General features: G+C 43.1%; 4 protein-coding genes and 1 long non-coding RNA gene across 8 annotated transcripts; 2 read left to right on the plus strand and 3 right to left on the minus strand.

The window, feature by feature from the left end:
- Positions 1-6,611: 6,611 nt before the first annotated feature.
- Positions 6,612-38,282, plus strand: LOC139593874 (TGF-beta receptor type-2-like). The gene is made up of 7 exons (XM_071435329.1): positions 6,612-6,898; positions 25,250-25,400; positions 27,160-27,362; positions 30,372-31,171; positions 31,286-31,427; positions 32,616-32,743; positions 36,551-38,282. Exons 1-7 carry the CDS (start codon positions 6,847-6,849, stop codon positions 36,761-36,763), a joined length of 1,689 nt encoding a protein of 562 aa, XP_071291430.1. The 5' UTR covers positions 6,612-6,846; the 3' UTR covers positions 36,764-38,282.
- Positions 10,792-28,362, minus strand: LOC139593875 (uncharacterized). 3 transcript variants are annotated; one of them, XR_011680416.1, is made up of 5 exons: positions 27,753-28,362; positions 26,533-26,716; positions 20,132-20,272; positions 17,461-18,363; positions 10,792-15,315 (listed from the first exon to the last, which is right to left on the minus strand). It is a non-coding gene; the product is annotated as an uncharacterized lncRNA (long non-coding RNA). The 3 variants fall into 3 exon arrangements; XR_011680415.1 differs by having other exon boundaries at positions 17,461-17,635; positions 18,279-20,272; XR_011680414.1 differs by having other exon boundaries at positions 17,461-20,272.
- Positions 38,283-40,038: 1,756 nt separating the features above from the next.
- On the minus strand, positions 40,039-79,206 carry OSBPL11 (oxysterol binding protein like 11). 2 transcript variants are annotated; one of them, XM_071435328.1, is made up of 13 exons: positions 79,181-79,206; positions 63,896-63,964; positions 62,653-62,828; positions 61,788-61,867; positions 60,875-61,057; positions 57,036-57,237; positions 53,109-53,254; positions 50,974-51,114; positions 48,485-48,983; positions 46,865-47,051; positions 44,084-44,266; positions 43,324-43,477; positions 40,039-41,985 (listed from the first exon to the last, which is right to left on the minus strand). In XM_071435328.1, exons 1-13 carry the CDS (start codon positions 79,189-79,191, stop codon positions 41,908-41,910), a joined length of 2,109 nt encoding a protein of 702 aa, XP_071291429.1. In that variant the 5' UTR covers positions 79,192-79,206; the 3' UTR covers positions 40,039-41,907. The 2 variants fall into 2 exon arrangements, with proteins under 2 accessions (XP_071291429.1, XP_071291428.1); XM_071435327.1 differs by lacking the exon at positions 79,181-79,206 and adding an exon at positions 78,502-78,839.
- A 10,965-nt stretch (positions 79,207-90,171) lies between these two features.
- Positions 90,172-105,170, plus strand: LOC139593877 (glycerol-3-phosphate dehydrogenase [NAD(+)], cytoplasmic-like). The gene is given in 9 exon segments (XM_071435331.1): positions 90,172-90,468; positions 90,471-90,655; positions 94,248-94,425; positions 96,304-96,444; positions 97,650-97,788; positions 99,447-99,559; positions 101,149-101,382; positions 101,532-101,638; positions 103,071-105,170. Coding segments are annotated over 9 exon segments (1,476 nt in total). The 5' UTR covers positions 90,172-90,186; the 3' UTR covers positions 103,168-105,170.
- Positions 105,171-105,294: 124 nt separating this feature from the next.
- Positions 105,295-120,928, minus strand: LMLN (leishmanolysin like peptidase). Its single transcript, XM_071435330.1, has 17 exons — positions 120,732-120,928; positions 120,308-120,405; positions 120,180-120,210; positions 119,619-119,701; positions 119,039-119,156; positions 118,010-118,188; positions 117,286-117,391; positions 116,944-117,038; positions 116,099-116,216; positions 115,212-115,319; positions 114,410-114,486; positions 113,710-113,820; positions 112,864-112,996; positions 112,102-112,261; positions 111,182-111,312; positions 110,022-110,232; positions 105,295-109,446 (listed from the first exon to the last, which is right to left on the minus strand). Exons 1-17 carry the CDS (start codon positions 120,885-120,887, stop codon positions 109,352-109,354), a joined length of 2,010 nt encoding a protein of 669 aa, XP_071291431.1. The 5' UTR covers positions 120,888-120,928; the 3' UTR covers positions 105,295-109,351.
- Between the last annotated feature and the right edge of the window lie 557 nt (positions 120,929-121,485).

Genomic DNA, 121,485 nt, shown 5'->3' on the forward strand with positions numbered 1-121,485 from the left:
CATGTTGTAAGACACAGTCTGTTTTTCATTAAGCTATGGTTTTCTTATGTTTACTCAAGATGTACATCAAGATACATACCTTGTATCAATTACACTTGCATTTGCAGCATGTGCATGCTGAAATTTTTCTGATCCCTATCAGTTATATAATGGAAATATTTATATGAAACTCATGCAGGATATCATACTTTGTACTAAATATTTTTATTATGGAAAAAAACATCATCAATAAAGTACAGTAATATATTGTAGGTCTTGCATACTATGATTTCAAAAACTATTTTCACCTTTGAATTTTCTTCATACACTAAAAGATGTGGAGAAGAGCTAAAACATTACATATATAGGATGAGGGTAGTGGTAGAAGTGCTTAAATCAAGATGGCTGGGAGCCTGGGTAGCCCTCACATACATTACAGCCTGGAGAGTTCAGAGGAGAGTGAGATGTCTTGAAAAAACCATGTGCAATGGAGAGATCTTCCAGAAACATCAAAGTCCTCTTCCTGAGCCACGTTTCCCTACCTCAGCCTGCAAAGTGGGATAACAGTATTTTCTCACAGCACAGTGCTGCTCTCAGGAGAACTTCCAGGACTTGGGCTACTTTGGCCAAAATAAGCTGTAGTGCTTCCCCCCTAACTGGGCACAAGCACTCAAGCACCCAGGGTCTCCCTGCATCCCCTCTTGTCAGGATGTGAGTTCCAATCTCCTGCAGGTCAATCTAACCAGGACACTCTCCTGCTCTTCAGCATCTTCACTAGGCAGCAGGTCCCTCGTTCTTCAGCTAAAAGAAGGCAAGCTCTACTCAACTTCCTACCTACAAGTCCCTTCAGTCTCTGAAGCTGCCCTGACTTCCATTACAGTCTTTGGAAAACAGGGAACTGCATCTTTTCTATTCTGTAAATCTATTTGTTTTAATCCTACTGTTATACTGGATAAGCTGCTTTTTGATGGAAGAAAGCTATATTACCTTATAACCTGGTTTCCTGGTGTTTTTTCTTTTATGTGTTACAGGATTTTTCAATAGCCTGTGTTGCTCTAGCAAATAAAACACCTCAAAAAAAAAAAGCCATATTAATGAGAAATATTTAAGATATTTTCCCCTTTGTCACAACTTTATTTATCAGTATCTTCATTTTGAGTTCCTCATCTTTCAACTTCTTAGAAGTAACTAGATTTAAAAGATAATAAAACTACTAACAACAACCATCATGCTCCTGAGAACCAGAATGAAAACACCTAAAGCAGTGGCTCTGCTTTGCATCTATCCTGCAACACCCTCAGCCTTTCAGAAACCTCAGGAAGAGAGAGTAAACCAGCCAATATTCCTGCTGCCTGCATACCCTGTGCAGGATCTGGCTGTGCTGATGCTCAAGGCAGGGAGGTTCAGGAAAGAATGGATTCATGGAGCAACATCCTGGAGCTGAGAACCCACCATCCACACCACACATATTTTAGCTGATAACTTTTAGGGTGCCTCTAGCCCACTCCCAGGGACACCCTTCACAACTTCCCACTTAGCTGCTATTTAAAAAAACCCCATGTGTGCCTGCCTTAAGACTGCCTTGTAACACAAGCCAAAGCAGGAAGGCCAGGAGTTTCTCTTCAAAAGCACATTCCTGATCCATAGTTCAGGCTTCTGGATCCTATCATAGTTTCACTACCAGTAATAATAATACAAAGATCATGAGTCAGGCTGTCAAACTGCTCCTATTTCCCTCTACAGACTAATTCCTCCAGAACTGAAGGTTTTGCTCTCCAGAGGCATCTGGCAGCCAAAGTGATGCCAGGCTGTGCTGTTGGTCTTCAAAGGCTGATCCCCACTGAAGAGCCTGGCATCTGTCTGTGTGTGATGTCCTTGGTGTGTGATGGGTGCAGCAGAAAACACTGATTGCTTAGGATCCCTAAGAAAATACAGAAGAGGAATTAATGTCAAGGAACTGTCAGTAAAATGCACAAGTAGCTGCTTCAGCATGGCAGAGTGCAGGCAGAAAAGTAGGTGAGTTCAGGCTCCTCATAGACATATTTCTATCATCTAAATATCTGAGTGAAATGAGTACTAAGGTGTAGGAAAATCAGCATTTTGTTAATTTTCCAGAGAAAGAGTGGAAAAGAGATATGGGTGACTCTTGGGGTGGGGAAAATCATTCAATTTCACTCAGTCTGAAATTGGTAGCAGTGGTTTCCATCCTTTCAGCAACAGCATATCTCAATCCACAAATAAAAACAAGAAAACCAAAACTAATCCACATTTTTGAAAGAATATGTACAAACACATCAACAGTATGAATGTATTGAAAGTGGCTTCAAAAGCAGCTCAAAGACATGAGAAAACTTCAAAGGAAGAAAGCCAGATGATGTGTGACAGAATTGAAGGGGAAAAAAAAACAACAAGATGACTCAATAACATTGTAAATGGTAGAGACTGATAGACCTCCACTTAATATTGGTGCAGCTTTGGTGAAGGAAGTAGTTACACACAGTCTGTGAGAAGTTAGAACTTAGGCCAATGCATCTGCACTATGCAAAGACTCCAATGAAAGTCAGACATCACTAAGAAAAAGCAATTATCCTGTGTGGCTACCAAAATAAGCATTAGCTGAGCAGCTGGAGCGCAGGGATGTTGTCAGGGCACAGGAGAAGGGGTTGTGGCACAGCAGACAAGGCCACCTGTGCCCAAAGGAGCAATGGCTCTGTCCCTCAGGATGGCTTTGATTGATTCCTTGTGCCATCAGATCATCAAAGGTTACCACACCAGTGCTGGGACAAGCTGTAGCAAGGGAATGGATAATGTCAAAGGCCATCATGATAGTTTTCCTTAGGTGTTAGCAAGGGACCACAAGCCATAGCACCATATCCAAGATCTCAAACATCAAAACCCTGTGAAACTGAGACAGTGCAAGGTAATGAGAACTTTTCCCAGGGGCTGATGGGCACCCTCAGTACCACCAGGCAATGACATTTGAATTTAGTCGACACTCCCAGGACTGGGGCCAGTGTGCAGGGTGGAGACAGAGGCTGGATTGGATCCACACTGCAAGGTGCACATCTTTCTCAGGCAGCTGCTGCTGATGGCACAGTGAAACCAAGGTCATGCTTATAAGATGCAGAAGTTATGACATTTCTGGGGTTAAATTAACTGCCAGGACAAGTTGGGGGTAGTACAATATGAGCACATAAAAATAAAACCATACTGTGGATTTGTGCTCATTAGTAGAAGCTAAGTCCTGATCCTATTAGCTAGGTGTTTTCTTTAGACCTGTCTTTTAATACTTCAAAGTATAAAACAAATTCTCCTAACAACAAAGACACTCACGGACCTCATCTGAAGCCCAACATCACTGTTGATATAAACAGATTAAAAAAGAGCAATGCAGATGCAACAGATATCAGCCCAGTAGTGTAATGTGCAGGCAATCCTGAGGGCCAGAAGGATTTATCCTGATTGCACAAGTAAACCTAACACCTTTTGTTGTAGTCAGTCATTTTAAACCCAGCACCCTGCTAGCATCTCTGGGGCCTGGAAAGCACGGAGGAGGTCCAGGGAAGCTCAGAGGCATTGGCCCTTACATCAGCACTGTCTGGGGCATGGTTACATGATTCCCTTCTCTCTCCCTTCACATTCCCTGTCACAAGAAGGTGATTTTCACCCCTGGGAATAATAACAGGTTTGAGTCCCTGGGCCTGGCACGTGTCCATCATGAGGTTACCTGTGCAGGGGTATTTAGTGCCCATGTTGGCAGCCTCAAATCTATGGCTTGATTGCTGAGCCTTGCCTCCCACAGTGGAAGCCCAGGCTGTTTGAAACCCTCCTTTAAACATATGCTATATTGTTTCAGGTGTCCAAAGTTTTATTTTACTTCTCTAGTAAATATCTTCCAGCTCCTAAATGAGAACTTTGGGAAATCTGCTCCCACAATGCAACTTAAAAATCACCCTGCAGAGACCTTACGTTCCTCAGCTTAAATCCAGCCTTCAGTGTGTCTTGAGTTATGAGGCTGTCCAGACCACTAATAGAGGAGCAGGGGAATTTACACCAAAAGGAATAAACAAGCCAACAATAAAAATAACCATTTATCTCTTCTTCCTCCCCAGTGTCTTACTCAAAAGGTCACTGTATTCTTTCATGGAAGCAAAGCTCTATAACGTGAATTTAGGCACTTTAGGCTAAACCCCAGAGTACTCACTTTTCCCCAAGTAACTTTGGTGGATTTTTAGTTCTTTTTTTTTTTTTTCTTGGATAAGGTCTAAGAAATAACCAGGTTCTCCAGAACAGAGCAGGTAGTCAGGCCAGTGGAGCACATGCTGAGGGGCTCCCCTGTTGATCTGGGATGACTCATGGCATAGTGCCAGCCTCTCTTCCCTCCTCTTCTTCAGACAAGGTTTGTCTGCAGTAGCCTCAGCTCAGTGGACTAAAAGTGCAGGTTGCAGGAGGGTACACCCAGCTCCCTGCAATCTCACACGAGGGCTGAACAGACAGGCAGGTTTCCCCTGCACAGAAAGCAGCTGGCAGTGCCCAGTGGCCAGTTTAGGAAAGCAAACCTCTGCCCATGTCATCATGGCAGCTTGTTTTGCCAAGCAGAAGGTCTAACACCATCTAAAAATATGTATAACTGTTTAGGAAGAGCAGGATATGCATTGCTCCCCAAAAATTTCTCTTGCAGAGCTTCCTGTAGATATCCAACTGCCTTGTAAAGATGCCATTGCATAGGACAGCTACTGCCTTTGCTCTCATTTCAGTGAGATCTGGCCCCAAGTCTCTCCCTAAGATTATTCTGCAGACAGGACAAAGCATTTTATAGGGTTCAGTTTGGCTCAGAAGTTGTTTGGGATTGCCTGGAATTTTGGAAAATGCAGATCCTGCAGCCCAGGGTCTCTGGCTGCAGTGATATTGTGCAGGCATCCTGCTGCCTTCCCAGGTTCTGCTGCTAGAAAAAATAATACCCCATGCTTCTCCTGCACTTCCAAATCCTACAGCATGTTTTGTCAATGTCCACCATTGTTTAAAGCCCTCTGGACTCCTGCTGGGGACATTATTTCTCTCCAAGTTTCATAGGCAGCAGGGGTTTCTTCCTGGTTTTAAAGGGGGCTCCCATGGATCATGAATAACCTGTGATGTTGCTAACACAAGCCTTACCCAGTTGTCCTGTAACACACACAAGAATTCACATCTGAAAACCCAACTGGCTGAGAAATCCATGGGCATTTTGAAATGTTCTGAATCTGAGAGAGGAGACTTGGCAGGTCACCCTAAGAGACCACCGTGCACAAAAGAGTTCCAGTACGAGCAGTTCCACTATGTTTGTTGGAAAAGAACATCTTGCTGAAAGTTTGCTGAATGTTTGCTCATTCTTAGTCCTCAGAGGCTGTATTTGATCTGTGGTAGCTTGCACCAGGGACATGCAGGAATTTCCCCATGGTCAGGCTGAGCTGACTTGCATCTGGGCACCCTGGAGCAAGTCAGAGCAGACCAAGCAACCCTCTGCAGAGGCATGTGTGTGTCACCATGGCACAGGAGACACATATTATGTTTATCAGCTGTGCCTGAACCACATCTAACATCTCCTCTTCTTCCTTTTCAAACCCAGAAGATGGGAAAAGAGACACCATTATTTAACACCCTAACAGAATCATTTAAATAAATAGTTTATGAAACAAGTGGGTGCAAATTATCAGCAAGATGGATACAAAGAAAGGGCCTTCAAGTCCAATGGAGGAAAATATTCACCATAATGAATACACACACAATAGGTACACCACATATGCACCTCAAACTGATTAATGAATCTAAAAAATAATTATAAAATGGATAAATAAAAAGCTGGAGATTCACTGAATTAGAATACAGTGTATGCATTAAAATTAGTCAATGTATTTTCAGTAACTATATTTTTTTTGGCTGCAAAGAGCCTTAATAAGGGCATCTCTTTCTCTGCCACACTCAAACACATTGATCTGAGGGATTGGGGTAGATCACAGGGCAAGAGTTTGAGGATTTTACTCCTCCTTTTGCCGCTGATCGATTGTGTTAACAATTAAGGCAAGTCAGAATTCTGCTACATTTCACAGTTTCCCTTTTGTAAGTGGGATAATATTTCTTACTGGTTTTTGCAGAGCAGTTGGAGATCTTGGGGAGAAAGCAGATATTTAAATGCCCTATGTTATTATTTTAGGCCCTGATTCAGGAAAACATATACGTTTAAATCCTGCTGCTTTAATGGGTTGCAAGCACCTTTTTTAGGCTAAGCTCACATTGATGTGGTCTTTCTGAAAAAGCTGCCCTAAAACTTTTAATTACCCCTATTATAAATATAGCCCGTTGAAGCTTATTTAAAAGATAATTTCTAAAATACAGGGGGAAAGTAGTGAATTAATGGCAGCTCAGCATATTGAGGCATTACCTTTCGTGCTTTACTCAGATGAAAGACTCATGCAGGAGTACCCATGCCTTTTTGATTAGATGCATGCAGCAGGCTTTAGGTCCCCTTCAAAGATCCTTGGGCTGTATGGAGCCAGGAGCAGCTCTGCATTGACATCAGGGGGAAAAAAAAAAAACCAAACTCTTTTTCTCAGAGCCTAACTCCTTCCCCCAGCCCCCCCTCTCGTATTTGTATATATTTCGAGAGGAGAGTCAGGCTCAGCTTGTTCATAAACTGCAGTTCCTGGGCGGACCCCACGCACAGCTGGGCTTTAGCGGCTGGATCCGCCTTCCCGGCAAGCCCGAGCCGGGAGCCTCGCAAAGAGGGGCTCCGGGCTTGACAGCACGACCGCAGGAGACTGGCTCCAGCGAGGGAGGATGAGCTGGTCACCGCCGTGAAGCTGGGCTTCTGCTTGCCAGTGGGATCCGGAGATGGGGCACTGGAGGAGACCGGGTCTGCTTTCCTTACTGCTGCTCTCCTTGTGTGAGTAGAAGAATGTTTCTGGTCAGGCAATGTTTTAAGCAACATACTCAGAGAGGTCGTTTATTTTTCCTTCCTCCAGCAAAACAGCTAATCTTTGATTTCTCCCCTGACAGCAATTAGCCAGAGGTTTGGAAATAGCAGAGAGTTTAGTTGAATACTCTGCTACGACTGTGTATTTCTCCTATGGCGAGGGGCAAGGCACTGCCTGGTGGAAAGTGCTGTGTGCTCGCTTGGAGCAGCTCGCAGATGTCAGTGTTTACAGTGCAAAAATATATATAGGTCAGCATTACTTGTTGGAAGTTTTTATTTTATTGAGGGAGATTAAAAGCAACTGAAGCGCACGATCGCTGAACGATCTGGCTTCAACAGTGTCCAGATGTGGTGAAGTTTGCAGCTTAGAACTTTTATCAGCCCTGGTTTATGTGCAGAATTAATCGAACTATTAAAGGAGGAAAGAAGTGGGGAGAGGGGGAGGAGAAGTGTCTTTGCAACAACATCTGGTTATTCGGCAAACCTTTCCAGCACTTACGTAAAGATCTCTTTGTAATAAGTGCCCTGTTTCAGTTTTGATAGCACTTCTTCAGTACTGTAGATAAAACTCTCCAGCAGCACTTGAAAATGTGCCCATCTGTGGTTTAACTTTTTCTTGTTTATATCTTGATGATTGTTTCATAACAGGGAATGGATTTGTATATAAGTGAGTGTTACATACACATCTCCTAAGTATGTGTGTGTGTGTCTTTCTGTATATACAGAGTCTGTGTATGTGTATACAGGCATATATCCCTACAAAGCATATATTTATATATTTGCATGGACACTACTTTTAAAAGTGAACTCTTACAAACACAGACCTGTTGCCTTTGATATGGAAATTTCAATGCAACCAAAATCACTTTTTGGTCAAAGTGATGAAGGAGGAGGATTATAGTGCCAGTATTTTGCATCCAAATGAAATCACTAGGGGCAGGGATCTGTATCTGCATTCACTTTACATGGGTCCCCCTATCTACAAGACCAGGGAATAAAAGAATGACTGGTCAGTAATTTGTGTGTAGGCAAACAAAACCATGGGTGCAACTGTTGAAGCAGAGAGAACCAGATGGGGAGACTTAGGACATAGTATCTGATTGATTTTTCAAAGTTATGGAGATCTATAGTATTCATTTTTGTAGGTAATACTCTAAAGTGTGGTTTGAAATGTAGGATGCTATACTGATAACATCCTGCTAACTTAATCACATTTGGAGCAGGAGTTACTACAAGTTATTATTTAAAGCACAGTCTTAGGTTGTTTTTGGTAAGAAAGAAGACCACTAACTATCCTTCAGAAGTACCTAATTTTGGAGTCATTTAACTTATGGTTTCCTTTTTCTAAAAGGCAAGGTTTTCATCTGAAAGAAGCCAAACCAAAACATATCAACATTACTGAGTTCATCTGAAAGGTTATATGAGTGATATGATGACAAAATTTGCCTCTGCACAGGGTAAAAAAAATAAGCCAAGGCTTGTTATCTGTGATTCAGCTCACCAGTGATAGATGTTTTCTGGGACTACATCCCCTTCCTTTGCATTTAGTGTTAAGATTGACCCTACAGTCATTCTGAAAAAGTAGAAGTACCCAAGGAGGCCACTTCACATTGACATTAAAAGAGAAGGGAAGAACTAGGTCCTCAAATTCCCCAAATTGACAGAATATGCACATTCAGCTGTTCTTCAAGCAACAAATCATACCATTCATCAAGCCTCTCTTTAAAGAGTGACAGCTCTGGCTTGGTGGCAGCAGCAAAGTTGCTCCTCTTAGCACAGAGATTTAAGACTTACCATAGAGAACATGGCCCAGAACACTGAAATTCAGCTACTGGATTTCCTTAATTCTCCATGGCCAGCCCTACCAAGGCTTCAAAATATCCACCTTAAACTTCCCCTCAATGGCAGTGCCTGCTGGAGGGCAGTAATTTTACATGGCTCTCTCAGCAGAAGGTGAGGACAGGAGCTGTAGTTTCACCACTGCTAGCACAAACCCTCACACAGGTGAGCAGAGAATCCTACCAGGACAGAGAGCTGGTGCAGTCCTGGACTTATCTGGACCAGGATAAAAAAACATGAGGATCATTCAGAATTGGAAAACTGTCATACAGGGGGTTGGAGCTGTAGCCTTTCAGTGTCTTTAGGCTGGTCAGGAGAGAGCTGGGAGGTGAGCTGGCCATGTACATCCAGGTCCTGGGATAACCTTTTCTGGGAGAGGGCTTCCTCTTCTGCAGAACAGAGATAAAACAAGATGTGCACACTGGAAGCTAAAATGGGGCACAACACAGCAAAGTTGTTCCAGCAGGTAGTTCCTCAGGCTTGGGATGTGTTGGGTACTTGTTACTCAAAGCCTTCAAGATTGCAAGACTACCAGCTTGGAAGTCTATAACCTATACAGAAACTATAGATTTGATATCAGGATTACTGTATTGTGCACATGGAAACACTCCCTCCTTAAAGGTAGGAATTGGGAGTTTTCCAGCCCTGTTTTCTATGAATATTGGGAAGTTATCCCTTGTGCTCCATCTGTCAGGAACAGGGCTCCCATCCAAACAGGGAAGGGGCTGAGCTCAGTCTCATCTCACAGAGGGGACAGTAAAGCATCACAACCTCTAACCTGTGGAGACTGCACCAATAACTTGAGCTAAGTGTCACTGGTGTAACAACAGCTCTTAGGGCTGTGAAGAGCCCCAGGAGCCTGGCAGAGCCTTTGTGCATCCAACCTCCAAAAGAGGATATGAAACTCCAAATCTGCCAAGGCACATAGCACTTACCAAGGGAGAGCAAGCTGTACCCCTTGGGCTCTGGTGAGGTTCCAAAGAAAGAGAAAAAAGATTTTTTGAAATGAGGTGAGGTTGCAGGTCTGCTACCCCAAGTCCAGAGCTCCCAGTTCCTGGAGTTTGAGTTTGCTTCTTCCCCATAACTAGGTCTCCTGTTAAAAATGCTGGTCGGCTGAAATATCCTGGCTTTTTTTGCCAAGTCTCCTGGGCTCCCTTTGCCATGGTTGATGGCTCTACAAAGAGTGCATTTGAGGGTAATCTCCTGATAGATGGTGGCTTTCTGAAGCCACATTCTCTTTCCTGCTTGCAAAAACTGTTCCCCCAGTGAGCCTCTTCAGCTAAATATATAGAGCGTATAGAATTCATAAATCAGGACAGGGAGCTCCAGGGCTGTCAGAAAAGCATCTCTGGCTTTTGATCTGCCCAAGAAATCTCTGACCTATCCCAGGCTCCTCAGGCAGCTCATTCAAGAAGCTGGCCTCTTATTTCTGAGGTCACCAGAGCTAAAACCAGGGGTTGTAGTGCCACCAAAATGCCAGCCCGCTCCTCAAGCAGGGGCTGTATTGGGATTGCAGCCCAACACCAATTCATGCAAAATTTAGGAACACTGGGTCAAACAACGGGAGGATGAAGGAAGGAAAAAGACAAAGGAAGAGCCACCCTCCATTTCACAGGCATTTACAGAAAGGAGCTTTGCAGATCCAAGGACAAGCCAGAGCAGCAGAGCAAACCTCTCCTCCCAGGCTAAGCAGCATGTGGAGCTGGGCACTGCCCACCCCAGGACACAGGGCTGCAGGGCTGGTTATGACAATCCATGTCATATTGATTTAATACAGCCAAAATAAAGGAAGAAATTAGAAATTACCATCCTCAGAAAGCTCTGAGGACTACCAGAGCCCCACACTGGCTCGATGTAGGTAGCTGGGTTGTGAGCAGGCACAGGATCTCACTGCCTGAAGGAGAAACTTGTGCATCCTACCATGAGGCTAAATAAGAACAAAGCTGCAGCAAATTCTCCAGTTAGGAAATAAAAATGGAAGACACAAGAAAAACCCTGACAATGCAGAACTGGAGTGCTCTGCAATGTTGCAAGTGCCATCAGACTCAGCAAAGTGATGGCTTATTTTCAATTCACCTTTACACACCTCCAAATCTGATGCTACGGTTTCAGTCCCTGGAGTGAATTAGATTAACTGAAGGTCAAGAAGAGTGGCAGTGTACAACTATGTGAGATGAATGAAAACTCTCCCCTTGCACCTCCAGCTTTGCTCAGACTTGAGAGAGGCTAGTCATTGGTATAGCTGACCATCAGTAAAGCTTCACTCTGCATTTTGATAGGGGGCTTTGAGGAAAGAAATACTTTCTGAAATATTCAGTACAACTTGAAATTAAAATACACTATTTTCTGACCAAAAAATCCCAACAACCAACACAAACCTGTTGTTTCCTGGTATTTTACTGGTGTTATCATTGTTTAATGATGGCCCCAAAGACATTTTTGTGTACTAGTAGTAAATAAGTTCAGCCAGCTGCAATCATGATACTTGTTACTCCCATTAGAGACAGATTTCTGCACAGATGTATCCCACGTATTCACTGAATATGCAGAAAGTAAACACTGGCATTAAAAACAGGTGACTGGGGCCTTTTATTCTGAGAAAGAATTCCGCTCTACTGCCTGTACTCCACAGCTTTATATTGCTCTGTGATTTGCTCTGTCGAGTTTATTTCCTCAGGACATTGTTTTCCTCTCCCCTTAGTGATAACTCTTTGCAATAACGTTTGCTTTCAGCCAGGCTCCACAGTGCTGCAACTTGCCATAAACTAATGAACTCTCCCATAGACTGTCATGTTTTCAAGGAAGTGCAGCATCTGATACTTTTATTAAAAAAAACAGTCCCACCAAGGAGACAAAATCAGCAGCTCCCACACACTCTGCTCTTTTCACATCCCGAGTTCAGCGCTGTGTGCCAAGTGAAAGCCTTGCTCTGGAAGGGGCCTCCATGCAGAAGGGAGATAACACCACTGATGGCTGCCTGCCCTATCAAACCTACATTATGTCCGTGCTGGACCCCAACTGTGGGATAACATTTCCTTAGGGATCTTCAGGGGGAAGTGAAGGAGTGGCTGAAAGCTGTCTTGGCCCTGTTTGCATGAGTATCCCTGAACTGAGAGTCAGCTCTTGTGATCCTGCCTCTGGAAAGGATCTGTAGTGTCCATCAGAGTCATATTTCTTCTTCTTCAGTTGGTTCATCTTTTTGTTACATCCCATGTAGGGTTGAAACTCTGCTGCCAGCTTCTGGTAACTGTCAAAATTTTAGGAGAAGTGGGAGAGCCTGCTTATCGTGCAATCCCCTCTGCAGCCCATGCTCCTACCAATTATGAGGCTCCAAGACTTAAACTTTCATGGAGCTGTTGCACTGCAGTGTTTTCCTTCCCATTGATAAGCTAGGAACGAATGACAGCTGATTTATGCTACAGCAAATTCATTGTGGCATGTGGGTCCTTAATGTGTCCAGCTGTGACCACAGCCTGCCAGGCTGTGCTGGACACAGGGCTATGGCCCATGTGGACTCCAGCAGCCCAAGCACATGCCTAAACCCAAGAGCTACCCTGGACTGTGCAGGGCTATCTAGATTCAGGATTTTTTTTTTAAGGACCTTATCACTATTTGAGCTGAGTGATTTGAAGCAATCAGCCTGGACATGCTGTAGCTGAGGGGCTGATGTGCAGTTCCAGCTGTAGTGGGGGGCTGAGGTGGTGTTCCAGCAGTGGCAGCTGCAGAGTGTCACTTTGCAGGGTCCTGTGCTCCAGTTCCACCTGTGCCTCTCTCAAAGTGGCCACAACTCTCGGAGTAGTTGAAGCAGCATCATATTGGACACATTTTGGTGGCAGGAAGATCTCTCACCTTCCCACGCTATGGATGGAGCTGTTCCCTTTAGCTCCATGTCTGTTACTCTCCACTGGACCCAAAACTCCAGTCTTTCTGGATAAGTAGCTGTCCAAAGAAAGCTTCCCCAGCAGCTTCCACCTTGGCTCCAGACTCAGTGCAGGTGAGGTGTGAAGTTTCTGAAGGAAATTCCAGACTGCCTTCACTCAGCCTGCAAAGAGCTGTTGTCCTGCCCATGCAGCGCTTGATGGCAAGCTTGATGCAAGGCTAGACATGCCTTGCAGCACAGATGTGCTTGTGCCAGCCATGGGAACCAGCACAGCTATGGCAGCCAGCAAACAGGGATGGGTTATTGCCCTGCCTTGGGATCCAGGCAGGGCAGAGCCTTGAAGCAATCACCTGAGCTGACACCCACTAATGTCTGATATTGCCCCACTTCCAAATCTCTCCTAATCTCTTCAATTCCTGCAACATCCCTGTGAAGATGTTCCCAGAGGGAACACACATCTTTGCATCTGGAAAGTTCAGAGACATCTGCTGGAGTTCCTGGCCACTAAGAGGGGCCTTTTCTTTAGATCAACAATGGGAAACCCTGGGATTTTGATCCATTCTCCCTTCAGCCATCCCAAACCAGAATGCTTAGCTGTATCCTGCATTGCCATAGTTCACTGTGCACCCCATCAAAAGATGATGTTGCCAATGTGGATTCATGCCATGACCAGCAGGTGTGAAAATCCAGAGGAAAATTTCTTCACTTTTCCTGCAAAATCAGGAGGATAACTCAGGTCCCTTCCTGGAAACAGTTCTTGTGACTGCTGTGACTACAATAGCTTCTGGTGCATTTACAGTGAACACTGGTGCAGATATTTATTTTAAAAGATCCTTTGCTGCTTCCAGGTGGATTGTTAACTAAACTGCTGTCCATGCAGAATGAACGCCTGTGTCCCCCTTGAGTGTTTGACTGAGCAGGTTGCCAGTCAATGCAGCTGGAACCCGATGAGGAACATCTGTTTGATGTTGCTTGATAAAACTTCCTGCCTTGGAGACTCTAAACACCAGCATCCAGCATGGAAGAAACTGAATCAGCTGCTGTCTTGCTGCATAAAGCATTTTTTTCATGCTAGATCTATCCCAAAATTAGCCCAACCAGTCCATGATAGCAAAGAAGACCCTTCTTCTTACAGTGGGAAGTGACACACAGACCCATAAGCTCAAGCAGTTGAATGAATCATCCTTCTTCAAATAGACCCAGGGTACAAGCATCCACAGAAATAAGACCAATGGATCCCCGGGGATCTCAGTTCCTGCCATGCCTTTAAAATGCCAAAAGGCACTCAGTGGGAGAAAATGCAGACATTCCCACCAGAGGCAGAAACTATTAGTTCAGGGGGGAGGTCTCAGCAAACATTTACTGTGGTTTTGTATATGTGCCCTGTGCTCACCTGTTTGTAGAACAGCATCATCACATCTGAGCCTTCCTTTCACCCTTGCCAGGGCTATCAGCTCTGCAACAGGCTGTGGTCTTGGGCAGAAGCATTGTTCAGCATATTCAGATTGTAGCATGTCTCAGGAGATGTCCAGAGGTAGACCACTGAGTTGAAAACACCAGGCACGACTGCAAAGTGATGAGATTGTGGAGCAGGAGATGGGGAACAGAGAACATTCCCTGCTTTGTCATTTCTTCCATGCTGGAAGAGCAGCTTTGCCCCCTGAACCTCATCTCCATCTCCCCCAGCTGCTGAGTCTCCTGGAGCTGTGCTGCAGCTCTGCCCAGGGGCTGGGACTTGTGGGACCCTTCTCCTTCTCCTGCAAGGGGGATCTCTTGAGAGGAATTGTGAGGACACACAAGCTCCTGTTGCTTCTATGTGTGAAGAAAAAGCACCTCAAGCTCTGTCAACAGGACTCTCAGTTCCATTCCTGAAAAAAATTCCTTTCCAATCCCAGTCCCCTTGCCCTCCTGACATAGCTCTCTTCTGCTTTAAAAAGTGGAAAATATTCTGTTTGAATTCAACCCTACTGGGCAGTGCATTTTGGTAGGTTACAACACAAGCTCCTTATAAGATATTTTTAACAGGTGAAGAAGGGCATGAAAGAGAAGAAGACACCATCTACTCATGTGCTAAACATGGGGCACTTCAGGAGAAGGCAGAAAGTTTTTAGCATCTGTAACCCAAGCTAGCCTCAAGCTCCCTCTGACAGAACAAATTACTTAATTACTGTTAGAGCTGGCCTAAACGAGGGCAAAATTCTACTCTACATAATGATTTCAGCAGACATAAAGAGCTGGCAGTGTTGGAACAAGCTGATGACAGCACATGGATGGAGAGTTCACAGAACACCTCTGCCCCAGCAGCTTGTGACACAGTCCCTTGCAAGCCCTTTTTCTCCTTGGGAATCAAAGTCATACAGATGCAAAAAATGCAAACTGGTCAATCATAAGTCCAACCAGAGATGAAGAGCAGCAGCTCCAGTCCAATGTCTCTTTGTGGGCTCATCAAAGACCTTCTAGCAGATGGGACACCAAATGTGTGCCAGAAATGTAAAACACTCCTCAGGAAGTTCATCTAAATCACCAGAAACCCATTTGCACTTAAAACAGAGCAAACCCTGGTGCCCAAATGTGACCCAGATAATGTTTCTGACGTGTTTGCCTATTTGGATGCTATCCTTCCATTTCAATTCCATCTAGTCACGGAAATCCAGGATTCATGCAGAGCCTGAAAAACACACAGAAAATTGAATTCCAGAGTATAATATGATGATAATTGTAAAAAAACACTGACTGCTGCACAGTAGTTTTACTTGAATGGCATTAGTTTAGGCAGAGCAATGTCTGCTACTGACTGGCAGCTCACATGTTTTTGCTTCTTGGTTGATTGCTGCTGCTTTTTCTGTGTAAAAGGGGGAACTCATGACTGCTGCATCTGAGAATGAGCTGCAGAAGCTGCAGTTAATTGGGATATAGGATAGACTGTTGGTGCCTCTGCAGAAACTGGAGCAACAAAAATGATGGCAACAGCAGAGTGGGTTTGGTTGACTGTTGCATTCTGCCAGGCAGCTCTCGGTCCTAAAAGTGCTCTAAAATCCTCGGCAGTTTCTGCAGCAACTTGCAACAGGATGAGCTCAAACCACCCAAGCGTGGCCAGGCAGTGACTCCTGCTCCCCAGCAGTGTGGGAGGTGGCAGAATGGACTTATTTTTAAGACAAGAATTTAGTCAGGACCAAATCACTGCAAAGGGCTCTTCAAAGGGCTGGAATCTCGGAGCCCTCTGAAAACATGGCAGGCAAATCCCCAATCATTAGAAGGCAACTTCCACTGGGGTTGTGCCAGCTCAGCCCTCTGCAAACCCCACTGGCAGCTCACACGCCCCAGGCTCTGATGTGCTGATAATGCATTGCCTCACCCTGCAAGGCCCCAGATATGCAGAGGTGCTGGCAGAGCTGCTAAAATTACTTATGAACTGCTGAAACTCGGCATTTCCCCACCTCCTCAGACCCTGAATAAGTTGCTTTGCTTTCCATCTGACAAGGAGGAGTGGCACGTTCCCCTTGTGTGCTGTCAGGGCTGGTGGGAGTTGCTGTGGCAGTGGGGCCATGCTGTGATGCTGGTGAAGGTCCCACACTGTATCCATCATTTTCTCTAGGGCTAACCCCTGCCTGTGGGGTTTTTTTCCCTCCCAGGCACTTCAGGCTGTGCTGCTGGCATGGGTTGTTCTCTCTAGGGTTTTCCAATACAACAGGGTGGAAAGGACAGCAGAATATAGGAACAAGAAAGAAATGGGGACATAGACACAATGAAAGGGACTTGCTGTCAAACAAGGTTGCACCTTCAGACAAGGATGGCTGCAAAATTAGGTTTGTGTTATAGCTTCCCTCACCTGACAGTCATAGCCCAGTGGCTGACAAATGCCTAAAGGCATGAGGACAGGTATTACCAGGCAAATTCATACCTGCTTTTGTCTGCCAGGGAAGCTTTGGCCTCGCCTGGTCATGGCTCTGGAAGTACTGACCATAATTACTCAATGCCCCTCAATATCCAGCAGGTAGGGAGTAAAAAATCCCTGCTCTTAAGCTGCTATCCTGGGTAATGTGAGGGATTCCTGTGCTAACCCTCTGCTCTAATCCTCAACCCTCCTTCGAGCTGTCTTTTCAAGGAAGGATGCAGAGCATTCCTGCTCATCTCACAAAGGAGTAAACTAGCCTCCAGCAGGGGGGACGACCCCTAACTTCTGAGTTTTCTCCTTGTTTTAGGACAGCTTTCCTCATCCAGCAAGTCAGCACAAGGGTAGGTGCAGTGGTGACACCCACATGGAGCTGTGAGCTTGTCCACCAGCATTGCCCTCAGGGCTGTCCCATCCTGCCCCTTCAGCACCCTCATCTGTCCCTGGATCCCAGCTGGAGTCACCTTTGTGTTCAAATTCCAGCCCAGCAACTGGCAAATGGTGTCACATGGTCCATGAGCCCAGCCAGGCCTAATACAGCATTTCAGCCTAATTGGACTTAGCTTCTTGCCCAGGTGAAGCAGGTGCTTGGCTGCCTCAGGGACTGATTGAAAAATAATGCAAATAACATGCAACCAGGTAAGTCCCAACCACCAACTTTACTGATATTTCAGTGAAGTGGATCCAGAAATACACAAAATTTTCAGGCATTGCTGAAAGTTTCCAAGACCCTGAGAAAAACAAATGAAATAGTGCAAGGCCACTACTGTTTTATCCAGTCCACATTCCCCCATCCTCAGCTCAACATCTCTGGATGTAAACTGGTGTTAATGGGAAAGATGTTGTCCATGACACCAGAAAGCAAGTGCTCCTGAAAGAGCTTGAGTTCAGAGTCTAATGGGGGTATAGTTTTTGCCTCACCTGATATTTACAGTGCTTCCAAAGCTCAGCAAGGGCAGAACATCTTCCTTGTCATGTTGGGCTGGGTCCTGCTGGGCTTCAGGGCCTCAGGACTGCAGGGTTGGCTTGCCTGGTTTTTCAAACTTAAATCCCAAACTTTCTTTGGGGAATAACTTTCACATTTTGAGTTCCTCAGCTGAAAGACAAAAAAATAGGCAAGTGTCACACATTTCAAGGCACAGGAGAAATCAACAAACTTACTTAAAAATATTTAAGTAAAATAAACGTCATCTTAATAATTTTTCCTTGTAACACACTGTCATATTCTATGTGCAATTTTTCCATAACTCTTTTCTAATGGGTTGCATGAGAGCTTGGATGCAAATTAACCACGAGGAGATGGGAAAGATCCTCCAGGAATTGCTCTGCATGTGGAAATGAATTTCAGTTTAGCCACTTCAGAGCAATTTTTTTGTTTACTTTCCACTGACATGAAATCAGCCACGATTGCATCGCATGCGGGATTGGTTAGCCAGTTACATAATGCTTAATAAATCCAAGAGAAATAATATAAAACACATCACCCAGTCTGGGAAGAGGAACAGCAACTCAGTCAGCATCACCAACCCACCCAGGCCAGGCATCAGGGAAGCATCTGACCCAGTGCTGGGGGGATGCAGGGTTGTGCTGCTGCATGATAAATGTCCTTAGGAAAAATGCTTGTGGCACGTGTGGAGGCCTTGAGGACAGACAGATTGTGTGTGATGGTGAGGGCCCATCAGGAGAGATCACAGCCTCATGGGGAGGGCAGCTCAGCCTGTCCTGGGCTGCTGGCATACCCAGCTCCAGCTGGCTCTCTGCTGTGCAAGGTGTTACCTCACCCCAGGAACGCTCCCCCGAGTGCTTCCTAAAATCACAATGGTCCTGTAAACAAAAAGAGCAAGATTAGGTGATTAATTATTTACCACAGATTATTTCTGCAGTGGCGTGGGGAGGAGAGAGAGCGTTTCACTGGTGGTCCCTGGGGAGCAAGAAGGAAGGGAGGTGACCCAGGACGGGGCTGCCAGGCTGAACACAAAACGGTAGTGCTGATTTAACCCCAAAAAAGTGGGGGGTGTGGGAAGACTGAAGGTACCTCTGGCCCTGCAGTGCCAGCACTCTGGCTCTCCCAGGAAAGCTGCCCAGCCCACGAGAGTATTGCTCCAGGCACACACCACTGCTCTGCCTGGAGCAGCTCTTGGCCTCTTTTCCCACATTTTCCTGCCTGCTCTGCTCCCCCGCTTTGCTTCTAGTCCCAGAGGAGACCTGCTGATGCCTTCACCCACGCTGTGGCTGACTTCCAACAGAGGAAAAGCCAGGAATGAAGGGGTTAATTACTACAGGCACAGCACAAGCCAAGTCTGTAAGTGACTCCCTATTGCTATTTCGAAAAGAGGCTGCCTGGAAAGGGAAAGGAAAAAAAAAAAAAAGAGAGGTTTACTTTACAACCATCATTATTTCATCTGCAGAGTTTATACAATGGAAAATAAAAGCCAGGGTACGCGAAGTCAAATCATTTCTGTTTCATTAATGGTATGGAAATCGTTTTGTTTTTATAGGGGAAAAACAAATGTGATCTTGATGTGTGTGTGTGTGTGTGTGTGTGTGTATGTGTGAGCATGCAACTCCCTTCATTGCAAAGGGCAGAGCAGTGAAATCCAGAAATAAAAAATGACTCAGAGGCCGTAGGACCTATGAGTCAGTTGAGCTGTTGTTGTTTTTAAACACAAGTGAGAGCACAATATGGCAAATAATTGCCCCTGCAGCCCCCCTGCCACCAGCATCCCTGCTGGCCCAGCCGTCCCAGGCTGCAGCACAGGCTGCCCTGCCAGCCCCCAGGCTGGACACCGACCCCCAGGGACACAAAGGGCTGGAGCAGGGCTTGTCCCTGCAGGAGCAGCTTTGGGGGACAGAAAGTGAAATCTGTGAAAGGAACTCGAGACCCGGTCAGAGTGGATGGAGGAGACAAGTGGCTGCGAGGGCAGGTGGGGGAGTGCAGGGCCAGGTGCACTCCCCTGTCCTCACCCAGACATCAACTGACCAAAATCAAAGAGAAAATGCTCTGGCCAGATTCTCCCTCCCAAGTGCCAGGCGTCTCCTTGCTGGCCCCTGGCACTCCAGCCTGCCTAGATGCTGCTGGGGTACCTCAGCACAAAACATCCCCACGCCCCAAAGGCAGAGTCATTGTGCTGGTACACAGAAAACTTGTGAAAGGCACCCGAGAAACACCAGAGATTACCAAAGCAGAAGGACAGACAGCAATCTGCAGAGCTTGTCCCTCCCCTGGGTGAAGTTAGATCATGATGTAATTTAAGCATCTGAAAGAGACAGGAGGAGCCTGCTGTTATGATCCATACCCAATTTACTTCGTGATGGACTAAGCAGTATTTGCTAAACACTGAATTTAAAGGGATATTTTCGCAAAGGAAAAATAAGTGGTAGAATAAGTCAGTTACCAGCCCATTTGAAGAAGGTCCAAATGAGCCAGAAATGCATACTGCATGTCCTCCTGGCACTGGAAGAACTGGTGTCTAACACAATCAAAATCAGTCCTTTTTTATGCACTAGGAAACATTTCTGGCTCATTCCTTGCTCCATACTGTACTCTGCCAAATGCAGTATTTATTATGCAGGACCATGTGGGACCACATACCTGAGGATGGAGCCTGGTTTGGTCCCCTGATCCGAATGCAGCGCTGATGGATTTCCTTGGAGAGCCAGTGGCTTGTGCCTTGCAGAGGCAAAAACTGGGATATTAAGATTTTCCAGCTCCATTTGGCCTGCTCTACCTCTCCTACAAAGATAAAGATACAGTGTCAAAACACACGGATGGAGAAGAGCAGCCTGACACTAAAAACGTCTTTGGTTCAGCAGCTGAAAGCAGCACCAGACCCCACCACTGGAGAACAGGAGGAAACTGAGCTGCAACCAAAATAGATGTACAACACTTTGAGGTCTGGTTCTGGGGAGATCCTGCAGCACAGCAGGATGCTGCAACAAGATCAGGCAAGACTGCAAGAAATCTGCAAGAAATCTGGGATCACTGTTACACAGATCATGCTGAACAACTTCCATGGGAAATTCTGACCCTGTGCAGAATCTCCTGGAAATCAGGGCACAGGAATTACCCTGGTGCCCATCTGTGGCACTGGTTGCTGCACCAGGGAGGAGGCAGCTCAGGAGTAACCTGGTGATGGGGAACACCTGGTGCTCTCACATGGGTCAGCAAGAGAGCAGAGCCCATCAGCTCTGCTCTTGGATTAATCTTAAAAACAAAGTATTGCATATAAAAGGGAAGGAATTTGTTTGTTCTCATAATAATTTTATGAGGCTCTGTTATTGCATACTTGTGTCATTAACCATGGATAAAAGCCCAAAGCAAAACCTAATCCTAAGCTTGGCGGCAGACGCAGGGCTCGCGGCGGAGCCCAGGCTCACCCAGGTGGGAAAGCAGGTCCCAGTGCAGGTTGTGTTTCCTCCAGGGCACCTCTCTGGGGGCTTCCAGGAAGAACAGGGCTGCAGGGTTGGGTTAGAGCTGCTCCCCAGGCCTGTGTTTGAGTGCACTGCTCATTACAGAAAGCAAAGTGCATCTCAGCTAATCTCCCTAGCCTTGGCCTCTCCCAGTGCAAAGCCTGGGGATTATTACAGGTTGACTGGCTTGCATGAAAAGATCATGCAGGTGCCCCCAGAGCCACTAGAGCAACAGCAAGCTGGGCAGCTCTCTGTAACTGCTGAAATAGTGTCAGCCCCATCCTGGGGTGCTTGGAGATACGCAGAAAAGGGGGGATAGACCTCACTGTAGAGCATTTACAACCTAAAAATTAACAAATTTTCTTTGTCCTTGAGAAATACAAGCAATGTAAGGACAGTTATCACTGAGCATGATCTGAAGGTCCTATAGTGGAGGCTCTGTGTAACAAAAGCCTTGGTCTCCTTTCACCTTGGGAAGGGAAGAGCTGCAAACAGGGATGAGCATCTCACTCCAAACACATTCCCTTAAGCCCATCTTGGTGTTTAGCTGCCCCAAAGCACCACGTCAGGGAGAATACTTGAGAACTGAAAGTTCATTCTGCCCCTCAGTGAAAATGCATTTCCTGCCCTTGCTGGGCTATGAGGAGCTTTCTCCTTGCCTGTAACAAATGTGCTGTGCCTGCACCCCCAGGCACCCCCAGCTTGCTCCTTAGTGGTTCCTCCTCCTTGGGGAGCACAGTGTGGGGAAAACTGGAGCCAGAGTGAGGTGCTGGGTGACCCATCTGCTCTCTGGGGCTGCAGAGGTGGATAGTGGCTCACAAAATGCCCCTCCATGTCCTTACAGGTGCAGTCCCTGCTGGCAGGGAGCTCATCTGCTGTGGGTGGCTGCTCAGCGGTGGGACTGGGCTGGAATTCTCTTGGAAAGCTGTTTTCAATGACTCCTGTGTGGGGAAGAGGGTGGGTTTGTGACTACAGCAGTGGTGTTTCCATGGGCTTTGCAGGTGGCCAAGCAGAGGTTGTGGATGCCCTGTGGGCAATGAGAGCCTGGAAGGCTGCCCTGACATGCAGGAAAAATACCCCTGCTGCTATTGCAGGAGAGACACAGGCACTTCTGGCATCATTTTTCCATTATCCCCTGACTAGAAAATAATCTCATATTCTCTCAGTAACCTCTCTGGGGTCCCAGTTATAGATACCAGAAGATTTGATCCTGCTCTCATGCACAGGAGAACAAGCCTTCCTACTGATGGGAAGCCAAGCTTGCTGTGAGCCCACCTATTGGTGATTCAAACCACCTCTCCAACTGTCCTTCCACAATAACTTTGACTAACTGTACTATTTATTGGCTCACATCACATCCTTATGGCTTCAATTTATTTTTGGAAAACTCAACCCACATTTAATTAGTTTATAGTTTGTTCCAAGTTTTGCTTATCCAGCTTTTTTTTCCCTAACTTTTTTTTTTTTTAAGTTTGTATTTTGATGTTTAGCATTTGCCTTGGCAACATCTGGAACCCGTTTATGGAAGTGTATTGTTACTTTTACTGCTTGTGCAGCTTTATTAAATCATCTGATTATTAATATTGAAAGTGTTCATCTGGGTCTAATCAGGGCCAAGATGAGTGATGTGGCAGTTAAATTGTACCTACGAGCTCATGGTTCAAGGACACACAGTCCTGAAGAGCCTTGCAGTGGGCTTTGGGCTCTTTTTAGCTTCCTAGGACAAGAGGGAGGAGGGGGAGAAAAAAGAGATATCCCTGCTCTTTCTTGCAGAGCAGATAACAGAATCACAGCCTGAGTTAGTTTAGAACAATTTGTCTCCAAGGGATTTTGTCCAGTTACTGCTGTATTTCTGGCTCTTGTTTCCATATTTAACTCTTTCATCTGCCCTGGCTTCCCCTCTGCACAGCACAGCCAAGCCAAGATCCCCAGCACACACACCAGTGCACTATGAGTCTGACGTTCTGCCCTGAGATCTCAAGCAAACCCTAGATATAAATAAGTAAATAACACACCTGGTGGGCATAAATATATAAATAACCAACCTCATCCTGCACCAGCAACATCCACGACCTGCATTTGTCCTGTTGTTAGTCCTCTGCAGAGTCTGCAGGTGTCCCTGGGTGATGGTGCTGAGCCAACCCCACAGCAGCTGCTGAGAGCACAGCATGAGCCATGCATGGGTTGAGCTGAAGGGTGGCAGAGGAACTGTGGCAGTGACACCACCAGGGCACAGGCCTGGGTGTGGTAGGACCTGGGTTTGGGGTGAGAAACCAGTTTGCCTTCAATTCTCCGTTCCCACGAAATTACCCAAACGGAGTCTGTAGGGTGCAGGGGCTGTTGCTGTAGGTTGAAGGCTGCACACAAATGCTGGGCTTGATTTCTGTTCCCCATCCAAAACTCCCATCCTCCAATGGAGTTTTGCCTCAGATTCTACAAGCCCTGCTCTGGCAGAGCAAGGCAGGGAGGTGAGGGTCGCTCATGCTGGCTGCAGGTGCTTCAAATCCCAGCTGAACCCATGGTTTTGGTAGCTCACCCTCGAATGGATGTGGGTAACTGGATCTCTTGAGGTCACCCACAAAATCCCAGGGTGCCCCAGCAGGGCCAGAGCAGCCTCATGCATGGGGGGATGCTGAGCAAGAGGCTGTGGGCAACATCTTCACCTACCCTGCTCCCTGCTGCCCCAAAACCTGGCACAACACAATCCCTGCTGAGCTGCTTTTTAAGCCTGGCATGGGCCACTTAAGCCAAAATTTCCTCCTTCCAACCTTCAGATCCAACAGTCTTTTCCTCTGCACCCAGATTTTCCCCTCACCATTAACCTTGGCCCTAAATACAAGGCCATGGGAGCTTGTAAATGGTTTATTTCTGTGTGGGAGCCTTCCAGCAGTTCTTTATGACTGTTGCAGGGAGGGGGGTCTGGGCTGGTGAGGGAAGCAGAGCAGGCACGTGGGATGCTGGCAGAGCAGGCTGCATGCCCTGGATTTGGGGAGCAGGGAAGTTAAAAACCCCTTTTTGCTGTTGGGACAGTACGTGCGCTAAAAAGGGTCCATGGGCTCAGCTGTGACCACAGGCAGGTCACAGAGGTGACCACAAAGAAGGCAGGAGCTCCTGCATGTCACTGACAGACCTGGGGGCACACACAGCTGTGCTTGCAGGGGCTGAGGCTCCCAAGGCCATAGTCAGGAATTTTGCAATTTTTTTTTCTTCAGACTTACAGCTGGTGATGAAAAACCCTGTGAGGGCTGTGGCAGCACTGTGAGCTGTGACTGCCCTTTCCATAGGGGCTGGGAGTACCCAGCACTGCTGGGTGGTTCAGGGACACAGCAGCCAGAGAATCATGGATGGCCCAAAGCTTCAAAAAATTAGCTGCTGTAGTTCAGGTTCATACCTGAACACTTTGGAGTGCATATATTTAAGTTTAAAAAAAAGTATAAGTAAATATTTCTACATAAGCAACTCAGTGGCATTTTTAAAAAGACATTTAGCAGCCTGAAGACAGGAAGTTTAAATTTAGCTGGGATTTATCCCTTAACCAAGCATAGTTCATGCACCCTTTCTATAAAAATAGAGATAATGTTATGCCTGTGAGATAGAGGCAGAGCAGCTCCCCACAGGCTGCAGTTATTCATGCTGCTGGGGCAGATCTGAGGCTCAAGGGACAGGAGAACATCTCGTGCTGGGATGGGCACAGTGGGCAGTGGAGCCCTGGAGGGAGCAGCCCCTGCTGTCCCAGAGCTTGGGAAGTCTCAGCAGACACTTGGGGACTGGGTAGCAAACACATTTCCCAGCTTGGCCTCGTTGAATAGGAAGGGGGACGACGAGGAGGCAGCAGGAGAAGCGGGAGCTGTCCCAGCCTGGCCGTACATCCCTCCCCAGCACCTCTCCTCCTGCTGAGAGGGAATAAATGAAGCCTTGAGGCATACAGCGACCCGAGATGTCCCTTTTGGAATGTACTCGGGATGAGGGGAAGTGCCAGTTTGAGCCTGGGTTGTAGAGGAAGAAGTACATTTCCCCTTGATGATAAATGGTACGGGGAAAGCAGAGGGAAAACGTGATTCCCTGTGGTTTCCCAGGCTTCTGGGAAAGCATTCTCCCACCTGCTCGAGGCTTTGGGATAACACAGAGCACAATTGACCGGGCAACGGAGAGCCAGACGAAGGTTTTTTAAAAAATGCACGGAGAGACGGGGTCAGGGGAGGCTCCTTGTCCCCTGGCCGTGCGAATGCTGGGCACGGTGCTTGTTTGTCCCCGCTGGGGGCGAGCACGGCCGCGCTCACCGCAGCCCCTCTGCCCGCAGCCTGCGGTGCCGGCGCCCGCCGCAGCCTCAAGACCAACCTGTGCAAGTGGTGCGACTCCACGGCCCCAGCGTGCCAGGAGAAGGTGTGCTACAGCAACTGCAACCTCAACTCCTACTGCGAGGACCCCCACGAGATCTGCGTGGCGATATGGTAAGGGAAATCCCCTCTGCAAGGGGGGAGGAAGGTGTGTGTACCCCCGTGCTTGTGTTATTGCCTGTTGCAGCAATTCAGGGCTTCCTTTCTCCTTGACTCCATTATAATTAAAATTACAATGCACAGTAAAAAAATCATTTGGTCTGCTCTGTAATTAGTACCAGTTTATTTTCTAAGTAAATTCAGCTTTTGAGTGCCTGACACAAAGCATGGCAAGCTTGCTGCAGGACCTACAAACTCTCATAAACTTCTGAATTTAGCTTTACAAGCTGAACCCAAGGGCAAAGCAGCAACCCTGACCTCCAAACCTACAGTGTCCTCTTGCATCAGGGTGAAACCTCAGTTCACATGCAGGGGTGCAGCCAAGGTCAGGCCCCATCCAGCACATGGACAACTGAGCTGGCACCACACTGGGGTTAACCTACTGGGTTTGACCCACCTCCTTCCCATCCCCTGGGAAAAGTCTCCTGTGAGAGGTGCCTGGACAGGAAGCACAATCTTGCATTTCAGGCCAAGCACACACTGCATGGTTTGGCCCGGAACAGTGCCTCCCCCAGCTTTTTGGTCCCCATGAGCAGAACTAAAAAAGCATCCATTTTAGGTCTGCCCAGAGTGATTTTCCTCCACTTTCCCTTTTAATTTGGCTGCCAAAGTGAAAGCCAGCCAAGCACTTATCGCTAGGCTTTATCTCAACCTGCTAATTAGTGTGAATGCTGCATGCCAGCTTTCAGTGGGAGTTTGCCTCAACCTAATTGTTGCATTATGGACTTTTAAAAAGCAAAACACAACAAGAAACCCAAACAAACAAATAACAAAATCCACCCCCTGCCCCAAATTCCCCTATGCACACACGGAGAAGCCACCTTAAATCCTGGCTAGGCAATCCAGTGTGTGGCTGGGTTTTTCCCATTTACAGCTTAGATGTACAGGAAAAAGCAAGGGCCCTGCAGCAGGAATCCCCATGCCGGGGGAGAAGTCCCATTGCACAGGATGGAGGTGCATCCTGCAATGTGTATTGGATGGGGTGAGGCAGCTACACAGTCACAAATACCCTGCCACCCCCTCCCAGCACCTCCCATCCCATTCTAGGATTCAGCCAGAGAATAAGATCCCTGCAGGCAGGGCTCACCTCCAGGCCAGCCTTGCTGCTCATTGCAGAGGCATATGTGGATCATCCACACTTGTCCTGAGTGGGTATCTCAGTCACAGCAGCAGCTTTGGCCTCATGCTCACCTCCTTCAGGGACCCAGCCTTAGCAGAAGGGATCTCACCCTCCTAGGACTCTTCACGTGGGAGCTCCTCTGTCAAATTACCTGGTAGCCACAAAAAAATGCGGGGAGTGCTGAAACTGGGGGACTTCACCAGGGAGAGGGTGATGAATTTAGGTTCTTTCCTTGGTTATTATGTCTGACTTCCCATCTGACCCCAAAGACACTGTGAAATCTCCCCATACCTTCATTCCCCCACTTTGCACCACCAGTCAGGAGGCAGAGGCTGTTCCTGGAAAAGTAATGAACTTTTGGTTGTTGTTTCTTTGGATGCACCCAGGAGTAGCTGCAATGCTGCAGCCGGTGCAGGGCCAGTCATGCCCTTCACTGGTCCTATAAGTGCATGTAAGTAGAATTAAACCACAGCCACTGCAAGCAGTCATTCCCTACACAGCTTGAAAGAAATGATCTTAGGACAAGGTTTAAGGTGATGCACAGCTGACCCAAGGGCCAGGCTGATGCTGTGTTGGTTCATTTGTCACATGCAGGAGACAGGACAATGAGAGCATCAGGATCAGCACGCTGTGCCACAACCCCCAGCGCCCCATCGAGAACCTCATGGTGCCCAACTACAACACCTCGCGCTGCGTCATGAGCCACCAGCCCAGCGAGGACAGCATCATCTACATCTGTGGCTGTGTGGATGAGCAGGAGTGCAATGACAGACTCATCTTTGAAAACCACACCAATGGTGAGTGCTTTTGTTAATGTTGTTATGGGGCAGCAGCATCCAGCACCAATGACAAATCCCCTGTATTTCCTGTGGAGTAGGAGATGCAATGGCAGAAGAGGCTCCTTTGCCATCTTCTTTGACTTCCCTCTGTAAAAGCCAGTTAAAATCTCTACCCCTTTACTGAGCCCAGCATTTTGTCTGTGGCCAAAGCATTCCTCACAGCAATACCTCCAGCCTTGGTCTGGAAACATCCAGGATGGAAAATCCACCGTATCTCTCAGTGGGCTGTGCCTTCAGCATAGGTTGAATCAACTGGGGAACCCGGGGGCTGGTGAAAAATAATGGGAGTCAAAAGCCCTGAAAGCTTTAAATAAATCACATTGGAGCAAATCCCACCCCAGAACTCACCCACAGGAGCTGCTGGCATCCCCCGCAGCTGTAACCCAGAGAGGTGGAGATGCTGGGGTGCAGGGCTGGGCACACAGGAATGCCTGCCCTGCTGCTCTCCTGGGAATTCCTGCAGCAGTGTTTCTCCCAGGAAGGGACAGCTGGAGCCAGCCAGGTGCTGAGCACACTCGTGAGCGTGGCTTGGCACGCTGCTGCACATGGCTGGAGATCCAATGGGAGCTGTAAATCCACAGGAGGGACATCTAAGAGGCAGCTCATTTCTGTACCTCAGTAGGGTCGTATACTTTGGAAATGTTTCCAACCAGAGCCTTTGGGGGCTTGTCTAAACCTCCCCAATTCCAACTGGACCAGGTTTATCCAAGTGTCCATCAAGAATCTGACCTGTAACAAAAGCAAAATTAAATGCCTCCAATTTTCCATAATCACAGAACAAGGAGATGCTGAAAAAGAGCCTAAGCAGAACCTGCAAGCCAGTGGTATAGCTTCCCCTGCAACATAAGGAAAAAAGAAAAAACATCACATGAAATGCAAATTCTCTGAACAAACAGGCCACTTTAATGGAGGCAAATGATGCTAAATTTGGCGGCTCCTTGCTGCTTCCCCAGCCAAACATAACAGGTACACACACTTCTAGGGAGAGATAGTCAAATCCCAAAGCTGATGCTGGGATATGTAATTTCACACAAAAATGACAACTGGCTCATTGGAAATGCCGCCCCCAGCAAAGGCTCCATAACCAGCTCCTCCTGGCAGCCGGCATGGAAAGCGCTGGAAGCCGGAGCAAGACCAGTGCAGATCTTTAACAACTCTCTCCTCAAACCCCAGGCTCGCAGACCCCATTCTTTACATCCTTCTGCTCTGCTTTAAGGGATCGTTTGCATTCTAAATATTAAATTATTGTCACATTCAATGGTCTAGACAGCTCCTGAGCAGAGACACGAGCACTTCTCCGGCAGCTGAAGCAGGCAGATACTTTTCCTGGTTCTTGATTCCTTAAGCTTTGCTTTCAGGTCTGGACTGCTGGGTGGCATTGCCCTCACACTAGAGGTGCAGGGGTCTCCATCAGAGCTCAGACACCACACTAATGAGCACACAGAGCCATCATTTCCTAAAGCTGTGCACCCAGAAGCCCAGGTGAGACCTCGGGAAGATGCTGGGTAGGGTGGAGCATGGCAAGTGCTTTCCACCTGTGCTCCAGCTGAGCCTGGCCCTGAGCCTGGCCCTAGAGGTCCATATCCCCTCAGCAAGGATGGACAGACCCATACAGCAATGCTCGACAAGGTGTGGGTTTACAGACCTGTGGTTATTGCCAGATCAACTACATTTGCTCTCCACAGAAGGGGTTTAAGACCTGCTGCAGCCCCTGTGTATCAAAAGACTTCCATCAGGAAGGGGCATCCTCACGTAGGAATTTCCTGAAGCTGTGTTAACTTCCCCTTTTCAGGACTTGTGCATGCAACTCCCTTAAAAATATCTTCTCTTTCTTCAGAGTTTCAAAGATGGGATCCAAAGCATCGGGTAAATCCATTAAAACAGTAGGTGATATCCAAGCCCAATACTTTCCAAAATAAACATATTCCTGAGTTAGTTATTGATTTATATCAGTTTGGGTTGATCTTGTGGTTTAAACCTGATGCCTATTTTAGAAACGCTTTCACAGCCTTGCAGAAATTAGCTGCAGCACATTTTTTTGAAATTTGCCAAGGAAAATAGCTAAATGCTCTGTTTTTCCAGAACCTGAATTATGATCTGCACACACTGAGGTCAAGCAGCAAGAGTTTTACTTATGGAATGATTCTTATCCCTCTTCCCCTGGGTTATTATACTTGGCAGAAAAATCTCTGAGTAAGATTTTACTTGAATATCTCTACTGAAGTCAGCATGTTTATTCCAGGAATCACGGACATCAAAGGATCAGACAATTATATGTTGTGTGAGGGTTATGGCTTTGTGTGCGTGTCCTCCCCCCTCAATCTGAAGGCCAACAGGGGGTTTAAAAGAAACAAAACAAATGCAGCCATGCCCTGGTGATTGTTGGGGTTGCTGCTGTAACGGGCTGAGGAAGGAGATGCCAGCACTGGCAGACAAAAGTGCTGAAATGATGCTCCTGTGTGATAATTATCCTGCAAAGCATCCTGGCACTCCCCTGCGCTGGGTGCTCCTGCACGCTGCCCACCCTCAGCATCACTCCTGACTCCCTGTGTAACACAGGGGTACAGCAAAGCTCCAGCCCCAAGCCCCCTCAGAAATTTGCTGTGTTTGAGCCTTACCTCGGATTTATCATTGTTATTTCCAGCCAAGCTCCCCTTACCACGAGCACAAGCAGCACTTGGGACTCCCAAAATGCCCTTTGCAGTCTCTTGTACTACACTGTCCCATCCAAGTGATGCTGGCCTGTGTATTCTGTTGATAAATGGAGCTAAATTTGAGACCATAAGCGATCATCCCCTTTGCTAAGTGCCTCCATCTGGGTTCTGTGTCGGGATGAGCCCTTGTGCGGCCCCGTAAGGGCTGCGCTCCATTAACAGCTTTGCATATTTCCCTCCTCCGCGTGATGAAAACGAGCTGTGGCAGACCCGCAGCAGCAGCACCTCCTCGCCTTTGCTTTCCTCCCCTCAGGCTACTCCATGCTGCAGAGCAAAGAGGTGATCCCAGTGGCTGCCATCAGCCTCCTGCCCCCGCTGCTGGTGGCGGTGATGATCACGGTGATATTTTACTTCTGCCGCACGCAGAAGCGCCGCAAGAGAGCCAAGGCGTGGGGCGGGAAACAGGGCCAGCCCCCGGTGCTGCCGGAGCAGGGGAAGGCAAGCGAGCGGGAGGAGAAGCTGTCGGTGCTGATGGACGAGAGCCCAGCCAGCACTAGCCCCGGCAGCCGCCCCGCGGAGCTGCTCCCCATCGAGCTGGACGAGATGGTGGGCAAAGGGCAGTTCGCAGAGGTGTGGAGGGCCAAGCTGAGCCACAGCCGCTCGGGGCACTACGAGACCGTGGCCGTGAAGATCTTCCCCTGCGAGGAGTATTCCTCCTGGAAGAACGAGAGCCAGATCTTCACCGACACCAGCCTCAGGCACGACAGCGTCCTGCAGTTCCTCACGGCCGAGGACCGAGGCACGGGGCCCCGCCGGGAGTACTGGCTCATCACCGCCTACCACAGCCGGGGCAACCTCAAGGACTACCTGTCCCACCACGTGCTGAGCTGGATGGACCTGCAGAAGATGGCCGGGTCCCTGGTGAGCGGGGTGGCCCACCTGCACAGCGACTACACCGCCTGCGGCCGCCCCAAAATCCCCATCGCGCACCGCGACATCAAGAGCACCAACGTGCTGGTGAAGAGCGAGCAGGAGTGCGTGCTCTGCGACTTCGGCATCGCCATCCGCCTCGACCCCTCCCTCACTGTGGATGACTTTGCCAACAGCGGGCAGGCGAGTATGACCCACCAGCCCTCTCTGGAGGAGCCTTTGCCAGCCACCCCCCCATGTCCCGTGGCCAAAATCCTCACCCGCCCCTGCTAATGCCTCTCTCCTCTCTGTGGCCAGGTGGGCACCGCCAGGTACATGGCCCCAGAAGTGCTGGAGTCCAGAGTGAACCTGGAAGACCTGGAGTCTTTCAAGCAGATGGATGTCTACTCCATGGCCCTTGTTTTGTGGGAAATGGCCTCCAGATGTGAAGTGGTAGGAGGTAGGAGCATCACACCCCAGTTGCTATGTGTCTTTTTGCTCCCTTACTCCCACATCCCAACTGATGGCACAAGATGTGACTTGGGGTGGTCCAGGTCTCTGCAGGACTGCCAAGGGTTGGTGACAGATTCCCCTGCTCTGTGTGCCATGGCTTAAGGGGGGTGGCTCAGTGGTCAAGGAGCAGGACAGGACCTCATGGGGACATCTGGTCCAGCCCCTGCTCAAAGGTGATGAGCTCCCAAGTCCCATGGAGCCTGTGCTGGTGATGCAAAGCAAACCAAGCAGGAAAAGCCAAAGGTGCCTTCTCCTCTTCAACAATTTTTTCCTTCAGACAACACCAGAGAGCTTATGTTGCAATGGGGACTCACAAACCCCAGCCTCTGACAGTATGACAGATCCTGTCACTTCCCAGAGCCATGTCCTGGCATCTACAATTGTGTGTAGCAAAACATTTCAATAACTGCCCTGGAGTTAGCCCTGCCTGCCTTCTGCCTGCTCCCATCTACCTTCCTTCCCTATCCCACCTACTCATAATACAAGCCCATAGAACTGCAGGAACCCTCAACCCTTGGCCACAAAGGTGCTCCAACTGCCCAGCAAGCCCCATGGTCAGCAGTGGGAGGCCCTTGCCTGGTTTGGATGCTCCATGCATCCTTTGTTCCCAAGCCAGCATTCCCCAGCCATCTCTCCCCACTCATATCTCACCTGCATTCACATCCAAGTGAGAGCGGGCAGAAACCAGGGTGGCCTCTCACAGCCAGTTTCTCCTTGGTCTTCCATGACATGGGGTTGCTCTTCTGGAAGGGCCATTTCTCCTCCAACCTATTCCCTGCCTGTAGAAGAAATCTGGAAATTCTCATGTCATAGTCACCTCTCCCATCCCTCACCAGCACAGCACTTTCTGCCTGCTCAAATTGTCTCTCCCAAAGACAAACCAGGTCTTCCTTTGTACTGCATCTGTTGGGTTCAGGGAGGAGGTCAGATGGTTCCTCTGTGCTGTCTCTGTAAAGAACCTCTATGTGAAAACCCAGCACTACATTTCTGTGTTCAAATTCTCAATAGTTTCCAGATCTGCTTATTTTTTTGCAGACTGTTAAAAACAAATCCATTCTCATCCAGTGGGCCATACCAAAACAAAGCAGGGAATGCATTAGAAACATCCTGTAATGCTGCTGTTGCTTCCTTGCAGAGGTGAAGAATTATGAGCTGCCCTTTGGGTCGAAAGTCCAGGAGCAGCCTTGTGTGGACACCATGAGGGACATCGTGCTGCACGGCAGAGGCCGGCCCGAGATCCCAAGCAGCTGGCTGGTGCACCAGGTAAGCTGGGAGCAGCTGGGTCAGAAAAGAGCAACACACATTGTCCTTCCTCATTAAACCAGCCTGAAAAAATTAAATTTATAGTCAAAGGAAAAGTGGGCAGAACTCCTGGGATTTACTTTCAGATCCACTGTGGATGGCTGGGCCCACACAATCCCACTGGACTCATTTACTTGTTGCACAAAAGCCACCAGCCACAGACACAGCAGAACGTGTTGATAATGATCAGGAAGTTGTGCATGGCAGCTGATGGTTTCAGTTACCCTGAGGATAACAGCAAAATGGAGCACTTCAGTGCAGCTCTTCCCATGAAACAGTAAATCATTGGAGTTCACCCCAATTCTCCCCTTAGCACCTTGTCTGGAAGGCTCAGGAAACACATACACATCCCTCATACACAGCCATTCACAGCAGGGACAGAGGGGAAGAGAGGCTCATCCAGCCTTCTGCCTGGGTTTTTCAAGCTCAAAATTACCTTCAACATGAGAGAAATTTCCATTACTACATGGAAGAGCAAACCAGGAAGCATCTCCTTCATGTGAAACACTCAGGAAAAGTGAGTGAAGCTGAGAGCAGGGGCTCCACAAGGCTCAGGGCTTGTCAAGGGAAGTGTTTCACCAGCCTTCAGAAGGTCTGAAAGCAAATGTGTCAGCACAGAGGGCATAACCCAGTGTTCTAGAACAGGAACATGTCAGCAGTGACAAAATGTGCTGTGTTAAAACCACCCACAAGCACACCCAGATCAGCCAGCTACAGAAACAGAAGCAACAGAGCTCCCTCCTGGCCCTGACAGGGTCCTCTGCCCCAGGCCAGTGCTGTCTGCCACACACAAAGAACACGAGGGGTAACAGGCATGGCTGATTGTGACTTCCACATCTTGCCTGACTTTTGTACTTCTTGAATTTCACATGTTTTGTGGAAAAACACCATCTGCTGATCAACACTCCCATTTCACCTGAAAATCAAGCTGGAACATTGAGCCTGCTGGCTTTCAGAGCCTTGCAGTGCTCAGTGCATCATTTTGCAATATCCACCCATAAACCACACTGCCTCTGCTCCCACTCTGCCCTGCTGGCACACAGAGGCAGGCTCTGCAAAAGGAAAGAGAGAATTTCTCAACTTTAGGAGGCCACATGTTCCCTACAAAGTCTCCTCTCAAAACCATGTTTGTCCAAAGACTCACAGCTGACCTGACTGACCAAAACTGCAAACAGGATCAAATGAATCCGTGGCTTCTGTGGGACCCCTGGGGAGTTCATCAGTTGGTGAGTTCATTTCTGGAGCTCACCCAGCCTTTTTCATTGACAAAGGCAAATACAGGAACTTCAATCAGCAGTGCCACATGTTTGAAGCCTTTGAGTATTCAGCTCAGACATTCACCTCACAGGGTCCCTGATAAACTTTGAAACCACAGAAAAAATATACAGAGGCTTGGGTTGTCAAAAATCACACTTTGATAGAGTGTGAGCATAACTGTGCTGTTCCCAGGGCTGAAGGGAGGCTGACTGCAGTCACTTCTCAGAAATAATGTTGCTGTAGCTGGGTTGGTGTAGCAGGCAAACAGAGCAAGGCTTCTAAGGTGGGAATTTTTATTGGACCATCTGATGGCCACTGGGGAAGAGGAACAGAAAAGCCACATCATGTTGCTGAAAGTTTTTCTCTGATTAATCTCTGCTGGTCTAATAAACATCTCCTTACAAGCCTGGCTTCACAGCATTTTCTGGGCGTTTTGCAACAGTTCTCCCTAGGATGAGGAATTGGGCAGCACCATCTGCTGGGAAGCAGCAGAAAGCCACTGGCTTGTGCCATTCCGGGGGTCTAGGCTGGCTCCCCGTGGGAGGAGGTGTCACCCTTTCTGGATGTCACCCGACAAGTCCCTCATCTGAATGGGAGGCACCGACAGATGCTCCCACCAATGACAATAAGCCATAAAAACTTCCACGTTTCAACTGTCAGGATTGCTCTCAGTCAAGTGAAGACCATGGTTTGATTTCCAGCAAGTGTCAGCACCAATTTCCCTGACAGGGCTGACTCACCCAACAGCAGCTTGAGGGCAACTGCTTGCAAGGCCCCACAACAAAGTCAGCTGAAGAAATTCATCCCCACTTCCCCAGATAACTTACAGACCCCTTAGGTGTGTGCTTCTACCTTATTTCACACCCCAGCATATTAAAAAAAGGGAAAAAAAGTTTTTTTAGGCCAGGTAAGTTCTGAATCTGGTTCACAAAGCAGCTGAACAGACTGATGTACTGGCACAATCAGAGGCTGGTGCAGGACAGGAAGGAACAATGGAAGCTTAAGTCAATATTGCCACTAAAAATACACTTGTACAACTCAGTGTCCTTTGGAATCTTAGAAAAACAGATATCAAATACAAAAGCCAAACTAAGTGCATTTTGTAAGCCAAACAAGATGTTTCAGTTATACCATTCAAAAGAACATCATCACTACAAGGCAAACTGCAAACAAATGTTATGATTCTAGGGAAAAAAAAGTACAGAAGATCTTGCATGTCCTGTTTGAGAACAGGGTGACTTTAAAAGCTTCACTTAAGCTAGCTCATTTCTGCATGTAATCAATTACCCTCAAATCCTTTCAACTAAGCTAATAAATAAGTGACGTCAGAGGTGCTGAAACACACCATCTGTCAGTTTTGCTGTACAATCCTGTTCTCTTCAATCTGTGTCTATTATGGAAGACTTAGCACAATGAGCCTTAGCAGAGAGCAGTGAGTTCTGAGTAAGGTGCAGAAGGGCAGATGGAACTGACCCTATATCTCTGTAGGACTTGGATTTTCCTCTTACTTGGGTCCATATGAAACTGTAGGGTTCTCTTAATTGCAAATTAAGAAATACATGAAACCCACTGAAAACCACGAAGCTTTATTTAGAATAATGATTTTTCCACTGTGTTCCAACTTTAGTTGACAATGATGCCAAGAGCAATAGCACATGATGGAATTACATGGGCGAGGGAAGGTTCAACACAGCTTCTGGTGCTAGCTGTGTTACTAGCTAAAGGGTGGGGGAAGCACCAGCTGAATACTACCATTTATTTTGTTCCTAGGCCCAAAATATTGTGACTCTTTTCAGAGCCCTACACAATTGGACAAAAAAGCCCAGCTTTCTGGGAGATGTAAGCACTGTAGCTGAGAGGAATTCCATGTGCTCTGGAGTAAACTGGGAAGCACCTCAGCCTATCTCAACCAAAACACTGTTTTGTGATAAGAGAACAAGGTTCAGCTGCGCACTGAAATAAGTGTTTGGCACAGCACACCCTTTCAGAATGCCACTAAAACAAGAAGTCAGATTTAAGAATTTCTTCCCAAACCTACCTTTAAAAACCACCTCCCCCCCCTTCCCCTCCAGGTGTAACAGGCAGGGTGCAGCTCAAACCCTGAGGCCTGGGCTCAGCCAGCAGCCTACAGGTCACTGTTCCACACCTCTCCTGTCCCTCCTGATTTTAGGGTGCTCTGATCCAAATGGGCAATGCTGAGACAGGAAATAAATACAGGCTGGAAGGAAACAGGCTCTAAGTCTCACAGCCAACACAAGCCAGTTTCCAGGGAGCATGGGGAATGTTTGGGAGCAGATGCTGTGAGAGCTGAGGCTGCTGCTCTAACACAAGCAGTGCCAGTGGAAGCATCAGCACTTCCACAACTTACCGAGGCTGATTCCTCTTGTGCTTAAGCTTGGCCAAAAACAGCCTTGAGGCAGGAGGCTGTCAGAAGTCTGGTAAACCACTAAAACTGTGTTAGATCCTCTTCTTCCTGCCTTCTGATCCTAATTTCATCCCTTCTGACTGCAGGGAATGCGCTTCCTGTGCGACACCATCACGGAGTGCTGGGACCACGACCCCGAGGCCCGGCTCACCGCCCACTGCGTGGCTGAGCGCTTCAACCTGATGGCACAGATGGATTGTGATGACATCCTCAACAACAACACGGACAACGAGGCCAGCAAAACACCTTCTCCAGGTGGGGAGCTCCAGGACAGCGATGGGAGCAGAAACATTCAGTGATGCAGCAGGCAGAAGTCCTCATCGCGAGGAACAAGAGGATAAGGGAGAAGCATTTAGCTCATGGGGGAAAAAAACCTCACTGTTTTTCAAATTTGAACTAAGATCTAGTACATAAATTATTTATAAGATCTGTTTCCTCCCACAGATACAATGAACTGAGGAATCAATATTTTGGTTAAAGTGAAGCATTATTATATGAACTGACTTTGTACTTACTTAAAATGTATAATGATGCAAAGCATTCCTTTTATTATTTTTTAAAATAATAATGTTTAATCTTTTATTAATAAGCAGCTGAATTCCACGTCTCTCTTTATTAAGTCCTTCCATATTGTCATCATGAGTTTCTTTTCTAGCTTATTCTGCAGCGATTAAAACAATTTTCCTCTTTTTAATGGCCTATACATACACACACAAAATCTGTTGTCACAGGAAAAAAAGACATCATGAGATGTACCACACCCTCCGTGAAAGAAATGCTGAGATCCAAGAAAATCACTCATGCAACACTGTCCAAAGATCCACAATAATCCAGTTTGTAAAAGCCTGATCGGATGAAACTCCAACATACCTTTCCTCACTGGGGAATTCCTGGGTTGATAGTTCAGGTGGGTGTGTGAAGCTTCTTTGAGAGAGAAAAAAGAAGTCACCAGTGTAGACATGGCTGCTTCACCCTAAAAATTTTCCATGCAGGATATCTAGACAAGCCTTTCCCCCATCAGACCAGTTTCCAGCCAGATCCGTGCCACAGTAACAGCGTCAACACCAGGGTGTTGGCCAATTCCTCTGGAAACTCTCACACCCCTGCTGGGTTACCCCACCTGGGGAAACAGGATCAGACTGAACTGAGACCTTTATCCCCACAATCACCAGATCAACGTAGGCTGCCTCTATTCTGGACAGCAATTATGGAAAGGTAAGTCACATCTCACTCTGAACCCTGGTGCTGTGCAAATCCCTCCACCCTTGGGAGCAAAGATCTCAGGTGCCCCTAAGTCCTGCAAACCTGACATCTACACAGAGGTGTATTTTTTGGGATAGCATCCAAGAGGAATAAATTTCTTGCCACCACACAGCTGCATGGATCAGCCCAGAAAGAGGGGAAGGGAGCAAGCCATGCAACAGCCACAAGTTTTCTGCAGCTGAGGCTCCTCATGTGGAGCAGGGACACAGATTTGCAGGGCTGGTTTGGTTCTCTTAAGTGCTCAGCTATGACAGCATTAACCTATATAAAAACCTTTTCTTCTCTAGCTATTGTTTCCATCTTCCTGGACTGTTTTTACAGCTACTAAATTAAAAACCTAGAAACAAATTGCCTCTAAACACTTCAAATAAAGACAAAAGGGAAATGAATTAGGTTGCACCAAATCTAAATAACAAAAAAATTGCTTAGCTACCACTTATGCCATCTGCAACTGTGACCACACCTGACATTCTCACTAATCTTCACCTGGGCTGCTACCTCCTGACACCTTAAAATTTTTCAAGTTAACCCTTTTCTCTTCAAGCACACCCTCCCCAGTTCCCCACAAATACATGTTTTCCATCCCACCTGACTTCAGCCTCATTTCTGTAATATATTAACCACTGCTCTAGCACAAGAGAAAGAGAGCAGGGGCAGTTTTTCTGTCATGGAGATAAAAAACTACAGGAACACACCAAACTCCCCCCCAGACTGTCCAGTCTTGCCTTCCCATAGTATTTTACGCAGAACTTCCATACCAAGTTCTGCCCCAAGTTGTTTGAACACATTGATGAATGCATTCACTTGTTCTTTCAAACTTAAAAGGATTTAAAAGACACTCTGACCTGTTCTTCCCACAGGTGACAGGGACAGAAGGGGATCAGCCTGTGCAAACTAGACATTGAAGGCTGCATCTCTGATTCTGATGGCTGAAATCCAAATTCTCCTGGGAAGACAGACTTCATCCTAGGCTTGACAGTTCATACTATAAATATGCTGAAAAACTTTACCTTTTCCCCTATGCATGCCCAAAATCTTGAACAACCCAATTTGCATAGTGAATTTTTTTCATAAAACACAAATCCATCAGGATTACACACCTGAATGCCTGTGTTAAATAGGGCTGACTTGTTGCATTCTGTTTTCTATGAGCAGCAGCAGGCTGCACAGCACCTCTAAAGACAGCCATTTATTTAAGATCCAAGATCTCTTTATTATTCAGGGGGCCTAAAACCACTGAGACCAATGAAAATTCTGCTCTTAACTTCAGTGGGGCCCAATCAAGCCAAGAAGGCAGACGGTAACATAAGCCAATGTCCTACTTTGCCATGTTCCCTGTTGGAACACACTGTGGTTCTAGAAAGTTTCTATCTACACAGGAAGCAGCACTGAGCCCTTCCCTTTGCTCCAGAAGGTACAGGATGGAAACAACATCAGTTATGCAAGAGAATCAAATCTGGTCATAGTTAAAAATACATCCATTACTCTGCAGGGTGTTTGCCATTCTCAGAATAATCACAATTACAATTTAAGCTGGATATTCAGTGGCTAGAATTCTTCTTTTTAAATGGTTTTCAACTATGTCCTTTGTTTCTGGAAGCAGAAATTTGCATCATAACTAAATCCATATCAGGAACCATTCCAGTTCTCATGATCACTTGAGTAAAGGAAGGCTTTATCTTCTTTTTTCCTAGAAACATTCCCATGTTAAAAGAAATCACTTCATGTATTTTATCAAAGTATTTCTTCAGCATTAGGTCTATTTTTACACAATAAAATTAGTAACAGCTCTCTTAGTGAGAAACCACAAGCATACCAGATGAGGAAGGAAGAGAAATAACTTGACTAATAGCATTATATAAGGAACACAAATGGGTTTATGGTCAACATGGGAGCTTTTCAGTCTCATTTACAGCCATCACCTTGACAAATCCCAAATCAAAATTTTAAGCTGAGTTTAGTGACTGAGTTGTAAGTCTATATTTTAGTTAGCTTAAGTTTGATCCCTGGAGTGTGCTCAGCTGGAAAAGGTTTGGTTTTGCTCTGATCACCACAATATTAAAAGCTGGGCCTTGCACCACAACTTTTGCTGTCCGTTTAAAGCAAATGTGCCATGTGACATGGATAAAACTACTATGAAATGTATACAGAGCTAATCTGTTTCTCTACCAGCCCCATTTTGGTGCAGGTACTGACAAAACCATGGAAGAATTTCACACATTACCACCACAATTCCCACCCCAAATCCTGGAATTAGCCAAGGAGCCAAATGTGCCGCAGACCCAGAAACAAGGAGGAACTAATCCCACTCTTTTAATTTTTATTTTTATTCCCAGTTAAGCATGAAAATGCCCAATGGATATCCAAAACTATCACAACAAGATGGTTGTATAGAATATCACAAACAAGACAAGTAGGGCCTAAAACATTCTTCTGCTGGAGAATAGTTACCACTCAAGCACATAGTGCCAAAATATCCCACTTTTGGGACCAAGGAAAGCCCAGACAGATCTCCAGCATGAAAGAAAACAACCACCTACTCTTTCCTGGTCACCTGATCTCTAGGAAAGCAGACAGAACAAATGAATCATTTTGTAGCTTTATTATCCCCCCACTTCTCACAAACGAACTATGACTTGCATTGAGATCTCAGTGCATTTCACAGCAAAAAAAAATGTACAAGAGGATCAAAACAGTTGTGCATAAACCCAACTCTTTTTTTTTTTTTGCATGATTTTCAGTTTGTGTTGAAAGTTAACATGGTTATTTAAACCTTCTGATGCATTCTTACAACTGCATCTTCTCTATGGAAAACATCTTACCAGATCACACAGTTGTGAGTTTTTATGATGCTGGATCAGGTGCAGCCATTGCCATGGCTGGGAAGTGGCAGATAATGTTATATACACTGATTGGAAGACTACATCAGAAGAAAAAACAGATTAAGGCACCACTGTTGGAAAAATTAAGGTAGCTTGTAGTTACAACAATAACGAAAGCCATAGTAAGTACTATTCTTAATTGCCAGCAATTCTTAGACGTCAATAAAATAGTTATAAAAAGGAGAAAAAAAAAAGGATGTTTGTACCTGAATACAGTTTCCTGATATCTGATTGCGTTTCAAATCAATACTCAGTCCTCAGCATAATCAGATGTTTGTTTGGGTTTTTTTATGGAAAGATGAAAAACCAGGACCTACAGTCCATGTATACAAGGTCACATTTCACTGTTTTGTTTTGAACAACACCACAGGAGAAAAAACAAAACAACCCAAAGGACAGTTTGTAACACTGATACTTCATCTCTGAAACTACTAGATGGGCAGGGAAATTTAAATACAAAACTGTACGTTTTCTGTTCATTTGGAAAGCCTTAGTCCTCAGGAAGAGAAGTTGGAGGAGAAAAAACAGGCCAGATCTCATTATATTATAACTTGAGAAAAACCAGTCCCTCAAAGAGATTTAATAAAATTAGAGTTGAAAAGTGTTCAAATTACTTTTCCAATTCAAGTCAACTATTTCAAGTATATTAAAACGTTTCAGAGGAAAAATTTCTCCATGGTTACACATCTAATTGCTTTTATAAATCCATAAAAAAGAAAAGTAGTCTCTACATACATCCCATATTCCTCCAATGCATGCACGCGCTCTCTCCGAAGAAAAGGTCGTCATGATCCAGTTGTTTCTTAATACTGATTTCAGGCACATCTTCCAAACACCCTTCCAGTTTTTGCCAAGAAGGTTAATTACTGGGCATAAAAGCAGCAATTTTCTGTTGCTGTTGTCTATGTGTCTACTGAGGAGGTTTCAGTGATTAAAGAGCTTGACACAGATTCCAAAAGAGTTCCTATGTCACTCTAAAATCCAACAGGCTCCTTCTTCTCTCAGGCAGCTTTTGCAATCAGATCTACTTGGAAGAATCTTACACAATGCAGATAAAATCTCTTGGATCATACAAAAAAACAAGTTGGTTGAATGTACCTGGCAGGTTTGTCTCTACAACTTGGATTTTTACCTTTTTTTTTTAATAGCTTTAAAGTGCCCTAGTATAGTTATTTCTTTATGCTCATTTAAACTTGCACAATTACATAAAAAGGGGCCACTCAGTGTGATTACTGTGTTCTGAGAGACAGAGGAAAAGGAGAGGAAAACCAGAAAACTCATCTTAAAGCAGCTTTTTTCTAGTTACTGTCTGTTTGTTGAGTTTGTGCGGCAGAGACTGTTTTCCAGAGCGGTTTATGGTAAACCCAGCCATCTCCCTGTAATTTAAAGAGAAAGCATGGTTATCATAAAGACACTGCCTTGGCAGAAATGCCTTCACACCACTATGAGAATGATGGCTGTGAACAGCAGAGGGACAGAGCTGGTATCTTGAACTCCTGCAGACTGAGGCACTGCAGGCTGCTCACACGCGTGCGGGCTCCTCTCAGCCTCCAGCTCTCTGGGAGCAGGCTGCACCTGTAACTAACCCTGCCAAAAAGCCACTCTTCTCAACTGTGTGATCCAAATTACTTTCAGAAGCCAAATAATCAGCCAGCAGAGAGGCAGCCACCCAGGATTATCAGATCTACCTCAGCCCAACTGCTTACCTGGAAATGCAGTGCTCAGGATCATGTTTAAATGTTTTCTGAGTACATTTGTATCCTGGACTAGCAACAGAATTTCATCTTTTTCACATCTAACAGTACAACTATCTAACTTTAAACTAATCATACTAACACAGCTTTAGAGAATAAAAACCTTCATGGGAGCTAGTCCTGAACTTGACAAACAGACCTGGAATACATCCAAGAGAAAGAAACCTTTTAGCCTATGTTCTAAACCCTTATTAGATCACAGCTATGGGAAGAAGAGGGGGAATTACATTACTGCAGTGTAACAGATAAAGCTTTCACTGTAAGGAGAATCTAAACTACTACAGCATTAATTTGACTCAAGAACTCTCCTGTTGCAAAGGTCTCTACACAAGCAAGGTCATCATATGGATCACAAGAAAAGACGATTCCAAAGTTATCATACCAGCATTCCCCAATCCTCCTGGGCAGGCTGCACTTAGCCTTGTTACAAGCCTTACTATATTACTACTACTATTACTGAAGTACAGGTTAAGACACTGAACAAATAAGCTCTATCCAAAATGTGACATAGAAGAACAAAAAAAAGGTAAGCTGAGAATGAACTCACATTCCTTCTTGCTAGCAATAATATGTTGGGTACATAAACACACAACCTCAGCAAAATTAGTACTACTGATTATTTTCTTTGGGTATTTACTGTTACAGTCTGCTCACATGTGTATACACAAAACTATTTTCCATGTGCCATTGAGGAAGTGCTTGGTAAAAGAAACAGGACCAGAAAACTGGAAAACATTTTGATGCAAAATCGAAGCATTTAGAAAGTGGAGAATGAAGTCACACCTTTACAGGCTTAGGAATTCTTATGTCATCTTACTCCTATGGATCCCACAAAGCTAAATTCTAAGATCTAAGGTCAAATACTCTATTCTGATAGGACACAGACCCATATGTGCCCCTGCTTGCATAACAGCTCTGCTTCTACCCTCATCAATAGCAGGTGACTGCTTGGAAACTCACATCTTTAAGGAAGTATTTAGTACACCAAGGAGTTTCTGTTTCAGCACGAAGCCTCTCTTCGTTCCTCTGCCGTTCCTCCAGGGCTCGCTTGTGCTCCGTGGCCTTGTCGATGTCTCCATCCCGCAGAGACTCTGTCACATGCTGCCACAGCCTCCTACAACATAAACTGGTCACAGCACTGCTCCAAAGGCTTCCCAGGCAGCCACCTCAAACTGCAGGATCACTGTGGAACAGGAGCACTCTCTCCACTTACACATGACAAACCAGCCCAGGTGAGAGCACTGCAGTGCAGGTGAGGGCTCATGGCCAAGTCTTAGACCTACATCAGCAGCTGGGAGCAGGTAGGAAGGGCTCTGAGGTTCTGGCAGTGCCAATCTAATGTCTGTTTGCAAACCCTTTAAAGCTGCTATTGGAAGTGTTATTCAACAAGCAGCTTCTTGTGAGGATGTTAGGAGCTGCCCTGCTGTGTAACTGATGGGTAAAAACAAAACTAATAGGGAGATTCTATTCTCTGGTAAGCACTTTGTGGGCTAAAAAAAACCCCTCTGTTCATAAATAGGAGGCAAAATAAACAAACATATGTCTGCACTAGGATTTTGCATTTTTTTTCCTCTTGATTTTTATTTTTAGAAAACATTAAAAAATTAGGATGACTGCTGTTAAAGCACTATCCACAAATGTACATTTGCAGCTTTTCCTAAGGCACTCACCAGACTGCTTAGGACAAAAAGGGTCAGACAAGAGCAAGCACATACTCTACCTAGATTCAAAGGGGCCTTGCTTCTCCAGGGGCCGGACTCGTTTTCTTGTCACAGAGAGCTTTGTCAAGTCCACATATTTGGTCTCCCCGTTGCTGTAGGTGAACTCAAGCACACTGTTCCACTCCCCCTGCACTCTGCACACCACCGTGTTCGTCATGTTCTGCTTCACTTCACCTGTGACTCTAGAAGAGAAATTTATTTTTAAAAAGCCATGGCTGAAGAAACCTGAGGACTATTCCTTGCATAATCACTCAATCCTGAATGATTTCAAACTTGTCACACTGCCTTGAATAAGGTTAGTTATTTGAATTGCATTTGTGTGGAGAAGCTCAAAGAGCAAAGTGACTTTCACCCACTGCTCTAGTTCTCCTCATGTTACCCAGGAAACTCCATTTTTGGCTTCAGATTGTTTCAAGCTTCTTCAGGAAATTGAAAATGAAAAAGAAACTAACACAGGCTGATTCACATGGAACAAGCAGTTGATAATTTCCACTTGAAGTATCACATCAGATACATAGTTCAGACTTAAAAAACTAAAATGAAACTTTCTACCAAGAATATATCTCACTACCTGCTGGCGCTTCATCTCACATCTTTACATTTCAACCTTCTCCTTATGTAGGTGGTCTCATTTTTATGTTGATCACATAAGCAGCAGACACACAAAGGCAGAAGCAAGGAAGGAAACTAGGAATCAGGAGAACTGCTTTTGTTCCCTGCCTCTTCCACAGAAACCTCTGCCAATAACAAGATAAGGAAAGTGTCTTCTAACATGCAGTGCTTCATTCAAAGTGTTGCATAATGCTCAAGTATCACCATAATTACACACACTGATGCATATTTTTCTTCTCATTTTCAAGACCTATACAAAGACCTCCTGACATCCACTTCATCCTGACCCAGTTTTTGAGCATTGCTTGGCAAGCAAATTGCCAGTCCCAAAAAGAACTTTTCTCCTACAAACAAATAAAGGGTCTGTGCACTATGCAAACCAGACTTGAGACATTCTCACTTGTAAGGTGCTGCAGGATTCACAAAGGATACTATCTCTAGCTCCAATTAAACTGCAGTTACCTGTAGATAACCACCCTAAAACTCACCACTTGCCAGCCCTCCTGCATTGCATCAGTGCTCACACAAAGTATAGCCTACATCTCCTTCCACACTTCCATTGTGTGCAGCTGAGGACAGCTAATTTGCACATCACCACCTTCCTCTGATGTCCTTTGAACAACTGCATCCCAGAGAGTGGAAAACAGCACTTCTGTGCTCCCACCTTGCATGGTGCCACACTCAGAGCAAATGGGAGCACAGGACACAAGTGCCACTTCCCTTCTTCCACACACACTGGTCACTTCCCACTGTGCCTGCACCTACCCATCCTCCCCAGTCATAGCATCAAAATAGAGAAATTTATCTCTCTTGCAATGAAATGAGCATCACAGGTCAGACCTTCCAGCACAGGGATACTGGATGCCAGCCAAAGCAGACCTGCAGGGAATCTCCAGGGCAAGGGGGGAAGGCTCACAGCCAGCTCACAGCAGGAGGCAGCTGGTAAGACTTCTGTCATACCATGGTCCAGCAGCTCAAACCTAAATTAACCTCATGAGAAGTATCTTAAAAAACCCAGACTGATAAGTATATGCTGCTCACACAGTTGTTTTTTTTTTTACACAGTTTTCTTTTTTAAATTACAAAAATTTAAGATTTGTTGAAAAAACCATGAGAAATAAAAGCACATTTATAATATTTTTTTCTCTGTGGAAGTTCAGAAGTACTAACAACTACTGAAAACAGCAGAAAGAGCAGCTGACAAGCAAGCAGCCTTAATTTTGTGCTGCTTCTCATCCTGTGACTTCCACACCTCACCAAAGCTCTTACACATGGTGGGCTCACTGTCCTCCTCCCAAGAGATCTCTGAAAGCCTGAATCCACAGGATGCCAGAGATCAGCCTGGTCAGACTCTGCAGTTACTTCTTCACAACTTTAACAAGCATTGTGTGATAACAAGACAATACTGACATCCAGTATTTTAATATCATTCTCAAAATTACTGCCTCTTCTCAGCTGAAAGCAAACAAAGTTATATCCCTCACTACTGAGGTGCAGTATTGAACTGCTCCATTAAACTCTCTGTATTTCTCCAGTTTGCATTGCTCTGACACACAACCACTGCAGACCACAGTATCTGCCTGAACCTGCACTTGTGATAAAAAAACTGCTGGCACTTATGTGTAATCTTGGCATGGCTGATACATGTCTAGCTGTCCATTAACATTATCCTCTATTTCATCCAGCTAAAGAGGTACAGGACCAAGGAGCCAACATCCAGCTAAGGCCTAAGAACAAGGGTCACTCTACACAAAAATCCATACCATTGCCATAGCAACTCCTGTGCGCTCTGAGTAACCATGACAACACTGCTGCTTCCTATCAAGAGATTCTTTTGGCAATGTCCAATCATCACCATGTCAAATTTTCAATAGTTACGGTACCTTGAACAGATCTCTCTTTAAAAAGCCTCTGTATCTGTGACTAACTTCAGAGAGACAAATAACAAAACAGTTTCCAAATTAAATCACTGTAAAAGTACATCCTCTAACTTATCTCTCATGACACAAGAGTAGCTATTGCAAAGTGGAAGATACATTGTGAGCCATGGAAAAAGCTCCAAATGATGTGTCACTTTCAAATAGCACCAAGTGAAACAGAATTACATGTAAGCTTCAGTTCTTCAAAAGTGAGATCAGTCTCATTTCAAACAAGCAAAATGTTCTCACCGATGCAACTTGCCACCATAGAAGGGCTTGGTATGAAAGTTAATGCTTGCAGAATACCCAGTTTTTGCACAGTTAATGTTGACTTTTCCTCCCAGCTCTACCCAAGGAACAGTTAAAATTGAGCGGGCATATGCACAGGGCAGAGAGAAGGTGTATTCTTCCCCATGCTCCAGGAGATGTAAGACACCTGTGTGAAGAAATACAAGAATCTATAAACCAGTACCATTTCAGAAAAGGCCAAACAAGTTGTTGAAACAAATAGTCAATATTACATCTGGCTACTTTTCTTCCTAGCCCCTCATACAAAAAAAGAAAATTAAAAAACTCATACAAGACTGACATTGATTACTTTCTAGATACAAACATTTTTTACTAACATATTACTAACTTGACTATTGTGCATTTAAGTCTCTTTTGGGAAAAAACATTTATCTCAATAATACTGTTCCATAAAGTACAATCCCATGGTATGCACCTACTTTTCAGTAGTGCATATAAGGGCTGGCTACTCTCTTATGATGGCTTTGGAGCACAGCAAGACTTACACTGACAAAAGGAAATAACAAAAGAACTCTCTGAACTGCAGATCATGAGGAAGGCTAATACTCCTGCTTTCCCTTTCTATAATACACCTTACCCAATCTGAAGGCAGGAAGCAGAGACAATTCTCCTTACTGCACCTCTCTGCCAAGATAAACCAACTCCTTCCTGACAGCAACCTTTGCAATAAATGCCAAGAATCTCATTAAATACTACAATTTTTCTTTGTGTTTAAAGATTAGTGGATTTGATTCCTATAAAGAAACTAAAAGCATAAGATCTCCCTCTTACCCTTACAAGGAAACAGACAACATCTAACTGCTGCCTGCCCCAGCCCACACCTCTGAAGCACAGTACCTCGGGTGTCTAGCATCAGCACAAACAACATGGGAAATCCTGAAAAAAGTTCTGATTTGATAAAGAGATATCAACTTCAGAAATTATCTGTACACCCAAAGATGTGCCTTTCACATACCCTGGCATTCCCTTGGTCATTCCCTTGTCCAGAGTGTAATTTATATGCAAGTGCCTGGAATCCCTAGGTACTGGCCAAAATATACATAGAGGAGTGGGAGAGGCTGTCTCATCTTGTTCAGTAAATACTAATAACTAAAGGAAAATTACAATTTGAAGGCAGTTACCTTTCTCTGTCCCTAAAGGATCCAATTTTTCTAGTTAAAGAAAATCAAAATGTGCACAGAAATATTAAGTGCAATACACAGAAATGCAACAACACTTCTATCTATTAAACGTCTGATGCAAATTAATTTACAAATCATAAGTATCAGTTTACATCGCACTAACTGACCTTTGGCTTAAAAGGCAATATTTTATTTCCAAATATAATCCTGATTTTTGGCAAAGCATAAACCATTTTCTCCTCCCATATGAAAATTTGCTGTATACAGTGACAACTTGTATCTTTTGAAAATAACATCAAATTTGCTATCAAATTTCCCATCAAATTTGATATTTTACCAAACAAAATTGTTAAAATTTTATTTAACAATACTAACATTGTTAACAAATTTGTATTTTAACAACCCACTAAAATGAACAAAGGGCAGAATTTACACTTACCCTCGCCAACCATTGTCACTCCTATGGACATTCCTAGGAATTTACTTTTTGTCCAGACGTGGGCGTTGACACACATGTTCCTCTCCACACACTCAGCATAAAACCCTGAGACAGGGGGATGGTGGGACACTTGCTCAGCCACGAATTTCACCGTGTAACAGTCCGGCTCCGCTTGCCCTTCCGCATCTTTGGGCAGAGTGACTTGCTCCGAGGGGGAGTGAGCGGAGGAGCTGGTGCCAGCATCGGTGGCCACGCTGCTCTTGGGCAATCTCCAGGAGCAGTGGAAGGTCTCCCCGATGATGGGGTTGTAGGGCTTCTTGGCGATGGCTCCCTTGCGGCCCTCGTGGAAGGAGGTGAGGTAATACTCCACGAAGCGGATCATCCTCTCCTCGGGGCCGCTGCCGTTCGTGATGGCCACAAAGAGATCGGGGTGCGACATGAAGTCCGCGTACATCTCCAGCAACGAGCGCTTCTCTAGAATGAATGTGGGAAGAACCACCTGAAAGTGAAAGAAAAGCCATAAGCCAAAAGCCTCTGGTAAGGAAAACAAGAGACAGGTGTTTTGTAAGAGAAGGCCTTGGCGGGAGGATGCTGTCCTGCTTGGGACACCACAATTTCAGAGTGCACTTTCTTGTTCCTCTTGTAAGATGCAAGCGAAATACAGTGATCTGAAGTTCCAGAAAAGCAATTTACAAGGAGAGAAAAAAGCCCAGTGAGTACAAGTGGTACTAAAGAGGTTGAAAGGAACTGAGCATCAGGTAAAAATACCCAAAAACATGCAAGAGCTGCAAAGAGATGATGTGTCCCATATACCTGTGAAAGAGAAAACAAGCACGAAAGAACTCAAAGAAGGTTCAGAGCAGAATTTAGGAAAGGTATGGTCTAATGGAGAGGAAAGCTGGGATGCTATGCCAGCTCTGGAGAGCTTGCAGAATCTCCCTCCACACAGCAACTAGACAAGCATCCATGAGAAGCAGCATAGGAAGGGTTGATCCTGTGCCTCTGACCAGAGGTACCTTATACTTTCAGAGTTACATTCAACCCTGTCCTTCCTGAGCCAAGGGCAACCCCCTAGGGTGAAAGGCTGTGGATATCATCAGTGTTTTCCTTCTCTGCAGTAGGAACAAGCCTCACGTAGCTAAACTTACATAACTAACTGTTGCAAACAGCAACACAGAGTATCTCAACCATGGGATCAAGACAATCCATTGAAATCAGATTTAAATCTATTTAAATCTCTTTTTCAAAGAGAAAAAGCACAGACATAAGACTTAATAGACATTGAAGTTAAACTGAATACACTCGCCATGTTGTTGCAACGCTAACCTTGAGTATTAAGTGGCTTTTCACTTCAGGACCCTGATACTGAGTTAAGTACAATTTTAACAACTTCATTACCTGTTTTGAAGTCAGGTTTGTCCACTTCAGTGTTTGCCTCTGAAATACACACAATTCTCCCTACACAGCCAAAAGTCACAACTGGGAGACAGGCTTGACAATTTATTTCAACTAAGAGCAAAGGATACCCTAAATCCAATCTTCAATGTAAGTGATAGAGTGACTTCATCATATCCTCGTTAAGCAGCAGGGGTTTATGTCTGACTCATAGACAGCAGGGTCTATTCAAACCATCTTTTCATTTTCCCTCCCGAGTTGTGCAACATAAGCTGCACAATACAAGTGTTTCTAGGGGCTATGTAGCTAGTGCTTAAAAAACATAGGTTTAAAAAAACCCCAATAATCCATAACTCCAAAATAGAGTGTTTTCCTTATTCCATGCTACTGTAAAATCCTTTTTTTAATTTCAAAGTGCCTAGTGCTTATGGCAAGAAATCTTTACAAGAATGAATTGAACATAAACTGGTAGCAGCCTGATTTTCCCAGATTTGCTGCCCAAGTTGTCTAACAGCACCTGAGTGTTAATTTTTCCAAGCTGCTTGCTTTTGAGATCTGCACTCAAGTGTTAAATCCAATTCCCTCCAGCATAACTTTGTTCTTGCCTGCTTGTGAGCAAACACAGAAATGAGAATAGGAAAGAGGCTTAAACAGACATCCAAAGATAGATAAGGGGGAACCAAAAGAAAACTTCTTTTCAGAACGAGCATGGACACAGGTGTAGGGTTATACAAGTTGTGTCAAAAAGCATTATCAAGATAGAAAAGAGATCATGGAAAGAAAGCAGAAAGAAAAATATGAGAAGGCTGAAGAAAACAGCATGAAAAGACTAAGGTTCAAACACTGGAAAGACGACAGGCCATTCCAGGAAAGGCAACAGAAGCACAGTAGAAAACACAAAGAGAAGGTAATAAAAAAGACAGAGTCAGCACATTTCACCTAAACCTGTCTCCATCTGGGACATCAGATCTTGCAACCTGATGTTGCTACTGGCCATAACTTCATATTGAACTCAATACTGCTCAATACAGGAGTTGAGTTTTAAATGATGCCTCACTTTTACTGCAGCCAATTCTCACACTTCAGTTACTTACTCTTGTTAAGTCCATGCCAAGTTTCAGCTGAGACAAAAGATGCAAGATCACGCTGCGCTGCTCTTCCACTGCTCCTAGGTCATCTTCCTTATCATCACAGATATCCTCCAGCTCCTCATCTGGATTTATTTCTTCAGGTTCCTGGAATAAAAGCCATAAACTTTGCTCAAAGATGGAACTGACCAGACAGTATTCAAAAAGGACTTCATATTGTGTTTAACTGTCTATGTATGAAAAAAGGCTAAATAAACCCCTGCAGAGAGCTACACAATGGAATCTACTCCCAAGATAAACAGCTGAAGAATTTGAATGGATATGAAGATAACTCAATGCAGATTCCATCTGGAGGATTCAGGCTCAGATTTCTCACCCTCTCTCATATGGGTCATGGAAAAAAAGGAAAAAGCTTAAAAGAAATTCCTGTAAGTTTTGTGAGTTCACAGAATGTCATGCATGTAACACATACACAGAAACAGCAAACCAAAAGCTAGCAGCAATTCCAACCACCTCAATAACCCCCTCCACCTCCACACTACCTCAGCCTTTCCAGTGTTGCCCTCACTACTCCAAGGGCTGTATCAGACTGTAGTTCTGAGTTCCCTGACTACCATCATGCCTGGCATCTGCAAGCTGTGCTGCACAAGCATTACCATGTTGCAGTGAGGGCAAATATGTAACAGTGAAAGAAAAAGTAACTTTTTAAAAGTAGCATCAATAAAATAACAAAACTCCAGGCATACACACACACACTGCAGGTGCCCCGTCTGTGTAACTAAAGCAGGCAGATTAGAAATAATATCTGCACTGTTTTAACAACCCCCACAGCACAAGCAGACAGTCAAACACTTCAGGCAGGAGGGATGCTGGCACTGCTAGGGCTCTGAGCTGCATCCTCCTGGGACAAACAGCTGGAGGGAGGCAAATGCAGAGGGGAGAGGCACTGAATGCCACGGGAAGGCAGCAATTTGCCTTCGCCTAAGCAAAGCCTTTGTCCTGGAGCAGCTGCCCTGGCTCAAGGCAGATTTATCAACGCCCAACCACCAAAACCAGGGGGCCAAGCCTTCACACAGGACTCAAATCCTGATGACAAGTGCAGTATCACACAGGTGACTCCTTTCCAAGAATGCTATGCTGCTCTGCTCTCAGAAATAAGGGAGTTGAAAATACCGACAGGGAATGATAACACCTGCCATACCTCAGATACATTAAGTACTCAAACTGTGACTGCCTTAATTACTGAAAGGAAGGAATTAAGTGATTTAGTTGAAAGCTCCTAGTTTTGTTTCATCTGTTCTTTTTTTAACTTAATAGAAACTACTCTGACCCATTTAAAAATCTATAAACTATAGCAATTGAAAAAAATCCTTTCCATTTCAATTTTGCTTTAAGACAGCCCAGTGCTATTGCAGAGATATAAAACAGCACATTATCTTTTCACAGTTACACAGTCTCAGCCAAACAACTGTGTGAAACCAACTAGCATAAAGAGGATGTAATTATGATTTTCTAGCTTAGTTAGGAAAACATGCTCTTCTTCATAATCCCTGCTGGTTTTTTACTTCACTGTTTTGCAATTCAAATCCATTTTGTCAGTTATAATGATACAGACTGTAGCTGAAAATGATACAGACTGTAACTGTATTTCAAATGCACTAAGCCACCCTGCAGTCAAATGATCAGAGTTGCTCAGATTAAGAAAAACAGATGCAACAAGACCTAGAAAAGAAAGGGAAGTGTAATAGCTGAAGACCAGCAATTTTGTCTTTTGTCTGCTTAGGCAGTTCTTCTTGGGCCTATTTTGAGAGTGTCACAAATTTTATTTAGGCAGTATTCCCTTGCATTTTATCTAAAACAAGTAAATAAAGAAGTGCAAAAACCCTATTTCATTGCCTTGCATTACCACCCCGATTGGCTCCCTCCACTTGACAACAAGTTACATAAAGCAGCAAAAATCTGTTGAATAAACAAGGTAGAGAGTTTCACTTACTGCAACTGTCCTCACTCCTCCTCCTACACAACTAACCCTAAGTATGAGAATGACTGTCATTAAATCACTTCCACATAATATGATTGAAACATTTACAGGTATTCCTCCAAATAATTCCCCGCAGAAATGGGATGTCACATTACCTTACCCTTGTTAGCTGGCAGGGCTCTGCAATGGACTGCTCTTCTCTGACAGATGCTGGCTTGTTTATCTCTGCTGGGAAATTCTGAGCTGCTCCATTTTTGAAGTGGTTTGCCAGGGAGATCTTCGGTTCCAACCAACTGATTGTCGTTCCTGAGGCAAAGGAAAGTTTGCGCTGAAGCTTGCTCATCGTTTGCAAGGTCAGTAAACAGCAGTTTCCAACAAAAGAACTATTTCTTGTGGAATAAGCCAAAAGCAGCCAATTCCTCCTGCAGCCAATGCCTCCAGCAGCCACGAAACAAAGGTGGTGCAATGAGACACCACCTTCAGTGATCATTAGCACAAACACTGGGATTGGCGAGCTGTAATACATGCAACTTGGACTGGAGAAACTAGTTGGTGTCATGAAAGGCGTAATCAGACACTACAGGAGGAGCCTAGTATCATGGGAATGTTAAGCAGCCCTTACACTTCTCTTTAGCTGGTACCAAAATTAAAAACAGCTTTCCACTTATCAGCTTCTAAAACCCAGCTCTGATCTAGACTAAAAAGACCCAAAGGAGAAGTTTTGTTGCCACTGTTTTCTCTGGAGAGGGTGCTTGTCTTTTTTCAGCTGCAGAGAAGGCAGGCACACACTGCTGAATAAATAATAGCTGTCAAAAAAAAAAAAAAAGAGAAAAAACAAACCTGCAGGGCTTGGAAAGCTATTACCCACCTGATGATTCCAGCATCTCTAGTTACTCTCAGTTAATTTATCAGAACAGGTCGGGTTCCTCATTAATAATACAAATGTTCCATTCTTTTTCAAAGGGCAATAAATGTACAGGTGATTCCAATCGGTTTTTACTGAAGAATACACAAACTGACAAACCATCTTGGCTGGGTTGCAAACACAGAAATTATCAGGAAACCTGAATTTTACCACCAGATAGCAGTTCCCTGTGCTATACTAAGACACCTATATTAAGGTGTCTGTTGTCTCTTCCCATATGATACACAATCCTTTACTTCCAGACCCCTGTTACCTGCAACTAGGTCACATCCTCAACCAAAACAGGCAGAGTAAGTTTAATTCAGATAAACAGCAGCATTTCCACCAGGAAAATACAGGGGAAAAGTCCAGCTTTGCTGTTTGAGACAAGACAATTTTTCCACAGGCAGGTAGCTTATTTTCATCATCCGTTGCTCATTAATCCACTACATCACAAGAAACAAGAATTCCTGACCACACCAAATGAAAGCTATTTAAAGAGAAGTTTCAAAGTCAAAAAATAAGGTGCTCAAAATGCTGCTATCACACCTTTTTGAAAAAGTTTTACTTGTCTTAAAAACCTCTCCATGACATCTGCTTTCTAAGCTGTAGCTTTCAACATGCTAATCTCTAACTGCATGTTCTAGGCTGCATTTCATCCACACTCTCTGCCTCTGTATTAGCATGAATTTACCCAACAGCCTCCCTTTAATATTTTCTATCAGCTACACCTAAAATAACCTTATTTATTACATTTTCTGTTTATTTTTTTGCTGTTAAAAGGGTATTTTTGAAAGATTTGAGCTACTACCTGTGTCTTTATCCTTGTGAATGGACAAGATATCACCTTAAGACTTCTCTTCCACTGGAACAGCATATACAAATCTGCTCTCAGCTGTTTTGCATAGGCACAAGCCATTCTCCTTACTTGTGACATCCTCCTCCCATACAGTCTTCACCAATTTCTTTTCAAACAGTTGTCAGCACTTCCTCTCTGGCACAGTGCAGACCTCTTGAGTTTTCACTTCCTACATTTTTCTTCAAGAGTTGCAAATTGTTGCTGCACAAAAGCTAATAGGTGGAACTTCCTTGTTCTTCTTTAAGTTTGTGATTCAGAACACACTTTGATGTGTTGGGGCAGTATTTTCAGTCTTCTGATTGCTTTATTTTTTTCTTTGTTTGTTGGGGGGTTTGTTGTCATCTAATAATCTATAGCAAACCGGCACTCTTACAATATTTCCAGTCCTTGGTTTTTAAGCCTGGCTCCACCAGTTGAACTAGAAGTATCCCTCTTTAGTCAAGAGGAGAAATCTAAGCTAAATGGATTTAAAAATATATAATTTTTAAAAGTTCTTGGCAACCCTTGAAAGGAACACATGTATTACAGTGTCTTGAGAAAGGCCACAGCAGGGGGGAGATGGAAGGCTGCAGAAAGACACACGCATTCTTTTAATGGTCTCTTTTTAACTCTGGCCCCAGTAATGCATCATCCAATCTGCTGATCCTCTCTTCTCCATCCATCTCCCCAGGATATCACTGGAAATCTTCAAGATTTGGACATGTTCAAGCAGTATTTTTAGATTCAGCTATAACAGGCAGATACTAGCTGAATAGCAGCCAGTGAATTAAAGCTTTTCCCTGCAAGGTTTAAAAAATTAAAAACCTACATCACTTGTCAAAAAATCCCCAAACCAAAATTATCTTCTTAAATTATTACAGTCGTGCTCATTGGACCCTACTTATGTCCCCAGATACAAGTCAAAAAACCATTTTAGTAGTGCATATGTGAAAATGCCAAAGCAAAAATACTTCTGATGTGCATCTCCCACAGTTATGCATCAACAGTGAAAAAATTTACAGAGAATAGAAGAGTTCTTTCAGCATAACTTCAGAGTTCAGACAAATATCTCAAGAGTTGCCATCCAGTTTTTTGGGTTTAAAATGAAACTTTGAACTGAAATACAGCAAAAAATTTAAATCAATCTATTCACATATTCTCTTTTAATGCCTCTGGTGACTTCAGAATCACAAACACTTTTTATATAGTTTTAATACTTCTGTGTAACATTTTTTTCATCTTGGAAGCTAGATTAATGATAGCTCAGAAATAATATGCTGAGGCAAAGCAGGCACCACAAACATGAGAGGAATATGGAACAGATAAGGGGAGAGCCAATTTATGTGTGTCCTTTGTTACATACTTACTATATCTACTGATCTGTTGTGCAAGAGAAGCATTTGAAAATCCTACAAACCTCACAAAAAGCCACAAAGTAAACACATGAAAAAAGGCAATAAGATGGAGAAGAATTTACAAACAACCACAACCACATTCAATTCCATACACAGCACATGAATCAGGTACAACAATTCCACTAAGCTCTTACTTGCATTGAAGTGATCAACTGTGCAGACATGGCAACATATTTGTCTGCTGCCTATGAATGCACATATTCCACACTCATGAGCAGTAGGGTTTAGGGGGTATTTGTTTGTTTGTTGAGGTAATTAGTTGTTTATTAGAAGATATCTTCTATTTTCCCCAACCTTTAAGCAATTTTCATTTACTTATGTGTCCATTCTGGCCTTAGAATAGAATACAACACTTGTCCTTAGACCATGGTTTAGACTAAGGTAGTAACTCAAAACAAGAATACTGATATTTAAACAGTATTAGTAAAAATCAGTGCAAATTTAGAGTTTTGTATTTTAATGTTTAACTGGAAATGGAAGTTACACACATGTAAATACTAATAATAGTTATTTGGTGTGCAAAAAAAGAACTAAAAAAGCATGACATTTGGCAGAGATGTAGTGGACACTATGTCCCAGAATCTGCAATGCCATAAAATTCCCCCTCCACTACTACAATTATATCCCAAGAGCAGCCTTCCTGTTGGGATGCCTTATGTAGTTTATTCTGTTGTGAGATGTTGTACAACAATTACATAGTTACATCTATGTAGCTGCTGCCACAGACTTCCTGGCTGAATAAATGATTTAAAAATATATATTCAACATGCACAGAGTTCCAACCAACACAAGCTGGGGTCTAGAAAAATTCACAAGAAACCAGATAGTCAGCAGTTTCCTTTGCTCATGTGTTAGTGGAATGAACATTTCTGCAAGGAAGGGATTTGTATTTGCTCCAGAGTTCTGTTCTCTGTGAGCACCTATACCCACCTGCTGGTAAGGAGCCCTTTTGCTGAGAAGCATGCTGTAACTGGAGAATATGGAAACAGTCATTTAAGCAGTTCATGGTTGCCATGGAAGTTGCTTTGAGCATCAATAGGTCTTGATCCAAGGATGTAAGGTGACCGGAGGCAGGAAGGCATTCTATGCTCCTGATCAAGTCTCTCTGCTGGCCCTCAGCCTGAGACATCATCTGTCAAACAAAACAGTCACTTATCAGGTGGTAGAAGTGTTGTGTGATACCTGCTCAGCTGTGCACACAGTGGATCTCAAACGGTTTTGGGACAATAATAAAACTACAAGGTAACAGATATATGTAAAATTAACTGTACTTCACAAAATACATGGCACTTCATTAACAAGCAAAAGAATATCAAAGTGACTTTAAAAAGAAAGGCCAAGATGAATTTGAACAAGACACTTGTTGCAGTAAATATCAAACACTTTCATGCCTAGTTGATAGGGATGGGGGTGACAGGGGAATTGCAGGATTACAAATATATGGAAAATATGAAAGCTAAAATCCTAAGGCATCACCCACATGCACTCTGTGTGAGAAGTTATAAGCTCCATGCTCTGCACAGCCTGGAATAGGAACTACTGTCTATGGGTACCAAAGACTTTTTTCACTCCCTGCAATCAGAGGTGCAGAACTTTAACAGAGAAGACCTGTATTCCTCATTTTGGCTCAAACCATAGAGGATCTTCATTTATTGCCTGCACTGACACCACACTGATTATCACCATCTCAGCATTTACTTTGTAAGGAGGGAAGAAAAGCCAGCAGGATTTTCACCTTCATTCTATGTTCAAATTGCAGCTGTCCTGTCCTGTTGTCATTGTTCCCCTTGCTCTCCCCCCAAGCTCCTTTCCCCCTTCACACACCTAAATCATAGAACTCCTTCACACACCTGAATCACAGAATCTGCCCACATGAGGTACAGGGGCAAAGCACACCAGCCATCAAGCAGCCCTTTCCTCTCTATACTCACAGAAACAAAATATTACCTGATTGAATCACAGGGATGAAAGCAAACTCTTACACATGCTAGTCCCCTTTCTGGGGAGGGACAACAAGCACTGCCTGCAATCATTATGTGCTCTGGTAGTGAAGGTAAATGTAAGGACAGATTGATTTATCAGAGCAGCAGCAGAATTTCTTTAAAAAACCTTTAAAGAAACATGCATTTAACTGCTATGGCACTAGGTAGTTTTTCCACTCCAATTATTTAATTCCTAATCAGTATCTGACTGGCTTTTTTTCAGTACTACTACCTGCAATCCCTTCCAGGAACTGCTTTTAAGATTTTATGCAATACTTAAGGAACGTGTATTTATCCAAGTTCATAGTACATGATCTTTGGAACTTTTAAGGGCTTGGCTCCATAGCATTCAAAGGTGTGAATTTACAAAGCACTGGCTCTTTAAAACTGGTGTTAACTGTGCAGAGTCAGCCTTAGCATATACCAAGAGCAACATTGCAGAAAGCTACTAAAACATTTAGTTATAGATAGCTTTGCCTATGCAAACACACCAGCTGCTATCACAACATGTGTCTCATTTTTCTCCAGTCACAAGTGTGATAAAAGCCTTTGTGTGCAGTTTTTTTCCAACTTTGAAAAAGTGTGTTGGCTTAAAAAGAAACTCCCACAAAAACCCCACAGATAATCAGTTGACAAATCACCACAATCCTTCTGGTGACCTTTACTATTAGTAATTCACCATGTGGCAGGCCCCAAGCACTTCATTCCAGGATCAGGCCAGACAATAGGACAAGCCATGCTATGCTTAGCTATGAAGTTCAAATAGGCACATCTTCCCTTTCAAAGGACACACTTGGAACAGTCTTAAGGTTTTTCTTAATTATACACTCAGCTCTGGGAAAAAAAAAACAGTGCCAGGAAAAGAAAAGCACAGTGACTTATAATTCAAAATCTTGGGAAAATACACATGCTATTATTTTCACTTTGCAAACACAGAGACACCTGCATTTAATGCAAGTTAGCAAAAAGATCTTCTTAAACCTCCTGCTTTGCACAGTAATCACGTCAGCATCACGACATATTCAGCCAAGAACAAGGGTCAGGTAAAGGGGAAGGGACTGCCAAGGGAGACTCAGATACAGTGAAATTCATGGGAAAATGAAAGAAGGTCACAATGTAGCAGATTCTTTGAAAGAAGTTGCTCTTCTCACAGCTTTTCAAAATTATTTTCTAAGTGTTCAAGCTGTACCATGCTCAGGGGTAACAGGAACATACCTGCCCTTCAGTATTTTAATAATATCCACAAAAAAGCAGGCATTGTATCCAAGAAGCATTTTAGCTTAAAAAAGGCAAGCAAACTAACAATCAGAAGAGTCAGCACTAGTGAGGATTCTTCATCTGTACAAGTTTTTAAGTTGATAAATAGTCATGCTATGCCACCAAATTCAGTGGCAATCAAGAGAGCATGAACAGGCTTCCTGTGCTCTTTGCAATGCCAAGAAAAGTCATTCCACTTTATTCCAGTTACAGGACACAAGCCACTGCTTCAGTGCTCCAGCTCAGACATACTCCTCTTTTCTCCCTCAAATTTTGTATGCCATAATGATGTTGGAAAATTCAAAAAGTGAAAAAGCCTTTTTTGAAACATTTTTTATTTTCCTGAGTACCTAGCAGCACTTCACACATCTCTGCATTAGCACTATAGGAGACTTTAGTGCTCTAAGAGGATAAAAACAGGATGGTAGCAATTACCCTTTTGCAAGACATCTGCAAGAACAGTCTGCTGTGGAGAGAGATTCACAGACCCCAAGGTTTAAAGAGGCAGTCACCTTGTGTAAACTCCTGAAAAATTACACCTCAATAGCTGATATAAATCAAGGCACAATGACAGCATGCCATACCAGTGAAAGTATCTGCAATACCCAGTTACTGGAGAACTTACCACAGTGCTCAGCCACATATTTTAAGGTTAATGAGGCTCATTCTATACAGCACTCTTCTATTCCAATTTGTTTAAGTTCAATTTCTAGCTATTCATGCTTCCTGTATCTTTATTTGCTAAATTAAAAAGCTCTCCATTAGAAATTTATTTTTGCCTAGAAATTTATCACACCACATTAATTATAGTTAACATTAAAATACTTATTAACATCAATACCACCACTAAGTAACACAGGTTTGCAATGCATTATCTTTAGATAGGCAAGATCCACCCTGGATATATTCACAAGTTAAAATCAGCCAGTAGTCAGTCTGTTCTGTCAGTCAAGATGGAAAGGTAATTATTTCTAGATTTTTCTCCCAAAATACACTACACCTGAACATATGGTGAAAAAAAAAACAAGCATCTGAATTGCTCTCTGTTTAGTCACACCCATCCCCAGACAATTTATCTAAATGAACCAGCATACCAGAAAATGGTATTAGCATTTTGAAATATCAATCATGACCAGCTTCTCCCTGGTCATAAGAGATACAAGCACAGCTTAGTCAATTCTTCTATAGCTTGACAAGGGAAGAAAAGATAGACAATAGAATCATAGTATGTGATGTTATGTCCCTTAAGGATATTCCCTTGTCACTTGTAGTGCTAGGACTTGCAAAGATGAGAACATGGTTCTACCTTCAGCATCTGGATACTACTGCAAAGTACAAAATATAAAATATACACCATTTACTTCTACAATTAGCCAGGACAAGTTACTTATTCTCACCCAGCTGTGCAATAATGGCTTAGGACATGCTACTGACAATATATCCAACTAAGAACAGCAGGTTTCTTCACAACCTTATCAATAACACCACAGCTCTCTCAAACAACTGTAAGGAAATTTAAAGCATACAAACCTCTCTAACATCTACAAGGTGATCTGGCTGCATAATGGGAACTCTTTTTCCTGTTGGCAATCTGTGATGTCCAACATTGAAGAAGGAAACTGCATTTTGACTGGGTCTTCTCTGCACACCAGGAGAGTTGGCACTTCCTTGGGATGCAAGAGAGAAGCTGCGAGATTTCAGAGGAGGGTTGTTCTAGTGAATAAACAAGCATATTGAGAAACATTTACAATTAATCCTAATAACCAGAAAATGTTCTAATGTGAAAGATACTCTATAAAAAAATTAAAAATTAAACTGTTCTGCTGTAAGGAAAAATGTCAAAGCCCTAATAATGCATTAGTAGCGACTGCTAAATATTTTCCACTGTCTGCTTCTAGCTGCCGTCTTTTATAGTCTAATTAAGAACAATCTGTGAAACGAGATTGATCAGTAAGTATCACTCCTCTGACTTGAAAATCAGTTCTTGATCTGCAACAGCACTAGAAAATGACTCCTAATAGATCCTGCAGGTATAAAGCTGACATTCAAAAGAACGGAATTTCATTCAGAGCTATTAGTTCAACTTATCTCTTACAACAAAAACTAGCTACAAGATGCTGATTGTAACTTAAAAGCAAGCTTTTATTCAGGTAACAGAACAGGTGTTATGGCAATCAGGAGCTTCTGTAAAATACACTATTCACATATCTACCACATGATTAGCAAATGGAAACAGCAGTGTTGAGGACTTTTTTCTCAAACATGGGAATTCACCCTAAATTTATCTGTGGGCTACTGAGTGGTTTAAAAAAAAAAAAAAGTAAGGGGTTAAAAAAAAAAAAAGTAACATTCCCAAAATGGAAGGGCTTCAATAATACTGAAGTTGTATTTGCAATACTTCTCCCACCAGGAAGATTTTTGCCCATGAGAGCACCAGTCATACCTTTCCAATAGCTTCTGTGTGATGCTGTGTGCAAATCTGTAGCCTGCTAACCCAGTGCTGCCGCTCTTTAGCATCTGTAGCTAAGAAAGCAAACCAAAAGGATTCTGTTACATGAAGTCATTTCAAAGTATGGGCAAAACCTACTGCTTAATTCTTAAAAATCACAAGACTAACAGTGCAAAGTAAGTTATTTTTAATCTAAAATTCATTTGCCTGTAATAACTATAATGTTAAGTAAAGTTCAACATACATAGTATATACTTTCTTTTTTCTTTATGCTATTTTTAGTGTTACGAAATTAATTTAAAAACATCAACAAACCATAACCACCCTCACAAATATTGTAATCTAACAATATGAAACATTTTCCTGCAATAAGAGCAAGGTACTCCAAATTAGAAAATAACAGCAAGTCCTCAAGGGAAGAAATACTCAAAGTTATTAGCCTAGATTTCTGCAGCTTTTAAAATCAGAGAATGGGCTTTTATAACCACCATAAGGTGGCTAACAAACTGAATAATTAGATTTTCTGTGAGCACCACCACAGTATTGCTGCCTACAATGATTTAGAAAACTTTGAATCAGTACAATGTAAGGACAGTACACACAAAGATTAAACCCCATTCTACACAGATGAAGTCTTCTGAAGGACATCAGACCCAAACATTATGGAACTATCCATAAATACAGACCATTTCTAGCTGAACAGTGGGATGGAAGTCTTGCACATGATTTTCATGGCAGCATTTTGCCAACCAGGCCTTCTCTCTTTGGCCCTGCAGCCAAGGCCAGCCAAGCAGCCCCAGGTGAGAGCCAGGACTGTCCTCTAGTGGAAGGATCCCCTGCCCAAGCATCCAGGTCCTACCTCTTAGCTTGTACTGCTCCCCACTGGCTGCATTGACTGTGAAGGTGTGAGAGTCTTCATCACTGGGTGAGATGACAGCTCCAGCCAGCTGCAGGGTACCTCTGGGCTTCAGATGTCTAGACTGCTCATTCACAAAGTACTCCAGCAGGCCAGCATCATTGTTTAACACAAAATACCTGCAAGGATAGCAAAGCAAATACACTAAATAAAACCAGCTCATTTTCCTTTTTCTTTTTTTGTGCAGGTGGTGGTACTGGGAAAAGTCAATACTCTCATCACAAGTTTCACAAGTTTGCACAGATGGGATTGGAACTAAAAGACTTGCATCAGGAAAACCCTAAACATGTGAATTATGTCCCCAAGATGGCACAAAAATTAATTTCTTGGCTTTTTTTTTCTTACAGCACAGGGATTGCACAACAGAACAGCAGGCCCACAGAAGAACATTATCATGAGATTTTGGGAATCAAAAATTATATCCTGAATCATTAGGGCTTAATAAATCCTTAAACTACATACATTAAAAGTAAAACAGCCCCAGATACAAAGGAGCTGAGATGCAAAACCATGAAACTGAAGCAATTCCAGATTTTTTTTTCTTTTTATTTTAAAGGAACTGGACATTATGCTTCAACTTTCACTTGAGTTTAATGCCAAGTATATTGACATGAGTCACTCCATGCCAGGGGCAGCACAGGTGGCACAGTGTGGTACACTAAGGATTTGTCTCTCCAACATTAATTTGGTTGCACTGTGCTGCTCTAGGAACAGCATGAAACCTGACCAAAGAATTTCACCTGACACAGAAACTCAAGTTATTCAAGGGGAGATGACATCCTGGGGAAAGAGAAAAGCCTGCTTGAGTTAGAATTTACAGTAATGAAGTCTTATTTTTTTTTTTAGTGATAGCATTATTTGGCACAAAGATGAAGACTCACAAAGACAATGTTTTTTAATGGACAAGGAGAAAAAAACCTAATGCTTTTTACACATACAAACATAGTTATAAGCCACTAAATGACTTAATTGCTTTATGTTGCCTATGCCTTTTTGATATTCATGCCTTAATACAAATATTATTCATCTACACATTAGTTTAATCTAGATTGAGAAAAGCATGATTCTTGCATAAAGTTTGCCTACTAGAAAAAGGGAAATGTAAGCATTATTTAAAAAATCTGAAACATGTTCATTTGGATGCTGCAGACACCACCATTACTAAAAAGCACCACAAAAGACTTACCGATATTGCCAGCCAGTGACAAGATTGGTGTATTTCATTAAGTAGCCACAAATATTTTCCATGTGATCACTATAAAAAGAGAGAAAAAAACAATCAGACAATACCAAATATATTTTAGATCCTTCTGACCATCTTTAGTCTCAGGAGATGAATTTTAATGTTCATTTTTAGAATGGCACTATCAATTTAATAAAGCTACACTTTAAAGATTTTACAGCCTTGTTCCTAAAATAGTTTCTTACGACAATTTAACCAGACTTAGTGAATTCCAAATAGTTTCAAACCATAATTAGCTGCACCAATTCAACAGGCACTTCTAGACACATTTTTACAAGTTTCAGGTAATTAAAGACTTTGTATCCATGCTGCTTCTGGTTCCTGCTCTCTCTTCAAAACAAATTTCATACTTTTGGACTCCTGAACAAAATTAACTTTCACTAGTTTATTAACAGACCCTTGGATTGCAGCCACCAACCTAAACAGTCTGTGGCTACTCCTACATCAGTGTGGTGTTATTAATCCCTTGTGTCCAGCATCCTTCCCCTGTACAGCCATGCTCCTGAATAGATGTCCTACAGAACACAACATGCAAGTGCAGGTCACATCAACATATTCTGAGACCTAAACCAGAAGCCAAAACATCTCCTCCTTGGGCCTGACAGGAAAATCCAGCAGTTTCTCCATCAAAGATTCAACTTGCAACGCCCACCAAAAATGAGAGTCCACCAAAGGCACTCGGCATGGAGACTTAATATCACTACAGGCAAAATACATTTCCATTTCTGAAAATCAATTGCCCTAAATAAGGCTTACAAGTACCATGGCTACTCAATTTAAGACCACAGTTTTAAGACCCACTTTATGCTGTATGTTCCCATAAATCTAGAAATGCCCTCAATGCCCTCATCTCACAGCAGGGCATAACCCCACACTGAAGAACACACTCTTGATAGACAATTCAGATCCAGCCTGAGAAAAAAGCTCCTACTATTACAAAGAAGAATTGAAACAATGACCCAAATATCAGACACTATTTGCTTCTCCAAAATAAATTTGTTTCTAATCTTATTTAAAATTTCTGTAGGCTGTAGTAGGTTGAAGATTAAATGAAATTATTCAGAGTCCATTGGAGCAGCAGCAACCTCTCTTGGTTGTTAAATGGACACAGTAGCCCCATGTCAGCAAAAGGGGAAAAGTGGGGAAAACAGGACTATGTGAGCCAAGGGATCATCTCCCTTAGTGGGTTTTGGTTGCAAAGATAACTGGGCTAAGTACTGGGGTAAATGCTAAGTAACAGCTGAAGCTGCTGTCTATACCTCATTTATAGACAGCAGATTAATTAGAAACCTGACAGTTTGATAAATATAACATGTTGTACTGTTTCATCTTAAAGGAAGCCATTTAGGGTGACACTAATGAAAAGAGCCACAGAGTAAATCACTGCCATTCAGTGATATAACACAAGCCAAGAGATACAAGAATGTACATTTTTTGAAGAAAAAAAGCCAAGCTACTGATTTTAAATGTTACTTTTAAAAGCAAAAATACGTGTCCTAGCTATTACAGCAGCAATCAGTATTGCAGTAATATCCTGCAATGGAGAGCAGCCAGCAGGACTATCTAGGAATTTAATTTCTAATAGCTCATTAAGTGGTACTACAGATAAAAATAAAACCAAGGAGAGCAGAGGGTGTTGTATATTTTAAATGTACAGAGAAGCTAAAGGAGACATAATCAAACTCATCCTCTGCAGACGCCTCTCATTTGTTATTATTGGCATACAAGGGAAGTACAGTTTAGACTTGCTCACTGTCTTAATTTAGCTGAAAATTATGAGATTGCATAGTCATAAAAATGCATGAGCTTGGGTTTTACTCATCTGAAAATTGTCCCTAGTCACAGCTAATTGCTTTTCAGCTCCAGTGAATGCAAGCTACACCCTTGCTTTTCAGTGAGACACTGCACATAGCCCTGCACATGCAGGCTGCAGCCACTGCACCCCCATTAACTAATGTGCCTAAATCACAGGTACCTCTAAAGAACCCAAGAAAAATCAGAAAGGTAAGTTCAGACTACAGTGAATGCAGCAGGACTATGTGTATGACCTGTGGAAGTCCATTCATCTGACAAGGGTAAATTAAATAGCCTTTGATTAAAACAATTTGACCTCTGGGGTTTTTTTTTGGGTGTGACAGATAAAATAGCTGACTTTGTCATGCAGAAAAACACACTGTAGAAGGGAGTGCAGCTCTTCTGATGATGCAGTTCCACATCAAATTACCATCACATTTTGCCATCATCTGCATGTTCTTTACACTTGGATTTTCACTTTGTCTGGACCCAAACATCTCCAAATGCCTCCTCTTCAATAATTTATATCTCTAACCTCATCAGTCCCAAAGGGCTCAGCTGAAAGGCTTGGAAAACATTGCCCCACGGAAGTCTGAGAATTGACTGAGAACTAGTATTTCAACATTTGAACTAAGACTTATTTTTAAATAAGTAAAAATTATATACACTAAAGAAATCTAAGTCCACTCTGCAAACTGCAATCAACAAAAAAGTAAATTCTATAACTATACATAATAGATGACAGAAATATAGTTAACCTCCTCATCTTCTGCAGGTGTGAATACAGAAAAATATTCTCAGTATTATTTATGAGCAAGGACAGGGATTGTAACTAAAGCATTTCTTCAAGAATTTTAAGGTTTGTGTCTCCACAGCAAGAGTTAAACCAAGATATTCGTTGTTCCTAAAGTAGTGATGTAAGGCAATTAACATTAAAAAAAAATACAAAAGCACACCCAACCCAAAGAAAACCCAGTAACATTTCACTAGTATGGAACTGACAGCCAAGCTCTACAGAGCACTGCAGAAAGCTTGTAAAATGGTAGACTTTGAGAACAAGAGGTTGAGGTTCAAGCACTGGCTCTGCTCACAGATAACCACAGTTCATAAAATATGAGTAAGCCCCTACTGTTGTTTCATGGGAAACAGTGCTGGCAAACCCTATCACAAAGTCACCAGTCTCCTTCAAAAGCCTTCAAAATTTCCAACATAGTGGGTTTTGACTTCTAGAAAACAGATTTTGAAAGTGAACTTGACACAAAACACTGAGCAACTTAAGACTGACAGTGAGGGCTGGCTCCCTTGGGATCTTTCCTGATTTTCAGAATCCCTTTGCAGTCACACTGCTGCCTACGTGCACGTACCTGTACCTATGGGTACGTGTGTCTTTCCATAGCCAAGATGCTGTTGTTCCTATTTAAAATGCTCCCCACAGTCTCAGATTGTCAGAGGAATAGCAACAACAGCTCAGTACCATGAGTCAACAATCCCTAAAGGGCCTATTTCTTTTGAAATTCACATGTCCTGTCAAAGAAAGGAAATGTTGCAACAGACGGATCACAGTCTTAAGGACATGAAAAAAAAAAAATTAACTTTTGCTGGACTACTTTAAGTGAGGGTATTATACAAATCACAATCCAGAAAAGAAGTATGCAGAACACATACTTTTCAGAACAGAACAACATTTGAACTCTAGCCCAGCAACATCTACCACCTCCTAAAATCTGGGGTATTTTTCCCCAAAGGCTGAACACCATTGAACTTGACTGTCCATTTATCACAATATTTTAGTTTATAAACACTGTGAGATGGACTGAGACTGTCCATTTAAGCAAATGACAGACATCTGTGAACAATTACACACCAGTTCATATTCCTCCCACAAAATTATCCCTCCCTTACATCAAAGATGATTACCACAAGCCAGATTTCTACATATCTACATGCTACTAAAAAAAATAATAGGAATAAAAGATTCACAAAGGATCACTGTTAGCTTATTTATCCTTCTCTGGTTTTACTTGTCCTTTCCTAAATTGTAGCAGCTGTCAGTGCCTTGCAGGGTGGTCTCCTCTCCCAGGGAAGAAAGAAGACAGTGACAATCAGGCCAAACTCCCCTGCATCCTGTTTACGTGCAGCACCCGAGCTTTGGACACAGATACAGAGGAACAGTAGTCCCATAATGACGTCTTTGAGCAGCTTCTGCCAAGACACCCAGGCTCACACCTGGGCCAACATTTTCTCTGAGAAGCAGCAGCAATTAAAAAAATGCAAAAGGCTTTGCCAACCTTTTTCCATACCCCTCACGGGTAGGTTTCCATGAAAGCCCCACAGAAAAAAAAAACCTAGCAGTGGCACAAAAATTACACCCAACAGGAAAGCAGTTACAGAACAGTTCCAAGACTGCCCTTCAGATGATTTTAATTTTGCTGGGACCCAGGCAGCACCACGTGGGATGCTTTGAGCAGCCAAGTCTCTGAAGACCCAACAGCTGTCTGAAGAGCAAACACAGCGGCCAAAGGCTTCCCCTCTGACTTGCGTAAGGCCTGACTTCAAGCAGCAGCTGAGTATGTGTGGATTTGCTGCCAGCAGGAAGGATGGCCAGGAGCCTGGAACCCATGAAGATGTCAAGGAGGGCTCCTGAAGGAGAATCCAGCCTCCAGAAGATTTTGATCCAGCCTCCAGAGCTGCCACAACCACTGTTAGGACAGTGCCTTTGGATTCTGGCCAAGGGAAGATGCTCCTTTCTACTGAGCTTGCAGCAAGATGCAAACCCCTGGTGAAAGAGAGTGTCTTCATATTAAAAGCTGACAAAGCATAAAAAAAAGGAAATAAAGAAGTGAGGCTTGTAACAGTGCAAACCAATGAATGATTTCAATTATAGTTTGGAAAAAGCAGTGACCATTTTCACTGAACTTGCTCATCTCTGTTTGCTCACAGGTTCACTGTTGGCAATGGCTTGCTTATTCCTCACTGGGCACTGCAAAGTGCTTATCTACAGTGCACTGATTTCCCTTTTCCTTACACAGAGAGGTAGGCAGTGGAGAAGAGAAAGGGGAAAAAAATCCCAACAGCTATGACAGCTATGTCAGCATTGAACACTTCAGGCATATCTTCTGCAACTGCAAGAAACCACCGCCAAGTTCAGCACACTCCAATTCCACAGCTCTGTGATACAGGAGCAGGTTCCCCAGTAAACCCAACAAGGTAAGGCAGAAGCATCAATCAATTACATCTGCTTTTCCAAACAGCTTTTGCAAGAAAAGATAAACAACTCTCCTTGCTGTGCAACTCACCAGAATGCTCTATAGTCAGCTGTGAAGTGGCAGCAAAGCTCCTGCTCTTCAGCTTGTGTTTGACTACTCAATTATAAATTTAGAAACCAGAAACAAGTGCAAGGAAAAGAGGTCTAACACCATGACAAGAACATCAACAGCAGACCCTGAGGATGCTTCAGAACACCACTGGGCTCCAAGTATGCAGCACACACACCCCCTCATGAGATATAAAAACTTCTCTTTACGTGCACTCCTGTAAATCCTTGGGAATACAGACAAGCATTGGAAGAGCAGCGTGGGGTTTCCACAAAGAAAAGGTGTGGCAGAGCCAAAATGAGCCATCAGCTGTCCTTGATTCCAGCATAATGCAGCCCAGCCTCCCTACCCTGGGGTGAGGGGCTCTTCCACAGCCCACCCTCCCCAGCCCTTGCTCTCAACACAACAGTTGTTCTGGCACCTCAAGTTCTATCAATACTAGCTAACAGGGTTTTTTTTTAAATCATCTTAACTAAATTTGTATTCCATTCTCCTCTTTTCAGCATTAATGGCACAGGTTAATCACATACAAATGAAACTACTGTAACACTTTTGTGGTCTAGCAAGAAGAAGAGAGACAATATTTAATTAATAAATAGCAAAACTGTTCTCACATAATGACTATAAAACTGATTGTTTAGCTACTTTATAATTTACAGAGGTCTCTATTTCTCAAAATACATCTGCCTAGAAAAAATTGCAGTGACATTAAGCTCAGCAATTTGTCTTGCACACAGGTGAACACCCAAAGTCAGCAAGAACTCCACTGATGGACAATTTATTTGTGGATTTGCATCAGCAGAACAGAACTGAAGCTGCACCTAAGAGTCAGTAGCCAACCCAGCAGATTTTGCTGCAATGGTATCAGTGGAAAACAAACTGTAGATTTAGCCAGTATCATTTTAGAGCTGGAGCATGCAAAAAACAAGGACCTCAAAAGGTCTCCCCTTAATGCCTCTGGAGAGGTTGTCTGCAACTTTGCTACTATTTATGTTGCCAGTTTACATCAGCACACCAGAATGCACAGTTTCACACATTACTGCTAACAAAATCCAAAACTCTCTCAAAATCTAGGTTCAGAAAGCTCAAGCAGTCAAATCAAAGCTGCTCTGCCCAATGAACAATGCTGATGTAACATATACAAGGCAAACAGTGATGGATGAGCACCTTTGCAGTTTTGGACAATCTGCTGCCTGTGGTACCTGGGAAAGCAGTGGATCCTGGTAAACACCATCCACAGAGACTGGTGGAGCAAACCCCCTCTGTATTGTTCAGTTACTCTTTGGCACAGTCCAACATGGTTCAGCTTACTACACCTTCCATCCCAAGGCATTCTGCTCCCTTCTAGTCTAATAGCTCTTATCCTACCAGCAATATGCAATATTGCCATTCTGGACTCTGCAGCAATAAAACTCTAAAAATGGAAGGTAAATAGGATCAGCCACCTCAGATGAGCCTCTTGCTTTGTAATTGTTTTTGAAATATTATTTGCAACATTTCAGGTTAAATACTGAAGATAATAATTATTATCACCTTTCAAGTAAATCAGAACACACTTAAATAGCCTATTGTCAATTGATGTAATCTAAATATTCCTAAATACAAGCAAAAGCCTGTGTGGACCACCAGACTCAAGAAGCAATGGCCAGGAGTTTAAAGTCTATCTGGCAAACAATTAAAAGTGGTGCAATTCTGCAGCACTGAATGACATCTTCTAACTCTAAAGCTCTGAGCAGGAGAATTAGAGATTTCCCAGAGGCCCATCTCAACCCAAATTATTCCATAAATCTTGAACACAGAGAAATTAAGCAAAAATACTCTTACATTAAAATTGAGATGTAAGACACCAGGAAGATTTAAACTCTAAATAAGAAAGCATACACATTAACCACCTATGACTATCACCATATATAAAGAGAGCAGGGCTACTTTCTTGTTTGGTGCTTGAAGGGACCAGTGATTCCCAGACAAGGAATTATTCAAAAGTGCTCCTTTTCATCGTGCAATGAGTAGGAGGTACTATGCATTTGGCACTCGTGCTCTAATAATGAGTACCCTCATGGTTTTCTTGTGCTTGCTATGGACATTTATGAAGGAGTTGTGTACTGAACAGTAATAGGACAAAAATATTATAATTCCATTTGGATATAGGGAACTGAAGCACAATGAATTTTCTGCCTAATTTTGAGACAGATACAGTCCAATTTTTATTTTATTCATACATTCAAATCATGGGTTCTGCTGATTTCAGCTGCAACTGTGACCCTGCAAAAGTTTTGCAAAATCAGAGCAAACTGCTCCAAAAACAGTCCTCCAAGAAAAAGAGGAACACAGCTAGTGATCACCAGGGAAAACCAGTTTGAATAATATATGACTATTACCACAAAGGAAGTCAGAGCCAGGGTTAGAAACCAGCTCCTTTATACAGCATCCTGCAGTTCCACCCAGCAGATCTCTTGCTTTCTGATACATCAATGTGCAATGAAAGTAACCAACGTTCTCAGTGCAAAACAGGCTTTTTGGGAAACTAATTTGACAATACCTAAACATTAACCAAGACTTCAAAGATTTCCAGCCTCCTTGAAACTCTAGAATTCACAACTGAAAGCAAAAAGGGAAAAATGCTTACCCACCGCAAAAAGCTCCAAAGCAGTCTGTCAAATACAAGATTGGCAGCTTAACACACACAAAGAAACAGCAGTTCTCCTACCCAGCTTCAGCCTGCCCTCCCCTCCCATTTCAGCATTAACACACACAGGAGAGAAAATCTGAAAAGGTACAAGCTTTGAAAGCACCCTAAGGAGAAAGTTGTGGGGCAGCACTGCCAGGGGACAGCCATCCCCTACAAGAATTCACCAGTGCTGGCAGGTGATCAGAGGGCACGTCAAGGCAAGGCCTGTAAGTAAACAGGGCTCACTGCACTTGTGCCTTAATTTTCACAGAACGATGAGTACAGCTCAGGAACCTTCCCAGGATAAGGTAACAGCAGCAGCTGCTGCTTTCTGCTTCTGCATTAAGCAATGTGATCAGGTCATGCACATGCAGTTTGTTTTCCATCTTCTCTCTGGGGAGAGAATGCGTGTGGCACAGCAGGATGTTAATGTTGTACTGCAGTTAATTAACTCTCTGCTACATAATTACATTAGAAAAGGTGAAGTTGAAAAGTACTCTTTGCACTTAGCGAAGGATAGATATTTGTAACAGCCATTAACTCCTGCAGAAATCTATTCCATGGACTGCACAAAGTATTTGCTGTTTAGACACCACCCAAAAATTGGTGTTTCTTCATTTTAGCTTAATTTGAACTCCAAGTGAACATCCCACGGTGAACCTAAGTACACTGGATGCCAGAACCAACTCCCACATGTGACACCCCAGTCTGTCCAACATGGAGAGGCTCTGAGAAGCAAGAGAGGGACTCTTGATAATCACTCCCTGAGGAGCCACAGGGCTGGAGAAGGAAATCCAGGCCTTGTCACCTGGCTCAGGACCTGGGCTCCCATTCCCTGCTGGAACATCAGTCAACATGAAGCTCCTGCTTAAATCACCCAAACTTGTTTCCCCAACTGTATCCACTTACTACCCCTCACACCAAGATTTGCTTCTCTCAATTTATGACACATCTGCTCCAACGCCAATTATCCAAGTTTAAATACGTGTGTGAACACGAAGGGCTCACCTGCCTTTTGAGAAGTGCCTGGGGCTTTAGCAACTGTAAAATCAGTTTGGTAAAAGATGACCTTAATATTTTAATAACACAGAATGCATCCTGAGATGGATGTAACTGGCTGATCATTTTAAATATGAGCTTCTTGTCTATTCTAATGAGCAAATTATGTGAAGCGCAGAATTTCTAAATTAGTGTTAGGAGCACGATATACTCTTTAAGCAAAGAGTCAAATGAGGATAAACAAATTCAGGCACCAGGTTTTTCAGCCAGTTCCCTCCAGCATATCAAACAAATGTGACAGCACTTCTAATCTGAGTTTTATTACTGAAAGGAACATACAAATTGCAGAAATAAATTCTGAATTTCACAGCAGCCACTTGAGAAAATCATCTCTTCAGCACTCCAAACCACACCTCAAAAGACCAGCAACAAAGTGAGCAGCATGGGCTTTCTGAAGGTCCTGCAGTGCTGAGGTATCTCCACACAACACCAGAAACAGAAACAAGGAAGGTCAGGACTCACTTTGACACAGGTTTCACATCAGAGCCATCAGCCAACCCAAAAGATGCCAGTACAAACATCACCTCCCTTGGGAGCTGGCACCTCAATGTGACAATGCTAGCAGGTTCTTACAACGGTGGGATACTGAGCAAGTGAGCTGCAAGAACAGGGGAAAATCAAAACAGGAGCAGACCTTGCCAGACCTCCCATCTGGGAGTGACACCACAAAATTATAGCCTCTGTCCCTCTGCAGCTGTGCACCACAAAGAAGGGAGTTACAGTAATTGATTCCAGCAAACATACACAAATTCTACCTAGAATCCCAAAGAATTTTCTTTCAAGCAATGCAAAAAGAAAAACCAGAACAAGGGAGATGGGTAATAAAAAGGAAGCACTAGAGGTACCAGTGTTAGAGAGAACTGTCCTAAAATGACACTAACATTTTCATGAAGGTTTGAGACATTTCTTCTACTTAGCAAGCAACAAGGAGCATAGCTTAAATTCTGGCCTGCTCTCAGGAGCCAGTTGATTAGGTCAGCACACACCACCCTACTGCAGCCTAAGCAAGGCTTTGATTCCCAGACAAGAACAGAGGACCAGCAAGGGAGAGGTTTGCAAATGTTGTTGAACACTGAGCTGCCATCACCTCTTGTATCTATTTCTACCAAGCTGGTTCCAGCTTTAAAGACCAAACAGATGAAATTTATCCTCCCAAGATCAAAACTTCTTGAACAAGAAACACAAAGAAACTAGGAACACTCAGTACATCTTGCAACTAAGACTGATATTGGGACACCCCCAACACAAGGATCAGTATTGTATCAGTTTCAAGACACTTTTCCCTTTAGTGTTACTAATTAGATCATTTTTGCAAGATAGCACAAATGAGAATCAAATGCTTCCACAGCCTAGCTCAGTTTCACATGCTTTGCTTCTACATGTTTGAAGTGCAAAGCCTTGTTAGTCATCCTCAACAGCAACTGGGATCAAACTTAGAAATTAGCATTGCCTTTAAAACACATTTCCTACTGGATGATTTTATGAAAAAGTGTTCATGATCATCTCAAAATGCAGAATTAAAATATATTCACTTGTTTCAGTTACCAGTTCTTCTGCTACATTGTCACATGCTGGCCTGCTCAAGCACAGAAGACTGAATTAAGGTCAGTAACTGTTTACTCCTCTTTTTTAGTATTTATGAAGAGATTTGCATAGTGTCAACTGAAAAAGCCCTAAAACCCACAAAAGAAGACTGGCAACCATTTCACTTGTTTAAAATTTGTTATCCATTTACATTCAATACCAAAAAACATTTAGTGTTACCCTTTGGCAAAAGTCTCTCTCTGCTCTTCTCAGCCTCCTACTCCAGCCCAAAGCCACATGGAGTAATTCTGCAAGAGAATCTAACTTAATAAACTAATTAATGACAAGCAGAAGCCACCCAGCATGAGGAATCCTCTTACTGGCCATTGTCACACCTAGCAAGAAAAAAACAAGGTAAAAAAATACTATCAGTCTAGGAAATTTACTCCTTGAAGCTACTTTCATCTGAAGGGTTTTCTATACTAACTGACAATTGTGAGTAACCCTGCAGCACTCAGGCAAACTCTCAGGAACAACTAAAAAAAGGCAACTCACTTCCTTAAACAAAGAGCAAAAGACACAATCTGCAGTATTTTATAACTATACATGGCTAAATCCATAGTGAACAGATACTAAAACCATTTGAGAAATAAGGAACAAAGATAGCTATCTAAAAAATACAAGCAGAAGTGAAATGCAAATAGGTTTTGAAATATAACTTGTAAACTTCAAAATCAGCAATCATTTGGGAAATTCATGAACACTTTACCTGTATTTCTAATGGCAGGGGAAGAAATGCTGGGAATACTTTTAATAGCAGAATTGATCTACATATTTGAGAGCAGAACCACTAAGAAAAGCATAAGAGGACAGCACATTATCATGTCTCCAACTGGGAAGGACAATCTTGTTTCTCTAGACAACTGCACTGCTTTGAAAATTTCATTTTGTAGACAAATAAGAACCAGTGATTGCCACTCACTTCTCTCAAAATTTTCTGAAAGCCCCTTAAGCCAGGCTGACAGGACTGGTTACACTTCTCTGGCACATGTTCTGATCAGCTCTCCATTCAGCTCATAGAAGATTCTGCATTCTGGTTGTGAAATTTTTATGTTATTTGAATGACTACAAATCACATGTTGCAGAAGTACCAGCCCAACCTGCCTCCTTTCTCTCACTGCTTTGAAAGCACTCTTGTTCATTTAACCCAGAGCAAGGCAAAACCAAATGAACATGGTCATAAGGTAAGGCAGAACTGCTGAGTGCAAGTAATTCTGTGGGTGAGGCTGTACTTACTTTACAGCTTGGTTACTGCTGAAAATAAAGAAAATATTATAATCTTAAACTACTTTATCAAGTAATCTTACAGCAATCTGAAGTTATTCAGATGTCTTACCTTATGGTAATTGTTTCCCTAAATGAAGATAGGATTAAAGAATTTAGTATGTAGCACAGCCTCTGAAGCTCTCTTTATCTACTGAAATGCAAGTTTACACTCAGGCTGTTCCTGCCCCAGTGAGGAAAATGAAGCCAATGGTTGCTTGTTCTCAGACACACTCTGACCTGATCATATATTCACAAGAAAATAAGATCACTTCCTGTCAGATGGCTGAAAGAGCAGTTTCTCAAGAACTCTAAACTTCTACTAAGTAAATGAAAAAAAAAAAATCATCTTCCTACCCTCAGTAGAAACCAATCCCTTACAAATTTCAGAAGAGCCACTGCTGTGCTGGCTGCCTAAACTCACCCATTCACAGGCTACAAGCATGAAGTTTGACAGGAGATTCAGCTCTATCTCCACATCATCTGAAGTGTCTGGCAGTCTCTGGCTGTCACTTCTCCACTATGATAAATATCTGATCTAACTCTATGACAGCTATTTAAAAATCTCCCTATTATTCCCCTACAGAAATACAAAATCAGACTTCCTGCTTAATTTTTTTTTTTTATTTTCTAGATACTCAATTTATGCCAAGTATATATGACCTTGCACCTCTTTGAGAAATTCAGTTTTCATTATTTCAGGTTCCAGCAGTCTTGGAGGTTTATTTTTTATCCATAGTCTTAATTCCCCACTTGGAGCATTGGAGTATCAAGCACCTGTGTTCCCACTGTCTGAGAACTCTGCTATAGCTGTTTTGACCAAATGCTTCACCAAACTGTGAGCTAAACTTCTGCACCAGACGTGATCTGTGGAGAGCAAGTACTTCAGGATCCTACTCCTGCCAATCTATGAGACTACACATTGCTCAAACTCTGTGCTAGGAAAGTTAAAGGTCAAACTTCCACCAAAAGTTCCCAGAAAATCTGTTTCTGAAACCTGTATATTAGACAAGCTCACTGAAGAGCTTGTCTTTTATCAAATACATTTTAGCAGAAAAGTAATTCATAAAGCAAAAACTAAGCTACAGCATCTGGTTAAGGAGGGCTTAATAGGAGACAGGGGGGAAAGGTGATATTTTGAGGGTAATTAGATATAGAGACAAATGTAGGAGTAAATAATTGATCCCAAACACAGCAGAGATTAACAGTGAGGTATCTCAAGTGTCCACAATAATAGAATTAGTACACTAAATTTCTCTAAATGATCTAGAATGAAAAAATAAACTGCACTAAAGTTTTAGAGCAAATTAAACCAGATATTGATAGCTACAAGGAAAAGGACAGCTCCCACTTAGAGCTGTCAAGCCATGAAAATGGCTAATACTTGGGGTCAGTTCAATTTTTGTCATACAAGCCATAGCACTGAAGGAAGAAACAAAGCAATTGGATGGATAATTTTAAAAAGGGGAATTTCACTGTACAGCACTGACCAGTGACCACCATCACAAACACAGTATAGCTAAAAAGACATCCAGGCAAATCAGGCATCTCATCCCTTCCGCTGCCTCCAATTCCACATAAAAATATAAAATATTTCCATTTTGATTGCATAAAGTAACTCCTGTGTCTCACACTGAAACATGGATATTGTGTGCTTGGTTATAGTAACAGCAGTTTTCATTAGAAAATTCAGTTCTACTCGAACCCAGAGTTTAAAAAGCAACTGGAAAAACAGTGCTTAAAACAGCCAAGAGCTGCATCTGATAATTAGCTTTCCCGACTTAACAGCCTGAAATATTCACCCTGAAATCACCACTTCTCTTTCCGGCACTAGTCACCAGAAAAGTAAAATACTCATGACCCAGATTCTCAGCGCTGGCCGCGCTGTTCCCAAAGCTCCAGGGCGCTCGGTGCCCGCCCATCCCGGTCCTGGGTGCCCGTGTCCCGGGGCCATGCCCGGTCCCTCCGTCCGTCTGTAGCACGCTCCGGCTCTGCGGTCCCCACACGCAGCAAACAAACAGCGAGCCAGTCCATCTGGGCTGGCAGATGACGGCTCTGGAGAGTCTCCATTGGAAGGAGAAGTGGGCAAACTTCACACAACAGCAGCATTTTCAACAGCAACATGGCAGAACTCCAGCCAAGGAGGAGAGACCCGGGAGCAGGGATTCGGAAACCTCGCGGGTGATGCTGTAGAGCCCGCTACCAGCGTGTGAGGGGGGATGTGTTCAAACAGAAAGCATAGCAGAAAAAAAGCATATGGAAACCCTCAAGTCTCCCGAACACACAGGCAAATAATTCAAACTAATGCCGTGAGCTCAGCTTCTCCGGCATTCTCTGCTCCCTTCTGCTGACTTGCTGAACCTGAGTAATCACCCTGATTTATGCTAAGCAACGCCGTTCTTAAAACAAGTTAGATAAGACTGAAACTCCGTGCACACTCAGTTTTGCTACCAGCAACTAACAGAAAGCATCAATAAAAAAAATTAATGACTGCCATTAAGTTCTTTAAAAAGATCCAACACTCGGCACAAAGTTTGGCTTTTTTTTGGAAAGGCTGGAAAGGGGTGAAACGCCTCCAACAACTTTAAACAGGTCTCCACGTTCTGCGAGGGGAAAAGAGGATCTGAGAGGCAGGAGCAAAGGCACATCATCCCCCGGCAGCTTTGCGCTGATGGAGAACGGGAGCCGCCCGCCCGCGGGCACCCCAGGGATGGTGGGCACAGGGAGCGAGGGAGCCGCGTCCCCCGTGCCGCGCCCCGGCGGTGCCGGAGGGGCTCCAGCGCTGCCGCAGCCGGGGCGGCCACGCCGCCCACCCGCGCTGGGCAGCTCCGGGCCCGCCGCCCCTCATCGCGCCTCACGCCCACCTGTACTGCCAGCCCTTGTTGCCGCCGCGGCCGCCGCCGCTCCTGCCGCCGCCGCTCTGCCCCGCCGCCGCCGGCAGCGGCTCCGTCTTGCCCTCGCCCTCCGGCCCCTTCATGGCCGCCGCCGGGTCCGCGCCCTGCATGGCGCCGCGGCTGCCGCCCCTCAGCGGCGCCCCCGGCCCCGGCGCACGGAGCGAGCCCACCCCATGCGGGCTGCGATGGCGGCGGCCGCCGGCACCCCCACGCCCCGCTCGGCTGGGCCGGGCTGGCCGCGCTGGGCTGGCCGGGCTCCCGCACGGCCGCGCCGGGATGGGCGATCCCGCCCTCCCGCTCCCTCACCCTGCCCGGCCCCGCCGCCCCTTCCGGGTCAGCGCCGCCGCCATCTTTAGTGCGGGCAGCGCTCGCACACCTTCGGAACCGAATGAAACTCGCGTGTGACGCCAAAAAGGGGAGATTTCCTCAAAGCGTTAATAATTGATCAGGCTGTCAGCGTTCCGGGAGGACTCGCCTTAACAGGTTACGGAGTAACAATAAAATTGTGGCGGGTTAAGGGTCAGGGATTGTCGGTGATAGTATCTGACTGCAAAAACGTGTTTAAAGCAGTACGCGAATTCAGAGCAACATACTAACAAGCTCTAATCGCTAACAAAAGTTAAGTCGAGATAATCATATAGGTTCTTACCTTATAGGCATCCCTGAGGGGGAGAAGGCGGTTCACCCACCGACTGATCCCAAGAAGTCACAATGGAGTCTTCCCTAACTTCTCTGCATTTCTTAACTTACATACTTCCATGTTCCTCTCTTTATATTCCTACCTTATATAACTTTTACACTATTTCTTCACATTCAGGAGGAGCACTAGTGGCTTTAGTCATACATCTCAGTGAGGGGTGCTCACACCTTCGGGTGGGTATCACAATAGTACCAGTGATGGAGATCTGTTTTAGTCCAAGGAGAGTGATTTTTACCACGGATGCTGATTCAACAATGGCATATCTTCCTTTTTCTCCGTTGGTTTTCAGCTGTTGTGGGGATTATCAGCTAGAAAGTACCACTGAGTTCCCTCCTCTGCTAGGGTTTTGCCCGAGCCTGGCTGCAGTGTCTCCAGTCCCCTCCAACGTCTTTTTAGTCCTCCTTAGATTGTGTATCTAAGGGGAGATCGGGGATGCTCACCACATTCCATCCAGCGAGCAGCAACCATATTTTCCACTATAATTTCCATACAGTGATCTTCTTACCTCCAGTCATCTTCCCACATAAGGGCTACAGGAATTCTCCTTGCAAAATAAGAGTGGGGGATCCAAGCTGTGCCTACACAAGAAGGGATGTGACAGCTGGGATCTTGCTTGAGACCCACAGAGCAGGGTCAAACCCAGCACTTCATGCACTGAGCAATGCCACAACACAGCCTCGAGAGGAAACACATTTTTTTCCTCCTTTTCTTCCTCCAATTACTGCATTTTTCTTTCATGGAATGCCAGCATGTCTAACTGGGAGAGCTTGATCTGGCTCTGTGAAATCTTTCAGGCCAGTCATGGCTTTTGGCCAATCACAGCCTCACTGACTGCAGCTGCATTATTTTTTAAAATCAGGGGCAGAGGATCCTCATTCTGACTTTAATTAATCTGCACATGAAGAAGAGGAAGGCAGAACCAGACATGACTGTGGTTAGTGAGGCCAATCCTCATCTCATCCAAACTCCCTCCTCCGCTCTCCAGCTCTTACTATAAGCTTACAATACTGTAAACAACTGTGTTGCAAAAGATGCTAAAAATTCCCAGTGTGAGAATCATACATAGAAGCAAAAATCTAAAGGAGAACATTTTTCAGACAAATAGTTTATTTACTTACAGCACCCCTCTGGTAGCAGCTTTTTACCCTATAAAAGCTGCCCTGGCCTTCCTACCTCCTACCAGCGCGTTTCGACTTTCCCAGTGACATTCAAAGCACTTTTGTCTTTGGCCAGCAAATGGTGACAGCACATTATGAGCACTGTGTCTTTAAAATATATTTATAAACTTTAATCTGATTCTAAATTACCACATATCCCTCCTTCCCTGCCAAGCACACACAGAGTCTCCTCCAGCAGACCAGTGTGGACTGCCTGTTGCACTTATGCCTAGAATCTCTCTTACAGGGACAGGAGATACTACCAGTGCACAGACATAGAATTCTCCACTTCTACATTTTTAGGAGCATGTTTGTCACTGCAGGCAAAAAAAAAGTGGTTTTGCCCTGCATTTTTTTCCTGGGAATCTACAGGTGAGCAGACCAGTAGAGTAACATTGTCTATCAAAGAAAAAAAAAGAATTGGCCAGAACTGCTCTCCAAACACATTGCTTCCTACTCTGGCAATCCCTTGAAACTTTAATTGAAGATATATAACTGCATGGTATCATAATATATGCCTATAACCCTGAAATTTTCCTGGGAAAATTTGAAGCTAAAGCAACTCAGGCAAGAGTTCTACTTGTGTGTTTTGTTTCCCCCCTGCTCAAGGACAACCAGGCAAAGACACAGCTTCCCCCATGCCTGGCCTTTGTAACCATCAAGGTGGTCAGTACGATGTTCCTCCACCCAGAATGTTTCCAACACCCCAGACAGGCCAGCATTCCTTAGTGATAATTCTGCAGCCCCTCAGTATTTGGTCCCTGAGCATGGTAAGCTCAGGTTTGCTTCCCCCATGCCTTTGCTTTTTTGTCTTACAAAAGGTGCTGCGTGTGCAGTACCAGAGGCTCTCGTAAGATGGCATTGACAAGATGCTGAATAGCACAGAAAGGCTGACAGCTACACCACGTTTGCTGAGGGCTTGCACAGTGTGATCTGCCTTTTCTCTTTAGTTTAGGATGTTGCTAATTATAGCTTGTGCTCAGCTCACTGCTCTCAGTCTCCTTCCCCTGCTACAATTTAGTGGCTCACAATGACCCAGATCCCAGCCTGGCCCTTGGGAGAGCAGCAGAGGTGAGTCCTGGGGCTCCACAGCTGTGCCCTGCCTGCCCGGCATTCCTGGCTCTGGAGGAGGAGATGAGGAAGAGCTGCAGTTCTGGAGGAGGAGCACGTGAATAGGATAGCAAATGTTTATTGACATTTTTCAAGTCGAATCCTTGTAGGCCCAAATATGGTTAATCGCTGAAGTAGTTTGTATTTTATCACAGCTCAAGCAAATTTCCCACAACTAAACATTTTGTTAATTTCAGGAAACTGACCAGGATCTGATAAACACTAAAACAACTCCTGTTTATTTCTTTCAAAGTTTATAGTCTGGCTATGTATAGAATGATAGAATGGCCTAGGTTAGAAGCAACCTTAAAGCTATCTTATTCCACCCCACTGCCATGGGCAGGGACACTTTCCATTAGATCAGGTTGCTCCAACCTGACCTTGGACACTTTCAGGGATAGGGCATCCACAGCTTCTCTAGGCAACCTGTGCCAGTGCCTCACTACTCTCTCAGTCAATAAGTTATTTCTAATATTGAATCTAAACTTACTCTCTTTCAGTTTAAAGCCACGTAACATGCTTAGCATTTCTTCAGATGAGTATTGTGTCTTCAGAGCAGCAAGGTTCAGAAAGTAAAAGCTCTGAATTTCAGCATAGTTTTCGTCACCTGCATGCTTAAAATAAAAGTGCAAATTAAAAAAATAGATATATAAAATTATACAAGTTTTTTATCACTCTCTTTTTTGTCTAATTCAGGATTTTTTTTCCTGGGTTAGTATCTTAGAATGAGACCAAGTTTAACAGTCTTAAATCTGGATCTGCCTCTGGTAGCTGGGTCACAGAAGAAAAAACTATAACTGCTCTTGTCTGCTAAGGGAACTACATCCTCTACAGGCATCCGGGGGAATGGCATCAGTCCTGGGAAAGGAAAGCCAGAAGTGCAGCCTGCCTTTACTGCATGAGAAGTGCAACTTTTCATAATCATTGTTGAACTGGGGGAGCTCCCAAGCAATGAGAAAATGACAGAAAAGTAACATCACTGATGGAGCTTCATCTCTGTGCTTTTTAATCCTACAACTGTTCTTGAGGTTAAATTCTTTCTCAAGGCAACTGATACTGTATTACTAGCCTGGGAAACAATGTTTCTGGTCTCTTCTGGATAATAAACACGGAAGAACTTCCTATTCTTGCTAAGTATAAGCGATACCTACCTCCTAAAACTGTAGATTCCATGACACAAGAACAAGAAAGGAAATTTAGTTTAAAAGGCTCTTTAGCCTTTCTCCTTCAACACATTGAGCACATGGTTGTATTCTCCTGACTGTAGGTGAAAATGTTGGTAGGGTCAGGTAAATGTAATACAAACTATTTCACCCACCGGAGTACTTCACACTGTGAATATACTCTGACATAATGTCTTAATTTTGGAGCTCTAGAAGCATGACTGAGTCCCTGGGTCTCTGGTTTGCTATTTAACATGTATGAAGCATTGATTCCTGCTTTGGACATCAGACCTTCTGTAGTCTTAAGGAGTCAAAATCTTTTTTCAATCACTGTCAGCCATCCCCAAATTTCCTTGCTCTTCTCTATCAGTCCCTATGTGTCATATCCTGCTGTAATTCAGGTCCAGCTGAAAGCAGCACACTCACACATGTCAGCAGCTTACATTGCTTACAAAGTTTCCATCCCTGCCCACAACCCACTCACGTTCTTCACACACACATTTGGCTTCATTTAGAGCAGCACACAGTGTGACTTTGCACTGAGTCATGCTCCAGGGTCCAGCATTACCTCAACCCTACACAATCCTGACATGGAAATGGAAACAGGGGCAGCAGCAAGGCTCGGTGTGGCTGGAAGCTGGGAGCATAATCCCAGTAGCTTCCCCTCTGAGAGACACCCTCCAAAGAAAGGACTGTGCCCTGAGAACTTAGTGAAGAACAGGACCAAAGGACCTTACATCTGCCTCCAGAGAGGCTTCTTTGGAGTTGCTGCCTGTGTAATTTTTCTTTAATTCTTCTGTATGCAGAGAATGCATCTTGCCACATCTTGGAGCTGTCATCCTCATCACGCAGCCACAGAGCTGCAGAAGTGTCAGAAGGAACGCTGCTCTGCAGCCACCACACAAGAGAGATGCCCACACCACCCCAGCAAACTGCAATCAGCACACTCACATTGCCTTTTATATTTCAGACCCCAACAGCTGCCCACCACCCAGCCCCACCACCTGGGACCCTCAAAGCACTTACACTGTCCTGGAGGACCTCCAACTCCCCACACAGGCTAAAGCTTGTCCTAGAGATGCAGCTCAGCAGCAGCAGCAGGAGATAACCATGTTACAATCAGAGTTTGAGACATTTCCACAGGCACACCATTGATGAGCCCCATGTTTCAATCCCTTTTCCTGCCCTTGCATCACTTCCCAGCATGCATGACTTTCCATGTGAGGGAGCTGCTGCTGACAGCTGGATGTGTGTCCTGGGCCTTTTCCAAGTGCCAACCCTCTGCTTGCTCAAGCCACACAGGGATGCCTCCCTGCCCTTTTCTCTCCAGCTTGTGAGCAGGAGGGGAGCTCAGGGTGTTGCCTCACAGGCCACTGTGGCTGAGTGCAGGCTGTTCTAGCACAAAGGGCAGCAGCTGGACCCTGTCACCTCTGTCTGGTACTTCTGCTCCGTGGGAGGATTTGCCTTCTGCCTTGCCTCAACAACCCCCAGCTGACTCCTCTCCCTGAGCTCAAGGAGATCTTTTCTGCCACATCACTCACCCCAACAGAGTACAGCAGGAGCTTCCTCCAGATATTCCCCTACTCAAGCTCTTTGTGTGGGAATTCTGGAATTCAAAAATACACATTTGTCTGCTTAGGGCCTGCTTTCTTCAAGGAATGTAGCCACATGTGAATCCATCGCAGAGGAGTCAGCCCTGCAGCTCTGTGGGAACACCCAAGAGGTTCTGTGCAGGTTCTGAATGAGCTGGGCTGGGTCACCTCCATGGATTTGCTGCTGGGAGAGAAGTCCAAGGGGTGCACATGCCCTAATCACCCCTTGGGTCTGGGTATGCTCAGCAGGCACAGGGGGGCACCTGCTGTGGTTCTGGTTGAGGGGCTTCCCAGCTCTTCTCATCCATCTCATGGCCATCTCCAACCTTTCTCTAGAGACTTTTTCTGCCCCATGCTATGGCACAACATGGCGCTGCAGCCTTCAGTCATTCTGCAGCTCATTGTTAGGACTCTTTTCCTCTGTGATTGTCTGCATTCTGAAAAAGAACTGTGTTTTTATTAATGTGTCATCTAACCTTAAGAGCTGCTGAGTAAGTTCAGCTCTTCAGTCATCAGCCCTCTCCCCCAGATGCTTTTCTGTGCCATGCTTTACTCCTACACACTTTTCCTGCACGGTTTCTATGGCAACACGTGTATCTCTCCATCTGCTGTTGATCTCCATTATCATGTTTAGGTGCTTGTTATCCCAGTCTCATGCCATTTCCAGGTGTATCATGTTAACAAATTCAGTTTGGAAACCAAGCCAAAGCACTTGGTAATTTTTGTAGGCAAACCTACATAGTCAATAATTTGACTGCTGTGTTTCCATTTAAGCTCTGTTTGAGGGATACTGATACTGAGCTGTTCTCATCACCAGATCTCCTACCTGCATACCTGCATTCTCTAGCTGATTCTGATTTGCTTCTTAATTTCCAAGTTATATCCTTTCTTTTTGTTGCAGCCTGTGCTGCCTACAGTGTGGGTATATTTGGATTCTGGAAAGTCTTTGTTGGTCTGTTGCCTGGGGTTTGATATCTGTTTTATAGAAAATTAAGTTACCAATACTGTTTTTTTTCTGTCAAATGCATTTTTCAGTTCTGCTATAGTCCTATTTCTTGCCCTGAAGACTTTCTCTTTTGGATTACAGAAAGCCCTGAAGAGTACAGATGGTTTACAATTGGCCTCTCAGTCTGTTCTGCTTGAATTCCTTAAATTGCTTGGAATTATGTAGATTTCTATACGGCTGAAATCCAGTCTCATTTTCTGCTAAGTACCTTGTTGGAGAACTAACTTAAGTGGGAAAAAAAAAGTTCTTCCTGATCAGAACCTGCAGCAGGAAATTCAACTAAATGACATGAGTGGAGTCAAAGCTTCACTGTTGATTTGCTTTCTAGATGCCATGAGTGAGTAAGAAGTTTTACAGCTTCCACATGCAAGAAGTCCATGTGGAGGCTGTAAAACTGTCAGCAATTTGGGCTGTCAGCTTTTAGGGATGCAAACTGACATTGTTTATTTGTACCTAATATCCTGTAAGAGTCTTTTTGAGATACTACATGCTACCTCAGTATAAATGCCTATTATTTACTACCTATAATTAAATGTAATTAAGAATATTAATTTAGTGTTTATGTATGCATTTAAAACCATGCAAATCTTCTGTTTAGGATGTAATTCAGGAAGAGCTTATGTCCAAAAATTTTCCAGAAGAAAATGAAGCCCATGATATCCCAGTAATTCCAACTGGAATAAGCCAATAATAAGAATGCTCAACAACAACAACAACAACAATAATAATGGTGATGATGATGATGATGATGATGATGATAATGATAATGATAATAATAATAATAATAATAATAATAATAATAATAATAATAATAATAAAATGCCCAGTAATTCTGCCAGTGCAGTCCACCAGGTTGTCTAGCGTAAGGTGAAGGTCAGGCACTGCACTTGCATTTTGGATAGTGCTGAAGTGGGAGGTTTTTAATGGTCTGCAGAGCTCAGCCAGGGGAAGGTTTCTCTGGACACTCACAACAGGTGGGCTCCTCTCACATACCAAGGCTGACATTGGGAACACTTGTTCTAAACTCCAGACCTACCCCAAACTTAACTCTACCAATAGATTCACAGGTGAAAAAACTGAATGTGTGAGTCCTGCTGACATCAGCCCACAAGGCTTGGAAAAATATAAAAACATACCTCAGTTTTCAGCTTCTCTTTCCCTAAACTCTAAAGCCTGCATTCCTTAAGATGGTGAGGAGCAATGCAATCTGATCATCACCCCAGGGAGGGCAAAATTCATATTCTGCTTTGCTTTCAAGTAGTCACAAGATGGAAGAGGTCCTTGAATCTTACTTCTCTCCAAAGAAATCAGACAAAATAAGGCTGAATATTACCAGTAGCTCCAGATGCCTGCATAGGATGTGAACTGTGATGCAGACAGTGCAGGACATCTCAGGAATATGCAGAAAGTCTAGCAAAAAAATGAGAAGGGAGTGATAATGCAGAGAGAACTGTCATTCAAACATCCAAAATTAAAGGTATGACTCAAAATCAAAACAAAGTAGACCTGTACAGGGAAGGAAAACAAGAACATAAAGGGTTTACTGCATGATTGCAAAGGAAATGAAGGAAAGCGCTGACCACAATAGCAGCAGGGCAGATATCCAAAAAGCTAAAGGAAGATATTGCTTCAGACTCCATAAAGAAAAAAATGTAACTAACCCCAGAGAGCAGAGGCAGCACACTTAAGAGGCTAAAGGGCACGGATATGGAAATTATTGGGTAACACAGCCACAAAACTTGAGGGCTCTTTATCCTTCACTTCTGAATACTGATTAATCTCCATCAATGACATCTTTGGGCTTTTTAGAGCAAATTTTAGCCAGGAGTAACAAAAGACATGAATGGAAGCAGAAAATGGGTTAAAATATAGATTAGGCACATTAGATGTAGAACCAGCTCAATGTCTTTCTTTGATAAGATAAGGGCATATCAGAACAAAGGAAAAATAATAAATCTTATCAACCTAGACTTTGGTAAAGCATTTGATTTGGCATTACCTAGATAATTATTAGTTAAACTTGAGAAGATGAGGATTAAAATAAATACTATAAAATGATGAAGGAATAGAACTGGGAGTGAAAACTGCTGATGGGGCTGAGAGCAAAATTATAGGACTGGAATAGTCAGTAAGTCTAAGTAATGTCATTAGTTAGCTTGATGCAAAAAATTACGAGTAAAGTAATGAAATTTGCTAACAACAATATTAAATATTTATATCTTATATTTTCAATAGAGAGGAAACCCTAAAGGAAGTATTACTTAATTATCATGCCCTAATAACAGACATGGGAAAAAATGTAACAGCATATAATACAGGGACATGTACTGAGAGACTGGTAACATTTCTGCCTTAAATTAGAATTTATCCACTATGAACAACAGAGGAAGAATCATGTGTATGGTGTAGTTATTAGAAAGATAAATGGAGTCCTAAATGTAGCAAGCCCTGTATTTTCAGGAACAATAAACAAATAGATACTGGGTAAAATTCAGCTGAAATTTCTGGGCATCACTCAGGTTATTGGTGTTCAGCAAGCCGGAATTCATCCTGGAACAGGTACAAAGAAGTGACATCCAGATAATCAGAGGAATAGCTAAGAGTATGTCTTGCTGAGCTTGGCAAAATGAATGGTGGGATGGGATCTGATTCCTGTAAATACATTTGAGGTTTTAGTCAGGCAGAGAGGGAGAATAAGCATCAGGGGAGAAGAAAAATTCACATTTATAGGCAGCACTCATGCTAGAGCAGATGGGCAGAAGTTGGATATGAAACAGGAAGAAGGGCTCTCACTGTGAGGGGAGTAATGGTCTCAAACAACTTCTCAGTAGGAGAAGAGGGGGCAAAACCTCTAACCAGTTTTTAGAGGGATACTGAGTTTGGCATTTCTCAGTCACTTTTTTTGGGATGTTCAAAGACTGCGCTGCCACCACAGGAAGAGCCACACCTGGCTTAGCAAAATCTCCCGTTGCTGCCCTGGCTTTGCTGCATGGATGGTGAGGTCCTGCTGTTTGCAGGGGAAAAGGGTTCAGCTGTGTAATCTCTGAGTCACGGTGCATTGGGTGTAGAAGATCAGGTGAGAGACTGGGTGGGGGTGGCCTTGAGAGAGAGTTGTCTTTAGCCTCCCTTTATGGCGACTGAGCTTTTATGTCTGCTATTGTCCCAACGACTCACACATCAGAGCTAGCGCTCCTGGGCTGATGTGAAAAACAAACATGGAGCCTCCATGGGAAAGAACGGATTCTTCCTATTGCCTGATAAAACAACAGCCGTCAGCACTCGCCAGTGTGTGCTCTGTGGCTCGGGGGCTCGGAAATCCAACAAAGGACACATTTCTCAGGGCCTCACACAACACTGCCACTGAGACAGCCTTGACAGCCAAACCTGACCTCTAAAACTGCCTGCAGACCACCTGAAACTGCCCGTGGGGAGTGAATGCTTCCCTATCCATCTCCATGGAGCAGTAAGCACACAAATCCAGAGGAGAGTTCAGCAGCAGCACAAATTATGTACTTCCACAGCCAATTAGTGTCACAGATGGATAAGCTAATGTGTGCACTCACAGTCCCAGGCTGTGTCCCCTGCTCTCCACAAGTGCTGCTGTATCCATCTGCCTGCTCATCCCCTGCCAGTTTATTTGCACCCACCAAATGGTCTTTGTAACTGTGGAGGCCACATAAATCAGTCCAAAGGCCACCAAACTGTTACAGTTTTCCTTTGTAATTAAAAGCTTCCACCTTAATTTAGAAAAAAAAAACTACACAGTTTGCAACACTTATGTATTACATAGATCAGGGATATATTCTGTGGCATGCATTAGTTGCAGAAGCCTGAGCTTCAGTGACTATGTTCCTTCCTTGGGGCCTGGCGACTCACCAGGACAGAAGAGCTTGCAACAAGCAGAGGAACAAGAAGGATGATGGCTACTCTCCACCTCCACTTTAGGTCTTCTTCTCAAGGGGAAGGTGAGTTAAAGGGAGAAGAGAATGAAGGGACATAGAGGAAGAAGCAAATCATGGTGAACAAGCAGGATACTGCTAATGTTCCTTGAACCAGAGAAAGGCTCTTGTGCCTTGGCTGTGCTCAAACTTTGCTTGCAAGTAATGCATATTCTTGCAGAATCCTCATCAGGCTTCACATGTGCCCCAGGCCCCAGCTACACCTTCCTTTTCATCAGGTCCCAGCTACACCTTCCTTTTCACCAGCTGTCCTTTTCATCAGCTGTCCTGCAAAATAATATTTTGAGAAAATATTATTTTCTCAAAGTATTATTTTGCAGGATTTTTCCCTAGTCTTTTTTGCTAAGTCCACACAGTCATTGCTATCAGGACGCACCAAATAATCGAGCCAATGGAGCTGACAGCAGGCGAGATGAACATATGTGTACCTCCAGAAACACCCACAGGCTCCTCCAGCGCTGGCAGCCAGCCTCCCTCTATGAATCACAGGGTCAGGTGTCCACATCCCACAGAGCCAGGAGCCCACTGACCAGACTCTGGGCTGAGGACAGCAGATGTGGTCACTGCTGAGCCTACAGAGGCAGAAACCCTGACATGGCAGGATGAGGGGAAGCGGGAGTGCAAGAGCAGGAGAGGTGGCAAATGCAGTCCTTTGGCTCAAAAAATGAGAGAAGGATGCTTTGAAGAGGAGACAGTGTGTACTAGAAGGCTGAGAGGTAAAATGTGGTTATTTGTAGGGTGTTATGCATGATTAAACAATGTAGGAGAAAAGGACCAACACTCCTTTTTGTTCTTCCCAGCAGACAACTTGTATTTGATGTCCCATATTAAGAGCTGTGATGTAGTTCAGGGTTTATCAGCTGAATTTGGCTGCTAATGCACTCATAGCCTTTTCTTGGTGTGTTCCTAATGTGACTGAAGGATTTAAACCATTGCTCTTTGTGGGGCAGGGCAGGTGGGACCTCGAGATGTCTCTCACTGTCCCGAAGAGCCCAGCTGTCCCTCTACCACACTCTGCCACGTTACCCACCCTACCGAAACCTTGGGTTCTGCCGGTGGGCAGGAAGGTCCCGCCCCACGAGAAGCGCAGGGCTTCCCGCTTTCCCCACGCAGGTCCCTATCCCCGTACATTTCGGAGAAGGCAGCATTTTCCCCCTTCCCCCTTCCAGGGCCCTGAATCCCCCCGCTCGCAGCCGAGAGGACCGGCCCGGGCAGAGCATCCGCCGGGGCCGCGGGCGGGGCCGGGGAGGAGCCGGCGCTGCCCCGGGGCCGCCGCCCGTCGCTCCCGCATCGCCGGGGGCCGGGCCGGGCGCCAGGGGCGGTGCTGGCGGCCGGGAGGGACGGAGCGAGCCCGCCGAGCCGAGCCGAGCCCCGCGGGCGGGACGCAGCCCGCAGGATGTCGCCGCTCCGCGTCTGCATCGTCGGCTCGGGGAACTGGTGAGTGCCGCAGCGCGGGGGGGCTCTCCCTTTGTCCTCCTCCTTTTTTTTCCTCACGTTTTTCCCTTTTCTTCCTCCTTCCCCCGCTCTTTCCTCGGTTTTTCCTCCCCCCGCGGCGGGCGGGGGCTCCGCAACAGGTGCGGTACGGGGAGCGGCGGGGCCGGGGGCCAGGGGAGTCTCCATGGTCCTGAAACGGCGACCCCGGCCCCGTCCTGCCGCCGTTCTGGGCTCCTGGGCAGGGACCATCGGTGCGAGAGATGCACCGGTCAATGAGAACTGGAAAAGCATCATCCCAGGTGTGTGAACCGCTCAAAGCCTGGCGACAGAATCCAGAGAGGCCCGGAGCTGCAGCTGTCGCTGTGTGTGCCTGCTGCAGGGCCCCGGCAGTTCAAATCGAAGCATTCAGCAGTGTGAAGGGTGGTGATGCTGTTTGTGTTGCTCTGAAGGAAACGGGGCACAGGCTTCATTTAAAGCCACGAGGTATTGGCACCTTTCACTTCCATCCTCCTCAGCGTGTCCTTTTGCTTCTTGGTGCGGACACAGCATTGTGTTCAGGTCTCCCATTTATCCTCATTCTTAAGAATATGTTTGCTACTGCTCGGTCCTTTCCAGCCGGGATAAAAGCATGGGTCTCCAGAGCTCCTCGAGTCTGACAGATCCCAGTAAGATCAGTAGATCCATCTCAGAGGACTTAGCATCTTACTCTTTTTATGCTTTCTGTACAATGAGCACAAACAAACAGACCAACATGCATGTGCATGCATTTGGGATTAGCAAACCTAGCCTCCAGGTTCTGGTGATTGTTTTTGTACAAGGAGAGCAAGCTCCTTGAGATTTTAAAAATACCTGACAGCTAGGTGGAAGTAATGCCAGAAGAGTCAGTAAGTGAGGGAGTGGTTGCTTGTGAGCTGCTGAGAACACAACAGAGTTAAAGCACAGCTCTCTGTCTTCCTGCCTTGTAAAAACAGTCCACTGCCTGCAATGCATTTTCTTTGTGCATGACATCTCACAGCCTTTCACATGGAATTGCACAGCCAAGTCTTCTGGACCTCATTGTCACACTTCTGGCTTTCTCTAGCCCCATCATTTGTTTCCTCAACTGCTGCTTTCACATGTTTTTTCAGGGAAAGCATCCCTCTCCCTGCCACTTTCTCTTCCCTCGCTTGCCTGTGCAGGTAACAGCTCATTGTCTCTTCCAAGCCCTCAACAGCCATGACTGCATGTTTGGAAGGCAACTTTTTTACCTTTGGTCAGCTCACAGTCACAAACTTCATCATTCCCTTGCTGCAACCTCAAGCAGGGACCTCCTGCTTTTCCCAGGCTGTCCACCTTCCCACGAGACATCATTTGAAGTCACTTAGTTGTATTCAGATCCGTATTCGAGGAAATTCCCTGTTTTTCCACATGTACCTACAAACTTGAGCTATACTACAGAGATACTGAGACCCCAGCCCATTCAATACCATCTACTTACCCATTCTGCCTGTCTGCCTGGGCCCATCTCTTGCTTCCTACCATATACACCAACTCTAAAATCCTCAGGGAGGACATAAGCATTGTGCCCTGATGTATGAGTAACATTTATTCATAGCCTTGGTGGCAGAACAGGTTGTTTTAGTGCTACAGGGAAATACATTTACCTTTGGCAAACATTTTTTTTCCTTATGTTCCTCATAAATATTTGGCCAGCAGTTCAGATCCGTGCTCTTGAGGCTTTCCTGCAGCTCAGAATTGTGGCTGACACGTGACACAGCAATGTTGCAAAAGCTCATGTCAGCTGCAGAAGTTCAGCAGGTCACGGGGACTTGCTAAGTCAACACTGCCAGGAGGCTCATGAGTGATATGGTTGAGCAAAGCAAGTGCTGCACAGCATTTTGTGGTTGCCAGTAGGTGCAGGAGGGTTTGTGTTTATCTACTGAGAGTTGCAAGTCCCATTCAGGATTTCAGGGATTAGAGCTGGAGTCTGCATCTTTCAACAGAAAATTGTATGTTCTTGGTACTTAGCTAAAAAAGTTATTTGTATGGGTAGGATTGATGTATAAGTTCATCATCCAGGTTGTGCTGGACAACCTGAACAATAGATTTATATCTAAAGTTTATTAAAAAAAAAAAAAAACAAACCTTTTTCTTGTTAAAACATGTTTCGTGTGTGGAGCCAAAATTCATCCTCAGCTCAAGCTTTGAGTGTATCCTCTATTGATAGCAGGGCAAGAGAATCAGAATATAAGCAATTTTAGAAATAATATGAAAGTATGATATAACTGCATACCTTTCTTTCAAAACAGCAGAACTCTTATGGGAAAGGTTCACCCTTAAAACACTTCCCTAAATATTGTAAAGGACCAAACCAAATCATCCCTTACAAAATAAAACAAACCCCCAAAACAAAAACCACAAACCAACCAAAAAGCCTCAAACGAAGTAACTAAATTTAAAAAGCACTACAGCAGCTCAGGATATAGCATATAATCAACACTGAGTGAAGTGAAAGGTGATCTCAGCAGGATTTCTTTATCATTAAAAATTAAGACCTTAATTACCTATTAATAAGACCTTATTAGTTATTAAGCAATTTAACCTTATGCAAACCGGTTACATGAAAAATATGGGTGAACCAAGGAGGGTCAGTTACAATGCAGTTTCCCTTTGAATCATTAACAACACAGACCTACCTGGACTTTGATATCCCCAAGAACATTATCAGTTCCAGAACACACACCACAGATAAATCCTATTCATGCTCCTTGTTACAAGTGGGCCAGAGGACAAGAGTGCTGCAACTGGAGTTTCTTTCACTCGTGTTAATGTAGTGGCCAATACTTGAGAGATTAAAGTAGCATTAAAATGGAGAGAAGAGAGCAGTAAAAATAATCACCCTCTTTCCCTAATAATTTTAAGTTCATTAAACAATATTTCTGTGAGGTTTCTAATTCTCCCTTGCCATGTGAGCATTTGCAAGGCTGCAGTGATGATGGGGGAATAAAATTATTGTCTGACCTGAAATTAAAAATGCTCAGCATGACTCAAGATGAGTAAACTGGATGGTTAAAATATCCTCAGGCTGCAAGTATTACAGGTCCTGTTACAGTGATAATTAGAACAATAAGTAAAGAGAAACCACCAGATTGAAGGGTTGTTTGTTTTTTTTTCTGATCATTTAGCTCTTATGTAAATCATTATTGTAACTGTTTGGTTACGGATAGGAAAGTGGGATGCATCTATTTTACATGAGATGCACAAAGACTGTCACAGCAAGGTTGCTCAGCACTTATTTACCACCTGGATTATTTTACATTTATTGATCTTGATAAAAACCTGAATTATCTGAGGACCATAGGAGATTTTAATCTCAGATAATGTATTTTTAGTGTTACTGATGGTACTTTTTTTCCACTGTTCTACTTCCTCTGTTCTTAAACTTGAGGGGCTCTTGATGGAGGGTAGGGGATAAAGCTTTCTGATAAATGTTGCAAGCACCTAGACAGCTTTATAGCACAGGCTTTTTATGAGTTATGATGTTTAAAGTAACTAGTGTTTCCAATTCACAATAAAAGTACTTTTCCCCTTTTAGTTATTTTATTTTATTTTAAAGGGGATCAGCCATAGCAAGAATCATTGGCAAAAATGTCCAGAAGTCAAACAGATTTGATCCCACTGTCAAGATGTGGGTATTTGAAGAGATCATTAATGGAAGAAAACTCTCAGAAATCATCAACCAGGAACATGAAAATGTTAAATATCTGCCTGGGTATAAGATACCCCACAACGTGGTAAGTTGAAAAAAAATTAAAATAACTGAATTTGTATATATACATATATATATATATATATTTTTTTTTTTTTTTTTTAATAAGGGAGGCAATGTCTGCAAAAAAAATTAGGAAGCAATTCACTGTTTTGTTCTGGTTTGCCATCTAACTCACTCCATTATAACTCCCTGGAATATAATTCAGTTCTGTGATTTCTGCTTGTCTTGTATGTCAGGAGCAACTTCAAACACCAACTGTGTCTGTGCTGGTATCACACCATCCTCCTCCCTGGCAGAAATCAAAACAAGTCTAGAAATGGCAGGCAGAGATCTGTCTACACAGAGCTATTTCAAACCCACAGCATCTTCTGGACAAACAGGCAAAGCTACTGTTCCCCTTTCTTCAGGGAAAAAAAAAATCAAAAGCAGAGCTGTGGCTTACAAGGAGGTGAATAATGAGCTATCAGCTCATTGGTGATTTCAGAACAGCTGTAGTTAATAAAGTTCTAAATTCCATCAAAAAATAGAAGGTATTTATTTTCATGGACATTTAAAATACCAAGTTACACATCTCTACTTAAATTAATCACCTTAGATAATTTACTGCTACTGAAGCAAGCGAGGTGAGGGGGTTTGGCTGTTCAAGATTTTGCCAAATGCTACTGCTTTGTGAGTAGTGTCACATTTTTGGAACAGTTGCAGTTGTAAAGGGAAATTAAAATGTTGCATGTGGTGGGCCTCCTTGCTTGGGGAGTGGTTATATTTAGTATTCCATTTTGTGCTGTGATTGCATATTTGCACTCCTAGTGTTTGAACTTGGCACACAGTTCTCCTGGGTTACAACTGACTTGTCACTGTTATTTTTACAACCCTCTAGCAGATTTTGTCATCATCCCTTGAGGCCAGTCTCATCCTGTTTAGAGCAAAGCCTGAGGCTTCACCAGCAAAAATCAGCTGGTTGCAGTAGAGGGACCCTCTCCAACTGTGGGAAAAAAAAAAAAAAAGAAAAACAAGCTGAGCTTTTCCTTGCATTGCTCTGCAGAATGTTGGAGAGACAGGAGCACAGCCTGCGCAGTGCTGCCAGCCTCTGCCCTACTCCCACTTCACTGTTTTCCCAGAGAAGCAGCCTGGCTGGCAGCAGCTCTGGTTTTCTTGCTGGGAGTCCCACTTGCTTAAGGCTGCATGCTCCAAGGCTGCATCCAAGAGTGCTGTTTGCTCCTACTGTAAACTGCTTGTAGCAGGCTCAAATTCACCTGCTGTTGCCTCTGTAGCCTGGCTTGAATTGTTGCTCTGAGTAACACCAGCATTTGGAAAAAGATACAGCTAGGCAGTTTTTAAGCATGTTGTATAGGTTTTGTAACTCGAGAAAATTACTATATATTTAAAACAAAGACACACACCCAAAGATGATGATAATCTCTGTCTTTTGATAGAGTTTATCCTTCAGTAACTCAGCTGAAGGATGGAAACTAAAGACTTTAGAAGAGCCTCTGTCCCACCACTCCATTTTTGTCCTGTGCTTCCCAGTGCTACCACTCATTCCAGAAGAATCATATGGGGTTGGTCAGCCATCTTCAGGAGTCAGATCAAGAAGCTGAACTAGCAACGGGGCTTCCCAGCACACCACAAATTTATGAAGTATATAATCTTTCCCAGATTATCCACACAGGGTTAAATTATTAAAAAATTACAAAAAATCCAACCCCAAAACAGTTCAGCTGCTTTGGATATTTCAGAAGAGATCTGTAGCTGCTTGTGTGGAGAGCTGGCAGCTGTGCCACAGGGCCAGTTAAAATGAAGGACATTTGCACTGCATTTGCCATGGCTTTGGCATGATGGTGTCTTGCAAGGAGTGAGGATTCCTACCTGGGGCTCATTTTGTTTGTCACTCTTGTCCCAGGTGGCTGTGCCAGACGTGGCTGAAGCAGCAAACGGGGCAGACATTTTAGTGTTTGTTCTGCCACATCAATTTATTGGACGGATCTGTGAGCAGATTGCAGGACAGATAAAACCTGGGACATTTGGGATTTCCCTGATCAAGGTAAGTTGCTGTGTCCACAGTACCCAGCCAATATGGAGTAAATAAACAGCTCCAACTTAAGGACAGCAGCTGCAGCCCTCAGCTGCATGCTCTGCATAAACATGAGAATTTCTTTCTGCAAGAGGTAAATCTTCCCCAGCTCTGCCAACCCTTCACTCTTGTGACTATGGAGAGGGAAGGATGGGGCAACCTATCCAGGCTAAGAGTATCTGTTTTTGCCAGTCATGTTTAGCCTGGATCAGCTCCCACTTGGACCAGCATGGAGGTGAAAATGGGCAGAGGAAGGGATGCATAAAGCTGGCACTGCTGCCAGAAAAAATACTCTGAGACTACAGCCTCAGTTAACTCCTAACTGAGAACTCCAAGTCAAAGTGCCTCTTCCAAGTACATGCTAAAGCTGTTCTTGGCAGCATTGAAATGGCATAGTAACACTAATGATTTTGCAAAACTGAAGCATTTTCAATCTGGCATGAACAGAGAAATTGCTTTTTAAGGTTAGAGAGGTACCAGATTGTCATAATCTTTAAAGGAATTAATATTTTAAGAGAATGTCAAACTAAAAGCCAGAGGCAAGGCATAGGAATGTAGTCTTACCACTTCTTTGTTTGATTGCATTACAGGAAATATCCCACTTAAAGTTGTAATGAAATAAATGTAATTCAAGTTTTTGGACTTCAATACCAGTTCTTCCGCTCTATAGAAATTATCTCATAAGCAGCAGTAAGGAGAAGAGAGGAAGGGGGGAGAGGAAGGAAATTTCTGCAAATTTAGCTTAAAAAACCCAAGACACTTCAGTATACTCCTTAACACCCAAAAAGCACTTTGATTTATACTTAGATCTTGCAAAAAAGCCATTTCTTATAGACTTAGTTTTAAATGTCTTTTCCTATACTACAGAAATTTAACTGAAAGGAAAAATACAACATCAAAGAAAGCAAGCCTCAGGACAGCAGCACTTGATGTGAGGCCTCTTGCAGGATTACCTTGACTGTCACCCCTTCTCCCTGAGTTTGTCTTGAATTTGCAGTTACCAAAGTACAAACCCAGAGCATTTGTATTAATGGCTAACACTGGTGATTTCAAGACCCTTTTTTAAAAATTCAAACCAGAAAGCTGCAGGCAATAGAACACCTTCTGCTTTACCAGTGCTCTACTGCTGTCAATTTCCTATTCTAATACCCTGGCTTTAACTGTCTTCTTTTCAGGGGATTGATGAGGGTCCTGATGGCCTGAAGCTCATCTCTGACCTCATTCGAGAGCAGCTGAAAATAGAGATCAGTGTGCTGATGGGGGCCAACATAGCCAAAGAAGTGGCTGATGAGAAGTTCTGTGAAACCACCATTGGTAACCATTGAAAAGAGCCAATTAGAGCTGGGGTTTAAAGTCACCTGCGGCAGGATAACCTCTGGAAGAAGCAGAGGGATGCGACTGGTCCCAGGTGGTCCCTGAGTGGAGCAGTGCCTTCTGAGCTCCTTCAGGGAGCTAGGATTATTTCCAGAGAATTTGGTGCTGAAAGAATCAGATTCAAACTGACAGTGGATTTCAGTGCTGAGAGTTAATTTAATCCACTGAAAATATCACAGTTTAATTCTGTTTCTGTAGGAGTTGGCAAGAGCCACCTTTTGTGTCTGTAGAGCTCAACATGGAGTACATCAGCAGCTGATACACAATGCACTCTAGATAAAGAAGTATAATCAGAAGCTCCTATGTGCTCACACTCCCAGAGGTGTATTTCTTCATCTTAAAATTTCTTTGTTTGGAAAAGAAAACCCAGTAACATTCTGTTCCTCTCTCCCACTTGGACTTCTTGCCAAGACACGGCCTCAGATCCTCCCAGGACTGAGTCTGACCTGATTTGGAAAGTTCATCCAGTAGTTTTTAAAACTCAGACATTTTGAAAGCCAGTCAAAATTAAAGTAACATCCTTCCATAGCTAGGAAAGGCAAAAGAAAAATAAATTGTGTTGCAAGCATGTTCTTTTGCCTTGCAAATATTATAGTAATGGTGCAAGTATACCAGCACGGCATTTGTTACTGAAAGAGTACCTAGGCACAAATAGGACTAGACATGATTAGGAGAGTTGAGTTATATTAATTCTCTTGGGGGGAATTTAACTTCTCCTGGCCTGGTTTGAAGCCATGATGTGATGATGACTGTGCAAAGAGCTTTGTCCCTTATTTTTGTCCCCATGGAAAGCCATGCAGTCCAGAGACAGACAGCCACCTCAAAGAGAACTGGTATGTGAAGAACAAAAAGCAAACCTAAAGTTTCTCATGACATGGTGAGAAACCTCCCAGCTACCAGAGTGTGGTGTCCCAGGCTAGTAAAACTCACAGCTGAGCTCACCCTGAAGGAAACCAAGCTATCTTGCACAAAACTCAAGTGCAACTCTATTCAGAGGTCTTTGCCCAGCTGGTCGTGGGCTCTCTGGGTCAAGGCAAACCTCAGTTCCTTTAGCACTAAGGGCTCTCCTTGGCTGAACACTGTAACAACATGATACATGACATCTGTAGAGTTGGTAGGAAAAAGGTTTTAGCAGTGCCAACCTTCAATTTCATCATCTGTGGATCCACCTGTAACTGGGACTATTACCCCTGTAACTGGGCAATAGTAATTTGTGTCCCATGATACTACTTAGCAGTGACACAGGTTTACATTTTCAAAGCAGAAATTATACCATTGTCCTGCAGGAAGCAGTTTGTAAATAATGTCTTTTGTAAGGTCTGTGGTTGTACAGGCTTTGTCAAGCAGAAAGATTCACTAGGGGGTATCTACCTTTAAGCCCTTTAAAGTGTCATTAAGCAATATTGATCAATGCCAAGGTGTTGCCTACACTTAACACTGGCATCCAGCAGCAGAAACTGTTGTTGCACAAATCTCTGGTTTAGCAACACCTAGGGACTGGGATCACAAAAGCTGAAGCAGTCCCTAGAACCTTATTCCAGGTGAATTGTGTGCACTCTGCAACATTGTAAAAGCTCTTTCATCTTTCTTTCCCACAGGATGCAAAAATGAAACTCAAGGAGAAATCTTTAAAGAATTAATGCAGACCCCCAATTTCAGGATTACTGTGGTGCTTGACACCGATACAGTGGAGCTTTGTGGAGCCTTAAAAGTAAGTGTTTTCAAGCCAGTATGTCTTATTAGGACCAAATTCTAACCTCACCTGAGTCTTGTTTAAGCTATGGGGTCTAATTTGAGTCCTGTCACCATGTGAGTGAATGAATGCAGACAAGATGCATCATTCATGAGCCAGTTTTCCAACTTGGAAAATAAACCTGGGAAATAAATTTTCCAACCTGGGAAATAAATTCCCCCAAAAAGGGGAAATTTATTTAAAATGCAGCTGCAGGCAAAGCATTTAAAAATACTTGTATTTTTATCTTTATTTTACCAGAGGCACATCTGTTTTTGAGAGCAGAGTTTAGACCACTGCATTTTCTTGTCTGCGTGTTGTGAGCACATGGAACAAAGACTCTCACTACATAGATTAGCTCCACTAATAATTATGTCCATGGTTTAAATACTAACCTGCTAGAAAATTCAAATCAGAAGTGATGCTCTGTGTTGGCAGCACATCTGTGTGGCATTCAGCAATGTCCAAATGGAGATCCCAGGTGGAATCAGAAATTACATTAGAGTCACCAAATTTCCAAGGAGGGGACAATAGTGTGAGATTGAGAGTTTGCTTTTATGTGAATTGAAAGTGACTTCAGCATGTGATCCTTTTTACTTCTTTATACATTTAGTCATTTATACTTCAATAATTCACTTTTCCATGGAGGAGGTGGATGACTGATGAGGAAAGAATTGGTCCTGTTTAACTTCACATACAAAAATAAAATCTTTTGACATACAAAACCAAACACTGCAAATTTTCCTTTTGGCCACAGAGCAGAACTCTGTAGGGCAGGAACAGATGGGAGAATTTTTTACTGTTTTATGATAAATCATCCCACTTCTTAAAATCATTGGTTTGGTTTTGCCTCTGCTAAAAAAACCCTAAAAAAATTAAACATGTGCACTAGGGTACATAGATGTCTGGAGCAAACATGCCAATGGTAGCACTAAGAGGCATATTACTCATACACACTGAACTACATTTATTTAGGGACTTATTTAGGAGCTGGGAATTGGAAGGTGGGAAGGGAAGCATGCTGAACAATGGTGAGGACTTGTGAAGATGTTTATGATCCTGAGAGATTTGTTTAGAGCTGTAGACAAGGGCAGCTCTACTAATATTTGTAGGTAAGCCCAAAATTTGTTCTACTGCAGCATCTTCCTAGAATCCATGCCTGCTCAAATCAGAGACCCACAAAGAAAACCTAGAAAGGTATGACTCTGTGTGGGATATTTGAAATACTTAAACAGAAGGGTCAGCAAGATCCAACTTGGAACTAGCAGGAAAACAAAACACTAATTGCATACATGCTGTGATTGCAGTATTAGTGTATAAAACACTGCTTTGGTTTTTGCCCATGGGAGTAAAAGTAGATACTGAAAAGTCTTCTAAAATTCCAGCAACTTTTGCTCAACATTATCTGACCCGTTTCTTCATAAGATAAACTCATGGCCACTGGAAATTAACCCTTGTTCTGATGAAGACAGAGGTGTTTCCTTGGAGCTCAGTGCATGCTGGTAAGCTGCACACCTTGGCTGACTGTTTCCTTCCCTCCCCTGTGTTTTGCACTGGCCCATTTTCAGAACATCGTGGCGGTGGGCGCGGGGTTCTGCGATGGGCTGAGTTTCGGCGACAACACCAAGGCAGCAGTGATACGCCTGGGCCTCATGGAGATGGTGGCCTTTGCCAAGATGTTCTGCAAGGGACCAGTGTCAATAGCCACCTTTCTGGAAAGCTGTGGGGTGGCTGATCTCATCACCACCTGCTACGGGGGACGCAACAGGAAAGTAGCAGAAGCCTTTGCTCGCACAGGAAAAGTAAGGAGGATTTTAAATATTTTACGCTAACGCATGAAGAAGTCCTTCCATGTTTTACAAAGGCATCATTAATTGTTTACCTTCTTGATAACTGCTGGTATCACAGCAGTATCCCCTCTGACCCAAGTAATCAGTCTTCTCTCTTCCAGTCCATTGAGGAGCTGGAAAAGGAGATGCTGAATGGACAAAAGCTGCAAGGTCCTCAGACCTCAGCCGAAGTCTACAAAATTCTGAAACAGAAGGATTTGCTCCATAAGTAAGTGCTTTGAGTTTAAAAAAAACAACAAAAACAACAACAAATTATGAGTGATTTATAACCTTCTTAACTGTACTTGTGTTTAAATTATCTGTTCGTTTCTGCAACAACAGCTTTCTACATTGTGGGCCCCTGCTAGAGCATGGCTTGACTCCTCATTGCCAGGGTCAGTTGAATGGGAGAAGGGCTGAGCATTGTTAGAAGAAACAAGTCACAGATAGAGAGTGGGTTCATGGGATACTGTTAGTGCCTAATACAGTAATGTGAGATCACATATTAGAACAGCAGGGAAAACAATCACAGAATATTCTGAGTTGGAAGGGACCCACAGAGATCATCACCAACCCTTAAATGAATGGCCCATACACAGGAAACAAAAGAAATTATAATGTAAAGAAGCCTCCCAGACATCCCCATCCCCCAAATAAGATTTCAGGCTGTACATAGAATTATCTTGCAGACATGATTCATGGGCCAGAAGGTTTCTTGTTCTAGTATACCAGCATTGCAGCTTGCAGCAGTCCTGCTCTTATTGCAAACCTGAATTTGGTTATCTCAGTACAAATTTCAGGGTCATATTCCTAATCAAAGATTTTTACATGCACTGAAAAGGTAATGTGTGCTGATACCAATGCTTTAGTGCCACAAAGGTAAAAAGGTAAAGGTAAAAAGTACCTCTAATTGCTTAGGATGATGTAAGATTATAAATAATTTGAAACCTTTGCCTCAAGTTACACAAAAAAGCTAGACTTCCCTCCATCCCATTTCCTCTCATACATCAGCAGTACTGAGAAGTCAAACACTGCTAAATGAATCCTTAAAAACTTATTAAAATTGGAACAGATACAGAAGATTGAAGCAGCAATATCTTTCAAAAATGAGAGCGAAAAGGAAAGCTCATTTTGACAGCAGGTTTAAATCACAGCTTGATCTAATAATTATCCTATAATTGCCCTTTGTTACATGCTCAGCTCCAAGTCATTCAGTGGACTCATTTTTTACCACATAATGACTAAGACAGCTTGTAAAAGGAAAAGAATCCTTTAAGCCAAGAAAAGAAAATCGTTAGACATTTCCATTTCTTTTAGTCCTTTGGATATCAGTAATGACTGCAAATAATATATCCATTTTGCACACAGCAGGAAAAGAGGATATGCAATTCAAAATTGTTTTTAAATAAAAAATACTGAATAGGTATTTTGTTTCCAAACCAGCTTTTCTGTACTGTCACACCCATTATTTGCCCCTCTTTAGCTCCTCTTCTTCGCCCAGTAGTCTTCCAGTAAAGGCAGCCCCAAGCTAAAATTATATTGTAAAGAAAGACAAAAATTTTTCCACTTTCAACAGAACAAAAAATTCTTTCCATTAAAATGGAATAAAAATTTTCATATAAACTTTAAAAACTATTTTAATTCCTACATGCTTCTTTCAGGTTTCCATTATTTACGACCATCTACAAGATCTGCTACGAGGGTCGATCAATCCAAGATTTCATCATGTGCCTGCAGAACCACCCAGAGCATATGTAGAGATCCCTTCTCCTCACCTGGCTGAATTCTCACCTTCCTGGGACTTCTGTCCACTCCACAGCAATTGAAATAGAGAAGCAGGTTGTGTGACACTTGCTGTAAAAGCAACAAAGAATGTATTTAATTCCCCTTGTCCTGGGGGTAAAAACATCTGCCTTTAATTTCAACATTATACCTAAGGAATAGGAAACAAATGTAAAACTTAACATTATTTCATTTGAGTTAGTAATGTGGGTATTTCCCTATAATTATTTTCTTGCTGACTGAAAACAGTTCCCCTTGTAATTTCTACAACAGAGCTAAATAGCTCACATAAAACTTAATGTTTTGCCTACAGTTACTTCTAGAATGGCACAACACATAGAAAAATCAAAGAACTCATTCAAACAGATAAATCATAGTTTAAAAAAAATCCAAGAGCAGTTAGATGCAATTGCATGGACAAATGCTAGATTTCTGTAATTCCCCTCAAACATAAATAACATTTTGCATTTTGGGACATTTAGGCCTTCCTTGATTTAGTTTCCCAGTAGAAGCTTCTTTGGAAAAATAGGTACTATTACTGTACTCAGACACACAAGAATGTTCATCAGATGTATAAATAAAACAGTTTAAGGGGTGGGGGAAAGGAGAAGGGGTTTGGGATGGGTGTATTGTTTGTTTCAAATCTGGGACACTAGGAACCCTCAATAGTAATCTGACCTTGATTAAATTTACTGTATTCCTTTAAAATACAGAAAAAAAATCTGAAATAACCAAAGACAATTTTGTTAGCATCAGATTTTCTCAGCAAGTCCTCACCATTAATTTGAACCAGCTGAGAGGGGGGAAGTGGAAGTTGACAGAGAGATGTACCCAGGGCTCAGCTTGCAGCTTGTGCACTTATGGTGATATTTTGAGGGGGCAACCAGTAACAGTGACAAACTCTCTGTGATACTTGACTTTTTATACCTGTATGGAGATGACCGCTATAGACGCACAGAACTCCTGTAAACTGGCATTTCACACCAGGCTGCATTCCTGGAACTCCACTGCTCCTTTCCAGACTGCAGAGTCGTGTCCTGATCCCGCTCAAGCAGCACATCTTACACTCCAGGAGAGAGATCTCCCATCTGCTTCTGAATTTTAAACACAAACTGGGTTCACACACCAGGGGTTTTTATTGTGCTACCAGTGGCGTGAATTTTAGAAACATTGAAGTTTTTTAACCTTATAGGTGTATTTGGGTAACTTTACATACCTGATGTTTTTCAGAGTTAAAAACATCTGCAAAATGAACAGTGGCGCATTTTATAAGCTTTAATCCCCTTTTGAAATACTCCTATTTTGAGAGAAGGCAAAAAAAAAAAAAAAAGGAAGAGTAACCTACTTTTGCTGTGCTTTATCAGATTTTCTGAAATAGCAGAGAGGAAGGCAAGTTTTTTTAAATCTATGTACTCGCTGTCATATTGCTTAGAGAAAAAAAATGAGCTAATTATAAAATAATTTCAACTAATTTTAGAGAAATTATAGGTCTTTCACATTTACCAGAGTAATATATATATATAACAATGTATTGTAATTACAAATATGTTGTAAAAAATCTCAGTCTCACAGCTAGCAAACCTAGCTTGGGTACCAAAACCAGTGGCTGCAGCATCCCTGATCCTCCTGAACAGCAGCAAGGGTAGCTCAGCTGCTCCTGCTCAGACTCCAGGCACAGCTAACAGCTTGGGGCTCTGCAGAGCAACACCAACATTCCTGCCACTGAAATGGAAATCATGTGACCAAATCCTTCCCACAAAGCAGGGAATTTATGCTCTTCAATTTGAAGTGGAAAAGTACTTACACGTTGCACAGTTTTGAAGTATCAAATACATGAGGATGGGATAGAGAATTCAGGAGCCTCCTTCCTTCACCATCAGGCTGAATTTCTGATAAGTCATGTATGAGCTAATAATAACATTGAATATTTTACATTCAAAGTGTATCAAATAACAGTTTAATAAAGTGATCAATATACAGACTTGATGTAATTTCATTTTTCAACATTCTCACAAAATAAATTACTGTTGTAATAGTGCTCCTTTATTGCTCTTACTCGTTCAGTTAATCATTGTCAGCTCTCAAAGAAAAGGACAAGAAGAATTAATATTCTACAGATATTTTATTGAAGAACAGTTTTTTCTTCTGTTGCATGACATACCTTTTTTAAACAGTAAAATAAGGAAACTTTTACTCCATAAATAACACAAATTAGCCCTTATATCTCAGTCCAGCCAAAATCTGTGTAAAATAGTTAGTTCTATATTTACATTCTGTACCAAAATAGGAAACACATGTTCAAGGTCAGCCACTTCTCTCAAAACAGTTGTTTTATCTCCAAGGTAAGTTTCACATTAAAAAGGCAACATTTGCAGTTTGGAAGTCTGGTAATGTAAGATCCTGTTATTCAGTGCACAAACAGCCCCAAATCCTGCAGAGCAGTATATACATGCAGGCAGGCACCCACACATCCAAACAAGCTAAAAACAGGGCGTCAGTATTGCAGGGAAAACACCTTGAGCTGCTCAGCTGGCTGAAAGTCACTCCTTGGAAATGTGGGGAAGGAAGGATGTACACCTCCCTCTCTACTGAATATCATCAAGCAGAAAGATGTGCAGGACAGGAAGATTTAAAAACAACTGGTCTCATAAGGGATTGTGGATATGTCTGCTCTCAGACATCAGTGTCCCCAGTTTATTAGAGCTCAGCAGAAAGAATAAGCTGTGCTGGACTGACAGTCAATTAATGGGGGATATAATTCAGTAATTAACCTACATCAAGGGCCGTGACTGTATCCCAAGACCTCAAGTCATTTCAGAAGGAATGAATTGCTGCTTTTCCAGGTGATTCCAGCCAAAAGCTATCCTTCCTCCTGATAATTGCAACACTAGAAAAAATGTGTTCCTAAAAGATTACTTGCTTCAATTTCTAATTGAAATTATTTCAACTACTGGGACCAAAAAAAGACTGCAAGACTAATTTACTTCCCTAAGCAAACATGGAATATTTAAAAAAAATTATAAAGTTAAAACTGTGGACACTATACACTGAAAATGTTTCTGTTACAGATGAGCAAACTCATGCATCTCAGCACAACTTCCAGGGCTCCTGCTGCCCAGTCTTCTCTGGTGGAAACACGAAGCTTAAATGGGCTGTATTTCCAAGTTTTCACACTTCAGAGATGCAATAGGAGGGACTGGTCATGTGTGGTCAGGACACCTAATATAGCAAACTCTGCTTTTATTTAAAAGAATTCTGAATTTTATGGCAGAAACTACACTTAAGGCTACATAACTGAGCTGCTTAAGCTACAATTTTAGCTGTGTTCTATACTCAAAAATGGCTTATGCTTCCTACTGTAGTAATTTTACTCTTAAAAACCTGAGACGTGATTTGACTTAATTGATGTTAAGATCTGGAAGTTGACAGCAGGCTAAAAGCTGAACGCAAAGACAAACAGAACTGAGGTAGTCAGCTTTACTCAAATATTCTGTATGACAGCTACCAGTTCATTGCCACTTTAAGTTGACACATTCCCTGGCAGTTCCCACAAGGCTACAGCTGCTAGCAGCTGCTAAGCCACTGGTGGGATAGATGATGTTGCATTTTTCTGACTAAAGTACCTTCCACGCCCAACCCCCCAGAGTCACGTCCAGTTCTGTGCCACCAAGAAATTACAACTGAAACCTCAGATTATTAAGGCAGTAGCAGTTTTACTTCACTGGATTCACTGATGCAGCTGCTTAGCAGGTACTGGTGAACCTGACCACAAGAGCTCTAACAGGCTGACAGATTTTTTTTCCCTTTCAATACAAAGCACTACATCCCCTTTCTTTAATTAATGCATACAATTCAGAAGTAGGTAAGTATCAACTTTCTAACCCATCTTTCAGTTAATTCTCAGGAAGAGAGATTAAAAGAAGAAAAGCCCTCAAGATAAACAACTGTGTAGATAAAAATATTCAATTAAATATGACAAATCTCACACTTAGACAAACAGGAGACCAGCATATCAAATACTGAGCACAATAAATTACACCAGTTAAAAAGTTTAACAGTTATAAAGTTAACCAGAAAGTTCAGACAGTGCAAACATTTCACAGTAAGAAAAAATAACCAGTAATTTCTTTTCAAGTATCAAAAGCATTGTTGTTGAGTGATACCATTTCAACTGCATTATTGCACAACAGACAAAAAATACAATATCAACCTCTGGGACTTAAGATGTATTCTCAAACCTTTATGTTTTCCAGATATCAGTTTACATTGACTGTTTTGTGGTTGTATTAAAATAATTAGTCATCACTTATCAATCTGAATGTTTAGTAATTCAGTTTGTACAATTTTAAAGCCTTTGAGTCCTGACTTGTATTGCTTCTCCAAGACACTGATTTAAGGCTAGCCTAGGCCTTGTGTAATTCACAGCAAGCTTAACCTGCAGTTAGGAAGGAGAACTAGCCCAGTGCAAGGTGCTCTCAACTGTGATGTCTTTAGACAGTTTAAGGTTGCACCTTACTCTCCTCAGCAGTGTCATAAGTTTCCTTAAATAAAAAAAAAAATAATAATAAAAAAACCCAACTAAATCAAGTCCAGTAGGCACAAAGAATTTCTTACAATCATGATGGAAGTCCTATTATTACAGTATAATTGTACCTAAAGTTTTACTCCATCTCCCTGCTTTCCATTTAGAAAAAGGATCCAGTCACTGACAATTATAATGCCACAGAACATTTAAGAAGCAGAGTTATATCATCTTTCTCCCTATATCTGCATTTTTTAGTGCAATGGGTATGTCTGCCCCCTTAAATTTAACACTTTTCCAAGAGTGAAAACTGTCCTAAAACGACAGACAGTGGATTGAACCACAAAGAGTTTCTTTACCTCTGAACAGGATTATTTGTAAACACATTATAGTCAGAAATAAATAGAAATAAGAGTCCTATAGAGCAGCTGTCCTTACCTTGACAGATTTTACTAATTTCCTTCCTCTTATATATTTTGTCATCAAGTGATTAATTTTGTAGCAAGGTGTGCCCTCATGTGGCTCAAACCACCTGATTCTCAGCTTACTAAAAATACTCAAATAATCCATAGTATTTACATGTCCAAAAAGAGTAGAGGGAAGAAAAAAAGAAAACAGATTAGGCTTTCCTTCCACATTCAATATAGTTTTTGGTCTAGAGACATCAGCATGATCCTGTAAGATTATAGCTGCCATTGCTACTGGTTTGCTCTTCAACAAGAAGTGAGAACATCTGCAGTAATATTCATACTAGTTTTGAAACAGTAATGCCATTATTTGAGAAACAAATCAACAAAATAAAAAATAATCATAAATCCTATCCCAAATTTACAGTATGAGTATCAGTACTGAAATGCATTTGCCTGGCAAACTCTAGAGGATATTCAAATGTGATGTATTAAATTTCACAGAACTGGCACATGCTAAATGAAAATGGGATTTCTAGACAGTTGCACTGGTTACCAGTCTGAAATTCCATTTTGTGCATGTAGGAAGATGTAATGAACCCCAAGAATTAGCTGCTTTACCTAGCATGAATTCTGAGAGGGCTCAAAGCTGTGGAATACAGTTGTGGAGGCATCTGCCAACCACTGGTTTATCCAATTACATTCTTTCCTCCCCCATAAATTGAAATAATTAAAAAAACAAACAAACAAATTACCAGCCTCTTTAGGCCTTGGTTATCAGCAGTGATGACAACTGATTTTTACATGGCTTTTGACTAAACCACTGAGGTATATTTCCAGTTTGAGGATGCTTTGCTACCAATCACACAACAGACATAACAAAAAAACAGCCCTCAGTTCTATTACAGAAGAGTTCTCATTTCAAATCTTGACTGAGCTGCCAGGTAGTTTAAAACAGTTGGCAAAGTGGATCTTGTTACTGCGTCAAAAAAACCATAGGATGCAATTCAGGAAAATACTGGCACTTATTGAGATGACAAGGTAAATTTTCCTCCTCTCAAAATTCTACCTGCTTTTGTCAACACTTCCCTGACTACTGTGTGCAGCAATACTTGCCAGGGGAGATGAGGTTCAGCAGGAGAAAGCTGCCTGCTGAGACAGAACCTCCGTGCTCCACAGCAAGGAGGGCAGCAGGATTATCTCAGAACTTCTTCTTGCCCCAAGCTCAAGTCTATGCGCAGAGAAACAATCCTGTTAGCAGGGGAACTAAGTTGGCCACCAGCAGCCAAAGGGTTACAACCAGGCTGGATGAGCAGGAGCATAAGTCTAAAATTAAAAAAAAAATAAAATTACATTTAAAGACAAGATAAAATAACAAAGAGAACACTAAAAACCACCAAAGAGTTAAAACAAACTTCTTGACAAAACATTAACTGGTATTTAGTGAATTCAGCTTTTTATTTTCCTCAAAAAGAAAACTGACTCTCATCTTTCTGCATTACAACATGAACATTATCAATAGGAAATTATACAAGTGAGAACTCACTTTCCACCAAGGTGATAATTTTTAAGATTGTAATAACAACATGGCCTTCAAAACGCAGGTCAGATTTCCTGATAAATTCCCAGGCTAAAGCTAGATCTCTGGGATGATTACCAGAAGGAGATGTGAAATGAAGGCGTTATGTTTCAGACACATTTCTCCTGTGTTAGTCACTGTTCTGCACGACTGCACAGCAACACACAGGGCACCTTTCCTATTTCCTTTGCCTCCTACACCTAGGATCTTAAAATAGCCATAGCCTTCCTTTCCTGTTCCTGACAGTCAGAACTGACACAAAGCTTTGACGTTTTCAGATATTTAATACTGAAGTTTGACCTCAGCAAAAAAGGCAACCTACCAATGGGTGCAGCTCTTGTTAAGTTAGAAGCTGGAGGATCCCTCTCTGGGGGACAGGACTCACAGAAGTCTGAACAGGCTGGGCAAATCAGATTGCCAACGTGTATCCAGCCATTCATCTGAATGCTCACAGTCAACACCTGGCCTGAGCGGCTGCACAAGTACGCAGTGTCCTTGACCCACACGTGCAGCCCTTGTGGAGAACAAGAAACCTTCAAATAAAAGAGTCAAGTCTGTATTATGATTTATTGCAGCATATGTCACAGTTGAGACAGCCACAATACACAGAATATCGTCATACAGTTACAGAAGGCTTCAACCCATTCAGAGCAACACCAGACCACATCAGAAGGCTTCAGTGTCTGCCCTTCTTGTTCTTTAGCCCAGCCTTTTACACCCCTCATGTTGATGCACTGCACCTGTGTGCCCTCTGCTCCCTTTGGTTGTTGATCAGTGTCCCTGGGCATCCATGGCTCATTGCTGTCAATGCTGCTCACCTGCTTCTCACAGCTGAGCCCATTGGGGATGAGGCTCAGTGAGGCAGCCCCACTCCCAATGACCACAAACTGTGCACCTACAGTGATTTATCAGAAGCACAGATTAACTGCAAGATTTTTAATGCAATCTGGGCAACTACAAGATTCAGGAATGCTTCTTCAAAGCACTGACTATACTCTTTTTGTGCAATTATGCAGATCATCAGCTGAGAATCAGTAAAACTTGGCTTCTGCTAATGACCAATTTTGCAAAGTTGTGCAGTTACTGAACATGACACCTTTAGTGAGATTGTCCCAAAGAAAATGAGAAGTGACATGTGCACAGTGCTCTTTCCACCTCTGAAAAATCAGAGTGGCTAATTAATATTAAGCTTCAACAACAGAACATTTCATGGAAGTATTGCTTCTTAGCTGAGGATGAAGTGCCACGGGGTAAGACAGATGATGTCCCTAGTGAGACTGGAAGCCATACCAGCAGTCACACACTTAACTATTTAAATTACAGGCTTATGGTTGGAAGATTTTTTTTCAAAGTGTGTTATATGATCCACAGATTACAATGCAAGTGAAAAATTCTAACAGTCACAACCAACATTTTAAGCCTGACTTTTCCCTTTAGGGTTTTTAAAAAAGAAAACCCACTAAAAATCCAACAAATACTTACTTGATAACATCCACTACCCCAGTCAGGGTAACTGAGTTTCCTCCTGCACTGTTCCATAACAAAAGCAGATTTCTGAATAAGACATACAGAGTTTGGTCCGTATTTCTCTGCACCATAGTTTTTGGTAGGATCTAAGGTAGAAGGAATACACTGAATTACAAGTTAACCAGAGGAACAGAAAGCCCACATCAATTTAAAAGGCTATCTAATCAATGTCCCCACATGCAATTCAAGGTTTACTTTGGGAAAATTTCAGACCCTGAATTATTATCTATTTGGGAATTATACAGTCTTGAAAATAACATGGGAAGGAACGCAAGATTTAAGAAACAAACAAAATAATCAACTAACCACAAAAAAAAACCCACAATGAGTAAGCATTTCAATCAGAAAGTGGTTATGTTTACCCTCAGGGAATGCCAGCTGTGATTGCTGGTTTGAGGGCAGAGGGTGTTTGTTTTTGAGACAACTGCACAGACAGGTAATATCCTACAGCATTCTGGAGCTCTGCAATACTGACCATGCATGCACTACACTAGGAGACAAGCCCATGCTCTGGTAACTCACAAAGACCCTGGCCTTGAACAAAATACCCACAAAGGTGAAAAGTGCAATCACATTTCAGAGCCTCAATAAACAACACTCTCTCCCACCCCCATTCTTTGTCCTGTATTTGGGTCCTTTGGGGTAGGTATCTGTTCACTCCTTATGCAATTCCTGCATTAGATATGTGAGTTTGCCTCAGGTGTACACAATAGCTGTGCTATGCTTCTTAGCACAGCACAGTGTTGACAAAGCTGGTGGTGTGAAACCTCATGAGTGAAAAAATTCACATGCAATTAGTCTGAACATGCAGCGAGTCCATTCCAAGTGAACAAATGCAATCTCTGCAAAACCACCCTGAAGTCCTGAATACTGACCTGGCTGGTTTTCAATTATTCTACAGTCTGAACTGCGTTGAAATTCACCACTTAAATGCCAGCTGAATTCCTGACTAAAGGGACAATAGTCAGCAATTTCTACTGAGCCACCATAGTAAGGCAGTTCTTCTGCTGGTACTCCATTAAGATTGTCAAAGTACTGCAAAGCAAAATACATTAGTGAAGCAGTTTGTGCAAAGGCAAGAGTACAGCTGTTTTTTTAAATAGACCAAAGCACTACAGTTGCAAGAACATCAGCTGTTACTACTCAGGAATGCTATTAACAGCACCTTACAATACCCATGAACCAGATGAGCCAGAAGTATTTAAGAATACATAAATAATGCAGAGATTCACATCTGCATGCATCCAGCTTCTGTCCCTGATTCCCCTCTGTAATAATTACATTCTTTGGAATGTAAACAGAACAGATTTCTTAGTGTGCAGTGACAAAAGGAAGAAGACTGGGGGAAGAAATCCCTCAAACAAGATATTTTGGGGGATTTCTGTTACATGGCAACATTTCTATCTGGTATTTGGCTAGATAGCAAAGCAACATAATTTTCTTTTATTAAGATCACAAGGGGTTTTTATCAGTCTTCCAACTCCTTGTAATGAACTAGGTAGACATTTTTCACAGTATCTACTGTCATCTGATAGTTCAGAAGAAAAAAACCAGAAACAAACACAATCATCAGGCAGCAAAGCTCAACAATGAAACGCTTCATTATTCAGTTATTTGTAAAGTAGGATCCATTATACCTGATATTCCTGAGGTAACTGCTTTGGAAACTTCTGCAAGTTGCACACTGCTACTGCTCTTTGGTCCTGTCTGCAGGTTAACTGCAAAGGATTACTCCTCAAAGTGTTGCAGTATGGACTGATTAATTGCTTCCTCAAAAACAAAAAGCAAGCCAACAAAACCAGAATAAAAATCACATCAGATCAATTAAACTGCTTTACAAAAGCAGCCTGCCAAGACTGTTCCCATTCTCCCCTAGACTCAGTCAATCACACAAAGAAGCACTGACCTCTTCTCTGGAGGCTTGTTTTTCTTATTTGTCTGGTTTTGACCTTTCTCATTTAAAGAATATCAAGCCAGCAAACAAAGTTACAATGCATTCAGCTATTTAGTTTTAATGACACAGCTTTGTAAATTTTAAAGAACAAAAAATATAAGCAAAACAGGCCCACTATGCAGCTGTGTCCTAGAAAGGTTTGAGGATTGTAAAGAACAAACAAGGTTGTAAGGAACAAACATGGCAGGCTGTGTTGTGAAGATGGCTATCATCTCCTTCAGTTGCTTTAAGTCCAGCAAAATGACACAGGCAGCATTCCCAATTAAAAGGGACAAAATAAGAAGGCAAACACTTTTAGAGTAAGTCCTACCTGTCCTCTCTAAAGTGCAGCCTTCTCATGTGTAAATGCATTCTACACCATTAGCCTCTGTATTTACTGTAATTGGGTGGGATGCAGGGCAGCATTCCTTTTTGATCTCTACCAACTTCTACCTCTTTTTACCGAGTTACATTTGAAGGACAAATGTAAACAAGCATCAGGGTTTCCGCTTGATTTTTAATTTTTTTTTTTTTAAGACTGTATTCTTACTTTTGTCTCTTCTGGTCAATCCAGAATTTGCAGCTCTTCATTACAAAGTCACAGCCTTTATTGCGTCCCCAGTCTAATTTCTCTGCCATGCTGTAATTTGCTTTATACCATCTGTAAAGGTATTTTGAAATGAGAATATAGTTACTTCAAAAATTACTGTTCTGATTAATAAAACAGCAGTTCAAAGAATTTCATATTATGCCTTAAGGTTTTCAAATTAAGAAAAAGGGAAACTGCATCCCCTTCTGCCTATAGGAAAATACATAATGACTTCACTATTTTTCGAGTCACAATGAACTAGAAGAAAACTTTGTGACCTGCAAAGGAACAATGCATATGGAAAGATGAAACCTGAGTCAATTTCTGCTTTCTATCTGCAAGAAGAACTGAAAAAAATAATCAATATGTATTGCTGCAATTGAAAGAAGACTTACAATAAGAGAAAAAGTCAATGCTACAAACAGCACTTTGGATTGCAATACCTGGCTTTTTAAGGCTAGATTAAAAATGGGTTTTGAAACACGTGAAGAAAAAGTAACATACAAGTTATGATTCCTTGTCTAATTTAAAGCTAATTATACTAATCACTTACTCTGCTGCAGAGGAATAAGCACAAGTGCATCAATTTGAAATAAAATCAAGTACAATGCAAACCAAGCACAAATGAACTAAAACCCACCCTCCCATTCTCAATTCTTACCCGGTGTCTTCCATTAATGCTAAGGTGATCCTGGAAAAGACTCGATTCTGAGTGTGGGATCCAGTCATTGCTTCATTCTGAAAGTTACCAGTTATGATTGGTAAGCCACTCAAAATCATTATTGTAAGAAAATACTTCTTAGGGAAAAGCATTTTATTTCTGTTCTCTTTTTACTATTGACAATCAAATCCCATACTCTTTCATAAAAAGACTGTCCTGAAGCATTTCCCTTTTTGTTTACCTCACTGCATAAAACAATGACTAGATAACGTAACTCTGCCAAAAATATCACACAGTGCTAAGTTGCAAACAAAAATTAGCTTAAATGCCAAGAGGGAAATAAGTGTTTCCTTGGTCAGGCAAGGTTCTGGAGGAGCCAGAGCAAAAGCTAAAGCCAGAGCATGTGAAAAAAGATGAAGTCAAGGTAATAAATAGAATGATGAGGTATTTAAGAGGCAGAGGGCAACAAAACTCAACTGACTAAAAGGAATAACCCCTTTGCCCTGAAACAGGAGCAAACCTTCTCAAAAGGGTAAATGGCAGACAGGAGTAAGAGACATTTAGCTTTTCAGTAACACTTGATCTCATACTTTGAGATTTAGCAAGAAGGCTAAAAGACAGATGTATCTAGAAATTGGACCTCTAAATATTTAAGTATCGAGTACTATTTGTGATGTATTTCAATGAGGTTTGATACTCCTGCATTTTCAAGGCTCCAGTAGGTACCACAATAAACCTAAAAATCAAGGCACAGGGAGCAGACATTTCCATGTTCCCTTCCATTCCTAGTATCAGCAGATACCTCCAACAATCTCTTCTCCCAGTGATTGAGTTCAGTACCCATGCCACCTTGATTTTCAAGCTCCATTCCCTCTAGAATTGGACAATTAAAATGTTTTCGGGCTTCTTCCTAGAAAGAAAACATTTCAACACAACTCTCAAAATACTGAGATGGATACCCACATACAGTCCTAGTGCTCTAGAATTACCTATTAAAAGTATTTCAGCATTTCTTTTTCTACTCTTTTATTTTCTACTCAGAGGCTGACTAAGCAAGCACCCCAACAGCAAGGCTATCATACTATCTACTCATCTCCTTGAAATAAATGAGGAAAACCAGGGATAATTAATCCATGTTTGCTCTATATACTGTCTTAGATTTAAAACAAAAAGATTATTTGTGGCCAAATGCGATTAACACTATGACTTATTTCCAAATCCAATTTGTTAACACTTGAGCATATGTTCTGCTGAGGGCACAAAGAGAGAGTCTGATGCGTGGGAAGCAAGAAAGATTTCCAAAAATCCTTGAGGAATTTCTTTTTAAACATGACAAAATATTAATATTAAAGGAGCGGGAGGTGTCTTAAGTCTGTAGGAAAACACCTAAAGACTAGGATTAAGGAATTTCTTCAACATCTATTTTGCTTAACCTTTTATAATTTACCTTCCAGTCATTTCATTCCCCTTCATTTTCTCTTACTATGTCAATTTATTTATTTCATACTGTCTCTCACTCATTTTCTACTTTACTTTAGCTACACCCTCTCAATTACACAATGTTAATGGCACGGGCTTTTTGGGCCATGCTTTCAGGGAAGAGCATTCTTCAAGAATAAGAAATATTTATGACTCCAGAATGTCCTGGCAACCTTGGCATACAAAGCTTGAAAGGTAATTCACACTTACGATGACCCGAGGTGTCACCAGAAGATGAACAGCATGGCGCAGCATTTTGCCACCACGTACGTCCCACAGCCTCACTGCTTTATGAACAACTTTATTGCTCCACTGATACAAACCTAGGCTGCAAGGAGAAGGTTTGGTTACAAATCCTTCCCACAAAGACATGTTACTGTGCAAAGATCTATCTCCATAAGAAACAGAATCGTGGATAATCTCTATACTCCCTCATGCTTTCTGAATTTAAAAATTTCATTATACGGCATTTCTCCTTTTTAAGATGTGTTTATTAGACACACAACTGATTTAACAAGGCAAAGGAAGATTAGTTATAGACTCAAGGCACATTTTCTACAGTTACCAAAAATGTAAGAAATTAAATAAAACCCCTCAGTATTGCTATTGTAACAAAAAGCTCTCTACCCTTCCATCTCCTAGAATAATATCTACAATACCAACTAAAAAATGAAAAAAAGAATGCAAACTGCTAATTCTGTAACAAATCAGAAAATTCACATAGCAGATTTCACACATCATCCGTTATGCAGAACCATGTATCTTAAAAATGAACTGCACTGACATTAGGCAGCATGGATAATTGTAAGGCTTAACTTCCAGCCTTCTGATAAATAAAATCCTGTCCTAGTTTATAGTACATGTGGATATTTTAAGTCCTTAATAACAATGTAAAGAAAGACTAGAGAGTCACCACACACCACTGTTTGAACATTACAAAGGAAAGGCACTCTAATAATGGAATGAAGTTGGGTTTTTAACAGGGAAGAATACATCCTGAAAAAGCAACATGAAAACATCCTTCACTGAGAGTACCAAGAGGTCCAAAAAAATACCTTTCATTAAAAGGAGGAAGTCCATCTGCATATCTTGGTGTCAAAGGTTTTCCATCATCATCACGATAAAATGCAAACAGTCCAGCAGAGAAACCCTTCAAGTCAAAAAACAAGCACATGGAAACCTTTGGTAAGACATTCATATACAAAGTCAAACACCATGAAAGAGTCCCCACACCCACCAGAGACACCCTGGAAGTACAACACTCCAAGGCAATTAACACAGATTGAAGGAGGCAAAGCAAGAGCTTCTCTCCACCAAACATCCTTCTCTAGGCAACAAGCTGGAGGCACGTGAGCAAGCAGGCACTCATTTCAGGGCAGCATTTTACCAACCCTTACCAATGCATGGATTATCTCATGTTTCACTGTAGACAACATGCCAACAAATTCCTGAGCTTGCGTTGAAATCATGTTTGGACACAAGTTAGCATATCCTGCTATTGGCCTGGAAGAGAGTTTTAAAGTTAAATGGTTTTTGGAAAAATACTACAAAATTCAAATAATTATTCATTTGAAGCAGCAGAAGACTTAAAGAAGATACAGACTAATGTAAAAATATGTCCTTCCCAATAATTTATAAAAATCTGTTAACAACACAATGACTAGTTTACTGTTGGTATGGGGAGTGGTGGGATGGGGTCAATCCATTTCTATATTCAGTACTATGCATAGGAGTCAGTGACAAGGGACCTGAATTTTAGGTAAGATCCTAGGGGAGGTACAAAGACTGTGACAGTAACTGCAACTGAATGGAAACAAAATATAAGTAGGAACTTGCATTCTTTAAGTGTGTGAAATCATTACATTCACCTTAAGAGAAACAGGATCTTGAGAAAAAGTTTAGGCATTAACAGTGGAAGATCAGCTCTGAGTCCTGTGCCTCAACTCTGCAAGTTAAGCACTATTTGATGGGTTTGTGATTTTACATAAATGTAGTGCTTGTCCATGATGACTCCTCCTTTGTTATACAACAAAGGCAAACACAATCAAATTCCACATTCAAACAATCAACAAACTTGAAAGCCTAATTAAAAAGAGAGTTTGCAGCAGAGGGAATACTTGCCTGTCCATTTCAGCTTCCAGCTGGCAGTAGGCTGCATATGCAATGATATTTTCATGGCCACACCTGTCAGTAGTGAGAGCACTAACGTAGAGCACAAAGTCAGCATCTCGAACCCCCTCCTGCTCGGGGGAGCCCGTGGGCCTGCGGTGCCAGTCGCTGTCATTGTACACCCTGCATTGCTGTACAGTGTGCAAAGGCAACTATTAAAACACTTCACTTATCACCAACATTTTGCATGACACAATTCAATTAGCTTGAAGCCAAGAATAAATCCTAATAGACAGCAGAAATAAGACACCCTGTGAAGAGCAGCAAACAAAACCAGAGCCAAGGAATAACTTTCAAATGACTAACTCTTATGATTTATTAGACACAATGAAGGTGGCAGCTTTAAAGAAACAAACAAACAAAAAGGCCTGTCAAGCTTCCCAGGATTAGCACCCCGCAATTCTTATAAATTAAAAAAAATCTTGGCTCACAAAATTAGTATACATAAGTAGTAACAGCATTTCTCATGTAATCTTTTTTTTTAATGATACACTTGAAACTTCCAAGTCAAAGAAAGAAAACCAGAAATCTACCGATCACATACTGTAGTTGAATCAAAAACAAGTCTGAAGCATTTCTTGCCCCATGCTCCTGAGTCAGTGGATAAACTCTTCAAAAAAGGTCTTAAAAAATCAACTATTAACTCTGTGAAATTCCAACTCATTGACCAAGGTGAATAACAAAGTGATTAATGGCAATTTAACAAGCTCCAAATCTCATCCTCTCCTTGCAGGCCATCAGAACACAGGCTCAGAAGACAGTAACCAGTTCCTGTTTTTTTTTTTTTTACTTTGAGTTTGAATTCAACAACATAAACTACAGAAACTCACACTAATTTAAGTTTTTCTATTCTTTCATTCAGACTTACTGATGTCCAGCAAACAGGTCACTTATGCACAATGACCAATATTCACTTTCTCATAAATGACCATAAACAGTAATATTTCAAAGATTAGGAAACACTTGGACAGCTGAGCTTACCTGGAGGTGTTTCTCAGGAACTATAACCGGCCCACACCTTGTATGGTCTGCACAGGCTTTTTGGCAATATCTGTGAGGGTCAGCTTTCCTCCTTAAATATTGGTTTGTCACACATTGCCTTCAATGAAACATGAGACAGTCAAGGCTTTTATTTTTAAAAGAGAACTACAGAATAGTCTTACAGAACTCTGTTGGTACTTGATAGAACTTGAACAGTGAAAATTGTTAATTACCTTACCAAGGAAGACATAATGCTTCCAGTTGTTAATGGAGCATCCACAGGCTCAAAGAGAGATTAGAACCAGGCTCATAAATGGGGGTACACATAAAAGAGAACTGGCAGCACGTGTAGCTTTGAATATCTACAATTTCAATATTTCAATTGCTACAACAAATGCAGGTGTTGTTTGTGGAAGACTGGCAGATTTGTAAAAGAGCATCTGCCACTGCCACTGGATCAGATGGGTCACTGATCTGATTCAGCAGGGCATTTCCTACACTCTAATCTTCTTTTAAAGGCTATGCAGCACAGCGTTAAATATCAAATATAGCAAGTGATTTTCATCAGACTTTCACAAACCTGCTTAGCAATATAGCACCGGCAGATTTGCGCACTTGAAATGTTTTCTCCAAGTAAGATATAGCTTGTGGGAAGAGTTTGTTCTGAAAAGAGCAAAAATCAGAGTCACCCAGTAGCAGTGCAGACACACCTCACCCCAAAGGCATTAACCACCAAGTTACATAAAACTTACTAGATATTCTGGTATAGCACAATAGGGGAAAGCCTGACACTCTGAGAAGTTCAATTATTACGAACTTTGTTTCAGTATTTCCATATGTTGTTATTGGAATGAGAAAATGGGAAGGAAAACAGTATTAATTAGAATGTACAGCTTCAAAGAGGCTTTTAAAAACTATATACACATTTCTCACTAATACATTTGTACCTTGGGATATAGCAAACACCATGCAGCAGAACTCTGGAATTATTTGTTATGGAGGTATAATCTATACACAAAGCTTTGGTTTCCTGGACTAGGGGAATACTAAATTGCTGGCATTCAAGGTTTTAGTTAAACCGGCCTTAAACCTAATTTCATCTATATTACATACAAACACAAAGGGGAAGCAAATAACATACCTTTATAAGGTGTCTTTTCTCAGGCAGCAAACTATATTTAAAAAACAAAACAAAGGAGCTTTAGTTCACAAGGTTTCCATTCTCAGCCATAGGGGAAAAAAAAAAATCTGCCACACCATTATACTCACTCCTCAACGCTTCTGTCATACACAATCTTAATTCTTAGCTGTTGATCCACGTTTCTCTTCGAGACGTGATTTTCCTTTAGAGGAACTTGATAGACGACCTGGCCGGGAGAGGCACGAGGCGGGATGAGGCAGCTCACCCGGGCTGACTCCGCGCCCCGCGGCCCGGCCTCGGCTCCCTCTCGCCGGCAGCACCGCTCCGTGCCGGCCCCCTCCAGCCCTTCCCGACCCTTCCCTCGCCGCAATGGGATGCTCCGCGCCCGCCCGCCGTCCTTAGCGCCCACAGCCGGGGCTGCGGGGCCAGACCCGGCACAGCCCGGCCCGGAAAAGCCGAGAAGGGACGGATCCAACAGCGGGAACAGCCAACAAGGGAGCCCCTGCCCCCCAACACCCCTCGCGGCCGCCTGAAGACCCTCGGCCATCCCACCTGGTCGCCGGTGGGTACGCGATGGTGACAGGAGGAGGAGGCGGAGGTGCAGAGCGGCAGCGGCAGGAGCAGCAGGAGCCCGGCGGTGAAGGCCGCGAGCGGCGGGCGGCAGCAGCGGGTAGACCAGGCGCGCCCGCCGCCCGGCTCGGCGGCCATCTTGGAGTGCCCGTCCGCCGCGTCGCCATGGCGGCAGCGCCGGGGGAGCGGCCTCCGCCAATGGGCGGGCGGGGCGGGAGTAGCGGGCGCTTCTGATTGGACGCGGCGCCGCGAGAGGCGGGGCCAGGAGCTGAGGGGAGGTGGCGGGGGACGCGGGCGGTGCAAGGCCGGAGTCGCAGGAGCGGGAGGGGGGACAGGAGCCCCCTGAGGGCCACCGCTAAACCATGCCCCCAGCGCCACATCCGCACGGCTTTTGAATGCTTCCACCGCCTTCCCGGGCAGCCCATTCCGATGCTCCACCACACTTTCTGTGAAGGAATTTTTACCAATGCTCTACTAAAACCCTTGAGGCCGTTTCTTATCCTGTCGCTCGTAAGCTGGGAGAAGAACCTGCCCCCACTGGCTGAAACCTCCTGTCAGGGCGCTATGAGGGCGATAAAGTCCACCCCGAGCCTCCTTTTCTCCAGGGTGAGCCTCCCCAGCTCTGTTCCCTTCTCTGGACACACTCCAGCACCTAAATCACTTTATTGTCTTTATTGCCTTTATTAATGGGCCCAAAAATAAGCACAGAGCTTAAGATGCTTCATCATTGCCCAGC

This window comes from Agelaius tricolor, unplaced genomic scaffold (genome assembly GCF_023055355.1).
Source record: "Agelaius tricolor isolate 1412-34295 unplaced genomic scaffold, bAgeTri1.0.p SCAF_10, whole genome shotgun sequence".
Taxonomy (NCBI): domain Eukaryota; kingdom Metazoa; phylum Chordata; class Aves; order Passeriformes; family Icteridae; genus Agelaius; species Agelaius tricolor.

Excerpts from the sequence above, each read along its gene's own strand:
- LOC139593874 (XM_071435329.1), top strand. The coding sequence starts at position 6,847 with ATGGGGCACTGGAGGAGACCGGGTCTGCTTTCCTTACTGCTGCTCTCC. Across the intron at positions 27,363-30,371 it reads CTTTGAAAACCACACCAATG|GCTACTCCATGCTGCAGAGC; the intron begins GTGAGTGCTTTT and ends TCCTCCCCTCAG. Across the intron at positions 31,428-32,615 it reads CAGATGTGAAGTGGTAGGAG|AGGTGAAGAATTATGAGCTG; the intron begins GTAGGAGCATCA and ends GCTTCCTTGCAG.
- OSBPL11 (XM_071435327.1), bottom strand. The coding sequence starts at position 78,641 with ATGCAGGGCGCGGACCCGGCGGCGGCCATGAAGGGGCCGGAGGGCGAG. Across the intron at positions 63,965-78,501 it reads AACAAGGGCTGGCAGTACAG|TGATCACATGGAAAATATTT; the intron begins GTGGGCGTGAGG and ends CTCTTTTTATAG. Across the intron at positions 57,238-60,874 it reads ACCTTGTAGATGTTAGAGAG|ATGATGTCTCAGGCTGAGGG; the intron begins GTTTGTATGCTT and ends TTTGTTTGACAG.
- LMLN (XM_071435330.1), bottom strand. The coding sequence starts at position 120,887 with ATGGCCGCCGAGCCGGGCGGCGGGCGCGCCTGGTCTACCCGCTGCTGC. Across the intron at positions 118,189-119,038 it reads TTCCTGAGAAACACCTCCAG|CAATGCAGGGTGTACAATGA; the intron begins GTAAGCTCAGCT and ends CACACTGTACAG. Across the intron at positions 112,997-113,709 it reads ATTGACCAGAAGAGACAAAA|GAAGCAATTAATCAGTCCAT; the intron begins GTAAGAATACAG and ends TTTGTTTTTGAG.